This window comes from Diadema antillarum, unplaced genomic scaffold, assembly GCF_040938485.1.
Source record: "Diadema antillarum isolate AM-2024a unplaced genomic scaffold, OU_Dant_1.0 scf00000108, whole genome shotgun sequence".
NCBI lineage: Eukaryota > Metazoa > Echinodermata > Echinoidea > Diadematoida > Diadematidae > Diadema > Diadema antillarum.
In genome coordinates, this window is record NW_027270997.1 from 1,212,894 (window position 1) to 1,334,408 (window position 121,515).

The 121,515-nt window shown below is 38.9% G+C and overlaps 4 protein-coding genes across 4 annotated transcripts; 1 reads left to right on the plus strand and 3 right to left on the minus strand.

The window, feature by feature from the left end:
* The first annotated feature begins 6,969 nt into the window (after positions 1 to 6,969).
* On the plus strand, positions 6,970 to 62,769 carry LOC139719314 (branched-chain alpha-ketoacid dehydrogenase kinase-like). Its single transcript, XM_071630734.1, has 11 exons — positions 6,970 to 7,036; positions 10,191 to 10,736; positions 11,707 to 11,775; positions 12,215 to 12,373; positions 36,558 to 36,677; positions 37,410 to 37,508; positions 39,057 to 39,130; positions 42,175 to 42,303; positions 44,041 to 44,130; positions 61,372 to 61,530; positions 62,111 to 62,769. Exons 2-11 carry the CDS (start codon positions 10,494 to 10,496, stop codon positions 62,253 to 62,255), a joined length of 1,287 nt encoding a protein of 428 aa, XP_071486835.1. The 5' UTR covers positions 6,970 to 7,036; positions 10,191 to 10,493; the 3' UTR covers positions 62,256 to 62,769.
* LOC139719313 (piggyBac transposable element-derived protein 5-like) lies at positions 53,156 to 58,731 on the minus strand. Its single transcript, XM_071630733.1, has 2 exons — positions 58,655 to 58,731; positions 53,156 to 56,075 (listed from the first exon to the last, which is right to left on the minus strand). The coding sequence occupies exon 2, from the start codon at positions 56,072 to 56,074 to the stop codon at positions 54,017 to 54,019; it is 2,058 nt and encodes a 685-aa protein (XP_071486834.1). The 5' UTR covers position 56,075; positions 58,655 to 58,731; the 3' UTR covers positions 53,156 to 54,016.
* Positions 62,770 to 69,797: 7,028 nt separating the features above from the next.
* On the minus strand, positions 69,798 to 118,721 carry LOC139719317 (lysine-specific demethylase 2B-like). Its single transcript, XM_071630736.1, has 18 exons — positions 118,579 to 118,721; positions 105,499 to 105,637; positions 104,026 to 104,104; positions 100,181 to 100,227; positions 99,762 to 99,934; positions 98,981 to 99,087; positions 93,495 to 93,588; positions 92,874 to 93,027; positions 92,235 to 92,350; positions 89,468 to 90,043; positions 88,779 to 88,865; positions 87,677 to 87,886; positions 86,184 to 86,408; positions 83,653 to 83,706; positions 80,490 to 80,552; positions 78,830 to 78,880; positions 71,405 to 72,356; positions 69,798 to 70,241 (listed from the first exon to the last, which is right to left on the minus strand). Exons 1-18 carry the CDS (start codon positions 118,609 to 118,611, stop codon positions 70,048 to 70,050), a joined length of 3,354 nt encoding a protein of 1,117 aa, XP_071486837.1. The 5' UTR covers positions 118,612 to 118,721; the 3' UTR covers positions 69,798 to 70,047.
* LOC139719315 (uncharacterized) lies at positions 94,056 to 98,847 on the minus strand. Its single transcript, XM_071630735.1, has one exon. The coding sequence runs from the start codon at positions 98,594 to 98,596 to the stop codon at positions 97,346 to 97,348; it is 1,251 nt and encodes a 416-aa protein (XP_071486836.1). The 5' UTR covers positions 98,597 to 98,847; the 3' UTR covers positions 94,056 to 97,345.
* Positions 118,722 to 121,515: the final 2,794 nt, after the last annotated feature.

A 121,515-nucleotide genomic window follows, 5' to 3' on the forward strand; every position in this document is an offset into this window, starting at 1 on the left:
GTTACTTTTAATAAAGGGGAAGGCTAGTAACAGAACAGTGGGAATCAGTGGAAATGCTGGGAGATGATTGTTCCAATCCTTATGGGATTCATTCAAGAGTACATTATATATCTATTGTTGTGTGAAAATGATTTGCTTCAGAATGGTCTCATATTCAAGTAATGTGCAGTTTAATGTTTCAAGGTTAGCATGCCTGGTCAGTGACGGGGCATTAAGCTGCACATTACTTGAATATGAGACCGTTCTGAAGCAAATAATTTTCACACAACAATAGATATATAATATACTCTTAAATGAATCCCACAAGAATTGGAACAATCAACCCCAGCATTCGCATTGATTCCCACTGATCAGTTACTAGCCTTCCCCTTTAAGGTTTACCTTGCTTTTAAAGATATATTTTCTCCTAGATATCCCTATCTTTGATGTGATACATACTTTGATAGATTGGTGTCATAGCGGGAATTTGATATTATCATGATACATTATATCAAAGCCTTTCTGCTTAATATTTTTTACATTTTTTCTTTTTCTTTTTTGTTTTGTTTTGTGATCATTTCTTCTTTAGGTGACCTTGATGTAGTACCATAATCATGTATAAATTATCTTTCCTCTTGATGAGACAATGTGACTTTGCTCTAAATGCAGAGTGAAATTCATTCATGAAATATGCGGAAGCAAGGGCACTGTTGTAATGATACTGTGGAAACTGTATTTGAGAAAAAACTCCACTGCTTTATTTGCTTGGAAGGGACAATGCTTTCCTGTAGGAGTGCCTTAAACTTCAAACAGAAAGGGAACTTAATTGGTGCTCAAAGGTGTTGGGGAATTTCCGTTCTTTTTTGAAAGTTTGCGTTTAAAAACATACTTTTGGGGAGTTTTGTGCCAAATCATGTTAAAGGTAGTATTCCTATGAATTGGTCAGCAAATCACGCTGCACCAAGGGAATAGCTAGCACTTGGTATACTAGAAGTGCTTAAGGTTACAGTGTATTTATGTGCGAGTTTGCACATGCACAGTCTATACGATATATCAATTGTGTGAATCCTGCCTTACACAATACTAGTAACATACACACTGTTGCCTTTACACAAACTAGTCTTTCACATGCATTTGTTGTACGTTTGTTGTGGATTAGAGTACCATGCAGCACTTAAATACCTGCAAAACAAAGCAGAATTGACAGTAGGAACATTTTATGTGGTAACTGTTGGAGTAAAGAAAGTCCTGAGTGATTTGTAATTGGCTTGAGAATTCTATTCCATGAAATCGAGTTTTAGTTATGATTCATGCCCTTGATTGTTACTGTACGTAGAGAGATGTTTAAATCCCAGCCAGAATTGACTTGAATTTTATACAGCTATATCAAGATCTTCCCTATTTATTACAAAAGAAAATACAAATACTTGTCATGTTTCCCATTGAAGATAGACATATCAGTGGCTTCTATTATGTCTTCTCAAGTTTCCTCTATTCTTTTCCATGACATCGGGCACAGATATGACCAGTTTCCAAAGTGAAGTACTGTCAATTGAGCAACTGATGAACATCAAAAATTTGTTGGTGATAGATTCATAAGCACATTTGTCATACACATTTGTGGGCCTTGTAGCCTTTTTCTTATCAATATTATCTGCAGATGATTAATAGGAACTTTAACAGAAGTTTGTATTGATGTACATACCAGTATTACCCAGAATTTGTAAATGACAGTTGTACTCTGTTATGTTAAGGTGTAGTTTTGGAAAAAAAAACTAGCTGATACGATATGGCAGAACTTTATGTTCATTTCAGTAATGTAATTTCAACAATTGCAGTGTGAAATCTCAATCTGAAATCTGTATTGTCCATAAAGACAGATTGAGATTTGTGAATTAAAGAGGAGATCCAGTCCAAATATAAGTTAGTCTGATAAAAAAGAGTAAAATCTTATGGGTTCAACGGTAAAAATTTGACTGAAATTGGATGAAAAATAAGGAAGTTATGACATCTTGAAGTTTTGCTAATTTCTGCAAAACAGTCCTTGTACAATGGATACGAATATGCAAATGAGTGAGCTAACCATGTCATACCCTCACAATTTTCCATTGATTGTGTACAAAAAAATGACGAATATTCATTGTTTCTGTCATTGAAGTCTGAAACATGACATTATTCCTGGTTGAATAACTTCAGAATAGTGATCAGTTAGATATACAAGGATTTGAGCCTCGGGCATAATTGCGTTTGAATGAAAAACTGGAAATTTTAAAATTTTGTATACAAACAATATGGTAGACTGTAAGTTGTGAGGGAATGACATGCTCACTTTGCCATTTGAATATTCATATTGACTGTTCAAGAACTGTTTTCCCCCAAAATAGCAAAACTTCAAAATGTCAAAACTTTCTTATTTTTCATCCGATTTTGATCAAATATATACTGTAGAAATCGTAATATTTTACTCTTTCTTATCAAACTAACTTCTATTTGGACTGGATTTCCCCTTAAAAAAGTTATTTTTGTAAGTAAGAACCCACATGTATCAGAGTCTAAGGCGACTGATATAATTAGTACACATTCATTGCTCACAACTTGTATTTTTTGGTTTGAAAAAGAAAAAGAAAATAAGGAATACATTGTAATTCCTTTCCTTGTTGGTCCCAGTACCAACAATTATGTACTCCAGTTTTTAAGATGATGTTCAATAGTACATGTAGCCACAGAAGAGTTTTGTGAAATAGTTGTCTATTCATTTGCTGACCTAGAAGTGCAATGTATGTTTGTGCCCATATGTAGATATCTTTTTAAATAAATGAATTACAATGTAGACATGTAGACTGCCTGATGTGTCCATTTTTCTATACTTCAGTCATTCGTTTTTCATGTTTTGCATGTGGAAAAGAAAATTCAAAAATTTTCTTTTGTTTGTCAGTAAATCCAGCATCATGATCAAGCATCAGTAGATTGGTAACAGTACAAAGAAATATGGGAACTCTGTACAGCCCCCCAAAAAGAACAACAACAACAAAAACCACAATCCCCCCCGAAAGCCAAATAGACAGATACAGTAATTGAAAATTTATCTTTCACAGCAGTTTAGGATCAAGACATCTTGAGCATTTGTGGCAAGAAAAGGTTATGTATATAAAAAAGAAAGGCTGAAGAACAAAACAAAACAAACAAACAAACAAAAACAGCCACTGAAAAGCAGACTTTCTTGGTTGTAAAAGTCCTTCAGGATTGGTACAGCCTTTTTTTTTGTCAATAGATATGGACAATTTTAACTTACTTACGGTTTTGTGTTGAATGTCGAGAGATGAAAATGCTACTTATACTCCTTTCAGATTAATTGTTTGTATTTACCCCGGTAGATCAATGCATTAGGGCCTACAGCTTGAAGGAGAAATGCATGCTTGCAGTACAAGCATAATACCTTTGGTATAGATTACCGATGGCATTTCCACCTTTGACATGAATTAACACCAAGCATCTTTACTGCTGACAGGTTTACTTCTAACATTTCACCTCTGATATTTCACCTCTGACATTTCACCTCTGAACCTTTCTGTTCATCTCTCTGTCTGACTGTTCTTCATCTTTGTGTATTTATACCGGGTGTCCCAAAAAAAAGCGGAACGGTGGATTTTCAGTATCTTGCTGTCTAAAAGTTATATATCTGTTGACATCATTGGAAAGAACATCTTCCGCAAAAAACAATGATACAAAAATCATTAAATTTGGTTCAGTATTTTTTATTCTACGCCAATTTCTGAAAATGCAGTAATTGCCAAATTTCGCCGGATTTTTGCGACTTATGAGATAATAATTTGAGTGCGACACGCGATCCATACGGTGAATATTGTGTATGCTCGGTGATCCATGTCAACAAAAGATACAGCTTTCACATTGGGCACGGGCCAGGAAAAAAAAACCAGAGTGTGTGTGTGTGTGTGTGTGCCGCCAATATGAAAGCGTTATCTTTTGCTGACATGGATCAACGAGCTTACACAATTAACCGTATGGAACGCGTGTCGCACCCAAATTATTATCTCATAAGTAGCACAAAATTGAAAATGACTGCATTTACAGAAATTGGCGTAGAACGAAAAGTACAGAACCAAATTTAATGATTTTGGTATCATGGCCTTTTGCGGAAGATGCTCTTTCTAATGATGTCAAAAAATATATTACTTTTAGAACGCAAGGTACTGAAAATCCACCGTTCCGCTTTTTTGGGACACCCGGTATATCATTTGGGTGTGATCAGATAATGTTTTATTTATCTATCTATTTTTTCTTTTTTACTCTGTGATACACACCGGTCCTTGATTTGAAGAGTGATCAGAACTTATGCAACTCTTTTTCTGGGGTTCAGACCTGGACTGAAACATGGCTTTAGCAATTAATCATTCCGATGAAATTTAATCAAGCCAGATACTGTACATTTGTCAGCCATTAAAAGACAAATTAAATCTATTCATTGAGGTCAACATTAATTTTGATGAAAGTTGTCGAGTTCGAAGTCAAGCTCATAAATACACCAGCATTTTAGTCATTTGAATACTTGCACTGACCAAAATTGATTAAGTGATATACTTTTTAAAGAAAACAATATGCCTATATCACATCAGATATTATGATTTTTGTTTGATAGCATAATGAAGGTCATAGGTTGAGATCACAGTTCTGTCAATGATAATGTAGTTCTTGCAAAAGGTGAAAGATTTTAATCACACTCGATACATAGGGAAAAAATGACTGGACCAACAGCGTGCCTAGGTTAAAGGTCAGGGTTAAAGTTCAAAGACAGTTCTGTGATTGCATTATTATGTTTAAGAAATAAGTCTTGTAAGACTCTCAGAAATCTACAAGTAGGTGAGAGAGAATCTTTAGTCATGACTGTAGGCTCGAAGCATTATGCCAACATAAGCCTTTCATTCACCGGTATGATTACAATTCCATGATCTACACTGAAATAAAAAGTAAACACTGTTTCGAGCTCACAATTTTCATAGAAGGTTTTGATGAAAATAAATGTATTATGTACCATATTGAAGGTAATTTAAGTGGCTGTCAACATAGTAGGTCAATATAAAAAGAAATTGTACGCATGAGTGAACACATTAGTTTTTGTCCTCCAAGGCACAAAAGAAAAATTGCAAAAATTGACATATTGTTTTTCATTTGCAAATGTCCTTTAAGATAACAAAAGACCAGTTTAACACAATGAGAGACATGAATGAAATAGCAAAAATAAGTTTTCGTTCTCTTTATTTTCTTTCTAACCTCAAACAAAATCAAAGTGGAAAACTTAAGTGGGGAAAATAAGAATTATTCTGTCAACTCAAACTTCAAATTACATATGGAGTAAGGGCACAAAGATGATTAAATGAAAAGAATATCTTTATTTCATTCATTCAATTTAGTAATTTCAGGATTCATGAGACAGATTCAAGAACCCAAATATAATTTGCAATTTTCCTAATTTGGGAAATCAATTTAAAATCCTACCATTTTTGTTAATATTGCTTCTTCTCTCATTTCATTTGAATTTGGATGTGACAGAAAATTCTTCATTTTCCTCCATTATTTTTAGCCTTTATTGATCTTTTGAGCTTCAAAGATATAGAGATCGTAGGTATATTTTTGCCACTGAATTCACTTTTTTTTTTCATTGTGTTAAATTTGTCTTTTGTTCTTATTGTTATTTGGAAGAGCATTTATGCATGAATGACAACTTGAAGAGTTTGTTCGCAAAAACCGATAAGTCCATATTTGCCAAATGGAAATACTAGTATTTGCGATTAAAGGTCAAGAAAAATAAAGAGAATAATAAGAAAAATTTTGCTTCTTTTGACCATAACTTCAAAAATGTACCTTTATATGTACTGACCAATATATAATTTATAAGGTATTATTTTGTACTTTATGACAGAGACCGTACTTCAAAATCTTCAAAAATGGACTTATCGGTTTTTGCGAACAATCTCTTCACTTGTTCATTTTTTTGCAATTTTTACTTTTGTGCCTCGGAAGAGAAAAAAAAAGTGTTCACTCATGCGTAAAGTTTCCCCTTTTTATTAACATACCAAATTGATAGCCAATTAAATTAGCTTTCATTTGGTATATGATACAGTAATATTTAGCACAAAATTCTATGAAAAATATAAACTTGAAGAAATGTTTACTTTCTTTTTTTGCCGCATGTATATAAATCTCGTAAATAAAGTATTGTCAAAACTAAGAGTTTCCCCAAGGTCAAGCATATGATAAGAACGGTGTGAAAATTTATGTTCAAATAATTCATATTTTGATATTTCATCATGTGAATTAAATGAAGTTATATCATTTTCTCGATTGAGGATTTACATGTAGCAATCTTCATGGTTCATTCTGTATAAAATTCATAAAATTTCAGGTCATATCAGACAGATATAGATAGCCCCATAATACACTGATAGGAATAATGCGTGTTTTTTCATATCATTACAAAAGGAAATTAAATGAAAATATATACTTGTGCATTGGTCAGTGGAGATGAAACCTATATGTATAGTCATTGACTCTACAAGGTTTTCAATGTAATCCTGAAAGTCCTTATATTATTATTTTGACTAGTGAGTAATTTCTCAGGCATGCTTCATGAAAAAGCATGTGAAATTATTATTGGCAAGTCCCAAAGAAGAAAGAGAATCACAGCAGTGTCAAATGATGTTGTGAGATAGTATACATCGCTTTTGATGGCGAAGTTACTGGTCTGAAGAACAGTAATAGGACAAGTCATGTAGAAGGGGGGGGGGGGGCGGTGCACTGTTCAAGCCAAACAATGTATCTCTTGGCACTGAGTCAAGTACCAGTAATAGCACAGAACTAGTTCTGTGAGTAGTATCCATGTAGTAGTCACATTTTCCGAGAAATCGATTTCGAGAGCCTAGAGGGCGCTAGATCATAACAACACAGCATCGAATCATTGAAGATAATCTTAGTGCCCGAGCCAACTTACAAAGGACTGTGTATTTTGGACAGACATCGTGGTGAAACTAGTGATGACCAGGTATTGTGAGTGTTTCAGAATATTCCATAATTTGCACCGATATAGTATTTCACAATGTCTTTTATTCATTTTTTTTTTGATAACCAGAAAGCAAAGAAGCCACACCGAGTGAAGGCGACACGGCCCGGTCCGGTAGCAACGTATCATGGAGGAGAGCGGTTTCACAGCTATCTCCACGCCCGAACTTCGGGGCCTGCCCGTTGATTAGCGTAGCTATGGCTATGCTCTTTGACTATGTCCTAGTCATGTACTCAGTAGTATATTTAAGTGCTAACAGGAGTTAGGTATGACGCTAGCAAGCGCTCTTTATTGTGGCATAGCTAGACGGCCATTGAAATGCAGTGGATTGTTGATCCTATTTAATTGATCTAGACAGTTAGTTTGTAAAGTTAGGTCTTAAACGACAAAAAAATACAAGAAAGAAAGGGAATCAGTCAGACATTGCTTGATAAGTTTTGATCCAGATCAGACAGATTTTAGAGCAGCAGAGCCAAGAGGTGAGAGCTAGAGTAAGACTGAGACTATGACTACATAGGGCCTAGACCTATATGATGATATGACGTTACATATATGAGCTACATGTATCTTACAATACATCTTGTATGGGGACGTCTGACAACATACAGAATGACTGATAAAGACACCAGGATTACGTAAAGTGTTCTTCTTTTACTTCAATTCTGCCAACTCGGCACACAGCATTCTTGTTTCATTGTTAAATTTCCGTCTCTTCATTGATCCGCACACCTCGTAATCAATCTAAAATTTGTACAGTATCGGTCTGCTATTTGTGTGTGAATGATGAAGGCATGTTTGGTGGCACGCAGTTGACTTCTACTTCCCGGGTCGAACGGTGCAAAGCAGCTGTGCAGTGACAATTCTCAAATCATGATTGTATGATGGTTAAATAAATGCGGCACCCCGAGAATCATGTTGCAAACCATGTCCGTAAACACCATTTGAAACACATTTTGAAACATGATTCTCTCTCTCGAGTTAGGCCTATGCAACCTTTGAAGGGAGGGAAGTGACCAAGCCAGGGTGGAGAAATGGATGTTGATGTGGGAGATGGCCCCCCCCCCCCCCTCTTCAGGTTTTTTTTTTTTTTTTTTTTTAATTTAGGGCAGACTGTCGGATACAGTCTTTTGGCTTTGACTTTTAGCTAATTCAGATTTTTTTTTGGAAAAAAAAGAAAATGTGACTTTTATGTGGTTTGAATTCCATGTTACTTGTTTTTGTTTGTGTATGAGGCATGAGAAAAAAAAATTGTCAAGCATGTCAGCATGTGTGAGAAAGACTCCCAAGGTCTGACTGTCGTGCCTGATGTGTGAGATTGGGTACATGTACAATTTGTAGGTCTAGACTCTGCCATGAAGAAGCTTGTGTTCTGTGTGATTTACATTATGATATTTTGTCATGTGCAGAAACCATAAATGTCATCTAGTTACATTATAACACAGAAAGATTGTGATTTGGTAAATCTTGTATTTGTATCTAAAACAACTCCCAACCTCCGAAATAATAATGGTATTAATGCTCATGAAATATGTAGCATACTTACAGTACACGATCAGGTACCAGTGGGGTGAGCCACATGCAAAATACAGCTACCATTCTATACAGTTGTTCTGGGCCTAAATTATGGGTGTCTCCTTCATTTTATCTGGGGGGGGGGGGGGTACCTTTTTATTTTTCTATGCTTCTTTTTCTTAATTCTAAGTAGATTTTATAGGGGGCTTTATTCCTAATGTATCAGTCATGCGAAGTCCGTGTATCAGGCATTTTCTTTTATAAAGGCACTTTGTTGCTATCAAACTAGTGACCACTCTAGAATCATATGTAAAGATACTTACACCATTTCCTGCAGAGTATGAGAACATTAACCTCATAGCAGACATACTGTATAATATATGAAAATTCATCATAGAGACCGTGATATGACACACTGAGTGAGGTAGACTGATACCACATTCACCGTATGAATTATTTTGGTGAAGAGCTGTATAGAGACCCGGTAGCTTGGTGCACTGGGACAGCTGACCCAATCTGGATAATATTAGAGAATCTCCATAAATGAATTTTGTGTAACTGTCTGTATCACTGATCTCCATGGCCAGAGAATCATGACTGGAGTGTTAGTAATGTTGTTAAAAGGCAAAACATAGTTCTGGTACGCCTGCAAAATTGTCAAATTTCGCCCCAATATTTACACATCTATGCGTTAAAAAAAATGTGTGAAATAACGCTTTAATAACAAGATATTATTTGGGTAATGACTAAAATGCGAAATATTAACCAAAAATGTTCGCATCTCGGAACTTACCTGATCGGGGTCAGGCTAACTCGGACTCGGGGACAACTCGGCCTCACTTTGATGGCGGGGCCGAGTTGTCCTTAAATGGATTTTACAATGGGGGTTATTGTACTATGGGAGCGCTTCGCATTCTGGCTGGTCGCAGTTATGGGCCGAGTTGATACGACGCGCGCATCAAAGAACCTCTAGCGCGCATCCAAAAGGAAGGTACGCCTATGTACAGGAAAATGGCGATCACGAACTGCGTGTAAATTGTCAGAAATAGGGCTGAGTTGTCCCTGAGACCGAGTTAATCTGGTCCTTCTGGAATAAAAGTCAGTATACCGACTTTTATTTTTTATCTCAAAATACTCCGAAACAACTCATCATCTCGGCAAATCGCGTCAGCCAGGTAAGTTTCTTGGTAGCCTCTCTCGATATATTGCAAGCAAATGTGAAATGGTGCAAGACAGGTTCTCAAACTCGTACCAGAACTATGTTTTCACTTTAAGTTAGAGGGAGAATTAATACATAAAATTGGTTGTGTCCTTTAGCAAAGTGGAGACCATATCAAACTTGTTCTGCCTTCCAAGCTCTCTACTCTAGTAATCAAAATGGAGTGTGACAGCCAAAGGAGGATCCTTTGATACTACTAACAGACAGAAGATTCTGTGTAGTCTTGACCAGCATGACTGTAATTTCATTCAAAGCTCAATTGTGGTTATACAAAAGTTGAATTTGGAAAGATTGGAGAACTTGCCGTAAATTCACATGAATGTGAAAATGATTGGTTGTTATGCAGTTGTATTAAATGCAAATGGAAAAGTAATCAGTATCAGCATCATTGTTCTCCTCTTCCAGGTCATGCCCCTTGATGGATTCACTCTCATGATGTTAATGATTACAAGCAGCTTGATGACCAACAGAAAACTTTTATAGATTTTGAAACTCCCAGCCAGAAGAAATTAGGAGTGGAGATGTTGGATTCCACATTGTGATGGCCAAAACGAATTGTTTAACTCATTAGCTTTTCCGCAGTGATTCCTAGTCGATTGAAATAACCAGTGGAATAAGAGGGCTACGTGTCGCACCCTTGCAAAGCCCAGCGGAATAATTTGGAGTTTTCTTCGGTGTTGGCATTTTTCGTGAGAGAATCGCCCAAGCATGGCCCTTTCGACTTTGAGATTCCAACAAATCCAGCCGTCCCTCAGGCAGGCGATGAAAGTAGACCTTCTCTCTGGGAAGAAGCGCACTGTTTCTATTCTTGGAGCAAGCTTCACTGCGTCCAGTCTTCGTTCCTTTAGCAGCTACTCCACTGTACATGACTACAGTCTGCACAAGGAGAAGAAATCGAGGCCAGTAGTGTCATTCTACAACCAAAGTGCAATAGATCTAGCAGCCAAAAAGGTAGGTATTTTTGCTAGCAGAAAATCCATCTTCTATGGGATAGACAGCCAAAAAAGAGGATCTGTATTGAACGTAACCCGATAGTCAAAATCAGTCTGACAAACTTCTATTCAAGCAAAAGTTTATTGTTTGTGAATTAGTTCACACACATTATATGCATCAAAAGTAAAGCCAAAATGTTGTCAGTAACATTCATTGTCAAATTCTGTTTCACAAGCTTCTATACAAGCCAAAGTGTTATGGTTTGATTGTGTAATATATGTAAAACAATGTACAAAAGTTGCAAGTTAGTGATTACTGCATATAAAAATGTATCTTATAATGTGCGTTATGTTTACTCTCAGCCCACAAGAATTGTGTCCTGTGTAAAATATTGCATTATTGCTTTCTCTGTTTGAAGGTCGTGTTTTCAGTAATATATTGCAAGTTATGTGTACGAACCATGATATGATTTTTTTTTTCATCCTTGAAATTAAAACAAAAGAGTGCTGACATATATTGAATTGGGGAAAATAAGTTTCATTACAAGGGAGTTATTATTCACTTCTTATCTAATTGTGCTGTTGAATAGGACTTGCAATAGACAATATTTGGAGTACTCGTATAGTAATTAGTAGAAATGTTTCACACTCTCTGCATGTTTTGTTTCTCGTCAAATTACTGTGAATATCTGTCAGAACTTCTGAGCAGTGTTTACTGCTTCCAATTTATTGTTTAAACCCAAGTTAAAAATCCTAAGCACCTTGATTGTAGGGAAAATGAAATGAAGTGCGAGGTATAGTTGCATGCCTCAACTTCTGAATTTGAGGTCATATATGCCACTTCCTTAATATTCTGCATTATGTATGTATGTGTGTGTGTTTGTTTTTGTTTTTGTGCATTTGTGTGAGATTCCGTTCATGTTTACTGTAAAATAGAAGTGTTTGGAGTTTGATAGTGAGGCCTGCATTTGATTTCCCTTCACCCTCAGCCATCGGTGCGACTGACGCCTGCTACCCTGCTCTACACGGGCAAGTCTCCCGATGGAAACCACTTACTGGTGAGTTTAGGGGACTGGTTTATTACGCAGACTCTAGTGCCCCACTGTCTTAACTCTAGGTGACAAGACAGTCTAATATGCTGTAGTTTTCCGTATGATTTGTTGGTCAACATTTTCAGCCATGTTCTCTCTGTACGTGAAATGCAATTTTGTAGTGATTGTAAGCCATTTCAAAGATTAAGTAAAGGAATTTGTTAAACAACTGTAGAGTATCTAGTGCTCTTTTCTCCAGAATCACCATCTTTTACCAATTGGATAAATCTTCAGCAATGTATAGAACTTTAATGTTCCACATTATTGTACTTTAATAAGAAGTTAGTCATACTAGTAATGACCGTTTTATCGCACTCAAATTGACAAAATTGTGTTAGATTTTTAAAACATGATTTGCAGAACTGATACGTTTTCCTCTCCATACTGCATTTTGTTTTTCCAACAGAGAAGTGCACAATATCTGCACAAAGAGCTCCCAGTGCGAGTAGCACACCGCATCGCTGAATTCCGCGGATTACCCTTTATCGTCGGCTGCAATCCCACGATCTTACATGTCCACGAGCTCTACATTCGTGCATTTCATCTCTTGTCAGAATTCCCATCGGTAAGTATCACTTTTGGTTTGTTTGTTTGTTATTGTTGTTGTTGATCTTGTGTGTTTGTACATAATTTTTGTTTCAATCGTACTCAAAACTTTCTTTATTGTATAGTACATATGGGCACCCCAACTCAAGTTACAAATGTACCTGTTAATGTAACTTTTCGGAACATGTCCTCATCAGATCTCTGTATACATCTGTAGCTATAGATTGTATTCCACATAAATGTATCATTGCAATTGATATGATCTTAATGAATAAATGTATTGAAAGTAACATTATTTTTAAGCTTTACAGGGACCGTGGTAATGTGTGCTGCATAGGAAATTGTATTGAGTGTTCTCACATGATGTGTGTTTGTGTGTGTGGGGGGGGGGGTGGGGGTGGATGTGTTTCTTAAGTCTGAGAGGGTGCTGTGAATGCTTAAAAAATCTGTATCATTCCACTAAGGTCTTGTTTGATCATTTGACATTCTGGTACAGTGGACTCCTGTTTAAATAATGAAGTCTTCGGGACCGTCAGTTTTCTTTCATTATATCGAAATTTTGTTATGACCAAACAAACAAGCAATAAAAAACATACAGTGAAAAATGTTACAGCCTGAATTTTTACTTTATTGTAATCTAAACTTTGTGATAACCATGTTGGTTATAACAGGAGTGCATAATGAAGTTACACACTGTATAATGAAGTTCTCGGGACCGGCAGTTTTCTTTCGTTATATCGAAATTTCGCTATAACTGAACAAATAAACAATTTAAAAGTAGAGCGGATAATGGTGCAACCTGAATTTTCAATTCATTGTAACCTAAACTTCATTATTTAACCGTGTTTGCTATAACAGTAGTGCACTGTACATTATTTCTCAAGCATTGTTGGCCCTCTTCTTCATACAAATTTTGTACTTCTTGTAGGCCTATAGAGACAGCAGTTTGTTCTTTTCACAAAGAACTCATAAATATGGTGTTTACAAATAAACTTTAAGATCATCAAGAAGCCAGAAATGTTCCGACTGATGGTTGTCTGTCTTGTGGAGAACAGCTGACATGCGTATAATATGTACATGAGTTTCAGTTACTCTCCAATAGAGGACATGGTATATCATTTCAATGAATTTTCTCAAGGTGTACAATGTATGTGGAGTATATGTACTGATGTTGATGTAATTCAGTTGTCAATTGTATTTCCCAGTACAATAGATCAACGTGTATACTGGTACACTCTTCAGAGATGAAAACATTTTAATTTTGAGTATGAATATGTAACCACTTGGCAATCTTGTCTGACTGGCAAAATACTGTGATTTTAATCATTCAGTCAGTAAATGTGCATTTGATATAGGAATATGACTAACTGGAATAATATTGCATTTAACAAAGCAATAAGAGACCTCCACCCCACCACAGACTTTGCATTAGGAGTGAATACACCTTCACCTAGCCCAAAAAGTACCAACTAACTCTTTCATTAGTTTCTATTTCATGACATATTAAAGGCATAATTTACCAGTTGCAGATGAAACAAAAACCCAGCATTAGTGCTTTAAAATAGTTCTAAAATATGAGTTAGGGACAGAAACAACCATTGTAGAAATTTGAATCCCTCTGTGATAATCGATATCAAGCATTGTTAAATACACAGAATGTGAACAATAGCTATTAATGATAAAAATGTTTCCGTACTAAGACATCTACAGTTATGGTTTATTGTGAAAAATACTGATATCTCCTTATATTTTAGGCTTTATTGCCAAAATTTTATATAGTAGGATGTTTTGTATTCCACATGTATACAACAGATCTACACATGTATAAATGCATCAAATATGATATCTTCAACATGTTTTAAATCATTGCTCCCAGAGGTAAAATGGACCTTTAAACTCTGTCAGTCAGTTTAATAGTGTGCTTCTCACCAGCACAGAATAAACTGCATTTGGGCTAAATCACTTGTGAAAATATTGAGAGACATATGATATACTAGGTGTTTCAAAAAACATTTCCCACTTTTGATCATAAATATTTCAAAAACTATTCATTCGATAAAACTGTCATTGATATGAGTAATAGCTGGATAGTGTACAATTTGATTGGAGGTAATTTGCACGTGAAAGCATAAATCAGTTTCATTAAATCTAAGATTGATTTTGAAGTAAGGTTTCAGATTTCGGTCAAATTTTAACCCTCTGTACAAAAATTGAACTTCGCACAGGAACCAATGATGTGTATGTGAGTGTGTGCTGACAATGGCCCTGAACAATGCCTGAACCACCTGTTGACTAGGCATCAGTCTGGGGCTTCCTGGCACATGAATGCTTAATCAATAATTCATGTGGATTGCCCTGGGCACTGCTAGTCTGAATTCATGCACGGTATAAAAGTGCTTGCAAACACTACATTTCATTCCAGCTGGCAATCATTGTCAAATTTTGCTTCTGACATATCACTAAATTTGGGATATGAATAGCATGAATGATCTAAAGTTTCTCATTTTAATACAACTGTCTACTAATTAAATAGTCTGACAAATTTTTCGCCTTTTCGATAAAAAGAGATCATTTTTGGTAAAAAGTTCAGCAGCATTTATCATTGGAGCGATTTGTTTCAGAGTAGATTTATTTAAGGCTCCATATACACAAGTGTATACTCTAATTGATTTTCTTTACTTCCTGTCACCACATTTACGATAGAACAGAAGGTGTTCATTGTAATTTTGTTTTTCAGAAGTAGGAAGAGCACTGACGCGACTCAACGACAGTATCGACAGGCGTTTGACTTTACACAGATACTGCCAGAGGCTGAATAAAGACTACCTGTGATAGTGGAATTTCTCATGAATGAATAATGAGCATTCAAACCCTGGCCATTGTTCAGGACCATTGTCAGGGTGTTAACCACACACTCCAATACACACCCATTGACCCCTGTGCAAAGTGAAATTTTGTACAGAGGGTTGAAAATAGAGCAAAATCTGGAACCTAACTGTGAAATTAATCATGGATTTCATGAAACTCATTTATGCTTTCATATTTAAACCACCTTCAACCAAATTGTACACTATTCAGCTATCACTCATATCAATGACAGCGTTATTTGATATATAGTTTTTGAATTATTAAGAATCAAAAGTGGGAAATGTTTTTTGAAACACCTAGTAGTACTTGCAAAGCTTGGATTGGTGCAGGAAGATTAGGTCTTGTTGCTTTACCAAGTAGTGAGCCATTTTTATGCCTCCGCCACGAAGTGGTGCAGGAGGCATTATGTTTTCGGGTTGGTTGTCCGTCCGTCCGTCCGTCCGTCCGTCCTTCCGTCCGTCCGTCCTTCCGTCCGTCCGTCCTTCCGTCCGTCCGTCCTTCCGTCCGTCCGTCCTTCCGTCCGTCCGTAATGAATTTTGTGGACAAGGTAACTATCAAAACCTGTTGAGGTATCCTAATGAAACTTGGCATGTATGTGTATTAGGGGGTGAAGTTGTGCCTATCAACTTTTGGGTGCACATGCTCAAGGTCAAAGGTCAAAAGGTCATGGTCAAATACATAAAATTTCAGTATTTCCACCATATCTATTGAATGCCTGAAGATATTTTCTTGAAACTTAGTGTATGCATGTATTACCCAATTAAGATTCTCTGGTGAAAGTTTGGGTCATGAGGTCAAAGGTCAAAGGTCAAAAGGTCAGGGTCAAATACATAAAATTTCACTATTTCCACCATATCTATTGAATGCCTAAAGATATGTTCTTGAAACTTAGTGTATACATGTATTACCCAATTAAGATTCTCTGGTGAAAGTTTGGGTCATGAGGTCAAAGGTCAAAAGGTCAAGTAAAAATATTAAAACTTCTTTTTTTTATCCGTACCTTGGAAAATTGTTCAAGGTATCTTCATGGAACGTAGTATACATGTACTGACTGGAAGTGATTATCTAGAGAATGTTAGGGTTCATGGGGTCAAAGGTCAGGGGTCAAAGGTCAAGTGCAACACTTCAAAATTTTACTATTTCCCTCATATTTATGCAATGCCAGCAGGGTTATTTTTTTTTTTACACTTGATGTATACATGTGTAGCCTAATAGAAATTCTCTGGAAAGTTTTTTTTTCTTCTTTTTTTGCCTCAAAGGTCAAAAGGTCAAAGATCAAGTGAAAGTGCTGAACTAACTTTTTCCTCCATATCTCGGAAGTGGCTCAAGTTATCTTGAAACTTAGTACATATTATGCATGTTCTACCTGAAAGTGATTATCTTATGAATTTTAGGGTCAAGGGCCAGATGAAAATGGTAACAATTTACTATTCAATTCAGAAATTGCACTTTTTCTCCACACGTGTACCTTGAAAATTACTCAATGCCTAAATGTATGAATGGGTCAGAGTCAAGTTAAAGTCCTTAAATCCCTAGATACATGCTCTCCTTTTCATCCAATTAAACCTAGGTCAAGGAAGGTGAACATTCAACTTATTTGTGACAAACTTGTCATTTCAATATTTTGCCAATTTTGTGAAAATGTAATCACACATTGTCCACATGTACTATCTAGACCTATTGGGAAAATCATGCATTATGGCGGAGGCATACCAGTCGCCAAAGCGACATTTCTAGTTAAAACATTTTTTTAAATGTGATGTTATGTTTTCATGTATTTTTATTATTGTTATTATTATTATATGTTTCCAAGTGGGCTACATAAACCTGCCACCAAACCACTCAATTCCTGGATGTATCTCGGTCCCATGCAATAATTCATTTTTGTGGATGTGACACTTGAGGAATACGCTGCTTAAAATGCTATAAATATCATATACTGCTTTGTGCAGACATAGTGCTTGGATGAAGCATAGTTAACCAAATGTTTACTCATTCATGTGTACTTGTATTCAAGTACTAGTAGCAGCTGTTCTGTATGGCTTTTTTAAAGCTTGTAATACAAGGTATTAGTAAATGTTGTTAGATATACAGTGTTAACAGAATGAAAAGCCAGATTGTAATAAATACTAAGGTGATCCTTAATGTGGTTGTAACAGCTTAATGAAATACACGTTAATTATGACATTTGTACAGCACCTTTTCAAAAGGGTACAAAAGCTTTGCATGCATAAAGTAACAATATACTGGACACAATAAACTTTATTTGATTTATTTCCACCATTCACGAGGGGAAAAAAGGAAAGAAATAGAAAACGTGTGGCAAAATGTGTACCAATTACACAATCATAGAGTTGACAGTGAAAATAAATGAAGATTGAATGTACAATGGACATTAAAAACCTTTATTTGACATATATACAATGTAGAACTAAATGCATTTATACCTAGTGGTGTAAAAAGAGATTATTAGCACCAGCAGAAATAGTGAAACAGATAGATAAAAGTATATAATCACACACAACATTTAAAAGCCATACTTTCACACAGAACATCAGTTTGGATTCAGAAGTATCTCTTTTGTACTGTCTTTTGAATACTTACAAAGTGATAACATAATCTACGCTGTAGTGTGATAGGTTTGAACATCAGCGTACATCGTATGTCAATACATACATTTAATGTGCATAGCTTGCACAAACTTACATTGGATACACTAACCTTTGGGTATCAACAAATAAACAGCCATATAATGGAATATGAGCAAGAAACATGACCACTTTTATTATGGAATAAAGTGAAAATGTTGCATTAAATCAGGCCATTTTTATTATGGAATAAAGTGAAAATGTTGCATTAAATTAGGCCATTTTTATTATGGAATAAAGTGAAAATGTTGCCATAAATCAGGCCATTTTTATTTTGGAATAAAGTGGAAATGTTGCATTAAATCAGGGGTATGCTTTGGAGGAAAGAAGGTCTACTATATAGCAAATCGTTATAGCCAGGCTCACACTTAATGTGCAATAACCGTCAAATGCAATACTTTGAAGAAGATTTCAACTTTCCTCTAGATATTACAGTGTAGAAAAATAACCAAGATAGAATGTTGCTGGTTTGAAAAAGAATGTTCTTGAATCAATTCATACATTGTAGAAATTGGAACTGAAATTTAATGCTTAGATCAAAATCAAATTCAAATGTAGACCTGATCAACATGCCAAGTTGCCAAAGGAACCCCATTTTGTTGATTAGATTTGATACAATTTTATACTGAAATACCAATAGAGAAGAGAAGATCACACTCCTAGTAATCATGCATTGCAGAAGGTGTGCTCACTTCAATGTCTGTGTGAATTTCTTGAGTCGGTACGCAGCGGCTGTTATAACGGCAGTCTCATTCATTGACGCGGAAATGAGCACACAGCGAACCTGGGAAGCAATCTTTTTTGTATACCATGGTACTATTGATTGCCGTCTATGTACCACCTGCCCCTATCTTGATTTACTCTCACTTGTGTCACATGACCACAACATGTGAAGACTTCTCCCATCTGACGCGATGATGTCACTCTGAGGGGTGCTTGGCGTTCCAAAAAGCCCATATTGCCCTGGCTGTTCAAGACAGCAGACGTGTATAATGCCATCGATCTCCCAGCTGAGGTGACAGACAAGATTTGCAAATCAAAGTGAAGGGCATCCAAGTGCCTATAGATACATTTCAAATAACATAGATCATATCATGGAGTCGTCATTCCAGTATTGATCAAAGAAATATGTTGTGAGATTTCATGGTAGCTTCATGATAAACAAACAAAGAAACATCACTCTACAAAAGGTTTTCAATAAGTCAGTCACTCAGGGATGCCAAGTTCAAAAAATTTTTATGACTGAGATTTTCATGACTCGGCATCTCGGCGTGCGAATGTGTGCGCGAGGGAGGGTGTGGGAGGGTTTTTTTCCTCCTCGCACAGTAGGGAACTTTTTCAATTTCTAGCTCTTAATAGTGCGATCAGGTGCATAAGTGACTATTTTGTACTTATTTTGACAGACAAAAGGGAAATATACCTTCAATTGCAACTACCGGTATCACTTTAATAATCCTTTGAGCTATGCTCATTATTATAAGCCCAAGTTGTAGACTTCGCCCGATGCGTGAGAAAAATGGGTGCCATGCGTGAGATCGTGAGATGACCCCTAAATGCTTGAGTCTCACGCAGAATGTGTGAGACTTGGTAGCTCTGCCAGTCACTAACAATCACAAGCCACATGGCTCTGTCTTTTTATGGCCCTTTCCTAGATACATGCATGCCCATTGTTTCAATGCACTTTTAAGGGTAGTCTGTAGGTAACCTGATCTTCAGTTTCCCGCTACAAATTGAACCAAGTAGTGCAAAAGCACTTCAGGTTCTTTATCAAATTGAATTGCCTGCTAGACCGCCCAGCAGTTCCCAGCAAGTAACTTTTGCATCCATTTTCTACTCCATGTGCATATATGGGTTTATTACTCCAGTACCTGCTCTGTGGAACCAGCAAGTTGCTGGCAGCCTTGATGTTCCCATTCATTTGTGTATTATCTCAAAATATTTTAGCATTACTTCATGCTATGACATCAACAAGGGATTAGGTCAAAAGGTCAGTTGGCGGGCCTCTCAATCTCCAATTGTGCTTGTCTGTTTTCAAGGTTATAGGCTACTGTTTTGTTTTTAGTAATTTATCTTTTCACCTGTGGTATATTAAAAATTAACATGCTTTTAAAATTGCAATCAGATTTTCTTTGTCCCCCCCCCCCCCCCCCCCCCCATAGTAGCCTACCTGTAGTGTCAGGCAAATATCATGAGCTTAATTTTTATGACAGCACAAGCAGTACGCCTACCTGCGTCAAAAGAGTTTTACTGGAGTGATCATTTGCATTGTAAGGAAAAAAATTGTCAGTATGTTCTGAAAGTGAGGCTAACTGAGTCATGATCCTTGACATTGCTCATTTGAGTGTTGAGGTTCAGCAACCCCTGCATGCGTGTTTCCATGTGCAGTACCGTTCACATACCATCAAGGTCTGCCATGTCCTAATTACGCCATTGAACATGTGTATGTGTGTGTGTGTGTGTGTGTGTGTGTAGTCAAAGTCATGCACGCATTGTTGGAAACTGAAACCGACCAGGAATGGGGGGGGGGGGGGTGTGAAGGAGGGGGATAGAGTATGCAGAATTGACTTGTGTAGTCCTCTGGACATAAATTTCTTTTCCTTCAGACCGTGTCAAGGACCAAGTTTTTACTATCGATTTCAAAGCTGCAATTGGTGGCCATGCAACCATGAAAAAGTCAGTAGAGTGTGGCAAACATCCAAGCCAGTAGGTGGAAAAGCAGTTACTCACATGCAGGCAGTGTTGGGCAATATTCCATAATTTATACAGATGTATATTTCGTGTATCTTTCAAATCTTGTCTGTTGCCTTTGTTAATATCAAGGCTGCCAGCTCTCGGGCAATCAGGGCGTGAGGCTCATGCAATGCACCCGATTCTAATTATCTCACTTTTACAGATGAATTCTCTTGCTGAACCCCATAGAAAGTTTCCCCCAAAAAGTGTAAAATCTCAGATATTCCAAATTAACATTCGATGTGTTTCAAGGTTCAAAATTTCAAGATTTTGTGGCACGCACACCCATATTATTCTATAAATCATGACTTAAAAGTATGCACCAGATTTTACCATTCAAAATATGAAATTGTCAAAGCTCTCTACCATGGAAGGGGTGGGGGGAACCCCCTCTACAGCACCCCCAGTCCCTATAGATCCCTTTAAGCTTAGTCACTCCCTCTCCTTATTCCAAACTCTCACTCGTAAAGGTTGGCAGCCCTGCAATAGACCCAGTGAGCATTCTGTTGCAGGGTGTCTCATGGATGCTTGCAGGATGAACATGCTATAATATCTTTAAACAGAATATGAATGCCCCGGCTTACCTGGAAGACGTTTCATACAAATCCACTGATTATATGTGCACTAAGTACACATTGTGTTTTCAGTGGTTTTATAGAAAAAACTGTTCATAATCACATAATTGTAAAAATACGTGAAGCATGTTTCTCTATGTGTTTGGAGTACAGAGTGTTTGGATGCTGTACTGAGTTTCATTGCTGACAGCTATAATCATGACAAATATCTTTCAATAGAACATCTGTGTCACAAGCTCGTTGGCATGTAGGTCAATCAAACATGCATCGTCTCTCAATACACTGACATACACTTGAGTCCATACCCATGTGTGTGATATGATCCATGTGCCAATGAAGAATTATATGTCAGGTCCAGCTAAAAGCTCTCCCCCTTCTCAATCATGATTTAGAGTCAGACTGTTCAGACTGAATACATGTACACCCATCCAGAATCAAGAAAAACCCAATTTGGAAATACCCTCCTCCCACACAAATCAAGTTTGTTTTCACACTTTCTGAAATAAACATGATAAAAGAAGAGATTATTGGTGTAAAACATGTGTTTCAACATTTACAAACAAGTTCTTTTCCCATCTGAAAGGATGGACTATTGACCAACTATATAATATTGACATTTTGAGCAAAGATCTGAATTGAAACATTTAATACCTGTAATATTGTTTCTTACAGGATCTTGAACCGGCTTCAAAAATTACTGAATAATGAACCTTTTAAGTTTACATTGTGTGATAGTCAAAGATGATATGTGGATACAGAGCTGATGGGTTTTATAAGGAGACATGACTTCAATTTTAGTACACTTGGTACAGTGTAGAACAGCAGAAAATAGAGAAAACTTTAATACTAATAGTCATAATGGACTTGTGATTTAACTCAAATTATGAGGCATGAGGGATACATTTTAATTTATTTGGCGATCGCCCAGCACCTTTCTGAGTAACACCCCCCCCCCATCCCTTTTCATTTCTCCTCGGTGCAAACATTTGCATCATATTGAGGCCCACTCACATTACCAGTTAATCAATCACCCCCTGCAATTTCTCATGTTACAGAACGGGCCTTTTGGGAGGTTGGTATAATGTGATACTGGAAGTAGTGCCATTCAGATACAGTTACTGTACTCTGTCAGGTTACTTTAATACTGATTTAAATTAACATGTTACAGGGTCATTATTCTTCACTTTATTTACAGCCCAGTAAAAATGCACATTAAATGCAGTTCAGTTGTTATCATGTCCTAAATTATTAGCATAGAAGGACAGGTTTGTTTAAAAGAAATTGCATCAAACTGGGTCAAATGCCTTTCTAGTAGCTACAATGTAGCCACATATGACAGTGACAATGTGTAGCATGCAGAGATGCAGTGTCTACATTTATTTATAGCATATGGATGCAACATACAAAATGTAACATATGATTCCCTTCCCAATAGGTCATATTACATTACAATACTTGATGTCATACAAAATGGATATCGCACTATAGGCCTACTTTGCTTCAGACGACTTTGAAGTATACTGCCAACTCACAAACACTGAAGTAACTCTTTGCCCATGAATATGTGGTGATATGGTAAGATAGTCTAAACATTTGTTTCATATCCAAATTATTACCCACAGATATCACCTTTTTCCTGTCTTATGAAATTATTTTTCTTTCAGAGTTTCCCATTTATCCTTGGAAGTCATCATCCAAAAATGTTACAATTTTTTCCAGAAATGAAATCATTCATCTTTTGCATATTCCACAGTATACATGCATTTTTTGCAAAATCAATTACATTACAAAAATTTTTAAATGAAATCAAAGTTTAATACCAGCCAGCTCAACCATCACTTGCACATAGGTCAATGTTTGGGACAGTTAGCATTAAGTTTTTATGCAAATACACAAAAATCTGAAAATAGGAGCCATTTCGTTCATTTGTTTATTTGTTTGTGTTACTAGGAATACAGCTTGCATTACCAAGTATAGAGCTAATTGTCAATACATCAAGCAATCGAAGTTGGAGGTGGCTGAATCTTACATATTGACATTGTTACGACCAAAATCACACTGAGAATGATCGCACAAAAGAAACCATCATTAAGGCATCAACTAATGTTCAGGCGGTTTATTAACAGTGATATTGTGGGTACAGACTGGTAATCGGTTTCACATCAGTACAATAATGATCACTAAAAACAATTACAAATCGGTAATGGAATCACTTACTTGCATTACAGCATACTCTTAATCACGATGTTCATATAGTCCCCTGGTGATGTCCAGATACGATGTTCGATGCACAGATGAATGGTCCTTGATGCACCGATGAATGATACCTCCCATGTAAATCCAGAGGCACAGGTTATAATATTCCATGGTATAAATCCAGGGTATATGTCCACGTTATAGGTCCACGGTATAATGTTCACAGCGAAATGTGCAGAATCCAACCACCACGTCCAGTCGATGCGTTGAATGATGATTCACTTTATATTGTCCAGCTAGGAATCCAGCCCGTCACAGCTTTTCCGTAGCAATGTCCATTGACACAAAAATGGAGTCTCTCTCCAATGTAGGCAAATTAATTTTCTGCAGGCAAAATGTCTCCCAGGCCTTATCTCCACAAACATAACAGGTCAGCAGGTAACACAGGACTGACTATAACAAGTCGCTTCAGAGCCAGAAGTGACGTAACTCTCAGAGCAGAGGTGTTGGGTACTCTGCCTACTGCAGAATTTCTCTGGCTTTATATACTATCCATTCACCCCCTTCTAGCACATTCTGTAACTCTCTCCAACCTGGGGCCACACACCTGAACATACTAGCAAGTCCTAGTTCCAGGAATCCTGGATGACTCACTGCATAACATCATTGCCAAAATTAACTACCAATCACATTGGGCTACAGGGACAGTGCCTCACTCAGCCAAACATGTAAGCACTTCCTAGAACATTCTGGAATGGGTGAAATCATTCTAGATTGAGTGAGCTATAATGTATTTCCATTTACATACATGTACTGTATAGCTACATTGTATACCACCTAGCAAATTCTCCACTGATCTGGTCAGCCTGTATGTACTATACCACATAGAATGTTGTCCATTAATCTGGTCAACCTGTGTACATACACATTAAAACAACCATGCATACAGTACATCATACATGTACTAAACTACTAGTGTGTACATTTGTGACAACATGTGTGGTATCATTTTGAAGCTTATGAGTTAAAGTTTTGATTTCCATGGAGGAAAAAAATGATATTATGTAAATTTATGCAAATTTCAAAGGCTTCATTTGCATAGATGTGAAACAGCGTTACGTATGGGACATTTATAAAAATTCATATTTATTCAAAGGAAAGCAAATAATATTTTATTAATATGTGGACATAAGAAGTTCATCAATTAGTTTAACTTGGTATGAAAATTTAGGGATTATGCAAATGATTATGCAAATTAGCTTGTGTCCTATCATGAGATGTCCCATACATAACAAATTGAGGTCATTTTCAAGGTTTTTTTTCTGAAATTTCTAAGGTTATTTGAATGCCCTTTTGGAAAGTTCTAATATATTGTTTAGACTATAGAGGAGTTAGATACCATAGAAAGAAGAAAAAATAGTATAAGAAATATTTTTTATTAGGCAATTAAATAATGTTACGTATGGGACATATGCGTTAGTAAGTACGTATGGGACATCCTCATACATATTGCATGTGAATGCATAACCATAGCTAGCTGGGAAGGTCTCTCAGTACACACTGGTCAATCATCCTGAAGAAAGCATCCCAACTTTGCAGCTACTTTTGAGTTATAGACACTTGAAACAATACATGTACTTGGCTGAACAATTTTCAGAAAGGTGGAGGGGGAGATGACAAAATACACAATGAAAATCAGCATTAAAGGGATGGTATAGTTTTGTAGAAATGGGGATTCAGTTTTCACCATTTTACGAGATGATGGAAACCAATTATATGAATTATTAAAGAGCATACAATTCTAAGACTAGAGGAATTCAAAGTTTATTTGACAGAGATCCAGTGTGAAATGACTGAGATATTAAAAAACAAACAAATACAAAGTAAAATGAAGTGATCCTAATAAAAGATGTGACCCACCTTTTGTTAGGACACCACGTTTCTGGATATCTCAGCCATTTCAAAACAGATTTTTGTCATGTTAACTTTGAATTCCTCTTAGAATTGCATGCTATTTAAATATTTCATAGTTCCAGAAGTGCTCATTATCTTGTAAAAGTTGAAATCAGAATTCCCATCTGAACCAGAACTATACAGTCCCTTTAAGTAGAGACCTCTGATTTAAAGGGTACTGAAACCCAATACACAAGCAGATTGAAAAATTGCAGTTCAACTACTAGTGGGTACTGTTCACCACACAATGTAGAGCTCTAGCTGCATTGTAGCTGCATTGTATAACACATGCATGTGATGATAATGAAGATGTTACTTCAAATTAGTGGGGTTTTTTAATAATTTGTTTTTTTATTGCAAGTGATAAACAAATTGTCCTTATTCAGTTTTCAGTAGTAGCCACGACAAGATTCATGGGTATACATACTGAGGTGTGACTCGAATGAATTACCTGATTGCTAGACAGACATCATAATATCTACTCGATTACTGGGGTTCCATGCAGCAGGTATTGCATATTTATCAAATTTAATATTTCTGGTGTCGAGTTGTTTTATTATTGACAGTGAATGGCAAACTGCCCTTTATCAATGGAAGTAAACACTTCAATACTATTCAATTTTTTAGTAGTAACTATCCTGATAAAAATACAGGGTATCCTACACATACTCAGGTTGGTCATAAAAATATAGAATATGATTAGATATGAATATGATGGGAAATATTTGGAGAATATTGTTCCCTTGACAATCGGGATCAGTATTTGAGTGATTTCAACTGATTCTACCTAAATAATTATGCAAAAATTTGTTTATGGGTATTTTGCAAAATTTACCCATAAACATGGTTCTCAACACACTAAACGAATGGGGGACATAGGGCATGCATACTCAGGTTGGTCATAGAAATATAAAAATATGATTGAATATGATTATAATGGTAAATGTTTGGGAAATATTGTTTCCTTGACAATCTGGATCACTATTTGAGTAGTTTCAACTGATTTTATTTCAGTAATTATGCAAATACCCATAAACATGGTTCTCCACACAACGAATGGGGGACAAAGTGTCCGATACGTAACTGTCCCATACGTGTGTGTACGTAACAAAAAAAAACAAAATTTTTCTGGTCCCATACGTAACGGCACATATTTTCTCTTCTAGAATATAATTGTGAGGGTCATTTTTCTCCATTTTTTGCATGATTATATACTTCTCCTAGATCAATCACCATGATAAAGTTCAATATGATCAAAGGCCATTATCACTATTCTTCAGGTCATAAAAGTCTCTGAATGTCCCATACGTAACACATGCGTTATCTTGGACTTGCCCATACACATCCATGCATTTTGTTGCATATAACTTGTCCTTAAAACACACCATGCTATTATCATATACAACCCTCATTCATTGAACCCTTCACAACTACAGCCTGCTAGCTGTCCGATTGTGATGCCAGCAACATGATACTATGATGAACTCCACTGAGATTAAAGGGTGAAGCTACTATCTTGGGTGAGGTTACATCAGCACAGCATTGCTCATCACCACAACCCACTATTTGAACACATGTATCCTAGTTCGCAGCATGTACCCACTCCTCTGCCCCCCCCTTTTTTTTGCGGGGGGGGGGGGGGGGGGGGGGGGGAGGGGGGAGGGATGGGAGAAGATAGTTTAGAAGAGGCATTTATCACATCCAAGTTCAGGAGATGTTCACCTTTTTTTTTTCAAAAAGGAAAATGTTGACAGTTTACTCCTTTTCTGTGTTAAACTTAAATCTGTCCTTAGCCAGTTTCTTGATATTCATGCCTTTTTTCCCTTTTTTCCTTTTTTTTTGGGGGGGGGGGGGAGGGAGTCTTAAATCACAGTGCATGTTCATATCATCTGTGCTCACGTGGCGAAACACATGACTCGATTACTCTCTAATGAATGATGGTAAAATGCTCGATATATATCAAGTTGCCCTGTCTATGGTGGTTACCTCCTTTTTCCACGCCCTTGCCCTCCCCATGCCATGAACCACACACTGAGGTCAGGGTTCCACTGCCTGTATCGCACTGCTATCACAAGATCGTCATCATAGACAAAGAACACAAAGTCTGTAGCTGGAGTGACTCCCAATTACTAAGGCACAACACACAACAACGCACCTGACATTTCTTGGAAAGTGGCGAGGGAACCCTCTCATTTAAATCCATCAACCCGATTTCCACAGCAAACTGTGACTCAGTCATCATATGCAGTATGAACAAAAAATGTCACACACATTTAGTATTAAATGTTTCCATAATTTAAGCACAGCGCACCTGGCATTTCTTGGAAAGTGGCAAGGGGAAGCCTTTTTTTCTTTTTAAATCCATCAGTCTGATTTTTACTGCTAGCTGTGACTCAGTCATCATACTTATCCATATTTATATGCAATTTATGATTATGAACAAGAATGTCACACACTTTGGTATTGATGTTCCTACTTCTAGTCATGTGATATGCTTGAAAATGTCTACAGCTGTGTATAATCCTAGTGTGTAATATTGAATTGTAATCCAAACATTGATTGGTACTCCAAATTGTTTTTAGGTCTATTTAATCATGATTTCTCTCACTGTAACACTGTTTGGCTGATCATCATCCAGATTACTTTAATTGCAGTAATATTAAATGTATTACATCGTAAGTGTCAAGTACAGTTGTACCAGTGTAATTAAGCAATGCTGTCATTACTTTCAAGCAATTTTAATCATGATCATGATCAGTGTTCATTATATTCATGATTGTCATACACCGTAATTATTACAGTGATCCCTCATGATTTAGGACACTGACATACAAAATTGTAGTTGAAACAGCAAACTCTTGATGTAACAAAGAAAATTTCATTGCTCAGAGGAAGTTTGTTATTTCATGTAAAGTGTCCACTGCACTATCAGTTTCACTGCTCTTCACAATGCCAAGAAGTCAAAGTGGTCAGATTGTAAGGCTTGTTTTTATTTCAGTTCAGAGCTTGTGACCATTCTTAGTCATTCTGCATTTAAATCAAGCAAGATCTTGGTACCATTTCTTAGATTGTGTTGTAATAATTTCAAGAATTACACAAATTGGAAAATATGATTATGGCTACCAAATTTATATTCATTGATACCTGTTTTTATTTGGCAATAAATCCTGGTCCTTCGAGACTTTTTCCAGACAGATATGTGTCTGTGCCCTCCATGTATCAAAGGGGACCTCTGGATGATTTTCAGACTTTTACATTTGAACATATAAGTTAAACTGAGTGCAGAGTTTCAGAATTTATAGTGATTGGGATGAGGAATGAGAATATTTTCAAAACTTATAACAAATTGCAATGAACAAGGATGATGACATGGCAGCCTCACCAGAAGAATGCATGAGTTGAGGCTCAAGGAAGCAGAACAAAAGAAGAAAGTACCGGTATGCATAGATTCTTCACAGGTGAACTTGTTGAGTAAGCAGTATTGTAATGAATTACACTGCTACATTTCTGAAATATGTGAGGCTCTGATGTCATCAACACTGTTCCGTGTAATTTGTTAAAGATTTTCAGTTTGTTCGCTTATCTGCTCAAGGACAACAATAAATTCCACGAATATATGAGCTGTCAATGTATGTACTACATGATGTGAAAATATTATGAAAATCGTTTGGAATTTCCCTTTTTAATAAGTCATAAATGGATAACACTGTATGTGAATCAAGTGTTGTACAAGTAGGTTTTCTTTTCACAAGTTGATAGTCTTGTTTAAGCCACCATCAGATACAGGGAATAATTTTCCTACTCAAATTTGATTAGCAATTTCAGCTGATGAACATTATCTCACATGGTATCCTGTACACTTCTATGGAAGAAAACTGCTACATAAAAGATAGTTTGTGTAGCAGTGGTGTAAAAGTGTATAGCAAATTGCGATGCGATACCAGGAAAATTATTCCCTGAGATATTGTATTTTAATACTGCTTTGGTATAAATGTTGATCCAGTGTTGCCTTTTGCAGTGTCATCTTTTGTTTCATCAAGCAGTCAAGGGTAAGGAAGCATTTTAAGAAGGTATATGGTCTTGTTTCAGATCAATGGTGTAACTTTGAAAATGACTACTTTATGAACTCTAAAAAATAAGTACAAAGTCGTGTTCCCTTTTCCTTTGGTGGTTTGAAAGGGCACTAAAAGTGCTACCTCCCGTAGCATAACAAACTTATGTGGTCAATTCATCTCCTTGCCAGGGAGGCATACGTGGTCCAAAAGTGCCATTCTTCAGGGACAAATTTTACAAGGTTTTAGGATAATCAATATTATGTTATGAAGCTTTCCAAAATTAAAATCTTATTATTGCTGTTGTAGAAGAAGAGGAGTCATACTAAATACCTATCACCATTGGAACACTACAACATCTCATATGTGTATGTGACACTACCTTTAAAGGGGTGTTTCGGACGTGACATTTTCCGTTAACAAATTAGGGTCAAGTAGAATTAGTGCTTGGAATAAGTAAATTTAAAAAAAGAGCATCAAATCATTATCTAAGGCATGGCCAATGATGTGTAGATTAACATGTAGCAGTATGAAGGTATCACCCATGCTTGAATAGAAAACATTCAAAAATACATTTTTGTTAACAATTTTCCGTTAACTTTTTGTCACGTCCGAAACAAATTTCAAATTAAGATAATCAATACAAAAAAATATGACTAAACAGTTTTCACCATTTCTAAATCACCACTGCTACTCTCATAAGAGTCTGTGAATATTAGAAAAGTATTTGTTTTTTAATACAAATTTTCTGGGAATTTTACGTTTTCCGTTAACACATGTCACGTCTGAAACACCATGTCACATCCGAAACATACACATGATAACTTTCAAGTCAGGTTCTCCACTAACAGGCTTACCAGGTAAATAGTTGCTTGTCTGACTTTCATAACAACACACTGGTTAAATGTATGCATGAATTATGTCAGCTCAGGTTCATTTGTACATTTTGGAATAATAAATGTAAACAAAGGGTGTTTCGGACGTGACGTGTTAACAACCTATTTAGACAAATGGACCAGACACAGCAATAGACATTTGTCCACTCATTCTTCTTGTATCATTATCATTTACAGGGTACAAGATGTAGAATGAACTACAACTAACATTATTTAATGGCACCTACTTGCCCAGAGACACAAGTATGCCTAATTTTAACCTAGGATTGGGATAACTGAGTGTCTTTCATTTCCTCATCCACAGAGGGAAAATGGGGAGTAGGGTTTCAAAATATGTGTAATATCTGCAGTATGTAACTCATATTTGATATCTCTTACATAGTCTCTCTGCAGTTTATTTAAAATTCTTGGTAGTTTGAAAAGCAACAGATGTTTGCATTATAGTAAACACTGTTTCGGACGTGACACATTAGTGTTAACATTACTTTTTACTTGAATTCTATACAATTTTGCTCACATCCATTTGTGTTTTAAGTCAGTTTCACTGAAATACCAATGCAAGGCAAACTATTTGGAAAAAAATGAACTTACCATTACTTATTTTTCTTTCTTTTTCACCTTTATTTGTCAAGAATATTTGATTCATGTATGGACATGGATATTGCATAATGTTCTCATTGGACATTCACATGTTATATTTCTGTACAATACATTGCACAGCGACTCATAAGCGTGCTGCAGCAGTACATGTATGTTATTAAATTAGTGTCATGCTAAAGTGTTGTGAATATTGAATCAGTTTCATTAATAATTCATTGATATTTCGTTCCATCAACTTCTGTAAACACACAAACTGTAGTACTGAGAATACTGTGAAAATCAAAATGTCAGATTTCTCTCCCTACTTGTACAGTGTATGAGTAGGGTCAATCCTGATTTCAGATAAACTGCACCCCATTAATAAACATTTTTGTTAGGAATAATCACTTGATCTGGAAATGTAGCTATCCAGAGAAGTTACCCTTAGTCAACTATCCCCCCCCCCCCATGAAGTTCCACCTTAGTGCACTACGCTGTTGAACTGGGATATTATTAAAGATGTATGAAACTAGAGTGTGAGTACTAATAACTGGGAGAGGGCTATTATGAGCAGTATGATACTTTTACAACTCCCCTTCTCAATTCTTTAAGGGTCATTCTTTTGTGCATCTCAATCTGCTCTACCAAAATATGACAAGCCAAGTTTTACAGGTTGTGCATATGGACATATAATATATGGAGAACAATCAAACTCCAAATTGAATTAAAGAGATGTAAACTTGAAATCACATCATATACCATCCACTCCCAACCAGAAGCTGATTTAGCGTTAGAATAGCTGATAAAAATGAATGTTTGATACACATTGTAAGAACTGTACTTGTACATCCCCGAGTGAGCTAGATACATGTATGATGTCCCAACACATACAGTAAAGGGCATTGCATCATAGACAGACAGGGTAGTGCGATATATTTGAACAAGCAATGCACTTGTAAATGGATAAATTTAAGTAAATGAAAATGTAAAACGAAACTTGAATTTAATGATTACATAGACACATACAAAAAACAAACAAACAAACTGGCAACTAAAAGTGGTATAAGGGGATGTAAATATGATCTTGCCTGCTAAAGTACCCTTTAAATATATTTAATCTTGATGGCATATACAATTGTATGCATAACATTATCTAACTTGTGTTCCTACAGTCACAAATACCATGGTAGTCAGGATATTTAGCATTTTATTACAAATAACATTTTTTTTTTTTTTTTACTTGTTACTGATGGTACAGTGCAGGACCAATTGATTCCAGTACAGTTCTACAAAATTTCGAGGCCATGATTCGATCTTTGTCACAGGTATCAAAAATACAAATAACAGCATTCCTCACTTTGAATATGCATATAAAAATGCACATAGGTTAATTGAGCATGTTTGCATGCATGTGCAGGAGTTAACTGGACAGATGTTCTAAAGGTACATTGTAACTACTGTAGTAATCTATCTGGCTAGTAACCAATTTCAGCAGACAAGTGAGCTCTACTTCAATCGAAGGGTATGTTTGAATTCACCAGGAGAATGTTGTTGCAATTTATCAAATGCATATCATTTATGCACTGATTCTTGAATATTTGTGTAAGAAATCATAAATAAGAGATTATAAATCCTAGTGATGCCATGACTTGGTTATGTACAAAGCACAGGTCACTCACTAGGACATAAAACCACCTGAACATCCTGTATTCTTCATGACTCTTGAAAACTTGTACTAAACAATCTGGGTTGATTGAGTTTTTGGCAGCATACAATTTGTAGAATGCACATGGATCTACAAGCTCTTTATTTCACTCTGTGTCATGTAAACTTTTAAGAGTCACGTCCGAAACAACATTATGGATTTTACTGATCTATAAAGCTTTATAGTGGTCTTCAATCATTATTCCTGACTTGTAAAACTGACTTTTTTCAAATGTGTGTAGGTGACATGAATCACTAAATCCTTCTGTATCTCAATATTGCCTGTACCCGACTTGTGTAATGGCAGGCTTCTTGATAACTAAATACTTTGCATGAATTGGCTACAACTTGTTGTATTACAACTTTTTCCAACAAGTTAATAGGACATTTGGTAATAAATTTGCTTTTCCTCACCACTTTAATGTGGCAGGCAAGCTTAAGGGATACAGTGCGTTGCTTTGCCAGGACAATAGTTAAGGCTTCGTGAAAGGCTTTGTATCAAACATTAGAGACACAAATTTGTGTAAACATTGTGTGTCACGTCCGAAACGAATGTCCTGCATGTATACTATTAATATGTTGAATGCATTTTAACAGAGTAATTATGCATAAACTGTGGCTTGGCCACCATTAAGATTTGAATTCTAATGAAATTAATTTTGTTATTCACCTTAAAATGAGTTAAATTGTATGTTAACTACTGTGTCACGTCCGAAACAATAGCCTTTTGTTAACAGTCACGTCCGAAACACCCGAGTCAGAAAAATATCACCACAAGTTTAAATGACCGAAATCTGGTGATACCTATATCATTGTGTTACTTCCTAAGCATGTTTTGTATACACCATTAGTGATTCATTTTCTCTCATTTTTAATAAAGAAATTCAAAAAAGAAACGGTCATTTTGTAAAAAATGACATACACTGTATTTTGAGTTTTCCTCCTCAAATATGAAAAAATTACATCTCCTTATCAAAAAATGTTGACTAAAATTTGGAGTGTATATTGGAAGCATGAAATATTGATAATGATGGAAAGAGAAGTTGAATATTTTTATGCTTCTATGTCAAAAAATGGAAAAATGAATTTTTCATAAAAATTAGCCCCATGCTTCAGTTTGCCTTCCCGTAATTTCCTTTTCATTGACATGGGAGCTCTGAAACATTTTTTCCCATTAAATACCAACCCTAAGTGAAATGTTCAGCAACATTTCAAAGCATGAAAAGCAATTCTAAATTTTAGCCATTTTGTCCATCAGTTACACCATTGATCTGAAACAAGACCATATATACAATTTATGAATTAATGTCCCATGTGATCTAAATAGCAAAACAAGTAGAACATATCATGTAGTTTATATTACAGTTGTCCCTGTTTTTTAATTCTGGTACTGTGGTACCTGTATGTTAGAAGCATAAATTTCCATTCTCTGCACATCTGTGGAATCTACAGACACCTGCAGGGAAATAATTCTGATAGATCCATGGCATTTTAAGGTCAAAGACAGTAAAACCATTTTTCCATAGATGTTCCAACCTTCTGAAGTTCTATCACATAATATTCTTTGTATTTGTTTTGTTTTTGTTTGTTTGTTTTTTTTAACAGCAAGGAGATATTTAGGTGTTGTAATGTTGATAGGTCTGGTAATTCTGTGAGTCTTGCGTTCAATCAAAAACATGCATACCAGATATATGAGATATAGTGAGGTGTGTGCATACAAGTATTGTGTTTTTTCAATATCCAGTTATGTAGATATTGTTGATGTGGATTATTGATGGCCTCATAATACCTTTAATTGTCATGTAACTGATATGACTGAGTCACAAAGTATGTATTATGACATCAAATTTGTCTTGCAAGAAATTATGCTGCAAGTGCTGGGAGAAATGAGCTAACCAACATATGCATCATGGATTTTATTTGAAATACATCATGAAATTCCAAGATGTGTGTAACAACCGTACAACAGAGCTGACACCTATTTTCTCACCTATCTTTTCACCTATGTCGTAAAGTCCTGAAAACCTCTTCACATCTGAAATTCTGTGGAATACACATTGCGTACAATAGATGTTTCTTGGTCGAGGAAGCTAAATGGGATTGTCTCCAGAGGGAAGCCTTCATTCTAGAATTATGTTCATGAGATATGACTGCACCATGAAATTGATCTGTTCATCATATCACTCCAGATAGATAGAGTCATATGTGCATACTTGCCAGAACAAGGATTTTTACACACATACTCTACACTATCTAGAATGTGCCACATGTAATGTAATGTAATGATAAACACATCACATAAAATTCAGTGTAGACATCACGTGTACACTCAGGTATGTAGTAGTACAGTAGTTGTAGTCTACAGGCTTTGCTCGCTAGGCCTTCTGTTTCTACTGTAATATAAAACATGGCACCTGTCAAAATAGTGTTAGGTGTCTGAAGTAATGCATCAAATGTCAGGTCAAGAGTGTGCTGTTCTATAGCACTGAGAAATCTTAAATGTTTGAATTATATTTAAACATATTTTCTGTGTGTTTTGTGCGTGAGGTATCCCTCCATCCACTTTGCCTCCCGATTGTTTCATTTAATTTTAATAGAGGATTACTTTTAAGACTTGACACACTAATTTTTAACTTTGCTCGTTGCTGCCTTCATTGCATTATCTGTTGCTCTCCATACACGTACATGGTGTGGATGCATGTATATGATTATTACCGTAAAAGATTGACAGTCAAAGAAATGTCTACCAATATCTTATGTTTGGTACATGACCCCTTGTACCAAAGGAAGGTAAAGGGGATTCACAGAAAGTGGAATTATGTGATGCACAATAATTTGTCTTTTATTCTGTTCATCGACTTTACCGAAAATGCTTTAAGACTTAAATCATGATACATGTGCTAAAAATGCAGGGAATATGACTATAAAGATGATGTACCTGTACTACAATGTATTTGTTTGATTGTACATAATAAAAGTGATCAACCATGAACATGACAGAGCTTGCCCCATGTAGGTCTTGCCTCATCCCCAGGCCACCTCATTGACATTTAAATACATATACCGGTAACTACATTTGTATGTGAAATGAATTGCATGTACAGCTAAACTGGAATTGAAACAGTCTAGAGCACCAGTCTGAGATGGGAGAAGAGGACAGCATGATTGTGAAGTATACATGTATTAATGTGTGGCCCTGCTGGCTTGCAACTACACTGTGCTAGATTGAACAACCAGTTGAGAACATTAATCTCAATGAATTAGCTTGCCTGTGGTCCTGGGAATCTGTGCGAAGGCACAATATTTGACGATAATAATCGGCTCAGATTTGATGCAAATAATTGCAAAAGATGATATCAAGTTGAAGTAGGGGCTGTTAGTGATTAATATGAAGGTTGATTATGAATCTTTTGTAGTTGAATACCATCAACTCTCATGTATAAGGCGCACCCCCAACCTTCAAAATTTTATAGACCGATTCTGTGACGCGCTATGTGTATTTTTGGCATGGGCAGGGCATTACCCGGTGTCTTAGCCGACCCCCTCCCCTCTCCCCCACCCCCTTCAGTGCACGGAATGAAAAACTGATGCATGGTTGTTTTAGCCAATGAGCGTGTCGTACTGAGTGCACAAACGCTTGATTAGTGCGCGAACCTTTGTTACAAGTGCGCGATAAACATGTTGCCCAGGGAGTAGGGGAGAGGAGGGGGGGTCAGCTAAGACACCGCAAAATGAGCTCATGGCTGCGCCCAGTGCCACAAATTGTCTGCTGCCCTCAACGAACCCGAATCGGTCTATAGGACAAAAAAGGTGCGACTTACACATGAGTTTTTATGGAGAATTGATAGATGAGGAGAGAGAGAGAGGGGTAAAATGTAGAAAGTTAGACAGACAGGTAAAGATGAAGCCAATTTGTCTAGAAGGTCATTTTTTTTTAAAGAGAATCATCACCATGACTTTGACGATACTTTGGACTGTTTGTTCGTCCCCTCGCATGCATAGATTCGTGACATGGAGACAGAGAGACAGTACTGCAAGATGGTGAAGACACTACTGGATGATCACAAGGACGTTGTCACTCACCTGGCCGAAGGATTCAGAGAGTGTAGAAAGCACATCACGGTAGGCTTTCTCAATTCTTGATGTTTCGTGTGTGATTGCTCTGGGGCGGATCCAGGGGCGCAACTAATATTTCTGGTGCCACTTCCGGGTTTCATTTCATTTTTCTCTTTTTATTTCTTTTGTTTTTAACGAAAAATAAAGGGGGGTTGCACCGGTTGCGCCCCCCTCTGGATCCGCCACTGTTGCTTATGGGTGTCCGTGAACTGAGACTATCATGACCTGAATGAAAAGTGAATGAAACTGTCATACTCTCACTCTGCCAAAGAGTTCTAGATTTCAGCCTACAAGATCTGACCTAGACTTCGAGAAGTGCAGATTTTCAGATGATGGTGTACTTCATTTCAGACAGATGTCACCAGAATAAACTTGACTAAAATACAGTCACACCATACTACGTTTTTGACATGATGCTGTTTATTGTTTAATATATCTCTGCTACAATATATCTCTGCTACAAAACACTAGAAAAAACACAAACAATGAAATGTACACAAAATGGCCTGTGATTATCATCTGTCATCAACCTCCCTCCCAATATATGAAGAAATACACTCTCTTTTATATTTTTAAGCATTTCTACAGATGACCTCTTAAAGTATAAGTTCACTTTGATATTTGTGTTGAGTGAATGCAGCAATATCAGAAGAACACATCAGCGAAAGTTGCATCATCTATTCATAGACTTTTCACACCCCAGTGAGAAATATGTAATGGTATACATGTATTGTTCAGGATGAAGAGCTGATTCATCGCTTCTTGGATCGCATCCTTACGTCACGGCTCGGAATCAGGATGCTGGCGGAACATCATCTCGCTTTGCACCAAGACAAGGTAGTAATCCCCTTCTCCTAACTGATCCAGCCTCATGAATAGAAGCTATCATACACAATGTACATGGGTAATTCCATGAAGTTGGGGCACAAAGTGTTACATTTTAGCATAACTCAATACTAATTATGCTATACATTTATTGTTTATAGGCTTTACATTTGTATTGAGACCATACATTTTCCTGGAAATTTTGTGCCATTCAGACTCAATTTTGATGAAGTTATCTTAAAAAAATGTAGCGGTGTCCTGTAGCATCGTGACGTGTCCATGTAGCATCGTGATAGTTCAACTCTGGTCCTAAAAGACAAATTAATGCAATTAGCTTGACCAAAATTTGATATAATATGCATAATTACCAGATTAGTCAGATAGCTAAATATCTTAACTTTCATATCCACAGTTTTACTTTTACAAGAAAATTACACAATTTGTCACTATGCTACGCGGTGTCCACCAAATGTAACAAAAAAGGACACCGCGTAGCATCGTGATACATTTTGTAATTTTCTTTTAAAATTAAAACTGTGTACAGGAAATTTGAGATATTTTGCTATCTGACTAATCTAGTAAATATGCATATTGCATCAAATTTTGGTCAAGCTAATTGCCATAATTTGTCTCTTAGGACCAAATTTTAAAATATCACGATGCTACATGGACACGTCCCGATGCTACAGGACACCGTTACATATTGTTTAATAACTTCATCATAATTGAGTCTGAATGGCACAAAATTTCCAGGAAAATGTGTGGCCTCAATGCAAATGTAAAGCCTACAAACAATAAATGTATAGCATCATTAATATTGAGTTATGCTGAAATGTATTTTTCAAATATCACGATGCTACATGGACACTGCCCCAACTTCATGGAATTACCCACAAGTTATTGTATTGGGCATGGACACACTGTTTCAATGTGAGGTGACAATTTGTGTCAAGTTTGAATGATTTTTACTAGGTATTATGCTCAGTCAAGATCAAAGACATCATAGGTAATATGTAGATGTACTTTAAAGAGGAAAGGAAATATTTAACATCACACAGTGGACTCCAGTTATAACGAAGTCCTCAGGACCAGCAGTTTTCTTTCGTTATATCAAAATTTCATTGTAGCTGAACAAATAAACAGTAAAAAACGGAGAGCCGATAATTTTGCGACCTGGAATTTTTTTTTTTTTTTGAACGGAATTTCGTTACAACAGTGTTCGTTATTATGGGAGTGCACTGTACCAAAGGAATTTACATGTAGTTTCTTGCACTTGAGTTGAATAAGCTTACGCTCTATCCAACACTTTCAATGTACTTATCTATTAGAACTCTATATGACATTAGATGTTGGAATGGTACATGTATGTAAATAAGGCTAGTCTTTATACAGTTCAACCCTTGTGAAATGTACTTTGTTTTGTATATTGTGCTTGCATTTTGTTTTTTTGTTTTTTTTAAACAAATGAATCAATTTGTAGTCAGCATGAAATGAGAATGTCAGTCAATGGTTTTCCTGCATTGTATTTTTTCTTTGTGTGTGTGTGTTTTTGTGTCATAGAATGACTCCATAGGGATCATTGCCACCAAAATGACACTGAAGAATGTAATTGAAAAGTGGGCGGGGTTTGTAAGGTAAGTGTGCAATGCATATTTTACAAATTATATTATCTGCTTCAAAGGGCATGGTTAAAACTATTTGCCCAGAGATGCTCTCTCAACAGTGCTATGCCCCAAGATGGAGTCAAGGGGCATAACACTGTTGAAAAATCACTGAGGGCAAATAGTTTTGACTGTGACCTGAAATGAAGCAAGCGATATTTGTTTTATATACTGCATCCCATTTGATTTAAGATGTCTCATGCTAAATTAAAGCATTGAAATGAAGTTGTTGTGCTACAGGTCAGAGAAATTACGTAGAGTATGTAATTTCACAATGCGCAAATATACAAAATGTACGGTCTAAACACCCCTAAAACTGCGAACTGACTGTCGGGCAGTATAGCGAAACTAGTGACTGCACCTTTGACCAGAAACAATGAAGTAATTATTCAAATTCATGAGGTTCTTCCGTTGAGATGTTTTCATTGCAACTGATTTACAAATAAGCACTGAATTGATCAGTGTTTTGGTAGTAGCCATGATAAAAGAAATCATGAGCGTACATACTCGAGCAGGATTCGAACCTACGACCTCCTGATCTCCGGACAGGCATCATCTCCGCTAGACCACCGAGCTTCCGCCTGACAGCAAGTGTCGGTTCTAATCCTTATACTGTAAAAGTGGAAATTTTCGCGGTGTTGAAATTTTCGCGCATTTTGCGCCAGAAACCAGAAACTAGCGCGAAAATAGAAGCACGCGAATATTTTTGCTTGCCATATGTTCTTGTGCATGATGTCTTGATTCCGCGGAATTTAAAACATGTGAAACTTTTCTTGCCGGGTCAAGCGCGAAAAATTAGTCGCGTGAAAATATCCACTTTTAAAGTAGTATGCAGCGGGTACTGCGTAATTATTCAAATTCATGAAATTCTTCCATCAAAATGTTCAATTCAGTGCTTATTTACGTCGATGTAGGGCAATATGTTATTAAAATCAGTTGCAATGAAGTAATTTGTGACAAACACGTACATGTAGCAAAGAAGATCCACTGGACATGTATTATTAAAGTCATATGATTAGCTGTAAATATTTTGCCATTGCATTCCTTAATTATGCAACTACAAGAAAGTGTGAAAAATGATGAAATTGGTGATTAAGATTATTACAGTTGCTATCATCAAAATCACAGTATTAAGAATTCAGATGGTAATTGGGGATCTCCATAATTTCCATATTGACTGTACAGTCATGCTGATGCTGTGTTGGAGTCCATGGCAAAATGAACTGGAAGCTGTATCAAGTGATGACATATTCCTGAGCCTATTATATTTTGATATGGGCAAGGGCTATCATATTTCGACATGAGCAGAGGGGCACTTTATCTTGAATGGGCAGGGTTGGTGATGTCGGGCAGTATAGTTTGCATGTTATATAGTCAGTCAGTCCGCAGCGCGTGCGATAATGAGGCACGAACGACAATTTTATTCAGAATCACGTTTGCGCAGTTTGTGCCCTTGAGACTGACAAGATTCGCGATACTTTGCGAGAGTTTTTGCAGAGGTCGCAATAACAGCTTACATAGCTTTCGCAATGCATTGTTTGACCCAGGATGGTTGGGTAGGTTATAGAGCTGATTATGCTCATTAATTTGATACCTAACTTCCCTATTTTTGATCTCAATATAGTAGTCCATTTTAGCATCAAAAATAAACGATCATTTTGCCAGTGTTCAAGAAGCTTTTAGATCATAGTTTGATGTTTTGCTAGTTCCTGACTGGTATTGAAAATAGATCTCCATAATTTCTTCGATTTCACAATCGTGAAACTTGCGCGAATATGATCAATTAAAAAACGAAGAGGGGCACCATTTTTAAGGTTGTGAATTTTCCTGTTGAAAACAAGGCAAATTATGTTTTCTTACCAGAAGTGGGGTATATAGTGAATGAACACGCGTGGAGTGTGTTGTTGATACCCAGACAATGGTCGTGGACAATGACCAGGATTGGAATGCTTCATGAGGAATTCCACTATCGCAGCTAGTCTTTGTTCATTCTGAAATGTGTGTGCAAGCACATGGAAACATGTGCTTACTTCTTTCATGTGCATGTATTTCACCCTGTGTCAAGAATTCAGACTAGCAGTGCTCAGGGCAATCCACATGAATAATTGATAAAGCATTCATGTGCCTTGCAGCAGAGCTCGGGACAGGTGGTAGCCAGGTCCATTGTTCAGGGTCATTGTAAGTGCACACTCACATACACATCATTGGTTTCTGTGTAAAGTTCAAGTTTTGTATAGAGAGTGAACATTCGATCACAATCTGGAACCTGACATAAAAAAAAAAATCATGGATTTCATGAAACTAATATAGGCTTTCATTTTCAAAATACCTCCAACTCAATTGTACACTATTCAGCTATTACTCATATCAATGACACTTCTATCTGATACATAGTTTTTGAACTCACAGCATTGAGTCAGCAGCCAATGAATACTGCTCAATGCGACACGCCGCGTCTTGCGACAGATTTCGACCAATCACAGACCCAGAATTCCGGTGCGAACGCGAGGATAATCTTTTTAAACTCGACGCTAGACATGTCTCTGAATTTTGCTAGTTCCTGACCGGTATTGAAATGAGAATGAGAAAACTTGCCCTTATTGTGATACTATATACTTTAGCGGACATAGTCTTCACCATATTTTAGAGGGGCATGAAAGATTTCAGGTTAGTTTTTTGGCATCAAACGTGAAGGAATATTTTTGAATACAATACCGAATTCAAGAGAGATTTTGACATTCTATATTCTTCTTTTCCGTTTTATTTTGATCATGAGCATATTTGCTAATGTTTTCTCTTTCAGTCGATATTAAAAGTGTCGAAAACTGACAAGAAATACTCGTTCTACACGGATTTATTCATGACTATGTATCTGCTCATTACGCATGCAAGCACCGCTCAGCCGTGCATACGACTTGAATAAATATGTGCGTTTTCGCTCACGCTGCGGACTGACTGTAGTGGTAGAGCATAGGGTTTTGCATGCATGCTATGGCCTCATGAATATTCATATCCAGGGAGCAGTGTGAACTGAGGTATGGCCACGCACCGAGTGTGAAGATTAATGGACATGTCGGAGCCACATTCCCCTACATCGTCCAGCCCCTGGACTACATGCTGCCTGAACTCATGAAGAATGCTATGAGGTGAGAAAGTCTTCATATAATTGTTATTTTTCCTTCCACTACCCTAGTGTACTTGTGTCTGCAAGATAAATGTGTTCTTCAAGTTTGTGGGAGATTTTCAAAATTGTTTTACCCATTGATATGTGTTGTATTTTTTGTTAAATGCTGATGAGAAATAAATCTGATTTCCATTCAAGTCAATACATGATTGAGAAAGAAAGTAAAGACTGTTGGGATATGTCATAAAATTACATGACTTTGTACAGTGAAAATTGTATTGAAACCATATCTCTTAATCACTGTAGAATAAGAGTCTAGTTTTGTTCATAATTTATTGTCGAGCGCGAGTAGTTTGCAGCTCCTAAAAATCAAGATAAAGGCCTAAAAGACTTTAGCATTATTTGATTTATTTCTATGCCTTTTAAGTTTATGTTCCTTCTTTTCAATACAGAAGCAGCAATTTTTAGTTATGAGGTTCTTCTGTTGTGTTAACACACATGATAGTATGTCAGGGAAATATATCAGGCAGTAGAAAGATCCCATTTGTGCAGTGCACTCCTGTTATAGCAAACACAGTTATATGAAATTCCGGTTACAACGAAGTGAAATTCTGGCCCCGAGTTATCTACTATATATCCTTCTATACTTTTTCTGTTCAGCTACATGTATAAAGAAAATTCGATATAAGGGAAAAAAAAAACTGCTGGTCCTGAGGGCGTTGTTGTAACGAGGGTCGACTGTAATCATGCTTGTGAGCAGTTTTCACAATTGGGGTTAGAATCATGGTCTGTTTGGATGCTGATTGCACATTAAAAAAAAAAAAACAATCTCCTAAGTTTGCTGAAAACAAAAAACACATTTCAATCATCAATGTATCACAGACTCAATGGCCCTGTTATATCCAGCCTGCTCCTAGAAATGTGCCAGCATCTATGTACAGTCAGCACCTATGGCATGTGTGGTAAGGGTGTATCCAAAGAGTGTAGAGTATGTTGATAGAGGTGGATTAAATGTCAGGCTAAGCTCTGCTCCCTGCCTGTAAACATGGTTTTGTGGTTAAAGGGATGGTAACAGTTGGTTGAGGTGAGGATTCAGCTTTAAACTTTTTGTGAGATATTGTACTTAGAAATCAGCTTGTGAAATGTTAAAAAACATACAGTTCTAAGAGAAATTCAAAGTTTTTTTGATGAAAATTAGTTTTGAAATGGCTGAGATATCCACAAACAAAACTAAATGAAGTGATCCTATTTAAGGGTGGATCCCACCCATTATTAAGATTGCTTTGTTTTGGATATCTCAGCCATTTCAAATCAACCAATTTTCATCAAACAAACTTTGAATTCCTCTTGGAATTATATGCTCTTTTATATTTCATAGAGGTTTGCCATTATCTCAAAAATTATATAAAAAAGTTAGAAACCTGAAGCCCAATCTCAACCCAAACTGTACCGTCCTTTTAAAGGATTAGGACAAGAAAATGCCCAGAATCGAGTGCAAAATATTCAATGATAGCAAAAAGAAACAAAGGGACCATTAACTATGTATTGAAGATGACTGGAGAAGCATGATCTTTATTTGCTTTCTGACGTCAAAATCACTTTTATCTGCCCCAAAATCTTCCTTAAAACATTTACAAGTGATATCTTTTTCTGCCATGGGAAAAGTCTAAAACCTAACTTCCCATCCAGTGAGGATGAATGCATGTAATGAAGAAAGGTTTGTCTCTGAATCAAGTGATCCTCTCAACCTACTGTGTAGAGCCACTGTTGAAAGCCACCTGGACACGCCCATGAACCTACCGGACGTCGTCGTCACCATTGCCAACAACGACATCGACTTCATCATCAGGTGAGTATTTCCAGGAGGACGGTGATTTTGTAAGGGGTTTTAAGCAGGGCTCCACACTTGCCTTTTTGTTTGGTGGCCCGATGGGGCCACCAAAATCCTCACTTTCAAAGTTTTGATGGCCCGAGAGAAAAATTTGGTGGCCCGAAAAAAACAATAAAAAAACCTTAAAAATCCTGTTTTTCCAATGAGTCAAATATTTCAGTTTTATCATTGTAAAGCATTGGAAGTTGGACATGTCTATACTCATAAATAAACCTCAACAAACTCACAACACTCACTCTCAGGCACTCATTTAGTCCTTTTCATCCATTCTTTAAACAGATTTAACTGCTAATTTTCGGCGCAAAAAATTACGAATTTATTGACGTACTTTTCACAAAATTTTGGTAGCCCGAGGCGGGCCACCAAATTTGCTCTTTTTTGAAATTTGGTGGCCCGACTTTCATTTTTGGTGGCCCCGGGCCACCGGGCCACCATTAGTGTCAAGCCCTGTTTTAAGAAATATTTCTTCCATGGCTGTCACATTAGGAGTAAACAATTGCCAACATGAACATTAAATTTGAAGACATTCTAGTGTTCATATTTATTTTAATAGACAGGGATGATATTGAGGTTTTTTGAAAAAATCAGGAATGAAAATTTTCAGGTGAGTTAGATACATAGAAATAGCAAAATGTGTACAGACTCGAGAAAAAAAAATCTGAAATCAGATTTAAATCTACAGAATGTCACGCTTGAAGAGAATAAAATCACGTGAAGAAAATTGTTGAAGTTTCATTAAATGGCACTTTGAACAAGAAAGTTATGGAATTTTACAGTTTAACATGTTTTTGTACACCCTGATTATTGGTCATAATCACATTTTACCTACAGTAAATATTGTTTCCTGCTAGTGATTATACCTGCACACAAAATTGCACTGAGTAGTGTTCTTTTAAAATGTAATGAAAAATAATGTAGTACATATCCATTACATCAAGTTTCTAGAGATGAAATAATGAAATAAATCCACAGTAATGGCTTTTCAGTGGGAGGACGTGTGGTTGATAATTCCTGACCAGAAAAAAATTATTTTATTTTTTTTTTTTCTGAAGCCGAGACATCATCACTAATGTAGTATGCACTTGTAGTATCATTATGTGGCTGTAACCAACATCAGTGTTCTGTAAAAGTCTGCAAAACTTTGAATTTCCAAAACTTTTCTATTATTGTTCAAATTTAATGACACTTGCTTTGTTCTGTATCTTTTTGTTTAAATTCTATTTATGACAGTCAATATCTAGTACATGTATATGAAGTTATTTTCACGCAAGGAACCTACAAGTAACAGATCAGGCAGGGGTCACATGAAGTTACTATCCATGAACATTGGAATAGAGTGCTTGAGTTTTACTAAAGTCTCATCATTATTGATGTTCAAAAATGTAACTGTCTTCAGTCTATTTTTTTATAAAGAACGTTTTGATCTTTAAAAAAAAAAATCAAACTCTGGGAAAAACAACTTTAATACAAAGGAAAACAAAAGGGACCTAATGGCAGGATATCAATTTGTACCTTGAAATGTTATCCTTTTGAAACCATGTTGAAACCTTTTAGTCACTGCCACAGCAAGTATTGACTGGAGATTTCCAAAACAAAAGAAAAAGGGAAAAGGTATGTAAAGCCAAAGTATTAGGTTGATAGCATTAACATAGGCATAACTTGACCAAACATGACCAAACTTTTGTGCAAAGAACTACCAACATTGGGATACATGTGGTAAAACTCATTAGTGCAGCATTTTTTTTTTCTTCTGAAGATTCATGTTAGAGTGCCGATAGAATATACCATTAGAATGTTTAAACAAAATAGTATCTTACATTTGAATACTGCCAAAAGAATATCTTACATTAGAATATCTTCAAATACATTATTATACAATGTAGAATGTTTGCCTCCAGAAATTCTGCATCTCAGCCAGTTGCAGAATACATGTACAACATGGGCAGCCTGTAGAAAGGCTGTCAAGGACAAGTCTAATATTTAATTATTCTAATGATGTTGGTGGTGATGATGAAAGTGATATGGAGACAGAGTATTAAAGAACCATCATTATCCTGGTCTGAATGCATTGCTTGATGTTGTTGTTGGCGTAATACTAGACTTACCTGAAAATATCCCATGTATTTATACAATTTTTGATGATTGAATGTAATATCAGAGTGTTCCTTTCTTTGCTTTTCCTCCTTTTAACATTATGTAGCTCTAAGTATGTTAGTCCTAAACCACAGGTTGTTCCTTATACAAATCACTTATGGATTAACTGTCCCATTTTGGAAAACATTTCTGTCTACCAGTAAGTCAGAAACGATGACAAAAGTATGCAGCAGTCATATGACTTATTACTACTGAAGCAGTCTGAAGGTGTATGCCCTTTGCTGAAATAGCAAGTGAAGTTACTAAATGGCAATATTTGGCACTTAACATTTTAAGAGGTGGGAAAAGAGGTAGAGTGCACTCCCGTTATAACGAACGCGGTTATAACAAAATTCCGCTTTACAACGAAGTAAAAATTCAGACGGCAACATTGTCAGCTCTATGTATTTTTATTGTTTATTTGTTTGGTTATAACAAAATTTTGATATAAAGAAAGAAAGCTGCCGGTCCCAAGGACTTTGTTATAACGGGAGTCCACTGTGCTGTTAACGAGTACCTACTTTGTAACATGTATGCAGCTTTTACAGAATCAGTGATTTAAGACCAAGCTGTAACAAAAGTAAACATCAAAAACAGTTCAGTAGACTTTTGATACTAATTTTATTTTAATTGAGTTTGCATCACATGTAGTACATCTGTGCTGAATGGTACACAAAAGGGAATTGATTAAAAAGCGTGAGGATAATAACTAAGGCTGATTAGGTATCATTAAAAATGTATTAGTGTTGTGCTAGAATTTAATACATATACAAAACATGTCCACCACTACCCATACACATGCCAATGTACAAAATACATGATACTCGAGTAAAGATTTGAAATACGTATCATTCTTCCTCTTTCTCTCTCTCTCTCTCTCTTTCACCTTTGGCCACATACTACAATTACATCATAACATCTAAAATCTGCATTATGTGATATTTACAATGAATGGGAAATCACGTACAGTGGCATGCTAGGGTTAACACAGTAATAAGAGTATTGTACAATAATCTTCACCTCTCTAGAATATCTTGATATGTTACTTTAACTCGATTAATTACATGTACAGCAATATCGTCGTAGCAACCTTCAGTTGTGGCACAGGGAATCTGTACGAATGACATCTTTCATGGTACGGACTTACACGATAAATATTCACACATCAGATGGATCAAGTGCATGCGTCATCTTGGGTATAATTATCCAAGGATATTTGTCCTAAAGGGGGCTTATGTCCGACTAATTTATTGTTCCTTCAGCTGGTTAATTGATGGAAAGGAAATTAAGTAGGTCTCTAGAGGAATCTTATCATTTCAAGCCCTTTAAATATAAAAAAAAAAGCCACAGGCAGCTGAGCTGTCATGTCAATATATGACGGTGGGTGTATTGCCAAGAGTATTACACAAGTATCACAGACAATCCAGTGTTTCTCCTCGTCAAAATCATTAACCAAGTAAACGATGTTGAACCATGGAATTGGTTTCACAGTGTACCTGCTCCACCCCTGTATGATAAGTAGGGGATATCCCTAGATTCTGTCTGCTAGGCTGGCTTGTTTTACTGCTCATGTGGAAGAAACAAACATACTACCTGTACAGACATTTTGTCGTGTGCTTGAGAGAATGACGCATCATGCAAGGCGCGTAAGGAATACACAGGCCTCACATGAGTTTGCCTTGTTCTTCCCCGCATACAATTTTGATCAGTAAGGTGTGAACAGTGTAAAGTGCAATAAACTGCTTGCAAGTACAATATAATGATCAGAGCTTCTAGGCACGAAAAAAATAACCAAAAGAGAAATAAATGATTAACATATAAATTGGAACAAAAAACCTATTTGTGTGAGCTTTTTGTTGAACATAGATTATTGGCAATGTCTTAGGTCTATACTTTCTTATGTTTTTATACAACACCATTATATACTTTTTGCAAGTGCAACTAAAGTGCCATCATGAGTGAGTACAGATCTTCCCGGCAGATTGGATTTGGCTTGCGTTAACAGAAAGTGGAAGCTGCTACAATTGTAAGTTGCATGTCTGAAGGCCGTGATGATTTCCATTGTGTGAGCATGATACAGACTAGCCAGACATGATCTATGTAATCATATAATTTCCACATGTTAGTCTCATTACTTACAGAAGTCTTTGTAATAGCTGGTACATTTTCTTCATCCTACTATTAAAGCAAAGTCAACATTTGTAGTCAGTTTGTCAGTCCTTGACTGGGGTTTGGGTATGCTATCTTGGATTTTGAAATAAATTACTTTAATTATCACTGAAAATGAGATGACCTCCATTAAAGATCATTCTCATCTTAATACAGTATGTAAGAATGCCATTGGCTGCGAATATGCCATCTTCCACTGTGGACCCTCAAAAACATATGTACACACCAAATTTTTTTTTTTAATGGGATTGATACCAACATCGAAAATGTGCATCAAAACTTGATAATTTCATGAACAGTGCTGAAAAAGTAGAGTGATTTACAGTGAATGTATCCTGCAGACAGAAGAATTTTCTTGCTGCTGTCTCCTAAATCCCTACTACATACAAAATTGGAAAAAAAAATACCTATGAGTACAATTCAAAAGAGTTGTGTGTTTGAAATTATGACTCCCATCAAAAACAAGGATCAAAACAGATTTGTGTAGTGGATGTTCGATGACTGTTAACTGTATCACTGCATTTCGAATTTGGCAGAAGAAACTTGGTGAGAAAAAGGACAAACTGTCATCCTTTATTTCTATTTTTCATGAAAACTTGAAGATATATTGTCTGTTCAGTCAGAGGCAGATATTTCTAGTAGAGCCACCCATTCATCAGATAGCTGTTAGCACAGGCGTAGAAAGTATATTATCATGAATATGCTCAAAATGATACATTGTAATAATCCACACAAGTACATTGTACAACTAGTTCATTGCAAGAAAAAAAAAATTATTAGAATCATAATCTACAAACACTTCTGTTTTTCCCATTGCAAAGTTGATAGAATCCAGACAAGTGAACCAATAAATGTGCAACTTGACAACTGCCTAATGATTGAATCTACTGAACAAAGAATACGTACATGCTTATTTTCCTTTTTTTTTAGCATATCACCTTATGCATTATTGACTGTGTGTCAGTGCAAGTATATATTAAAAAAAATCTGCAGCTCTAAATCGATAGCATCAGATGTGTAAATGAGAAGATACAGCGCTACACCAACAGCAGTTGTGGATTTGCGGAAAATCAGGGTTCAACCATGAGTATGACACAGACTTTAAGAGACATTTGAATCATAATTTACATAATCAGAGTGATACGACTATGTGTAATAGAATGTGAACATACAGTGTAAGATGAGATATGAATGTACACTGTAAAGCCGCAATGCATATTATACATGTCTATGCGCAAAGCTGTTAGTTTTGGTTCATGTACCCCAACAGAGAGTATTAAAACTGATCTACCATCAAAAGGCAGCATTTGCAGTGGCGTATGCAGCTGTGCCATGATCAACGCATGCACGGTCATTCAGATCTTAATGGTCAAGAAAATCACAACTATGCTACAATGTTTTCCCTCTGGTAAATAAAACAGGCATCATTGAGATAGGTCAATCCAAGTGCTACATACAATGTACCTTTCCCATGTATGTCAGTTTATCAACTCCTTATTTCCATATGACTGTGGTCTCACATACAATGTGTGGACACACTTTCACCTGTTTTGATACCAGGGAAACAGATAGTATGAGTCACTTTGATCTACATTGAGGGATAAATATCCTACATGTAAGTAAACATGTGAGACAGTTACATCCTTGATTACTTGTGAACAGACATACGAAGATATTTTCTCTTCTCTACCTCTACCGAGAAAAGAAATGTGACTTTTCATCTGTGTGGCAATTGAGTAAAATGCAAGCTACATCATAGTCAAATTTTTGCGTTCCCTCAGGGTGCTATGCACTTCAGTACCGACATTAAACAAGTGCTAGCCTCTAGTATACAGTTGTTGAGAGAAAAAACCTTGAATTTCATTCTATTTTTCAAGTGATGTGTCATCAGCCTAAACATATTTCCAATTTATTACCAAGATTGTACATGAATTAAGAATAAAGCAAATATGCCAAAAGAAAGAGGAGTGAATACAAATCATGCAACATGATATTAGCTCCTACTCTAACTCTGCATATCATGTTTTGGCTAGATTTTGAAGAAGCCAGGAGCCATATAATGGATTCCACGAGAAGGATTGCAAATATGCAGGGTTTTTTTTTTCTCCAGAACTTGAGACAGCAATGCTGCTGCCCACATTTAACGATCTAGCATGACTCAAATTCAAATGTTTATCAAGTGTCAGAGTGTGTTTGCAGTGGGTGTACTGTTTACGACATCCAAATTGCCCATGCTTTTGAAGAGTAACAAAGTTTAGGAGGATGTGGAATAGATGATTTTAGCAGGTGTTTCCCTTTTCTTAGACAACACACTGACATGGTAGTTATTGTTTTCTTATTATGAGTTGTCAAAATCATGCCCAAAGATAACATTTGAGTAGATAGGTACATACTACAGATTAGGTAGAAGCCAGGCATACATACTAGTGAAATGCGAACATCTGCACCCAAGAAGTTACAGAACAAGAAGCATTCATTTTTAGAGTTAAGCATCAAGTGCAGAATTCACTGTCACAAATGAGAAGCTAGCATCTTGACACACTGTTATCTTGCTATGTGAAGAAACCTTGAGTGAAATGGTGATTACAAAAACATTAAAACTAGCACTCTTTATTAGATTTAGCCCAAACATACACTTTGCAGCTATATATGCAGAATACTTTACAGCAACTGGATTTCACAATTCTTCTTTACTTTAATATTTATTTCTTGTTAAGCATAGCACAGAACTTGTAAAGAATAACACAAACACACATAAAGTATTATGCATGTACTCTTTGGCATTCTGCTTTTAAAATTTTAAAGTTTACAGGAACTGAATGCCCATTATGTACTTAGCTTTTATACATGTGCCATGTCCTTCATACAGTATCCCTCCCCCCCCCCCCCCCCCCCCTTACAATGACACTGTACATCTTGGAACCTCACGACAGCTAGCTCTATAAAATACAAATGTGTCTTTTCAGTGAAGGTGACAAATGTAATCTGCTTTTGACAGGTCAATGACAAGACTGTTTTCTTGGGAACAACTTGAAGAAATATCCCATATTATTTTACTAATTCTTGCAATAATGCCACACCCACCACCCCCCCCCCCCCCCAAAAAAAAAAGAGGCTACGACAGCAGACATTGGGAATGCACAGAGAAGAATCACCTTATCACATTTCTGTGGCATCAAATGAAAGAATATCACGTCACACACACTATGATGTTAGTAATCATGCTCATTTGCTGCAATTATATGGGAGGACAGTTTGAAATACAAAGATGGTCATGATTGTACTATGGTATAAATGCCCAAAATAATGGTGGCAGAGAGATGTTAAAAGTACTTAAGCTTATTGGGAAAAATCTGAGTTGATATAAACTGGTTAATGTAAAAAATTTAAAGCGCAGTGAAATTATCACCATTAGCTACAATATTTGCATGGTTCTTTACTCTTTTTCTTTTGATGTAAATTAGTCCCACACAAGCACTGACACCGCTACAATGTATGTCTTTTGTACATGGGCACCCAATGTTAGGATGTGTTTCCACGGGTAACATTACGGTCAGCATTGCGATTCAAGAGAGAAAAATTTGAAAGTTTGACTTCACTCAAACTGGCAGATGTACCATATACAGTACAAGTATTGGATATTGCTACCGAAAGAGCCAAACTCAGAGATCAGCTCATTGAGAGACGGCTTGCCCTGCTGGATTCAAACAATGAAACTAAGCTTATCTTGTGGACTTGTTATTTGATAACTTTCTCCTACATACTGTCAACATAACCTATCTCAATTTACACAAATATTATTCTAGACCATTTTGTTACACTACAATGTACAATGCTGCTTACGACAGTGTGGTGCATTGCAGTATGCTAGTCATGTTGTGCCCGACAGTGTGGCCAAATAAAAACACAGCATGTACAAAGAGGAAAGGTCAAACTGCTGCTCTCATCTTACCATATTAGCACCACTAAAGCAAGAGAGTATTTAAATATTTTATGTTCATGATATAGCACATTCTGTTTGGCAATGTTCTACTACCTCAATGCATGATTATCTCTTAATTTCCAAGACTTCATTGATTGTTGCATTGTGTATAAACAATATCCCTCCTACAGTGAAGGTGAATTGGGACCATACGACCGACAACTTGTGCTTTTCTGTCATTTCCTTCGGCCAAATATGGCTGCTTATACTGATGGCTATTGTTTGCTTGCCATGTGATGAGCGAGCCATATTAGAAATGTGCTTTCGAAGATTGAACCAACATGAGCAAACCAAGTGCTCCTTCTGCAGTAAGTCAAACCAAAATGCAAAAGTGGAGGATTTGCTAACCTTGATTTTCACACCATCACTGTGCAACAGAATCTAAACATTGTACATCAAATTGATTTGCCACTCATGTAATGATTGGGTCAGCTGAATTATCGGTCAAGTCAAAGTTCCACTCAGATGACCAATGCGATCTGAATCAACAGAGTCAATATTCAACTTCATGTACAGTATACCAAATGTGTTATCTGACCAAAATCTTTGGTCAGAAAAATGATTGGCCTCGCATAGACCAGCCAAACAAGACACTTTAATGTTCAGCAAGGACCAGTATTGCAAGCTCTGAACTCATATACAGGTGAAAGAAGAGCTTATTGAAAAGTCCCAGATCAGAGGAACAAAAAAAAAAAAAAAAAAGCACTAATATGAACCCATAATTTGGCACATAATATAACATACGAAAACAGATTGTACATGTGAATTCCAGGGATTAGAAATTAGCAGGCTTCAGATCTGAGACATGGACGCTAAGATGACGCAGGCTCAGATGGGACAATAGAAATGGCTATCTTACACATGTGCAGAACACCATTTTTTGCCTAATTAAAGTCATTTTAGCCTTCGCATCGCAGATCTAGAGCTTGCTATTAAGGCTGAAGAGGTAAGTATTATAATTCAAGTTCGCCTTCAAACTACTACAAGACAAATTATGTTGATTCAGTGTGATACAAGAAAATTATGTGAAAACAAAACAAGAAAATCCTTGAGCAGAGCACATGCTTATATTCAGTGAATTTTCAAGGTTAAATACCATTCCTTATGTTCTTCTTTGCTTGTGTACCTCAAATTTGATGTCACATTCATGACATCATAATATGATTGCCTGAATTTGGAGGTCTGACAAACTAGTTTCCAGCGCATGATCAGGGACCACATTTTGTAATCACTTCTACTAATTGTAAATTGCAATAACTGCAGCCACTGTTGCAAATTTGTAACTACTTATGACTGACCGCTGTTTTCTGGCTGCAACCATGGTAATTGCAATCATTCCACCTCACAATAATCACAAACTTGTCTGATTGATGCTGACCTCAGCTGTTTTGTGTTACCTACAAATACATAATCATCAATGGCAAATATCAATGATATTCAGAGATGTGATATGGTAAGCACACCATGGAAATCTCTATTTCACCTGCGCATCATCAAATCCTAGTCATTACATAGCTTGGTACTTTGTGTTGACATTTCATTACAAAACCAGGAACGTCTCTACTCAGTAGACGTCCCAGGTGACTGTGACACTTCCGGTACTTCAACAACAGGGGTGACCTCGTCTGCTGTGCTGTTGTCCTCGTCAGCTTTGATAGCCTCGCTGGACACATACATGGCTGCAGCTTCAATGCCAATTTTCAGTTTCTTTGGTGAACTCTTCTTTCGGCGAGTGGACTCTTTCTTGTCACTCTTCTTCGACTTGACCTTCTTGAACTTGACCTTCAGTGGGCCACCTGAGCTGCTCTCTGGGCTCTTCCTCTTCTTTCCGTTCATCATTTGCTCCGAGACCAGCTGTTTGGCAAGATTTTTCTTGAATTCGAGGGTGCACATCTTGCGTGTACCAGAGAGAGAGCCACTGTTATGATGAATGTAGGTCTCTTTCATGATGATGTAGGCATTGGCCATGCACGTATCAAAGATGAACCAGAACAAGTAGTGCCACCACTTGTTGGATGTTCGTGATGAGGGATACTCCAGCCGCAGCTGATTGGCATGTGAAACTCCGTGGAGATATTTGTTGCAGTTGGATATTGCCTGCGGACAAGGCACCGGCTTGACCCATCCATCCCGCTGCTTCCGTGTCACGTTGTCGGTCACCGTGGCGTCGTCAGCGGTTGACAGCACATGCACAACTCGTTTGTCCTTCCATGCATAAGCACATGTGTTCCCTTTCTGAACCACTGCAGACTGGCCATGCTGAGTGAAAGACTTGGACCCCAGCTGGGCTTCGGGGAAGTCCTTCCGCTCTGCTTTCACAGTCCCTCGACACCTGATCCCCAAGTCATACATTCTTTCGAATAAGTAGGGGCTGGTGAAAAAGCCCTTCATGTTCAAAATGGCATCGGTATTATGAAGATCTTTTGAGAGGTCTAATGCTACTCTGGTTGCCAGTCCACCCTCCATCTTACCCTCCTGTGACTTCCCGGTATAAAACTGGAAATCGTTGACATAGCCGTTGGTCGAGTCGGCTCTCATCCACACCTTGATACCTACAGTGGTCCCATCAGCCGACCTCTGTCGCCAGCCAAGCTTCCCTTTGTATGTGATTATGGTCTCATCAATGCACATGTTCTGGTGGGGGTGATAATGCTCTTTGATGGTGCGTAATACAGTATCAAGGATGGGGCGTATGGCATGAAGCTTGTCATGATCAGGGGCAGTCACAGGAGGATTGGTGGTCATGTCATTGGCATTCAAATTCCTCGCTATGTTCTGAAAGCGGTTCTTGGGCATGATTTGCGAACATGCTAGACTTCCAAAGAGCCAATCCGTTGACCAATACATGTCCTGGTGGGGCAGACTCAAGATGCTCATGTAGATGCGAATCCCGAGATATGCCTTCATTTCAGTGAAAGTGAGTGGCTTCCAGTTGGCATTAGCCTTGTCTGAATGTGTGTGTTCGGCATATCGGTTGGTCTCTATCATCAACTGCTCAATGAGCGATTCTGGAAAGAGCATGTTGAAGAAGGCCAACTCCGGGGTGCCATGGGGTAGCAAGGGCGAAGGTCCAGGTTTGGCAGCGTTGAACGGTGGGGCTGGGGTGGCGCGGACGTGATGAGTCCACCCAGATGGTTGGTTACCGTGCTCTGCTCTGCCTTTTAAGGATGACTGTGTCGACGTTGGAGGTGGGGGCAGTTGAAGACCGTGGAATGGCATGTTGGCAGCGTTGCCCGGGACGACACTCATGTCTGAAGCATGCCTGGCAGCCTGCTGCACTAGCCCAAGCCCAATACTCTGAGCAAAGGCCTGCTGTATCATGCTCGAATTCAGCATTTCCTTTCTGCTGCCATCCAAGTTGGTGTAAGTCTTCTCGATATCATCTGCCCCGTCTGACTGATCATCAACGCTTATGTCATCGGAGTCTATATCTGAACAGTCAAATGGAACAGGATGATGCAGCATTGAGGCAGAGTTGTCACCCATATTGGCACTCATATTGGGACCAAGACCAGGAGTCATATTGGGAGGCACACCCGGAGTCATCCCTGCACTCATGCCTTGACCACCTCTTGCTGGGTCATACACACCACCTGCCATTTGCTGGATGTTTGCCATTCTGCAAAAGAAAGCATACAAATTTGTAATTAGTAATGTGCAAGTCTATGAATCCATTCAAAAGTCATGAATTTTTGAAGTTTCAGTGCTGTTATTGCTGAACGAGAAGACTTACTTCAGTTTGTGATAAAATATGCGTAGAACGATACAAAGAAACTTCATATTTTCACTTTTTTGCATAGTAAAAGAGCACTTGATTTGCCCCTTTCAGAAGGCGGGGGAATAATATTACCCTCAACATACATCAGTAACAAGTCCAGGGAATGTGTTCTTTAAAGGAAATTTCATGGAAATCTTCTATGTATGTGACATCATACACTGTAGTAGTCTTCTCATCTAGCGATGGCAGCACTGAAAGTTCAAAAATTCTTAACTTTTGAACAGATTGTCTGATTTTTTTTTCAAATTTTCACTGATGTGTTCTACAGTACTAATATTGTTGCATTCACCCAATCCACATGTATATATTAACTGTAATAAGGCGAACTTGTCCTTCTATGACATTTTTATGCAATGAAAAAAAAACAACCCAACAACGACAGAGAGAATATTGCAAATATTTTGAGCTCTGGACCACCAAGATGGTTATTTTTGAAGTGGCCAAGGGTGCAATATCCAGAAAATTTAATCATAAAATGTTATCACCTCAGTTGTCCAATTTGATAAGACTAGAATGGAAAAGTTTGATCATAGTGTAGAACGAAAAGACAGTATACCGGTACTTCAATAGTTGTCACTGATATTCTGTATACGTCGAATATTTCGCGAGGTTTTTATTTTTGCGAATTTCGCAAGTCAGCTGCCACTCGCGAAATTAAAAACACACAAAAATATTGACTCTAATGCCGATATGAATGTGACGTACGCGTATACCTTTCTCCGTTCAGTACACGACTCCACGATCGCGAATTCAACCACTCACGAAATTGTCGGGAAGTCCCGATTCGCGAAAATTTAGACTCGCGAAATATATGGCGTATACAGTAGCCAACGAAGAGTGTTGCTCTTTTTGTTTGCTACGTGTACGATGTGTGTGAACTGATCAACAACAGACTTTGTATATTGATGCATCATCTGTATGTCTTTATTCAAAATCAATTTCTCTTTGGAGAAAGTTCTGTTTTTTGAGGCCCCCACCTGTATGACATACAATTAAGGATGTATTGATAACATGACTCAATATATCGACAGATGAAGGAGACTGCACAGTTTGCATACACGTAAGCCAAAGCAACAGTATCCATGTAGATGTTGGCTAAAAGTTATTCTGGTAGACTCGTCATCTAAATTATTCATACAAATTTTCCATACAGTATCAGAATTAGTCTACCGTACTAGCCCTCTTGAATGATAACACAAGTCGCATCTGCAAGTAGCTGAAAGCCTTGTACTTCAAAAGCTCTTTAACTTTGGGTTGTACTGTTAAACATGGACCCAGACAAGGATATTGGAGAGGATAGAAAGGAAAAACCCTTGCAGTTGGAGGGAAAAACAACCCATCCCATGAAGGAAACAAAGAACAATTAGGCAGAAAGTACAGGTAAATATGAAATTGAGAAAGTTAGACAGGGGGAACACCACAAAGAAATGATTGATAGGAAGGAAAGGGAAATTTAGGTATAGATTCTACCTGAAAATGAAAGAAGAAAAGATAGAAAAGAAAGAGAAAGATATAGCTAAAGTGGCAGCACACACTTGCGCACGCGCTCAACCCCTTTGAAGCTACAACCGCTATTCAAACGCAATGCGCAAGACTTGGCCGAGGAAAAGAGAAAAACAAATTTTAGCTTTTCACTGACACCATCGGGAAAGCCGCTGTGTCGCTACATTCAGACCAAATGCTCGACCCTTCAAGCATGCGCTGAACGTATTCATACTGTGCTTGTGCATTGTGTACAGAGCAGCTCCATGCAGCATTTCAAGCAATCAAGATTTTCCAACAATTTTCCTACACTTGCAAATACTAAAAGTGTTAAAACTTAATGTCTATTCGACTTTGGAGACTCAGATGCAAGTATTTTAGGCTACTGAATAACAAGGGTGAGTTTGTGCATGTTTGGAGATCATTCGCCAAACAGGTCAAGCGAAACAAGCGAAAGTACACTAGACTAGCGCCGATTTTTCTGCTGTCTGAAGGCAACCGTGCCGTGCCGTGTGTGTAGCTGTGTACTGTGTGTAGCCGCTAGCAGTCTACAGTTGTCGTAAAAATAACATCCCATTGAGATTGACATGTTCATAAACCATGTGAAGCTGCCTATTTCACGAGTATGCCAAGAATACGTATTCGTTGCTGTAAACTGTGAGGTTCATTACCCAAACATATGTCATTCATACACTATAAAATATCATGAATATTGACACGTTGTCGATGTGTAATTTCGTTACCTTGAAGCAAAAGTAAACCCTCCCTTGAATATGAATTAGTGGGACTACGCTACACCAACGCACTGTTTCGGGTAGAAAGTCTTCGACGCAATTAAGTGAAAAATAATATCTCTTTCCCGTAATCTGAATCCTTCGATTTGGACTCGGTGAAAGGCTACATGTCAATGATTTCGTATTTTGTTCGATTGTACCTACCTGACAGGCAAATCGGTGCAATAGCGCCGAAATAATGTGACATGTACAGGTACGATTTCCCTCGCTCGTGTCCCATGAAAAGCCACCAATTGTTTGTGTATTGAGCTCATGAGATGAGTGCAAGCTGACCTCGATGTACGTAGCAGGTCAGCGTGGCATTTTGCTTCCGGGATCGGCGGCCGAATGTGTTTTATGTTCGATTCGCCAATAAAACTGCAGCACCTGAAACGCACAACTTTGTGCGCGCCAGGACAAATAAATCAGATTATGGGGATGAATGTACCGTATATTGGTATAAGTATTAGTATCTAAATTAAACACCCCCCCCCCCTTTGAGAAATGAATGATCGATATGATGTGAAATGAACAATAACATAACTAAAACCAGTATCGAAATAGTTTCACACATCAAACAAAATCAAAATAGGCCTACTAATGTTACTCAACGAATCAGTAGGTGAGCTGGTAGTGGTACCGTACCGGTACCTGGATCAATGGATTCTTGGGGGTGGGGTGGGCCATGGGGAGATGCCCTGTTCTTTTGACACACATCTAGCTCTTATACAATGTTTATAACTCTGCCAACTGAGGATTTTTTTTTTATTTGTTTATTTTTTTATTTTTTTATTTATTTATTTATTTATTTATTTATTTATTTATTTATTTTTTTTTTTTTTGGGGGGGGGGGGGTGTTTTGGCTAATGTTATGTGCCATATGAATCTTGGAGGTGTTGCCATTCAGACAAAACAATGTGCATTCATTTCAGTATGAGCCCACTGGGTGCACAGGACAAGTCCACCTTCATATACATGCGGAATGCAGCAATATTAGTAGATACATCAGTGAAAGTTTGGGGAAAAATAATCTGTTCTAAAGTTATGAATTTTTAAAGTATCTGCGCAGTCACAGCTGCTTGATGAGAAGAGCTGCAGCGTATGATATCACATGCATAGAACAATTATGTTTTATAAGGAAAATATATTAAAGAGAATTCCACAAAATTTCATTTTTTGAAAAATGTAAACATTCCCTTGACTCGCTACGGTACTGACCTAAAGATTTTAAGGGTACTATTATCCCCCTGCCTTCTGAAAGAGGCAAGTCAAGTGCTCTATTTTTATGTGAGAAAAGTAAAAATATGTTGAATTTTCTTTGTACTTTCCTTATATCATTCTACGCATGTGACATCACAAGCTGTAGTACCAGGTAGTCTTCTCATCCAGCAATGGAGGCACTGAATCTTCAAAAATCCGTAACTTTCCATTGTGCCTCAAACATTTCACTGATGTGTAATTCTACCGATATTGCTGCATTCTCTTAATCCTTATGTACCTGGTACATGAAGGTGGACTTGTCCTTTAATTCCTCTGGGGCCTAGCTGTTTCACAAAGAATTAATTAAGCCAAGTTGATCTTAAAATTTAAGATTGACTTTACCATGGTACTTGATGCTGTGTGTGTCTTCAATATTGCTCAACTTTCAAATGATTGAAATTAAGATTTTGGAGACATTTTTTCAATTAGCCATTGATAATACAAGATGAAAATAGATAACAAAGGAATTACTAGTATTCTGTAACAATAATAATGTGAAGTGGATGGTGATTAGGCTAATAGAATTGAACAGGTAGGCCTATGATGGCATACCATAATTTTTAGTCAATCTTAAATTAAAAGTTCGACTTAAATTCTCTGTAAAAGAAACTCCATATGCCTAACTTGTTAGACACTTGCTTGCCGCATCTAAAAATGAAATGGAGTTAGTTGATCCTTTGATATTAATCCATTTTCGTTTTCAAATAAATGAACATTCAGAATATGACAAACCTTTTTTCATTTTCTGATTATACCTTCATAATAATATGAATGTTGTTTCGTTTTCGGAAATACAAACCTGAAGAATAATAATCGAGCTGTAACCTACATAGGCCTAATATATTCAGCCAGGTAGGGATTGCCCATCAGGAAGTTTAGGTTCCTACCTTGATCCTTGGACCATATAACTGCCTAAAGAAATAGACACAGCATGGATCTGTGACTCATTTGGCAACAGACATTAGAAGATTACCTGGTATATAGAAACACTACCATATACTGTAAAAGCCATTCTTTTCATCAGGGTTTACTTTTCATGAATTTCGTGAATCACATTCATTTTTCTTTTGAAAAGTAAACATTACATCAATCAACTTGTTATTGACATATCATTCCCTCTGCTTTCTGAAAAAGGCAATATGTCAAGTGTTTTTTCATTAAATGCTAGAGGAGTGAAAATATGTTGAATTTTCTTTCTGTTTTCCTCATATTGTTGTCCATACCTGACGTCATAAACTGTAGGTAGCCTATCTTCTTACCCAGCGATGATGGCACCAAAAGGCAAAACTTAGAAAATTCATAACTTTTGAATCATATGTCTAATTTTCTTCAAACTTTCACTGAATATAATACTGCTGCTTTCCCTCAATCCACATTTATATTTGGGCTCTGGTTTCCTTTATAAAAGAAAGTGAAGGATTTCAGAGTAGAGAGAGTGAGAGAGATATATAATGAGGATTGTTTTGATGTGAAGTTCTTCATCCCAAATTTTCTGTTGCTCTGTTTCATTAACCCCCACTTTTTATACATGTGCAATTTCAGATACACAGGAAGCACATTCTTAGAAAATGGACAGGCAAGTAACCTGCTTAATTGATTTATTTGTTAACTACCCATACCAGGATCTCCGACAGGGGCGGCGGTATCCCCCACTCCATGGTGAACAAGGTGCTCCAGTATCATTACACCACAGCCAATGATGATGCGGCCAACCAGGCGGGCGGGGCCTTTGGGACATTCATGGACACTGTGAACCAGACCACAGCTGGGCCTCTGTGCGGGTGAGTCGCTTGATGAAGCCATATTTCTTACATATTGCTGAAGTACACAACATGTGATTTGTAGGTTGGCAAGAAATTATCACCTTTAAAGCTGCTTTCCACACAAATGGTTAACTTGTGATTTGTAATTATCAACAGATGTTGAGTTCGTACTGTTGTTGCTATCATCTTGTGTGACTCTCTTATTAAAGAAGATACTCCTGGTAGAGTACTTTAAATGTTGAAATATTTGTGGTACTTTGTATATTCATTTTCATGTATTTTGCGCTACTTTTTGCTAGCATGGATTCTAAAACCCTCTAAAATATTTTCAGAATTTTCTCTGCATATTTTGAATGGGTTGACAAATTGCAGTTTGAATTCAAGAACCAGCGAGTATGTTTTGAGCAGCTCATCAGCACCAAAAAATAATCTTGCGAAAATATTGTTTACAGTAGGCCTACTGTACTAATACAATTATATGACAATTGCTTACAAGTACAAAGTGCATATATCCACCAAGAGCCATTACTGATGATTTTGTCCTTTTTTTTTTTTTTTTACATTTCCGTGCCATCACCTCCACCCCACACGAATGCAGCTTTGGGTTTGGACTTCCCGTCTCTAAGGCCTACGCAGAGTACCTGGGAGGAAGCCTGGCCCTGGAGACCATGCAAGGGATTGGAACAGACGTCTACCTTCGCCTCAGGCATATCGATGGCAAGCAGGAAAGCTTTAGGATCTAGGAAGGCACCAAGCAACGTTTGGAGAGCTTTGAGATCTTGAGGACCCACATGTTTTGTTTTTTCATTATGCTTGTGTTTTGTTTTTTATTGGATGGTGGGGGAGGCTAATGGGGTTGCCGGGGGGAGGGTTCATTCTAATCTTATTGTCAGTGAGCCAATATGGTTCCTCAATAATTGCTGGGTAAGGAGCATTTAAATTTTAGAACATCCTGGATTACGCCAGGCAGCTGGAAATCAATACATACAGTCTGTAATTAACCCCATGGGAGTGAATGTTGTGTCATGTTCATTTGGAATAGAATGAGAGAAGAGGAGGGCTGAGAAGGAGCTTTTAATCCTAAGAATTTAAACTAATTTTTACTGTGTTCAGGAGTGCCATGTATTCTGTGGGGAATAAAAATCACTCTTGGCAATGGGACTGGATGCAGATGTATAAGTTCTCACTTTCAGACAGGGTTACAATGCAGTGTGCTAAAAAAAAAATATGTGCCATGCACAGACATATGTTATGAGACTTGCAGGGATTCATCATTAATAGCTGCTATAGTACCATAAAGCAGTTTGTCACATTAAGGTTCCAGCATTTGATCTTTTTCTTTTTAGAGTTATGGGAAAGCAGGGTCCTTCAAACTCGCGATGCACTTTTAAGTGAGACCAGTTGACCATTCCTTGAATTCACCATGCCCAAATGCACGTATATGAAGTGGTGGTCATGGTCCTTTATTTCGGGTGTAACAGATTCTTGGTGGCCACTGGACAAGCTGCCGAGGGTTGAAACAGATCTCTTGTGGTAGACATGGTAGTGACATCATAATCACCATTTACATCACAGCTGTGTTACAAAGATGATGAAGAGATGTACTCTCTGCTTTGGCAGTCATCTCATACTTCCGTCAGCAACATAAATCGTGTATATCTTGAATGTGGATCTGTTATCTATGCTTTGCCAATCAGCAATTATAGCTATTGTCATTGTAATTCATGTCAGTGCATATCATATCTACTATATTACCTATACTTGGGACAGCAGAGAACAGCATGCAATGCCTCTGAATAGTACCCTTGGCCGTTACTCTCAGCGGCCATCTTTCCACTTTGAACAAAATTGATTGCAAGTGATAGGATGATGTTCCGCGTTGAATTGCTTTACTGAATAGTAGCTCTTTATGGATATCATTCGTTTGATAGAGAGATTTTTTTTTCTTGTCTCTTTATTATGTTATAGACGTATCAAGTTGTCAATATTCAATTATGTACATTTTGTGCCCTGCATACTTGTCATATTGACAGTAAAAAGTGTGCCCTGGCTAATCATATGCTGCATGATATTGCTGTACTATTTGGTTGGTATTGATATATTCAAGTCTTGATATGCTTTCATTGATGTTAATCTGCAGCTCAGTGAATGTATCTTTTCTCCTTGATCAATAAGACGGCAACACAGAGAATTTACATTTTTTAGCCCTGTGCCAATCGCAGTAGTGTATTATGCGTACGTAGTGCATGTACATTGTAGGTAGGAAGAAATTTCACTTTTCATACGAATCGTATTGGTAGATATTGAAGAATCTGCATTGCGAATTTAATATGTCCATTCTAGGAGATGTACATACACCATCTAATCATGCCATAGCTCATCTAGTACTGGTGCTACAGTCCGCAGGCCAGTAGTTGTATATGTAAGTGATTATTGTGGTTGAGTTGTTAGGCGTTGGAATACATTCACATGTGACATGGTAACATGAAGTTCCTGGCATTTCTGTCAAAGTGAAGTGTAAAATTTAGAGATGTATTCAGTGGTGAGATGTTGTATTCCAAACGCAATGAATCTGATGGGTATCTCTCCTAACCGGTGTTGTTGATGTACATGGCTGTGTCCCATATGTCTACATGTTGTACCAAACAGTATAGAAACAAAGGTATAATACCAGGTACGCCATGTTGTAAATAGTAGAGGCTGTTGTTAGGACAGTCTGACATGGCGACAGCAATAATGTAGCAACCTGTTCACGTACATGCGTTACGACAAAGATGTCTCTTGCCAAATTAGATATGATTCAGGGCAGTACTGTCCGTTACTGGGATCCAGCACACCCTACACATTGTGCATACTTTACTGGCTGAATATTTTTACACAATGTTCACAGTCACCATATCTGAAGAACTGTTCTGTCTCATGATTGGAGACTCGGATAAGGTAATATGATGTGGGTATGACCTGCTATAAGCTGTATTTGTTTGTCTTATCTTTCTGTTACAAATGCTTATACTATGTTATTTTTGAAAATGTATGTGTTCTAACATAAATTGTTCAAAGTTTTTTAAAGTCAAATGCGGATGAAATACAGTAATCATTTTGCCAATCCAAAGAACACATTTAGTACATGTAGCAGTGCCAAAGATACTGTATGTGTTCAGTAACATACAAGTTATGACTCTAACTCAATACTGTATTCTCCCATAAATGTAGTAATAACCACTCATAATATCGATTGTACATTGTATACTGCATATATCAAGATTGTTTTATTTCTAAGCCCATACTCAACATGCTGGACGACATACCTCTCATTACAAAATTATCCTAGGAATGCCAAAAACAGAGTAGAAATGTAAATTTTAAAGTTTTGTTACTTTGATACCCTTTGTTAAGGCAATATCTTGAATTTCTTCACAGTACACAGTGTACTGGACAATGTGATTAATTCTAGCAACCCAAAGCACTGTGATATTTTGTTATTCACACACACACACACACACACACACACGCGCGCGCGCGCGCACACACACATGCACGTACATGCACACAAATGTTAAGGTGATCGATTCAGCTCCTTGAAGAATGTATTGTAGATACCAGGCTCGGGTTAACGGAAATGAGGGTCTTCTGTGAAAAATTGAAATTGATTACGAATAATGGCATATGTACTAGTAATTATGGTTTCGAAAATATTTTGTCTTTTGGGCATGTGTCCATTCTTGAAACGGCGTTTCGCAAATGTTAACTGCGGTTTTCAATCAGTACCATGATGCTGTAGTGCTTTGTGTTGCCTGGTTATGAGGTGTATACCAGTGTGCTGTTAACTACTGGCACACCGGTTATAATGTAGGTGTCCCTGTAAGAAAGTAACCTGGTCCTATGGCGTGGGCTGTACTCATCGTGCTATACCAGTTGTGCAAAATTATTTATTGTGTGGCTTTTGATGTGCTCTGTGCTACAATTATTGTCTGCTGGCATAATTACCAGCTCATTTCTAAAGCTCAGCTTTCAGCCGACCATGTAGTTGCACGCTTACTGTGATATTCCAACTTTAACGTTTCTCCAGCACTGAGGCATGGGCAACGTCTTCATAAAATGTGTGATTAAGGTTGAAGTGGTGGATATGGATGATTGCAAGAACCAAGTGTAATGCAAAATGAACCATGCGCCTCAGTGTTGGGGGTATGATTTCTTGAAGAGTTCATCAAAACTTTTTTCAACAATTTCATTCATTAACTCTGAACATGTGTGACATATTCATGTTCATGGTGGTTCCACTTTGGCACAGTTAAATGGAGGCTGAAATCATCCTTCTGACCATGTAGGAGGCTGACTTACTGAACATTAAAAAAGAAAGAAAGAAGATATTTCAATATGTTGAAAAGAGATAAGAAGTGTGTATAGTACATTTCTCATGTACACATATTAAGTCATACCAAGAAGGTGAAGTTAATTATTTATTTTTTCCATGGCAACAACAGAGTCATTCATGTAAAAAAAAAAGGTAATACCTAAATATGGAAATCTCTGTTACTTGAATCCGTACAGTTATTCCCACTAACACAAAAAACAAAAAACAAAAACAAAACATATACATTGTAGTAACAAAATGATGTTGAATTGGAGTGATGGGAGGACACCCATCTGTGATATGATTATCAGTTTAAGTTTTCATTTCCTGCAATAGACTACTACACCTTGTGGAGGTAGGGTTTGTATTCAAGTAAAACACAAGGCTAGGCGACATAAACTGTGTGTATGTTGTCGATGGCAGTAATGTTTCTATGAGACGGTTTGTCAGGTGACATTTAAGAATGACCACGCCCATGCTTTTAGGGGTGATGCAACATCCTCTTCGAATAGATTATTGTGATGGGAGATTGAAAAGAAATGAACCCGTGATACAGTGTGTGTATTATTTTATTTTCATTGCAATGGACGCCGATGACCAAGTTTTTAAGTTTCTTGCCAGAATTCAAGCAGTAGTCCTGTGGCATTCATGTTTATCTGACCAGCCCTTCCGAAAGGTGTTGTGCTCCAGTGGAGTAGAAAAAAGAAAGAAATCCTGACCTGGATATTAAGACCAATGGCTTTGTATCGTGCTGGAACCACAGATTATACAATTGAAATTGACAGAAATGAGACTGAAGATCAATGCAATTTAGAGTTTAAAAATAGAGAAGACAGAGCTAGAAATCTGGCAAGAGTGTTTATGATGGTATACCACTATATTAGTACAATGTATATTGAGTTTGAGTGAGTGTTTACATCTGTGTGTTCATAAGCATGTGTAATGCGGGCATGGTTTATCAGCTAGTGTTTGTTTCAACTCAGACAAACACGCCTTGTATGCCGTACATGAAGTGAATAGATGTGTGAGGTATGGGACGAGACCTCCGTTGCGCACACCCATAATGGTTGTGACATTCTAAATAAAAGCTTGTACATAAATATATACAGCTGTTCATGTCTTGCGTCCACTGGAGTGTATGATGTACATAATTATAAGTGATGTGATGTAGTCCTGAACACTGGAATCATCGATCACAAGTCACTGTTTCTCTTTTCTTTGCTGTAGAAACTCAGGCTTACACCCCTTGCACAAGCCAGCTTTGTAATGTACATTGTATTAGAATCTACAAGTCTTTTTCGCAATAGAATAAACCTACAATCACATGCAATCTACATGCACACCTTGCCCAAAGCTTATAACTCAGATAGCAATTACTAGAACATACAAACAGAGATACCCAGTACAGTAACGGGATGCATTTAGTGGGAACAAAAGTTGCAAAGCTCATTACAAAGTCCCAATGCAAAAGATTCCATCACTTTTTCCTCCAATATACAGGCTGTACAACACACAAGTCAATTGTATTTCCAGGCCAGCAAGCACAAAAGGGAGAAAACCTTGACATTGCCCATAAACTCTTTAACACAGGCATGCTCATTTGTACATATCTTGAAACAGGGCCCCGTTTTATCAAAAGATCAAATTGATTCTAACCCGCTGAGGACGGACTGATTTTGCTACAACACGCATTTCCCAATGACACTTGCCCGAGTGCACTCGGGACTCGTCCTCAGCGGGTTAAACTTCCTTACCACACAGGCTGCCATAGGCTTACAGTTGAAATCAACTATAAAATCAATCTTAACTCTTCATAAAACAGGGCCCAGGTTGATTGAAGACTGCGTGTTTTCACTGGATAACTCTTGTTCCACAAAGAATAAAAGAGAAATACTAGACCAAGCATATCTTTTCTACATCAAGTTCAATGAAACAAAGGCATTACACTTCTTGTACTCATGCAATCATTTGCCTGCAACTTTTTGCAGGTTTGGCACGCCTTTGCTCATCAAGCCGGGCCAAGCAGTATCGGGATGACATCCCACAAATTGAATTTCAGGGATATCTTCCAAACTTGACTCAACTGTTTTCCTTAATTTGGGGTAATTCCCACAATTCAAAGCAACAAAGTCAGCTACCAGAGAGGAGCCAAAATTAACCAGACGCAATATCAGATAGCATTGTGTAACGGAGTGCAATCCATGTCAGAGGAAAAAAAAAAAACACCATATGGTGCAATTATGAGTCTTAAATGTCTTTGACAGTTATGGCTCATAAACGTCATTTAAGGGCGTCCATAATTTTGGCCTATTTGCATGATCATTCAACGCCATATGATGGTACATAATTGCAGAAATTTCAGAATGGACAAAAAACTCAGAATAAAAATTTACACCGATGGATATGCATCAATGGCATGCCATTTTGAATGAACATACATGTACACTGTAATCAGTCATAATTTTCTTCTTTTTTTTTAACAGCCTCTCTGTGATTTAAAAAAAAAAATATGCCTACCTGGTTCCTAACGATGAAAGCTGGCCAAAATTGCTCTGACTTATCAAGAAAGTGACGTTGGGTGAGAAATATTGATAATGCTGGCAGTGGGTTTCTTTGCTGTATGGTCAACACATACAAAGTACTACTTTAACTGGGGGGGGGGGGGGGGGGGACCAAACTATCATGATATCACAGTTACAGCTGTATGTGAGACTGAACTCTCAAATTTCTCATTACAGGTGGCTGCCAAATAACCTGGACACAAAGAACATACAGGTGGAGCATACAGAAGTTTCTGCACCCTTCATAAAACTGCTATGTGACCTTGAATTCGACACAGAATGTTCCAAAGACATATAGTTGCATTCTAAATATAAATTTTAATAGGAATATTGATGGAACTCATTAAGGGATGGCAAGTACCTCTATGACCAAGAGTAATTTTTAAAACAAAATGTGTAGTAGCTATGACTTGGCAATTTTGCAACAGCTCAGAGCTCGAGAAATGTACAAGCATTTTATCTACAAAAGCAATACACAAGTTGTCCGCTACGAAGCCCTCGCGATATTTTTGTGTCATCCAATTCGCGGTTCAACATTGATTATGAAATTCAGGAAAATCAAACCCTCACCAAAATAACAGACAATTTTAGAGTAAATAGATGGATAGATACTAGATAGACAGAGAGGAAGGGAGGTAGGTAGGTAGATAAATGAATGACAGACCAACATAGAAAAAGGTCTGATGGGGGAAAAAAATGGTACCTGATTTGAAGGGATGACAATGAAGTTAAGAAAATTCAGTGAATGAAAGCACACTGTACAGAATAGTCAGAGGGGGTAAGAAGGGGAAATGGAGTAAAAAAAAAAAAAAGATTTGAAACGGGAAAACATTCTGTGCGAAAGAGAGGGGAATGGAAACAGAGAGAGAAGGAGAGATATAAATGTTATTCCTTACTAGCAACAGCCTATGATAACAAGCTTGTGTCTTTTATCTCAGCATGATCACACAAGCAGCATTAATCCCTTCATTTTTTATCCCTCTTGATCGATGGTACATAGACGGTCTGATGCTTCTATGTGAGTAGTCATCCCAAGACTGTGCACATGTACATGAGAGAACAAAGGTGCATAGTTTAGCCCACATGCTGACAGCCGCAAAAACTGAGCATCAATCTGTAGTGATTGATAGGTACAAACAACTTGTGAGATGTATGCAGAAGCACTAGAGAGTTGAAATCTATTCCCTCTCCCATCCCCTCCCCCCCCCCCCAAAAAAAAAAAAAATGCACTTGACTATACATCACTCATTATATACACACTCTCTCAAAAAACTTCTGGGATATGTCATGAGCAAAACTTGTCCTGGTAGCGTAGTCCTTTTCAGTAGCCTCATCCCCATTGTGAATGTTACTGCATACACACAACTCTTCCCACATATATAGAAAAATACCCATGATATCAACACAAAGTCATATTTCACAGTGTTTATTGCACTGTGTACTGCCTCTATTGCAGGACTAACAGGGTGTCACCCACGGACTGGACTGTCGCATGCTGCCACGCCCTGTGCGATCACTACGCACTTCGGCCCCACAGGTAGCATCACTGCAATCTGCACAGATGCCACTCTCTGGCACGCTCGGCCACTGGAGCAGTCAATATTTCCTGCGACACAAATGTCAGTGCCTGGGACTACACACTCTCCTTGGTTTGTTCAGCACCATCTCCACCCCTTTCGTCTCCGTGAATTTCAGGCAGGCCTCCTGGGCAAGGTTCGGACACGAATGCACCACCAGCTTCTTGAGTTTGGGGCAGGACTCCAGTTCGCTGAAGACTGCCAGAGTCATCTTGCGGCAACCAGCAATGTTCAGATCTATAAAGTAGATGTACAGGAAAGATCACAGCATTATTCTCGGTGCTTCTTGTTTCTATGGCAACACGATGCATGCTATTGCTATTTTCATGCAAATTGTTTGCCTTCTGCCTCAATCTAGAGTATTGTTAAAAGGCAATCTCTCAGCTTTCCCAACCAGTGCATAATCATTTTCATTCCATAAACTTGGCATGTGACATTGTGCGAATGATCATATGGTCAGCTGAGAAGCAGAAGGGCGCTATCCCGTTCTAAGATTTGAATTTAAATAAAAACGAAATGATCAATTTTCATGAAACTGAAGGTTTTTATTTAATCAACTGGGTAGATTTATAAGCATTGTCCCAAATATAGGGTAAAACAGTGCCCCTGTGGTTTTAATTCTTGAAAGTTTACTTAACACGAATTTAATCTAAAACTAACACCATAATGCAGAGGAGATTGCATGAGCTCTACAACATGATATCAATAACTCAATACCCCAAAATAGCGATAAAGCTCTTCTTGTTCTCAGCCCACGATATATATTAAGGTAAAATACAAAGAAGGTTGTGAAACCAGTAAATGGTCACAGCAAAAAAAAAAAAGTGAACATTTAACATTTTCATACTCAGATATTGTACTTGATAAGCATCTGATGAAATACATTAACACTCACTCCACGCATTGACCTACCAATACAATAGATTTGGTCTTGATATTAATGATATGAAATTTGTCATATTTGGGACAACTGAATGGTACATGACATTTCACAAACCTTGATGAAAAACACAGAGCCAGAGTAATATGAGGCTGGGCTATACCTAATCACTTATGTCATCAGAGATCTACAAGTGCTACAATTATTGTTAATAGCAAAGAGACCTTGAGACGTATGTATCTCAGCATTAGTGCACATGAAAGTTTCTGCCAGAATTGGACAACTTTGAATACCTATAACATCGTAGAGCATGCTACTGGATTTTAAACTCCTATCAACCGTTTAGCTTCAATCAAGCAACATCTACGTTTCAACCTATTCTTGTGCCTCGTCTTGCCTATTGATGAATTAAAACCAATTCAAAAACTCAAGACGATTTTTGAGGATCCTTGACCACCATCTTCAAAAGGAATTCATGATTACCATCTCATCAAGGATCAGGTAACCCTGGCAATCTTACCTCTAAGTGTCATCCTAACTGGTGACTTCTCATCTAGGAGGATACGGACACTTGCATCGGTCAGATTGCCACAGAAACTGACGTCTAGGTGTGTAAGGAGAGGAGTGTACTGGACAATCTCCGACATGGTGGCATCGGTGATGTCTGCCCCAGCCAGGCAGAGGGTCTCCAGATTAGAGAGACGGGATCTCTCATCAAAGTAGCCCGGTCTGTGGTCCACTGGAGGGGAGAGGAGGGCTTGGAGGGAGGCGTCATTGAGGGCGCTGACCCACTGAAGGTCAAGGGAGGTCAGGAAGGGACAGACCACCGAGGCCAGGCTGGAGACAACAGGCCACGTGGAGCCCCCAAGTTTGAGCTCCTTGAGATTGGGCAACCGTGGGAGGAGCCACGAGAGTTGTTTGGCAGAGATGTTGGTCCAGGAGAGGTCGAGGGAGGTCGGCTGCCGCCGCACGATGCCGCACAGGGCGGACTTGGGCACCGGTGAGATGCGGGCCAGGCTTAGGTGCTTCCACAGCGAGGGATGAATGCACCACCGGTTCCAGGTCTTGCACACTGCCATGCACTCATTGAGAGAGCACTTGTCCAGGAACCGAAAGATATTCATCCAGTTGTCCCTGCTGAAGGGGTGCTTGGAGTCATCCTCCATGACGACAAACTCGGGAGGAGGACTGACCGGGGCTGGTCTGACCACAAACTTGGGAGCTGCGCACACGGGTAGCTTCTCCATCATGATGGGCTTCGGTTGGACTTCCGCTCGCAGTTTCGGCGGACGGCCCGGCCGCCCCTTCTTCTTCCCGTGCCACTGCCGCCAGTGCAGTCCGCTTTTGCGCGAGGATTGCATGTGATACTTTGCCTGCAGGACTTTCTGTTTGGCTAGCTGCTGGGTGGTGCCCTTTGAGCTGCGCAGCCTGGCCTGGAAGCTTCCTTGATAGCTGGAGCTTGGTTGTAGTCTCTGGAGAAGGGAGGGGAAGAACCACAGGAAGATGGCCGATCAATGTCATTTTTCTTCACTCTACCACATACTTGCTACACTTGAACGAACACTTCGTACAACGTAATCCCCAAACTATGGGTTAGCTCTGTCCACCACCATGTCCATCCCCTCCTGCCTGCTGACCTCATTAGGGATAAGTCTTCCGAAAATGTCAGAGAGCCAGAGGAAGTGGCATTTCAGATTTCACTGCGCAAGAGACGTGGTATTGCCAGACACAAGATGTTGTTCAGCTATGACCAAAATCCATGGTATATTTGCATCACCATCGAGACTGACGTTGCAAGAAGATGGTGATCACTTCATCTTGTCTTGGAAGCTGCTGTTTCATTCTCACCAGCTTATTCATTGTTACAGCAAAGTGAAATGCCTTGAAGGCTACACAAGACCTTCCTGTTGCTTGCATGCTCATTCAAAAAGACAAAGACATCCAGTATGATATTTCTCAATCTGTATTTCAACTTCGCAAATATCCTCCACAAAGTCACGTGCAGGACTCTACTTTGAAACTTTCTCTCTCTCTCAGACAATATCTTCAACTAAAAAAAAAAAAATTCAACACTTTGAGACAAATGAGAAAGGCTTAGATCTGTAGTGAAGTAATATATCATGTTAAAGCAAAGTCAGCTCTTGCATAGTTCTTGATTTGCCAAGCAGAAAAATTGACATTTGCAACATTGGCTGTGTATCTTTCCCTACTTGCAGAATACAGGGTGACTCACACAATTCTTTTCAATGTCCCTAAAAGAGTAACATTAAAGTAGAGACATAATTGACCAGCCCTTGACCAAATTCCATTTATACAGTTGACTAGTTAGATGGAAGACACATTATCAGCATCCAACTAAGAAAAGGCAGTAAAAACATACCCACCCCTTGCCCCCCCCCCCCCCCCAAAAAAAAAGGAGAAATTCAATGTTGCAGTCCAGATTTCAATCACATGGCAACTTTTATTCCTGATGGAACCAGCCTTCATCATTGCTGTCACAATGCAATGTACACATAAAGAATTCAAATACATGTGATAAACATAGAGTACAGGGGATAATTATATTTATGCATTTTCTCCTAGATGTGATACAAGCACACAGATGAAAGTATGCAACCATTTTGTCTCAAGATTTTGTTGCATTTCTTATATGTCCATTTTCAGCAAAAATTCATAACAAATGAAATTTGCCTCACTTGATCTTGATCCTGATCTAGAGTGACAAATTACTGCATACACCATATATTTAGTGAGTCTAATTATTTGCGAATCGGGACTTCCTGACAAAGTCGCAGGTGGTTACATTCACGATTGTGTTCAGTACAGACCAAAGAATTGTACAATGTATTGTGCACGTCACATTCATGTCCGGATTAATGTACATATTTTCGCGTGTTTTTAAATTCGCGAATAGCACCCAACTTGTGAAATTCGCGAAAATAAAAACCTCAGAAAATATTTGGCATAAACAGCAATCAAGTACGATTTTCAGATTTGAGAGTATACACACATACTCGGTGTATTTGCAGCATATATTCCAGCAGCCCATCTTTACTGTGAGATATCTGAATAACATGTACTCCTGTTGTTAAATGCAACATACAGTCTGCTCCATATCAGTGTGGTTAATGTCAAAAGTTCAGGACACACGAAACTGTAATTTGCCCATGACCCACTTTTTGTGAATCATTTTTTCATTGGCTGCCACACTATACATTAGTGTGCCATACCACTTAACAATGTGTTAATGACATATCATTTAGTGCTCTTTGATATCACGTTTGCTATCTTTGATTGTTCTTTGTTGTTAGCCGCTATCATCACTACCAATCTCAATTCAGAGCAACTGGACATGGCCAGCCAGCCTGGTAGTCACAGGGGGAAAAAAACAGAATAGAACAAAACAAAACAAAACAAAATACACAGAAGGGAATATTGTGATTTTACTTTACACTTGATGTATCTGAGCATTTCAGGCATCTTTAGTCACCTTGAGATGGGGGGAGAGGATTTTTGTGTGTGTGTGTGTTTTAATATAACAAGTCATTCACTCTTTCTATTTTCTGGTTTACACTTTATGGCCCAAATTCACGAAGGTGGTACAAATGAAACCATGGTTTAAACCATGGACAAAAACCATGGAGTGCCAAGTGTCGCACGGAATATTTTGTTACGTACGAAATTGGTCATTTCATCAACAAAATGACCGTTTCGTTAATGAAATTAACATTTCGTGGACGAAATGTTCATTTAGTTACAAAATGTTGTCATTTCGTTACAAAATAATCATTTCATCAACGATATGACTGATTTCATAATGAAATATTCCATGCGACACTTGGCGCTCCACGGTTTTTGTCCATGGTTTAAACCATGGTTTCATTTGTACCACCTTCGTGAATCCGGGCCTTAGTGGCTTGTCTTGCAAGTGAAGGTGTCTATCTACCCGTATATCATCAACACAAATGTGAACTTTTCTTAAACTGTATGCATTGTACGTACACGGGCACAATTTTTGGGTATGGAACAATAACTTATTACCCACATCTTACAGAAAACCCCTCCAAGTTCTGTCCATTGTGTTCACACATTTTGCAGTTCCAAGGACATCAAAGTGCTAAACTTGGAAGAATCAGACCCATGACATGCTTTACAATGATCCACATTTCTCTGTGACCACTTGACCAATTGAATGGGGTTTTCTGCAAAATATAGGGAAGATGTTATATTTCTAGACCCTGAAATCGCATTCAGACAGTCTAATCATATTGGAAGTTATCAATGCAAAAATCCGATTGTAATTTTTTTGGGGGGACATACTGTAGATAACACTTCCATAGGCTAACCCACTATTGTGTTTCCTTGGTGACCTCAATAGCAAGACTCGACACTAAGTTTTTCTTTTGGTGGTACGACAATGAAATTTGGTCGCCTGATTGGGCCACCAACACATATCTTTCCTTAAAAAGTGGTGGCCGGCATCTATTTCTGGTGGCCCTGGGCCACTGGGACACTGCTTATGTCGAGCCCTGTATAGACAGGTTTGACAGTAAATTACGGTTGAATTCTTACTGTTCTGCATTCAAACATTGTCACAACCTTTACCGACAAAGTAGAAAAATTAATCACTACATGGTAACTCAATGATTTTCATGAAGCAAAGTAGTGGTGCACTGCTTAATTGATAAATGCATCAAAGCAGAGAGAAAAAAAAAATCTCTTTTATTTCGATTTTCATTCAACATCGATAAACATATTTGTGTAACTAAACAAAAACAAGGTACTGATAGAAGGTTCTATACATATTTACAGATTTTCTTCATGTACAATCCAATATGTACAACCATTATTTTGGGTCGGTAGCTGGTAATAGGGTTATTTTGCATTTCATGTGCAATTCTTTTTAAGGTGCTGATATTTCAAAAATACATACACATATTTCATGTGGAAGTCATCTGCACTTGGGATATATGCATTTTGTAAATTGGCAAACTTGATGACATCAACATGAAATTCCTTTGATTATCATTTACCCCCCCCCCCCCCCCCCCCCGCCCCCATTTGATGACCAATCACAGAGATAGATATTTATAACTTTTGTATGCTTTGATGTGATTTGACTAGGCCAAGAATGACATCAACATGAAATTCCTTTGATTATCATTTACCCCCCCCCCCCCGCCCCCATTTGATGACCAATCACAGAGATAGATATTTATAACTTTTGTATGCTTTGATGTGAAGAATATGCTGAAAATTGGAGGTCACACCGAACAAGAGAATGTGTACTATGTGTGTTAAAGATGTACAGTGCATCATATAAGAATGAACATTAATCACATATCTTTTCTTCTTTTTCTTTTTTTGCCCCTTTGATTGCACTTAGTGTAAGAGTACAGAACACCGTACACCTTGAACAGCTCACAACACTTTTGCATTGGCAGTATTTGATATGATTTCTGGTCACAAGTGTTCTAACATCGTGGTGCAAATGGTGTTCTCACTGTAACTACACACACAATCATTTTCTACATTTTTGGACCGGTCGGCACATACACTCAAATCAGTATTCAGTAAGTATATAAATATCAGTATTCTCAAGGAGAATGTAAACCCAATAAACATGCACATGTGAGCTGAGTGAATGCTGTAATATCAATACAACACACCAGTGAAGTTTGAGAGAAAAGGCAATTCCGTTCAAAAATTATGAATTGTTTAAATTTTGGTGCCGCCATTGCTGCATGAGAAGACTACATCAGTTTGAGACGTCACAAACGGACAACCATATAAAGAAAATATAAGGAGAATTCAGCATATTTTCATTTTCGAGTATTATGAAAAAGCACTTGACTTACCTCTTTAAGAAAACAGAAAGAATTATCTCACCCTCAACACATGTCATTATCAAGAGGAGGAAATTTGTACTTTTCATTAAAAAAAATAACATTTTGTAGAGTTTTCTTCGTATCTTTTTGATCTGGCTGTATGTATGCAACATCACAAACTGTTGTAGTCTTCGCATCAAGTAATGGTGGCACTGCAACTTCAAAAATTCATAACTTTTGAATGTACTGCCAGAATTCGTTTCACTGATGTGTTCCACAATATTGCCACATTTACTTTATCCATAATCACATATATCTAGGTTTAATTCCCTTTAAAGAACTACATGTGATGTTCAGCAAAATATTTCTTCTAGGGACCCACACTGCTGTTTAGAGATTTGACACTTTCTCATAGATAGTCTCTGAAATTTTTCAAATTTCTAATTATAAAAAAGAAGAAGAAAATACAAGAATTTCCAGTTCTTCTCTGTCTCCTTTTGACATTCATACTGGCACATTCAAACATCGGACATTTCATGCCCAAATTGGCAACGCCACTCTGACACTGTTGATAGCAATACACATATCAACAAAAACAACACAAGGAACAATGGAAGAAACCTGATCTTCTGTACAATGACCATTCAACAACAGCAACAATAACAACAACTCTGAATGTTTTCTCTCATCATATCTCATGTCAGGAATATATAAGTTCTGGCAACGGTACAAGTAGTCAACACAACTGAAGATATATGTGTATGAACTGCTTCGAAAAGCACATATATTCAATGGATGCGGACAAGCAAATTACCAAAAAAAAAAAAAAAATGCAATGATTTGATTGCTAAAATAAAAAATTTGTATTCTATGCCAAATCATCTCTGATGAAATTGAATCACAAAAGGGATAGCTTTGGTTTCATGGTTTCTCACAATTAACAAAGGGCTGACAATAATGCTCACAGATAATGGTTGTGTACATTAATTCTCTTAAAGCCAGAAATTCTTTACGTGTTCAAAAAATTATCACACAGAGAAGTGCCAAAACTTCTAACAGTACATCAAGCAATATCTTGTAAGTATGTGAGTGACATCATGAATCTTAGCTACAGGCATATTCATCTTTAGCATTCTTTAGATAGATGGACTCTGATTGGTCCAAAAATTAGCAGAAGATCATAGCACACCAGAGTATGAATTTGAGATTTTTATAAAACCACTAGACAAATGCATTTGGTTAATTGGAGCTGAGTGAATCAAAGTAGAGGAAAGATGAAGCAAAGTAACAGCTTATGATCTGAATGAGTAATTAATCCCAAATTATTTTTATTGACTCCTTGAATTTCTGTGTTGTCATTTAGCCACCAATCTTGCTGGTGTAGAAGTATGCAAGGTGGAACATAACACATTAAGGGCTTTAAAAGCACATATTCCATGTACACACCTGATTTCATTCTTTTAAATCAAATAATAGTCCATTAAAGTGTACATCTACACACACTTTTCACAGGGACAGGGTGAATGTTGCAAGAAGCGACACTTACGATTGAAATAAGATTTGTAAGTCTGAAAATTTAGTTCCTGGATAGTGACGTTACCTTTTCATTTCATTACGACACGTATCTTTCTGCGTCAAAGGGCCACAGATTATGTCCATTTGATAATTCTTCCAAGTATCCGATACTTGGTAATACAAGAAAAATAAAGGTTGAACTTTCTGATTACCGACTCTCATCTTACCTTCAAAAGCATTTCAAATATTTGGTGCAAAAAAAAGGGAATTCAAAAGTCCTAGAATACTGAATACATGGTCACTACAGGTGGGTACAACAGCTTCTCGAGGCTGCATAAATTTTGCCGATCCTTGTGAGAAAACAAACATTTCTAATTTTCTGTTCAATAGTACTTAAAATGCTATTTCTTCCCAAGAATTTTCCTCTTCTCTGTCACCATTTCTATCTTCATTCTGTGGTAAGCTGCACACCATCCAGTACGACGAGAAAAATGATAATGCTCCTTTCGCGCAATTCACACACAGATAAACATACACACACACACACATGAATAGAATTCTACATATTGTTATCTGAGACACTGTCTCGGAGAGCTAGCTACCTTGCCCCCTCGCAGCTTCCTGTCCATCAACGAGAGGCTGCCAACACTCTCCTGAAATGAACCAATAGAAAGAGAAGGGCGAGTTCAACAGGAGGATTACAGCATGCCAACAGAGCTTGGGGTTTCTTCCGTTTCATCCATAGAGAATCCAAGGTTACAAAAACATCGAATAGCAAATCATCACCTAGTGAAGAAAGAATTTGGCCTGGATGTTGCATTTGCTACAGTAAGTAGCAGGTACTGCAAAACCAGAAATTTTTGTGTGCATGAAACTTGCATGAATTTTGCAACATGCCAAGATTCGCGAGGCGCCATGCAAGTAAAATGCATGTGAAAGTTTTTGTCTACACAGTGTATCGAATGCCAGTGGTGCTTCACAAACTTTCGTGCCGCAAAAAAGGCCGTCGGCTCCAATTCGCGAGAGTTTCATGCCACAAATGTGTCTGGTTCTACACTAACGAGTTCGGCAGCATGGGATTTGAAAATCTAGACAGGCTGACACATTAATGTTATCTGATGATATAAAGGAGATCTGATTTGCACAACTGACATGATCAAAAAATGGAAAACTGGCACATCTCTGGACTAGTTCCCTTTCCCATGAAAAATCATCTTCATCACACTGCGATATAACAAGGCCTTGATCACATGATCACAACCTCAAAGTTGCCATTTCACCACAGTGCAGAAGTACATACAACATGCAGCAGCAGGAGTGGTCTCCAATGTAATCCTCAGCTTGACATATTCATGAACCCAAACTGAGTGTTGCATCATTATCATTCCGGTCATGCAAATTAAGAGCTGACTTTTGTGTTTGCTGTTAGGAGTTGTAAAGTTCAATCAATTTGTTTGACCTCATAAAATGTGAGATGCACAATTTCAATACCACTACCTTCAGAGTATTAGTAGTAGTAGTTATTGAAATCTACAGGATGGATGTAAACTAAGCCAGTTTCATAGTGTCAATGACATGGTGCCCTTACGACTGAAAGGTGCAATGACCTCCAAAAATCTCAAGAAAAGTCAACGACCATCAAGAGAAATCCTACTTATTTGCCAGTAGGCAGTCTTTGAACAAGTCAATCATCGCCTACATTGTATCAGCTGCCATTTCTTGCCATAGGTGGCTATATTGACAATACCATTTTATAAGACGATGCATATGGTGTGACTGCAAATGGTTTTCCCTCTCCAAGACCACATTAATGATGCATCCAGATTTATGATGTTTCTGGCCTAAACTCTTTGTGACATTTTCTTCACTTCAGTCGATCCTTATACTTCTTCAAAAGGACTTATTGTGAATACTTTCATTACTGGATGGTTTGGCATGAAGTTCACTTGGTAAGTCTACACAGGACTTGGAGAATAAAATGGATCAATTTTCTTTAAGCTACGCACATAGCAAGTTTGGGTCTATAAATACATTTTCAGTTGAATGTACTGTAAAACGAGGAATGTTCGCGTGCATTTTAATTTTGCAAATTTTGCGAGAGCCAAGATTCGCAAAATTAAAATGCACGCTAAAGATCTTGTCTACACTATATGCATTGAATGTTAGAGGCAACTTGCGAAAATTTCATGCCGTGAAAAAGGCCATCGGCTCCAATTCACAAAAATTTCATGCCGCGAAAATATCGTGTTTTACACTACTCACCCTCTTCAGTGCTCCCACAACGCCTCCACCAGATTTCTTGCCCCCTCTGCCTTCACCCTCCACCTGTTAGGGGAAACCAAACCAGTGGCATTCATATGTTTAACACAAACATGAGGACCTGTTTCTAATAAGCATGTTCAAATACATGTTTCGTGCCAACTTAGTGAATCTAGTAAATCTGAATGCAGACTTAAATTGTGTTTCTTGACTCGCGTTTGGCATATCATACATCACAGGTGTTTCCCAATGAGATTATGCTGAATTCTGAATGTTCACTTGCAGTCTGAAGAGTTTGACCTTTGACATACAATTGAGGAAGTAGGGCTTAGCTTGACCTTGTGCATTCTACCATCAGAGGGTAAGTACGATCGTACATACACTAGTTGGATGTAAGTGTATCAAGGATTGTGTGTTTGCTTGACTTTAACATTAAGTTAGTGACACAGCTGTTGAATAGAATGCAATCTATGGTTTGCAGTCAACAAGGAAATTCATTTACATGTCTCAACACTCCAGGAACCATTCAATTGTTTCGAAACATGTATCAGGAATGTGATAACATTTGAAGTTCTGAGTAGATATGAAATCCACAGTTATCAAATTGTAATGATGTTGATCAATCCTCTGTCTCAGAGAATGGCAGCAGCACTCTGGTGAACACACAGCTCAAGCCAGAATTCGCAATCAACATTCAGCCCCAATCTTACTGGTTCTCTCATGGTATATCCTCTCTGAATAACCAGACAATAAATACCATGACATTGTGCATTACTGCCACGGCTGGTATCTCAAAAACTCACACCTGTTACTGATACTCAAAGCTTCCACGATGCCTCACCGTACCTTTGCTCGTCGTTTCATTTGCAAAGCTTCCCCTCGTCTGGTTTGCAGAAAACCCTGCCACATCACAACGTTCAAAATGATTATCTACGCTCAAATGCTCGACAGAATGAGATTCACGCTCGAGTACATGGCCAAGAAGTCTAGCACCACTTCTATTTGCTTTCCCCTAAGTGGATTAATAAGAAACTTTAGTTTTGAAAACAGATGTTCTTCGCACCCCTGTCCTAGTTTTCACATGGGGGAAAAAAAAAGATCATGTATTGGTACCGCAGGACAAATCTGAAGAGGTACATACTTGATGGGTTGCGGTCAAGCTCCATTCAAAGAAAATGTTTAGCGAGAGAGTAATCGTGAACAAAACTGAAAATACTGCTTCCAATTTTTTTCTCCCCATCACTTGTTATCCTTATGTCAGGTCCAGCCAAGTGTCCTGGGCTTGTAATGAGAACCTTAGTTTCACTTTCAATAGCTTCCTATGCAGTGGCATGGAATAAGATGAGGCCACCCTGACAAAAAACAAGCGACACACTAACTTGGCTATTAGAGTGTGGATAGAAATAGATCTACGTGACACTTGATTCTAAATGCAAGCAGAAAAAAAAAAAATCAATTAAAAAAATACCTGCACACAAACACACACAGACACACATACACATCAAACACACAAACTGAGCCATGCTAAAAAGTGGGAAATGTGTAGTTGCATCAAAGACAACTTGCACCATTTGTAGTATCAGCCACTCCTTTTAATACGGGTGGTTTTACAAAACTTAGAGGATCATCGTTGCTATAAAGGGCTCCGAAGCCTTTTTGCAGAATTGCATATACCGGTACATTATTCAGACTGCCACAAAACAGTGCTACTGCTCTGTAACGCGATCCGTTTGCCAGTATGATAACAATACATACTTAATCCTTATGTGCCCTGCCACTTATCTTTAACTTGGAAAGCTAGTTCACTAGTATTCAATAATCCTTCTAAACTTTACCTAGTTGTAAAGTTAGCAAGCCCATTCAGGTGTGGCAATGTGCCTCAGTCCAACAGGATGGCAATGGTGACACAATAGCTGGGTTCACACGTACAAAATAGCGTATGACGATCGCGCTCCATATCTCGGGATTTTTTGCAACCATTCACACGCTCCAAATTAGCGGGATAGCGATTGCGCTCGGAATCTTGAGTTTTTTGCAACCGTTCACACGTACAGAATTATCCCGCTACTTGCCGATCGAGATAACAGCCAAACCTGCAAACTGGGTCACACAGAGCCCTTCTCTATCACTGCCTGCGCGCGCTTCTCTTTGCCCATTGTTTTTTGCGCGTCAGTGGTGTGGTTCGCGCGCTGTTGTTGTGGTGTGCCGTAGAGGTTAAGGACCTCTTCGCAGAGGCCTCGCTGTTGTGATGTGCGCATTGTATGATGGGATATGAAAACTCGAGATTCTACACCCGACCATTCACACGTACCGGCGCGGGGCGAATTAGTCTGCTAATTGAGGAATTAGCGCAAGATTTCTTGGGATTAGCATTGCGATGCTTTTCGCGCTAATTGTCGGGTTTTTTCTGTCCACACGTGCAAAAAACTGGAGATACCGATCGCGATGCAAATCTCGAGATTTGTATCCCGCTAATTGGTGTACGTGTGAACCCCCCTAATATGTATTATAGGGACAAGGTAATCTCTATTCACTGGGAATTAGTTTTGAGACACCTGCCCCAATTGGCAAAGGGGTAAAGAAAGCCCTCCAACGTGCTCACCAATCGACGAAGAAAGCACAGTGAGTAAGGGTTAAAAAGAGTCCCAACTATGCTCTGGAGGTCAGTATGCCAACTTTTTCACTGAGTTTCCAGGTTGTTTTCACAGAGTGAATGTTTAAATGATCTATATTAACTGTAATGATGACTTCTGTCACTAATACCCGCTGACCCAAAAGCTCAACAAAGGGCACTGTAAGAAATGACAACGATCATCCTCTATCAAGTTTGTAGAGTTGTGGCCACCCTATGCAGCATCTCAGAGAGCAAATGGGTAAATTCCCTGTCCCTCCCCTTTCCTTTTTTATTTCCTGTTTTGCTGCCCCCATGACTATCTGTAAAATACCTCGGTCAACAGAAACTGGCAACTTGTGGGAAATTAGCTGAGAGCATTTCCATCTGACAAGCTGAAGCTATGTAAGTGTCCCCATTGACTATCAACCTTTTCCCACATACCATAATGCAAATAAATTTCCCCTTCTTGTATGTTTTTCTTCCTTAACTCACTACCATCAAAGATAATAAGTGATTAAAGAGACTTAGAGAGTGAGTGAAGGAGTGACTTACACTTTTTCTTTTCCGTCCCCTCCTGGATGGCAATGTTTCTGAGTCACTAATGGACTGGAAAGATATAAAGCAAAGCAAAACAATTCAGACAAAACTTTATTTTCAACATATCAAAGTTACAAAGTTCACAGGAGTTTACTTGCTTATAATATCTGGAATTTAACAAATCATGACAACCTTGCCTGATATAAATTTTATGTTGAGAGCTACTAGGTGTTTCAAAAAACATTTCCCACTTTTGATTCTTAATAATTCATAAACTATTATATCAGATAACACTGTCATTGATATGAGTGATAGCTGAATAGTGTACAATTTTGTTGAAGGTGGTTTAAATATGGAAGCAAAAATTAGTTTCATGAAATCCATGATTAATTTCACAGTTACGTTTCAGATTTTGCTCTATTTTCAACCCTCTGTACAAAACTTTCACTTTGCACAGGGGTCAATGGGTGTGTATGGGAGTGTGTGATTAACACCCTGACAATGGTCCTGAACAATGGCCAGGGTTTGAATGCTTCATTATTTATTCATGAGAAATTCCACTATCACAACTAGTCTTTATTCAGCCTATGGCAGTATCTGTGTAAAGTCAAACGCTCGCCGCCGATACTGTCGTTGAGTGGCGACAGTGCTCTCTCCACTTCTGATTATTTTAGTGATATCTAGTGAAGCAAAATTTGAAAATGATCGCCAGCTGGAATGAAATGTGTTTGCGAGCACATGGAAGCATGTGCTTACTTTTTCCATGTGCATGCATTTAATCCTTTACCGTGCATGAATTCAAACTAGCAGTGCCCAGGGCAATCCACATGAATTATTGATTAAGCATTCATGTGCCTGGGAGCGCGAGACTGACGCCTAGTCAACAGGTGGTTCAGGCATGTTCATTGTTCAGGGCCATTGTCAGCACACACTCACATACACATCATTGGTTCCTGTGCAAAGTTCATTTTTGTACAGAGGGTTAAAACTTTGACCAAAATCTGAAACCTTACTTCAAAATCAATCTTAGATTTCATGAAACTGATTCATGCTTTCACATCCAAATTACCTCCAACAAAATTGTACACTATTCAGCTATTACTCATATCAATGACAGTTTTATCAAATGAATAGTTCTTGCACTGTTAATGATCAAAAGTGAGAAATGTTTTTTGAAACACCTAGTAGTATGAATCTCTCCATATTTCTATGTATCATTACATCAATCCCTATGTTCTTTCCTCTTTATCTATGCATAAAAGGCATTAGGCATAATATATGCATAAAAGGCATATAAGTGCATGATAGCATTTCTACAGTCATAGATAGCATAAAGGTTCATTTGATAAAGGTGAATCTTTCTGCATACAAACCAATGTACTGTATACGCCGTTATTTTTACGCGAGGGTTTTATTTTCGCGAATTTCGCGAGCTTCGGGCTGATCGCGAAATCAAAGACACACGAAAATATTACCCCGTCATACCTTATGTGCAAATTGATGACAAAATGCATCCAACGCTGGCCGGACCAGAACGCGGCTGTTACATCGCCCAGTACGTACACATGCTATATTACTAGTACGTACGCTACGGTGCGACCGATTGTGAAGTGCAGTACGATGCTAAATGTGCATTAAAACGTGCAATCTCCGTGCTACCTTACCCTATGCGAACGAACACCGGCTCGACGTGGTTGGGTACACGTACGGGTGAGGCCTAGGGATGCATGTAGCCCGACCAGACGCCGTGTGCGCAGGGCCGTGCAGACGCCATGCGCAGCTAGGTGTAGCTAGCGCGACACTTGTGTATAGCGACAGGGCCGTGTATATAGGATGCATGTAAAACTTTCGCTAGCGCTAGCACAGCTCTGAAACTTTGTCGTCTATTTGTTGCAACATTTGGTAGGTACTGAGTACTTGTGAATGCCGTAATTGTTTCACTTTATAAATCTTCTACTGTGTCTTTTCTATTTTCATGTTTGGGAGTTACAATGCAAACGGAAAAAAGTTACGAGTACGTTAGCAAGTGTTTGAACGTGTTTCTTGGGCTTGGCAGCAGACCCTACTATCAATCGCGAATTTAACAACACGCGAAAATGCCACTGATACCGTGATTCGCGAAAATATCTGTATGCGAAAATATTGGCGTATACAGTATAACATACAGTGCACGATCTCAGTATTTCTTTTTTCCAGACTGTCATACATAAATGAATTAAAATTTATCTACTTTTTACACAGCAGGTCTTTCAGTTCTTTTAACATTTGTTCTAATTTCTTTCAACTAAATTTAGACCAAAGGGTATGGCACAGGAAATAGAGGACTGCAGAATCAGAGTTTCCACAAGTCATTCATTCATAAACATATGTGGAAGACAGGCTAAAGTCAAGGCTAACACTTGCATATATATTTCAGGTTTTTCCCATTACCAACTTTGTAACTTTGCCTGCACAAGGTTATTCACAAAAAAATCATGGTGCACTTGCAAGCGCCTTATCACGTAATATCTTGAAGTCATCTTATTGATGATGAAGTGGTTCGCTACCTGTTCGTCCGATTCCTCGTCCTCCTCCCTCATGCACTTGGGGCACTCCCAGCTGTTCCGCAGGTCCTCGTTGATGATGCCCTCCTCCTCGTAACCCTGGAGACGGAGGCAGGCCGGGTGGGCGATGTCCCCGCACTGGTGGCACTCCATCAGCGAGGTGTTGCCCTCCGTATCGCAGTCCTCCTGTTGGCAGACCGAGCAGTTGGACTTGCTCGGCAGGATGGGCTGCGGGGGAACAGCAGAGCCGTGAAGCAGAGGTAGAAGAAAGAGAATGAATGAATGGAAGGAAGGAAGGTATATACACAAGGAATGACACTACCAGATTTGCAAGTGACAAGTTACCATGAAACTGCTTTTTTCAACCAATAAGTCCTTGGGGACTTTGGCTGCAGAAATCATCACTTTAACATCATTAGATTTGCAACTCAAAATTTTACCAAACTGTATTCATTGCAAAGAAAAATAAATAAGATGGTTAAATTCATTAAAGTAGAAAGAATTTTCTTATAAAAATGCCAGTTTGAGAGAGAAACAGACATTTTATATAACCCACAGTGTTGCAACTTCAAAAATGGGTTCAAGACTTAGCGACTATAAAGGCCTTTTGAAAATTCTGCACATGGAATGTGCAATTACGTTTGAACAACAAAGTGCTCAAATGAAAGGTGTTTTTTTTTCTTTCCTTCCCATGAAACACTAATAAATACTGAATATAAAAAATGATAACATAACAAAACAGCTCCAAACTTAAGGAATATAGTATAATGAGTGAAAAAAAAAATCATTGGAGAGAAATCAGAGGTCAATGAAAATAGGAGTAAATTTTAACAAAATCGTATGGATTTAACATAATATGATTTAACAAAATCGTATGGATTGCACAACTATCCAACTGTCAGAAGGTCATCAATGTAGGGGTGTGTGTGTGTGTGTGTGTGTGTGTGTGTGTGATGGGGGGGGGGGACCTTGACATGCTAAATGTTAAACAGGAGGATCTCAAAAGCACCAGTGACAAGAGCCCCACTGAGGAAATTTTGTATCATGATCACTTCTTACCGACAGACATGATCACGGCTTACCGACAGACATGATCACTGCTTACCGACAGACATGATCACGGCTTACAGACAGACATGATCACTGCTTACCGACAGACATGATCACTTCTTACCGACAGACATGATCACTGCTTACCGACAGACATGATCACTTCTTACCGACAGACATGATCACTGCTTACCAACAGACATGATCACTTCTTACCGACAGACATGATCACTGCTTACCGACAGACATGATCACTTCTTACCGACAGACATGATCACTGCTTACCGACAGACATGATCACGGCTTACCGACAGACCTGATCACGGCTTACCGTCAGACATGATCACGGCTTACCGACAGACATGATCACTGCTTACCGACAGACATGATCACTTCTTACCGACAGACATGATCACTGCTTACCGACAGACATGATCACTGCTTACCGACAGACACTGCCGCATGATGCACGTCTGCTTCATCCGGCCCGGACCGCCAAACTTCTTCATGTCCCGGCAGAAGTTGCACTTGCCGCACTCCGGTCGCGTGCAGTTGGCGCACTTCTTGCACCGCGAGCGGCGCTTCCGGCTCTTCAGCATGGCCTTCTTGCTTGGCGGTCTGTGGTGGTGCACCGGCTTCAGCTTCAGCGGACGTATCTGTGTGTTTGTATGTGTGTGTTGGGGGCAAAGCAGCAAAGGAAAGTGTGATATTGACTACAAATTTCCCCACACCCACATGTAATGGTAGGTACATTAGCACACTTTTTATCAGTATACTTTCCCTCAAGAAATGCAAAGAAGTGGCCCATACTTCAATTGGGGTGAAGCAAAAGTCATCTTCTCCACGAATTATGGACTTACGGACTACCCCAAGACTACTGTATACACCGAATATTTCACGAGGTTTTTATTTTCGCAAATTTCGCGAGTCAGCTGCTATTCGCGAAATTTAAAACACGCGAAAATATTGACTCTGATCCTCATATGAATGTGACGTACGGGTACACATTTCTCCGTTCAGTACAGGACTCCACGATCGCCACTCCACCACCACTCCACCACTCGCGAAATCGTTGGGAAGTCTCAATTCGCGAAAATTTAGACTCACGAAATATATGGCGTATACAGTACTAGATATCAACATGTTTCTTTCCTAATCAAAAGTACTATGACATCTTGAAAAAACAAAAAACAAACAACTATGTAATCTGACTCATAAAGATCATTTGGATTTTTAGAAAGAACACTTGAAAGTCATGTGACATTGCATGGTATAAAAGGTCATCTTAACACTTACATTTGTCCATCAAAATGTGCATAGTTGAACAGAGATATCATAGTCTGATCCATTAGTAAATTTTCTACATCACTGTGTCCACTGGTCACATTAACTGATCACATCAAAGATTTTATAATACCAGTGACACGTGAACTAAATCATGTATAAACTGTAAAAAACAAACAAACAAACATACAAACATAACACAAACACTTAATGGGATTAAATCAACAAAATAAAATCAGAGGATGGACGTGATACTGGTCTCACCTTTCGAGGCGGGTCTGGCCACTTGACCACTGGCACCCCGGTCACACCCTTGGCGGGGTCATCATATTGGTGTACCTCAAGCATCTCCTGTATGGGGACACAGAAGGACCAGTGTTTCAGTTGTTGCTTTGGTAACTGCAATGACTGTCACTTGTAATTGCTGCATCTCTCTTCATAAACTACAGCCCTGAGGGCCCCGTCTTATAAAGCCTTCAAATCAATCACAAGTCCCCAAATCAATCGCAACTTGCATTGAAGCTCACATGAAACTTGTGATTGATTTCTATCACAAGTCTTTATATGACAGGCCCTGCAGGCCAGTTGACAATGAGCCTCATACAGGTGTTTAGGTTGTACAACCACGCACAGAATGCCCAAACTTTTACTACCACAGACTGTTCTGGCAATGTTGTAAAAGCTTAAAAAAACTGTCAGCCAAAGGTATTTCTTCTGTAAGTAGTGAGGTTAGGCAAGATCAACTGCACTACAGAAGATTCTACATGAAAAACAGTTCCTAGTGGCCCGAAGACTACAGAGACTTCAGTTTTGTTTGGGAGCGATTCAGGCTTACTTGTTTCCCTAATGGGTAAATACTTTGTGTAGTGTGCAGTGTGTGTTGCCCTGTGTTATGGCATTGCCATCGAGTGCATCAACTGAAGAGGCATCACACACCACCTGACCTCACTCACCTTGGCATCCTCAAGAAGTTTGTCTGGATCCTCGATGAGGTCTGGCACCTGGCGACGGCTCCTTGGCAGCTCGCCCAGGAACTCCACCAGGTTGATGAGTCCCTCCATCTCTGCCCAGCACAGGTGGATGTGCTCCTTGACCTTCTCTGACGACTCCCCCTCTTCCTCCTTGGGCTCCGCCTTCACCGCCTCCTCCTTCTTCACATCCTCCGTGCAGGCCTTCCGTGGCGTCGGAATCTCGTCCGAGGTGTCGAGGTCCATCTTCTGTCCGGATGCTAGCGACTTGAGAATGGCATCCGACATCTCATCCTCATCTTCCACGTTCAGGTTGCCACGGAAATCGCCGTTCTCGCTGGTCTCATCCTCCTCCTCCTCTTCCTCTTTGGCATTGTTATAGTCATATCGCACCATACCATTGGCATTTGTTCCGTTTGTATTATCGGGGTCGTTCCTGTGGAGGTTTTTGGCACAGTCTGGCAACTTGATGTGGGCTCTGCCCATCAGGGCCTCAACGTACTGGGCAAGGGCATACCAATGAATCTCAAAGAAAAACGGGTAGCGGAACTTAGCCGGAACCTGCAAATGACATAAAGAAGCAAACTGAGTTATGGAATCTTTTACAATGTCAAAGACAGAGACCACAGCAATAATTCAGAAAGCCAAATAGTAAAATGGACCAACACAAATGATTCTAAGAATAAAAAACTGTAAGTTGCTTACTTCATTTTTATGGCAAATCATGTCATGCCATGTGAAACAGATCATATTTACCCCCCCCCCTTTTTTTTTCTTGTCTAACAATGATGATGTCGTCTCTATTGACCTGTTCACTATCTGTTGATAAGTTTTGAAAATCTAACACCACACAGTTTAGCATTCAGTGAGTTTGAGATGAGACCCACCCTTGACCTGCAAGGAGAACCATTCTAGATTTCTAAGGAGACCTACCTCCACCTGCAAGGAAACTCATCCTGGGCCCGGTTTTATAAAGATAAAGTTACCGTCGATTGTGAAATCAATGATAACTTGGATCGACTTAAAATCGGCTATAACCTTCAATCGACTTTAAGTTTCCATTTTACAAAGAGACTTAACAGTCGATTATAGTTAAAGCTGATCAACATGACTTATCATTAATTTAGTCAAAATAAAAAAACACAGGACGAGGCTGGTTTCCAGTACTGGCTGCTTAAAAACAATACAATACATAAAAGAAATGAATATTCATGATTGTTTGCCACGGCTACGGAAGCGTAGTCTGCTAGTGTGCTGCACTAGCGCTACAGCCGCTGCAATTAAGTATGTTTGCAACAGAACCGCATAATACGCCGTTTTGCATTGTATTGACAAAAGTAGGTTGATAGATCTAGCACACCCCGAGCTCGACAAAAATCTGCGTATGCGTGTGATAATGACACACAATACCAAAGATCCTACACACTACGTAGGATCTTTGATAATACCACATAGTATTCATTGACATGGATAATCTGACACAGAGGATTTCTGCAGTGGGACTGAAGGTGAAGGTCGTGCATGCATTGTTTCAAGTCTTGTGTGTTAGGATTTTGGAAATGTGCGAGAGTGAGTTGACCTAGCTTTTTTTTACAGCTACAGCGCAGATCGGCTTTGCAAAAAATAGATCGCGAGTCTACATGTCAAAATTCTAGACCATAAACTAGTACTATAGTATGTAGGCCTACAAATGATCCGCTGTAACTTTAGGCCTAACGTTAGATAGATCTATAGAGCCTAGGCCTAATAATGTAGTACTCGTTTTACTAGACCTATAGAACTAAACTCCTTACTTTTTGCATAGGCCTACTAAACAATTAATTACGTGGTATCTATTGACAAACTAGCTCTACATAGGCCTACACACAGAAATCACTGTTAGTTTTCCTCGCATATGCTTTGGCATATCACGCATTGCACATTACCAGACGCAGTTTCAGCGCTCGGTTGCTTGCCCTTGCTGGCTTGATGGGCGGGCGGGCCGAGGCGCCAGGCGCGCAGGGTGGGATTGAGACTGCTGTAGGTGTTTACGTGCAGCAGTCGCGTGAGCGATGCATGTCGATCGTGAATTTCATGCAAGGAAAAGACCATAACTAGATGAAAGAAATGTAACTAATGATAGAGAAAGTGAGCAGTTAACAGACAAACATCTGTGACAAGACCCCAGCTAGACTAAGAAAGTGTAACGGTCATCTTTTTTCTGTAAATTGCCTCACAATTCAGTCTACCTAGACTGTCTCTACTTATAGTTGATTTGGGAGAAAGTTAAAATTTATTTCAACTTTGGGTCTCTTGATAAAATGGACTTTAGTTGATTTGGAAGTTAATCATTGATTTATGGACTTATAGTTGATTTGGGAGATTAATCATTGATTTTCTGGACTTAAAATTAATTTCACCTTTTGATAGAATGGGGCGCTGGACTCACAAGTCCCACCCCTGTCCCACAAGGACAAAGACATCCTTTAGCCGAACAACAAAACCCACCCCATACCAGCAAATGAGTTCTGCTCTTGACATATAAGACCCATCCTTATCCCACAAAGAGACAAACCCTTGTCCAACAAGGACATCCTACCTTATTCCACAAGGAGGCCCATCCTTGTACCACAATGAGACTCACACAAGGACACCAACCCTTATTCCACAAGGACACCCACCCTCATCCTTCAAGGATACCCACCCTTATCCCACAAGGACACCCACCATTATCCCACAAGCAGACCCATCCTCATTCCACAAGGACACCCACCCTTGTTCTGTCTTCAATCTCCATGACTCTCAGCTGCTTGCGGACATTGAGTGTGTGTAGGATGTTGCCTCCAAAGACCAGGGAGTCCTCAGGGGTGTACACGGCATGGATCCACCCTAATCAAACAGTCCCAAGAGAGGAGTTCAATATATGAGAAAAGAGAGTGCTATTATCAAAAAACATACAAGCATCCAAAATGCTTGAAAGGAAGATGAGGATTTCACAAAGTACACTGTGATCTTTTCACTACATAAAAGATTGCCTTCCTCTTAAATAGTCGGCATCATGCAAGATTACACACAAAACATCATTCTAACCAAACATGCTAACTCAGAAGAGCTTCATTCTGTTCAATTTCGTTTGCACTCGATACCATAAAAAAATTCACCAGCTTGACATCAACTTGAACCATCACAGATATCATAAAGAAGAAGCAATGGAGCAATCTTTCCCAGCCAGTAAAAATATTTCTTTTGATAAAGTCACCAAAATGCCACTAGACTGATCAAGACACAGAAATTATTACACAGAAGCAGATGGGGGTGGAGCTATTTTCCCATATTATTGGCTGGTCCTACGCCAAACCAGCTTTACCTGAGATGAGATTTACAGGTAATAAAGAAGGCATACAATTACTACCTGTTGGTATCATGAAGGTATCTCCTGCCTCCAGTCTGATCCTGCCGCACTCCAGTACCCGGTCACCGAGGAAGATGTCCCCCTGCTTGCCCGACAGCACCCAGTTCTCGTACGTCTCTATGTTCTCGTCTGTCGGCGGTATCAACCAGAACACCTAGCAGAAGAGATTCAAGACACTCTTTATAGAGCTTCAAGGTGATGGATAAATGCAATAGTGTTTTCAAATGCATTTAGAACACCAATTTGAAATACCATTCAACGGGCCACTTGAAACGCATTTGAGACCAAAATTGCCTTTCTCTGTGTAGATAAATGTAATGCCATTTTGAAACACGTTTATATCTCTGGGCTCCCAAGATCAACTTCCAGTATACATGCAGTCAGTAAAAAAAAAAAGCGTGTGCCTCAGTTGACCTCTACTTCCCAAGGTCAAACGCTGTAAAGCAGCTTCGCAGTGACCACACTCAAATCGCGATTATATGATGTTGAGATAAATGTGGAACACTGAGAATTGCGTTTCAAAGCGCGCTTGTAAACACGGTCAAAATGCGTTTTGAAACACAATTCTCTCTCTCCAGTTAGATAAACGCAGCCTCAGAAAGGTTCAGACTCTAGTCTCACCTTTGACCCCCGGAGGATGTGGTACCAGACAGAAGTGCCCCCAAAGTCCACATGGAAGTCTGTGTAGCAACCTTTCACACTCATCAAGCAATATCTGCAGGAACAGAGTCACAGGGCATGTTAAAAACTTCATCACAACTTCCCCTACACCCTAATTTCTAGAAGCACAATATATATATATATATATATATATATATATATATATATATATACAGATCTATATCAGGTAACATGTTAAGGAATCTCTGCCACGGCTTCCTACTATCTCATCTCAAATTCTTTTCCATCTTTGTAGCTTGAAGCTTGAGCATACTGTAGGAAGTTCTCTGAAATATAATATGTAAACCTTTTGGTTCATTCCTCCTTGGAAAATCATACGATGTCATTTTAGGACTATCACTGAATGATGCCACGGAGATTTAAACATAAGAGGAGTGTCATCAGAGGTTGGAAAGCAGTTCATTCCATCTTCTGCACTAAAATAGAAAGATTAAATGAGAACTTACCTGTTTGAAATTTGATCTTTATTTTACGAGGGAGTTGTAGGAAGAGAATACATTGAGAGACCCGCTTTGCGCACGCGCAGTCATTTTTCGAAGCATCAAATGTGGCTGCTGGATATCTGAAAGATTATGGAGAACTTAGCTTCAAGTTAGAAACTTTGGGAGGGAGAGGAGGGAATGTATTCTCTTCCTACAACTCCCTCGTAAAATAAAGATCAAATTTCAAACAGGTAAGTTCTCATTTAATCTTTCTATTTTACTTCTGGAGTCTCCGAAAGAGACTACATTGAGATTTTGAAGCCCAGCAGCCATATTTGTAAGAAAGATAACAGAAATGACTATGAATTGTCATTTACCAAAAAGGGTAAATTGTTTACCTCGTCTGGTCATTTCTTTAGTAGAGCAGTTGTGAGACACTTGCTCCCATCATCGAGCAAGGGTTTGCTGTAGAACTTTCTGAAAGTCTTTTCATTCGTCCAGCCTGCCTTCTCAAGGATAAACGAAACTGGTAAGTCTGCTCTGTGTGCAGCTGACGTCGCAGCTGCTCTTGTTGAGTGAGCCTTATATTTTGAAGTGTCGATTCCTGCCGCTGTCATAACATCTTTGATCCACCTGGAGATGGTTTGTGACGTAACTTTTGCATGGGGTCTGCGAAAACTAATAAAGAGCCGACGCTCTTGACCTCGAATTTCCTCAGTCCTCCGTATGTAGGCTTTGATGTAGTTGACAACGCACAATCGACGATCTGGAGGGTAGGCTCTCATGCTCAGTGTGTAGCCAGCGTTTCCCGGTCTATTTTGTTTCAGTAACTCGCTGAAATGAAATGTAACTGATGATCCCTTGAGTATCATGTTGTCCAAATTCAGGAGCTGCAACGACTGTGCTCGCTGTGTTGAGATGAGAGCCATGAGCATGCATAGTTTTTTGGTGAGATCTCGTAGGCTCAGTGCATTTGCCGGTGACAGCTTTCTGAGATAACAAAACACAATATTTACATCCCAAGTATCTACATAGCGAGGTCTTGGGGTTCGGAGATGGAAAACTCCCTTCATAAATCTTGATATCAAAATGTTGTTCCCAACTGTAGAGGCACCATCCTCAAGAACTAGGAATGATGCGAGCGCACTTCTTGCTGTGTTGAGTGCATTGTATCCAAGACCTCCTACATGAAAAAGCTCACTAAGAAATTCTAAAACAAACTGAACACTAGAGTGAAGATGGCTTTTCTTCTTACTCTTGCAAAAGTCTTTCCACTTCTTTATGTACACACAATATTGCTTCTGGGTAGAGGCTCTCCAAGAAGCGGCCAAAATGTCCACAATTTCCTTCTTTAGTCCTGTCCTTTCGAAGGGCTGCCGCATAACCTGCAACAGAGAAGATCAATTCGATCATACAAGGGATGTGGTTCATGCGTTACAGGTTGCGTTAATAGGTTCCTACTCCTTGTAATTAGCACTGCTTCACCCTTTAACATCCTTTTCAGCTTAGGAAACCATGCCTGTGTGGGCCAATTTGGCACTACCATTATGCCTTCAGCTCTATCTGTCCTAATTTTTTGAAGACATCTTGGGATGAGACAGAATGGGGGAAAGGCATAGAATTTGAATTCTCCCCAATCCAACGTAAATGCATCTACGGCTTCTGCATTTGGATCTGGCAACCAAGTGACATATCTCTCAAGTTGGTTGTTTAGTCTGGACGCAAAGAGATCAATGTCTGGAAGCCCAAAAACTGAAACTAGTTTGTTAAAGGCTTGCTTGTTAAGCATCCATTCATTTCGGTCACTGAACTTTCTAGACCTGCTGTCTGCCTCAGTGTTCTCACTCCCTGGAAGGTGTGCTGCAGTAACCCAAATATTACGTTCCATGCACCACCTCCAGATGTCTCTAGCTGCACTGTCACAGTCCTTGGACTTAATACCCCCCATGTTATTCAAATAAGCAACTGCTGTTGTGTTGTCTGACCTAAGGAGGACATGAACATCATGTAAAGAAGAGCAAAAGGACTTCAGTCCAAACCCGGCTGCCAATGTTTCCAGGTAATTGATATCATTCTTTCTAGCTCTTTCCATTTCAAGATCGTTCCATCTGCCTCCCGTTTCAATGGACAGATTTGTGGCTCCCCAACCAAGCCCACTAGCGTCTGTACGCAGCTCAAGTGTAGGTCTGTTACGCTTAATTGGTGCACACTCCTCAAAGACATGATTAAACCACCATTTGAGCTCTTCTTTCCCTTCTAATGACAGCTTCATAGGTCTGTCAAAATGGCCTTTGTTAGCTTTAAGGGCGGCAATTTTGTCACGTTCTAGGCATCTGTAGAAAAGAGGGCCATGTTGGACTCCAGGGAAAGTAGCTATTATCTTCCCGATAACATGTGACACCTGCCTGATTGTGGGTCTAGTATTGTCAAGCAAGTCTGAACAGACTGTGATAATGTCCTGCATTTTCTCTTCTGGCAGGGAGATAGTCATATCACCAGTGTGCAGCTTAAACCCTAGGAAAGTGAGCTCTTGTTGGGGTTCTAGCATAGATTTCTCCTCGTGGACTACGAAACCTAGTTCAGACAGGAGATTTGTGGTTGCACGTACAGCCTCCTTTGCTTGTTCTACTGACTCACCGATAATGAGAGTATCATCAAGGTAGCCTAGTACTATGTGCCCCATTTCTCTCAGTGTAGCGAAAACAGGTTTCATGAGCTTGGTGAAAAGTCTGGGCGCTGTGCTGAGCCCATTTGGTAGGACTTTGAACCTGTAAAATTTCCCTTGCCATGGAAATTTCAAGAATTTTCTGTGTTCAGTGTCAATTGGGATGGAGTAGTAAGCATCTCGGAGGTCGACTGAGGCTAGGAAATCTCCTGGGGAGATTAAAAGGGCAGCTGTATGAATGTTATCCATTTTGAAGTGTTGTACGCTCACACACTTGTTCAAATCTGTCAAATCAAGTATTAGTCGTACACCCCCATTTTTCTTGGGTCGTGTGAAAATGTTTGAGAGAAATTCTCCTTCTTCATGACCACATTCTTCGATAACATTCTTAGTCAGTAAGCTTGCGATCTCTCTGTCAATACAAGCTGAATTGTGCTGGTTTGGTTTGTATTGAATGAAGGGCTTATCCCTCCTAGGGGGCATACATGCTTCTCCAAATTCAATTTTGTAACCCCTGATTGCTGCCAAAATAAATGGATCAGCTGTGATTTGGCACCATCGCCTGTAAAAAAGCCTCACTCGACCTCCGACTGCCACTGGAGCTTTCTTTGGAATACATTGCACACACGTACAAATACATTGGGGAAAGCAGGTATGATGATGATGTGAATCGAAACTACCTACCTCTTTGGGTATGCTGGTAGTTATTTCTTGCGCTGCATTGGAGGCCTGTGCTGTGGAGCCTGTTGTGGGGGGCGGCTCGCTGTGCGGGGTGGTGGCTGCTTGCTGTGACCCCACTGTGGGCGCTGACCTAAAAAAGGCCTGCTACTACCGCCGGCTGTTGGTCTGTGTGTTGAGGCAGCTGAACTTGCAGTCCAGCCAGCACTTCTGTATTGTCGCTTGGAGAAAGCAGCTCCCCTGTACGGGTGGTACGTGCTAGACTGTGGCCGCGAAATTGGGTTTCTCATCACTCCTGATGCAGCTTTCTGCTCCTCTTTGAGATCTTTCATTCTCTTTCCCAATTCATCTCCGAATAGGAATTTAGTGACGGGAGTGGAAGGTTTGCAAAGATGAGAGTAAGTGGCTGCCATGTCCGGCTTGATAAGCTCTTTCCTCAACGAATTGAGTTCAAAATTGGCATTGCACAGCAACGCCAATGCGTCCTGCTGTGTGTCAGTCAGCCGAGGTGATGGGAAGGACTGTATTAGCGCGCTCAGGCCCTTCGTCAGCGACTTCTGCACACGCTGTAACTTGGCATCTCTACTGCGTGTGTGTTGCGGTAGGTTATCCCAGATCGGGCCGTTCACCTTCGGTGTAGCGAGGTAAACACAGTTGCTTGGGGCTGGATACTTAGATGCCGTCTCTTCCAACACTTTTTCTTCTAGCGGGTGGCTTATGAGGTAAGTAGTAGAGCTGGCTAAGTCCTCGTCTACCGGTAGTCCTGTATCACCCGGCTTGGCAAATTTTGCTGCGAGAACGGGAATTTCTTGCACGTCTGCCGCGTCTGACGCAAAATCGCCTTCTTCTCTGTTGGCTTCGCCCGTGTCACGCACGTGCGGCTCCCCGCACTGTTGAAAATCAGTTTCCATAGGAATTTCACACTGTCCGGCGCTGTGCGCCTCATCGTACGCCACAAAATGGCGCGATGCCGGTTTCGGCGGCGTGGAGTTTACACTGGGCAGCGCGTCGACCACTTTACTCAGAAGACTTTCCAGTCTCGATAGTCTGTCCTCGACATCCGAGGATTTTTCGGCCGTCTTTGGGCCCTGCTTCGCTTGCGGCACTTTACCCGCCATGTTAGTACCGGAAACCGTGTCCGACTTAACTAGTTTCTTTTTTGGCTTGACTTTTTTGTCTGTCGGAGGGGAACGTTCTTCGCAAACAACGTTGATGCTTCCCACTGCGCCGGGCTTAGCCGGATGATGCAGCTGTTCTTTGAGCTGTTGTGCCTCCATCACCGTAGCCACCGCGTGACTTTCGTGGAATGAGGCCGCTAGAAAAGGTTGTGCTTGCCGCCTTGCTAAGCACCGAATATTCGTTGTACGATATAGGAAGATTGCGGAATCTAATTCCACTAACTGCTGGTTTCTAGAACCGTTAGTACCGCGAAAATGCGATAAAAGATCAGAATTTTCGACTGCGATAAGGGAACTACGTTCGAATACTCGTGCGTAGAAAAGCGATATGACTGCGCGTGCGCAAAGCGGGTCTCTCAATGTAGTCTCTTTCGGAGACTCCAGAAGTAAAATACTACCCGTATAACCCTTCTTTTCGACAGATGACTGTACGAGTCCCAACTGGAGAGATATGACAAAGAAAGGGACAAATTGTTAACTTACTTTTGAACCTTTGGGTACTTCATTTCAGCCAGGATGTTGGTGCTGTCTCTCTGTGTCTCAATGAGGTGCTGGGGCCAGACAGTGTTGACCCAGTCGATTTGTCGTACCTGAAACAGAGTTTTGATAATATGGTCACAGTCTTTTCCAGGGACGATCCTGGATGCTGCGGGTAACATTGCAGCTGCAATGTATCACAACTACGAGGCCACAAAAAGCTCTTTCAGATGATAGAAAAAAAAATCTCTCGCGTGTTCTTGTTTATGAATTGTCACTGTAATCGTGATTTGAGAATCGGAGGTACACACTGCCTCACCTGATAATCAAACTCACAATGCATGCATGGCATGAGCTAGAGCAGTGCAGGCAAATTGCATCACATTATTCATTGTCTCTGGGCAGAAGTAAATGTAGGGTTGAGCAAAGCTCCACCTCCTCAATCATGTTTTGGAGGTCAAGCCTTTCAGAGGGGAAGTGCGCACCATGAATAGAGCAAATCAAGATTTGAAAACACCTCCAGACCTCGATTTGCAAATCAGGATTCTAGAATCGAGATTGCAAAAATTTGCTATCAGACGCAAGAAATACATCGATTGCAATCATGATTCTTTTAATTGGGAAATGTTATAACTACAGACAAGCATGTAAGCTTACATTCAAAATAAGGTACCAATGTCTCATTTTACAATTGAAAATTTGATACTTTGTCTAGCATCACACACCACTGACAACAGCACTCTTACATTTGTTGATTTGTGACTGCCAATGACAGCAACATTCTCACCACTTTGGGCTGTTGGATGGCCTCTGCCAGGCGGGTGTGGCTGAACTCCAGGCTGATGACGTTGTAGAGCTCCTTGCGGTCCGGGCTCTCATAGTAGCGGGCAAACTGGGCCATGGACATCTCGATGCCTTTCTGTGTGTTGACGTCCATCACGTCCACCATGCGGCGACTCCCTGTGAGCAATCATTTGGAGCACAAAGCGACCTCTGGCATGAACATCCTGGACATGAACCATTCCATGAACCCTACACAATGATCTTTAACTTGGAATGATTGCATTTACTACAGCAGCAGCCATGTGCACACACACATGTACATAAAAAGGATCCATTGTTACCATGGCAACTTCAATTATTATCATTTACTTTGATTGCAAACTTTGTTATGTAGCTTTGGATGACGAAGTAGGGTATACTTACCGACGAATTGCTTGACATCACTGACAGTGAAATTGCTGTCTGGCATCCTGGAGATACATGAACAAAGAAAAACATGAGAGCATGTAGCTTGAGTTCTCAACACAAACAGAGGTTAATGTTTCCTCAACAGCTCGTCACAGTATCAAGTATGGAGGCCTTGTGAAACATTGCACACACTTCAAATAAATGTTCACCTGTAGATATGACAAACTACCATTGGTAGTCAAGTCAGTCTGTAAAAGTGACTTCACAGAGATAGATTAAATAGAGCATGCATTTTTTTTTTTTAGTACACTTGGTGGATAGATAATCCCTTAAAGAATTGCTTTTTAAGCCGTAAATAATCATGGACAAAGGCAAAAACCACAAAATACTGGGTGACTTATATCTCTATCAAACGTTAAGTTGAAAGGTTCTCGTGACAAACGATTATCTTTAACTACCCAGTCTTCTATGACCTGCTGTCCAATAAAGTTGACCCCTCAACAACAGTGCTTCAGTAAATGAAGTGTGATGACTGTAACACACCAGTCAATAATACAGGTGCGATCAATTCCTAATGTTACTACCACACGGTATGTGCCTTTAACCCTATAAAGCCCAAGGGGGGGCACATTGTGCCCCCCCTACCAGATTTTCGTTTGCCACTCCTTCATCCTTAATCCAATTTCAACCAAATTTGGTGACTTTTCCTAAAATCTTATTGCGAACATTTTGATATATAATTTAGCTATATTTGATGTTGCTGGTTGCCATGGCAACCATAAACTGACAACCATGTCAGTCAGATTTTGCATCTTTTTTCTGTTCCCATTTCATTTAACAGCATTACAGTGTATGAAATGGGTGTTTCTTGGCTGAAATTTGTTGAAGATGCAAAATTTGAAGTAATCATGGTCCTGGAAAGTTTTTCTTATTATTTCCTTTGTTTTTATGTGACAAAGGCATAAAACAATAGATATAATAGAGATAATTGAAAACAATAATATTTTCTACAGATTGCCCTTATATTTTGAGTTATTTTGATTCCTTCACCCAAGTTATGCCTCTAATATCATTAGTTTATCATATTTTCAATTTGCAATCTCAAAATTCCACTATTATGCAAATATGAAATGTCATAACTATACGTGTACCCATCCCAAACATTTCATCTGAGGTTTCATAATGTATCACTATGTTGATATGAATAGCGCCCCCATGTGGTGACCTTGAGAAATTTCAAACATAACAAATAATAAAATTCCACTTGCTTATCATTTGTTGCAAATATGAAAATGATTGGTCTATAATAAGACATATATAATGGGGATAAAGAAATTATACCAAAAAATCATGTTTTTAGCATATTTCCTATGTATTTCTTTATATTTTTGTAAATAGCGCCCTCCATGGGTGACCTCGTGAAAATTCAAATGTACGGTCATGTAGAGTATGAGTTACTCTACCCACGTGCCAAATATGACGATGATACATCAAATAATAAAAAAGTTATATAGGGGGGGCACAATGTGCCCCCCCTTGGGCCTGCGAGGGGTCAAAATAGCTTGGGCTTAATAGGGTTAAAGGGGAAGTCCGGACGATTATCAGCCGTTGTAAAGAACAATATTTCATGAACCTATTACCCTTTTCCCGACGAGAAAAGACCATCAGATACATTTACTATGATTTTTTTTAAAAATAAGGTAATTCTTCATGTTCGAATCCGTCGCGAGCAGCCCTTCGTACTATCTGTCCCAGGATGCATTGCGCGTGACGTATCAGGCGCAGTTTCCTCAGCTGAGAGCACCGCGAGCGAAGCCCAGCTACGCATCGATCTCCCATTGCACTGCTGACTGCGGGCGGTATCTGAATGCCTGCATAGGTGTGCCTTGTCGGCGCTACTGCAGGAGACCGTACACCGATTTAGGAGTGCTGTTGCCAAACGCTGTATTCCTTTATTCAAATAATCTTCGTTATATATCTATACAAAATCTTCAAAGATTAATGTAAAATAGTTGCAATGCTATAACATTTTCGTTTAAATTGAAATATGTATGTATTATAATACTGCCGTACTTATTAGTGTCCACCCATCACTTACAATGCATTAGCTGTTGTCGGGCTGTTCAGGCATCACATTTACGTCTGCTGCTGCCAAGTGCTATCACAATCCGCGATCGTTTTTTCGACTTCTGAGTGTGAACAATCTGAAATCAGTCTGTCAATGTCAGAATTATTGCCTCTTTTGTTGTCCGAGACTGTTAAAAAGTGTGTCTGACGGTGATAAAATACGACAGTATACATGTAACTTGAACCGCGGAAGAAACGCCAGCGCCAGCTTGGTACCGCCGCCGCGCCGCGCCGGTAACTACGACCAGCAGCCCAATACACACAGCATAATGGGGCTGCATGTTGTAGCATTCAGGATCATGATAAGGTAGTATCGTGGATAAATATCAATTTAAAATCGAAATATTTCTTCAATTTGAAGACTTACTAGTAAAGTTGAAGTATTGACAACACCCTAACACTTGACACATCGGCATTCTTTTAATGAAGCAATAGATCATGCCACGTGCATCCGCTGTGTGGTCAGAGACTGTTGAGCGGTACGCTACTACCGCTTGCTTGGCCCGTATCACCGTTGCTCAAGCAGGGCTCCCCCGAGCCAGCTGACGCTCCAAGCAAAAAGCAATGTGAGGATGATACGTCACGCTGTCACGTGATCTTTCTCGCCGGCGTACAGAAATCGAACGGTTACGATTCAAAATTAGTGATGCTAAAAAATTGATTGTGGCGAGTTGGGAGGGTCTTTTTCAATGAAACTTAGTTGTAGTCATTATGGTCCTTTATTTATGTAGATTTTGGTTAATTTTTTTCAAAATCGTCCGGACTTCTCCTTTAAATGAATGCAGGACACCCCCTTCCCCTTCTTCCTTCCTCCTCTCCTTCTCTCAAGCAAATCACCAACATACGCTCCCAAAATATAATTTTGCGTATCTCCAATTATGATTGTCTTGCAGGTCACAATCGCACAATACAGTGCACTCCCGTTATAACGAAATGCTCGGGACCGGCAGTTTTCTTTTGTTATAACGAAATTTCGTTATAACCGATCAAATACAATATATATCGAAAACAAGGAAACCACGTATATATATCATATTCTGTTTGCTGAATACTCATCATACACTGGAAAGCTATGTAAAATGTGATGGGATAACTGTATCACAATAATAATCGCAAGTTCCCCTCAGAAACTGTGCGTGACACAAAGAGCGAACACACAGTGGTGTGAAGCGTTCACCCATGCAGAGACGCTATGTAATGCTTGTTCCGCTACGTATTTTCGAAAGCAATTCGCATTTCGTTATAACGGAGCACATTTCTTTTGTTTTTCTTTGTCTGTGGCGCTCGGAAAAGACTTCGTTAAAACGGAAATTTCGCTATTTGTAACCGTGTTCGTTATAAGCGAATTTTTTACCATAGACTTAAATGGTGATAATTTTGGGACCAGAAAATTTACTTTGTTATCACGAAATTTTGTTATAACCGTGTTCGTTACAACGGGAGTGCACTGTACATTGTCGTATACCTTTCTAAAGCTGTAGCAATTTTGTACATGCTTCTTGTATAACTTACGGTTTATTTGACACACAGTTATCATCGTTCACAGAAGGAAGACACTGACTGCATGTGATCACATGAAATGTAAAATTCAGTTTTCCATGATGATGATAGAGAAAAATAATGAATCAAATCAAACAGTTTCAATATGTTTATGCAAACTAATTGTAGCTTCTTGGACTTGGCCAAGTGACTTGGTATGGATCATTTACTCCTGAGGCAGGATAGTGACTTACTTGATGTCAAGGTAAACAGACTCCTTGAACAAGAGTGGGGTGTCGAAGCCATGCTCCTGGAGCCACTTCAGAGTGAAGTCTGGTAAAAGAGGGAATTCAAGTTCAATGGAGGTGTACATTGTGTCTTGACAGATACTTAGGAGACATACATTGTACCTACACACCAAAACTGCTGAAGTGCTACCAAGCAAACTTATTGATGAAAGCATAATTGCATTAATATAGCATGACAAAAAACAGAGACATACACATTGTAATTCCTCAATACCTGCACATCAATATGCTGGTTTCTTCCTTAAATAGTACCCGAGGGTCAAAGCTGTTTCAATTTATACAGTCAAACCTGTCTACAGCGACTACCTGCCACATGCGACCACTAAACACAATTTCGCCAAGAGAAAAGCCATGTTAACGACCCTTATATAGCGGCTACTTTTCTATGACGGCCACTTTTCGCCTTCCTTTGGTGGCCACTGTAGACAGGTTTGACTGTAGTTGTTCTGTCGTCTTGCAGTTTAAAAGTATAGTTCTAGCATTGTTCATTATCAACTAGAAATGTCGCTACAGCGACTGGTTATACCCCCGCCAAACAACATTTCATAAGCTTTGGTCAAAACAACATTTCATAAGCTTTGGTCAAAAAACTGAGGAAGTAGTTAAATCCGCAAGATCTTTCCTTGATCTTCTGCCATTAATATGCCGTTACCATGGCAACGTACTTTCGGGTACTGTCGAAAAATGCTTCTTGCACATCTACAACCCAAGGCACACATCTGTGCCAAGTTTTATGGGAATCGGTTGAAAACTGAGGAAGTAGTTCGCGACGCAAGATTTGCAACGGACCGACCGCCCGACCGCCCGACCGCCCGACCGTCCGCTGATTCCTATATACCCCCTTCAAACTTCGTTTGGCGGGGGTATAATGATTTAAATCAAGAAGACCAAGCAAGTACACATGGTCACATACAGTCTGTAGTGCATGTCTTTTTTACTGGATACCTCTCACTACCTTGCATTACCTTGTATTACCACATATTTTACTCCTACTCAAACTGTTTCTACTGAGCAATGAAATATGCAGTGATGCAGGAAAGATGGAGGGAACGTGCAAAATGCAGTAAACCAGGAAATTGCAAATTACAAGGTCAAAGATCAAGTCGTGTACACAATGCCTTATGATCAATTGAATGAAAGTTAACATGCAGAATCTCCCTACACAAATGTGAGACTTTAGCAAACAGCAAATTGAAACCCTCTCTATTCAAAGTTCTGAAAATCAGCCATTATATCAACCTGCATCTGCTACCAAAATACCCGGGAGGTGGATAACGCATTACCTCGCATCACTCACTGCCCAGTGTCTTTCTACCGCAGAAAAAATTTGAGGTTTTATTCGCATCACCTCAAATTTTCATCATACAGCAGAAGCACACTCATACATGATCTATTCACGATGCTCGCCAATTAACCCACCTTCACTGCTCATCGTCTTCACCATGGGAGAGTTGTACCGATCCGCCGTGAGTTTGTCGTCCAGGGTGAACGTCCGTTTGCCCTCGATTTCGTCATCCTGGTGCTCACCCTCGTCATAGTGACGCCTCACTTTGTGGCGCTGCAGGCACAAGAATGAGGACTAAGTCAGCTTTTCTAATCTTCACACTGTTACACTATACTTTTGTACTTTTAGATTGACCCATTCATACATGTAGTGTGAATATTTGAAAAAGGTACCACCCCTACCAGCAAGATATCATGGGAGGTCTCACACTGCTCAAAAAGTAACAATTCATACAAAAGACCATCATCAATTTGACAGATTAAAGCTGCTAAATCTTTGACATTTATTATTTCCACAAAATTTCTACCACATACAAATCAGTTGGAAGTTTGTCACACAATGATATCATTAATCTCTTCTAATTTATGCACACATACACACTATGTGACAGCAATCACTGTTTCATGCTAACATTCAATAATATTCTTACACTTCTTGTTCAGCTGTAAATTCCTCTTTTCTGTGTGATCTCATACTTTCTAACAGTCAACTTGCTATAGATGGAGTGGAGTTTCCAGCAATTCTGTACTAAAAATAGTGCCGGTAACTTATGAAAATTACTATTCTCAAGCAAAGTAAATGGCATCATTCACAGTAAATAAAGGTATTTTCAATTTTAAAAGGATAAACAAAGAAAGGTGACTCCCATTAAAACAAAGTCCTCGGGACCAGCAGTTCTCTTTACTAGTTACAAAGTGTATATCGAAAATTCATTATATTCTATGCATAAATTGTAAAAGATATCTACACTGCAGATGATAATTTTGGGCTCTGAATTTTACTTCCTTGTATCTAAATTTTTGTTACAACCGTGTACGTTATGGTATAATGGGAGTGCACTATAAAATGCTCTTGGGAAGGCTATCTCCTAGCATACTACACAAACAAGAGACCCGCGGGTCTAGCGCTCACCTGAGTATCGCAAGTTCACCTTTCACGCAGTCACTAATCTAAATTATTCACAGCTCTACCAAAATTTGACGAGGCATTCTCAAGTGGAAGATGAAAATGTACAATAAGGGCCCAATTTTTTCAAGATTCCTTAATTTGGGGGAATTGGGGCCCCCTGGGGCCCTCTGGGTGGGGCATGGTGCCCAGTTTGATAAATTGAGATCCTGACCACCTAGGGATGCTACCTGCCAAGTTTGACAAAAATCCATCATGAGGTTTTCAGGAAGAAGATGAAAATGTACAATTCAGGCCTCCATTTGGACCCTTCCAACCACCCCCCCCCCCCCACCCCCAAGAGGGGCACCCCTGGATCTCCTATGAACAAACTTGAAACTACAGTCATTACTGTACTCACTCATAGTATTATCTCAGCTCTATAACTTCTGATTCTAGAGAAGATTTTTAAAGATTCCTTCATTTGGGGGGTTTGGGCCCCCTGGGGGCCCCCTGGGCGGGGCATGGTGCCCATTTTAACAAATTGAGATCCTAACCCCCTAGGGATGCTACCTGCCAAGTTTGGTGAAAATGGGTCATGGGGTTCTCAAGAAGAAGATAAAAATGTACAATTTAGGCCCCATTAGGACCCCTCCTCACCCCCACCCCCCCCCCCCCCCCCCCCCGGGTCCAAAGGGGGGCACCCCTGATTCTGCCATGAACAAACTTGAAACTACAGTCATCAATGTGCTAACTCATAGTATTAACCTAGCTCTATCACTTCTGGTTCTAGAGAAGAAGATTTTTGCGGATTCCTTAATTTTGGGGGGTTTGGGCCCCCTGGGGGCCCCCTGGGTGGGTCATGGTGCCCATTTTAACAAATGGAGTTCCTAACCCCCTAGGGATGCTACCTGCCAAGTTTGGTGAAAATGGGTCATGGAGTTCTCAAGAAGAAGATGAAAATGTACAATTTAGGCCCCATTAGAACCCTTCCCCACCCCCCTCCCCTGGGTCCCAAGGGGGGCACCCCTGATTCTGCCATGAACAAACTTGAAACTAAAGTCATCAATGTACTAACTCATATTATTAACTTAGCTCTATCACTTCTGGTTCTAGAGAAGAAGATTTTTACAGATTCCTTAATTTTGGGGGGTTTGGGCCCCCCTGGGGGCCCCCTGGGTGGGGCATGGTGCCCATTTTAACAAATTGAGTTCCTAACCCCCTAGGGATGCTACCTGCCAAGTTTGATGAAAATCGGTCTTGGGGTTTTCAAGAAGAAGATGAAAATGTAAAAAGTTTACGCACGACGCACGACGGACGACGGACGACGGACGACGCACGACGCACGACGCACGACGCACGACGCACGACGGACGCCGGACGAAGGGCGATCGCAATAGCTCACTTGAGCCTTTGGCTCAGGTGAGCTAAAAACCTACACACTGCATGCAAGCATGAAAAGTGTACACACATACACATACTGTAAAACGAGGAATGTTCACATGCATTTTAATTTCGTAAGAGCCAAGATTCGTGAAATTAAAATGCACATGAAAGTTCTTCCCCACACTATGGAATGCCAGTGGCAATTCGCGAAAATTTCATGCCGCGAATATCGTGTTTTACAGTTACACACATCGGGTGTTACAAATCCTCTTGCCCACTAGACCCGGTAGCCAAAACTCAAGTACAGTACTCTCCGCGTAATCGGGTATCGCTTAAAGGACAAGTTCACCTTCATAAACATAAGGATTGAGAGAATGCAACAGTATTAGTAGAACACATCAGTGAAAGTTTGAGGAAAATTGGACAATCGATGCAAAAGTTATGAATTTTTAAAAATTTTGTGTTGGAACCACTGGATGAGGAGACTACTACAGCTTGTGAGTCATATGCGTACAACAGTGTAAAGACAATGTAAAGAAAATTCAACATATTTTCATTTTTTTCGCATAATAAAAGAGCTCTTGACTTGCCTCTTTCTAAAGGGAGGGGGAATAATATTACCCACAACATTTGTTGGTAACGAGTCGGGGGAATGTGCACTTTTTTCAAAAGATGAAATTTTTTTTCCTTATATTGTTGTACGCATGTGACATCTAAGATATTCACACACTGCAGTAGTCTTCTCATCCAGCCGTTGCTGAAAAAAAACTTTAAAAATTCATAACTTTTGAACGGATTGTCCGATTTTCCTCAAACTTTCAATGATGTGTTCTACTAATATTGCTACATTCTCTCAATCCTTATGTTTATGAAGGTGAACTTGTCCTTTAAACGGGTACTCTCCGCATAAATGGGTAAATAATTTACTTCTAACCTAATTTCTCCCTATATTTTATCGCAGATATGGTACAGTACTTTAAGAAATCATTCATGTCAAATTTTCCACAGCTAATCGTATTCTCTGCTTAATTTGCAAAGAAGACCGATCATTTTGGGAGTGATTAAACATGAAAATATAATGTACACGCACTGAATTGCCACACGAAAACGAACATTACACGTCATGTAGCTGGCACTCACAACTGCATAGACAGACATGAGTTGAACACACTTGTGCTCCTCCCTTGCTCCGCAATAGCATTCACAATACGAGAAGCTTGCAACGAAAATCAGGCCATGCACCAGCTCCATGATTTTGCTTTTCCCAGTCACTTCTCGAAAAGTAACCCGACGTTCCACGTGACTAGTGCACGCAAAGAGACGTGTTCATTTTGGAAAACGCCTACGTATTAGCGAAGAGTCTATAGTCAAATGACGAAGTTTTCTGAAGACATATTTGTCCATAAAAAGAGTGTAAAGAGAGTTAATTATTGCTCATGACTGAGCAAGTGTAAGGTAATGTATGTATAATGTGCCGTGTAAGCACGCATGTTAAGCATACAGTATAGGTGTTTGGTACAGTGTACAATACATGTATACACATTGTGTGTGTCAATTGTGAATGAGACCTGTTCTTCTGTTAATCGGGTATTCCGCTTAATCGGGTAAGAAACACTCTGCCCGAGCCCACCCGATTATGCGGAGAGTACTGCACAGGGCAGGGCCCTCAATCACCCAAACACCAATGTTAGATAATGAGTTGCAAAAGCAGAAATATTCTATCAAAGAGCTCATTTAAGATTTTTGGTAATACCAGTACCAGTATCATGTACCACCTTATTGCACATAGGCCTACACACACAACAACCCACTGATCCCCCTCCATCTCCCATCCCTCCTCCCCGACCCCACACACGAGCACACATATTACATGTATGTTGTACACTGGTAGTACTCTGTGTCAACACAAAAGATGGTGGTAAATACAATGAAGTACAGTTCTGTAGAACTGAGTAAGCACACATACACAAGCAGAAGGAGGCAAGAGCTCCTTATACAGTTCATTGCCCTCACCGAAAAGGGGTCATCCCTGTGCACAAAGGAGGCAAGTGGCGGCTGGTTTGGACAGGGTGCAGCTGACAGCATGCTGGCTGGTGTGTATTGTCACGGCCTAGACCAATCACAGGGCTGCCCGGCCAATCAAAGCCCCTCCAGACCTTTGTTCTCCCTACCACTGGGGCACCGACCTAGTGTCGCATCTCCAACACAAAGCACCTCCCTCCCCTTTGACAGTGTGTGGAGTATACCACACACAAGGCTTGTGTACAGTGTATGTGTGCGGATGACCTATGTATCCATCACTGGGCCACACCACAATAACAAGCTCCATACCTCCATGTGCCTGTCATACATCATGTGTACTCTATGAATGAAGTTCTAGCTTTACTTACTAACATCTTGAGCTGCTAATTTGAGCTCCCAGCTCTCTCACTAGCCTGATCAAGAATCAACATCCTTCACTCTCGAGCTCTCCAGGCATCATATACCACCAGCCAAGACAGCTACAGGTATGTTTTCATCTTCACCACTTTTAAGCTACCAAGTAAGTGTATTGTGGAAGTCCTTGCATTGATCGCGAGAGTGAGGACATTTCATTTTCTGTGCATCCGAAAGCAGCCAGCTAATACAGCATACTGTACCTCAGGCCCAGGTTCAATGTACATGACTACTGTACGCGCTTCATTGAGAAGCTCTATTTAATGTGCACAAGGTGGGTGTGCTATTCATAGAAATGACTGCTATATATATCCAATGATTGAATCATTGTGATTTACATGCTTGGAATTTTGGTAACAAAACACAAAGGGTAGGAATGATTTACATTGTAGCTCTCTCTCCTGAGTAGCCACTTTGGCAATTATCAAAAGTAAAGGCAGAAATTTTTGTCCCTGGAAATTTTCATGCTCTGCTTGGTATGATGAATTATGGCACTACAAACATGCTTTTATAGTTTCGTGGATGGTTTCCTCGTTTAACAGAATGAGCACTTCAAACAGCTCACCGCTGCAAAAATAACTGGTCCTTATTACATCTAACAAACACACACACACACACACACATACACACACACACACACATACACACACACACACACACACATTTGCATTTAATTTTGCTCTAGATTCATTATGCATGAAATGCACCAAATTTTCTTCTTATATGTACAGTACTCACTGAAAGTTGCAATGGGATATCTGTGGCAGGTTATCCAGCATCCAGACTTTTTAATGCCCTAGTAAAGCACATGCAGATTGCATCCCTTTGTGATGCTTTTGGTAGCCTTTGTGTATGCAGAACACACAATGTGACAATGCTTCACCAAATCTAAAGAGCACCTCCTTTTACAGATGTTGGTGACTACGTGTAGTAAAGGGGCCAGTGGGCACACATGCAGCAGAGAACTCTCGGGATATTATAAATGCAGGTAACAGAATGAATGGGTAAGGCAGTTCCTACTCCAAGAAATACAGTAATACAGGGGAGCTCCTTGCTATCTTCTGTGAGTGTGACTGAAACACAAGTCACACCATTTCCAAACACTGCTGATGATGCAGCATGTACCTCAGGCCCAGCAATCAGTGGACCAAATAGCCATCCAAGCAAAGGCCATCAAATTCTTACTAAATTTTATGAGGAAAGTGATGAAATAATATCAAATTTAAAAAAAAAAAGGGAAAAAATAAAGTAAAAAGGAACCTGGCATAAATACTCAATCTTGAGTGATACAATGCCATTAAAACCAAATCAACAACAGCAGCAAACTGCCACTAGGGTCTACTTGCCTACACCTGCTACTCAGCTTTGCTTTGATATCTACATTACCAGTATATGCATAATTTGTATGTCTAATTCCCTTCTTCCTCTATTCTCTGGGATGCATGCAGTGCTCTCATTGGGACATTGCCACCATGATGCCAGCAGCAAAGTCGTCGTACCAGCGGTGGCACGAATGGCGACAGCGCATCATCGCCGACACCGACCAGCACGAGACCGTCAAACAGAGGCAGCGGGAGCAGAAGAGAAGCGAGCGGGCCAAGTTCAAGATGCGGGCCTCCGAGGAGCAGCTGGAGGCCAAGAGGGCCGCCGACAGACTTCGGCAGAGGCGTCGCCGGGCGCGGCTGAAGGCGGCCAAGCTGGGCAGTCTCATGGCATCCAGCGGCAGCCCGGTGCAGGCCATTCAAGAAGCGCTCGACTGTCACGCCGGTAATCTTGCCAGCAGCAGCCACAGCAGCGGCAGTCCAAGGGAAAGAGTGCGGACAAAGCCAAGTGGGTCTCCGATGAAGATCATGGTCGGTGGGTTGATTGCAGGGAGAAAGACCAAGAGGGCAGGGGATGTCGTTCAAACTGGTGGCAACGTCCGTTTTGTTGGTCCGGCAAAGCACAATTTGGACCTCAGTGGCATCATGGGAGTGTCCTCAACCTCAACAGTGGGTCATGAAACTCGGTACAAGACACCAAATGTCGTTGCGTCCAGATCAGCTGTGCGAACACAAGTTCAGGACCGCCACTCAGAAATTCACGCCTATGTATCTGATGTGCCTGTGACTCGCACTCATCCGATCAAACAAATGAAACATGACGTCAGAGTGAGAACAGCGCACGGCAGCACACAAGTCATAGATATACCACAGGAAAATCCAATGCCACTATGCTACAAAAACAGTAATGGAGCACCATCATCATCATCAGGAAAACCCAAGGATGTTTTGCCAGGCAGAAAAAAGGCTCGAAAACAGTCATTACCACTGAAATATGTGGCAGAATATTAGATAGAGAGATACAATGTACTTACACTAACATGTCAATTTACTGTATACTGCATTGGACAGATGACTTATCCATCATAATCATACTGTATCAAAACATATTTACCAATACGTGCTACAGTACCTAATTGTAGTACATTGCCGATCCCACATCACTCAATACCAGTGAGCGTACTCTTCGGCGCATAATTCGCTGAGTGGTGCTATTCATGTTTTCAAATGTACCAGCAAATGAATTGGGCCATCTATGAATCCATACGCTTATGCTACCGGGTTTTTAAAGATCAAACTATTGTTTGTTTGTTTTTTCACAAACATGAATGCTTGTTCAACCAACACCAAACTGAGTACTTATTTATGTGGTCATTTATTAAAGATAATAAAGTTACAATTTCTCTCACATGGCATGAGGATTACACCTGTACAGGTGTACACATGAGAATGAATGTGAGCATGTGAATTATTGTAACTTTCTTTGTCACAAACCTACATTGTAAGTAATGTCAAAACATTAATTCTCCTTGCAGTAGGAAAAGTGATAAGTTCGGTCCAATTGAAAACCCACTGTAATAGCTATGAGTGACACATGGCTACATTTGCAAGTGCTTCACACATTAGCGTTGTTGGCGATATCAATGGACTTTGCAATGTGAAATGGAAAGGTTTCGAGATCTTCATCCAGTATTATTTTGTGTTAAATACTACCTTGATCTATGTATCATATATCTAAACAGTACAAAGTCCACAAAACCATGTGAAACTGCACAATATGATCTAAATCGAATGGTACATGATATGATGACGCATAGACTAGCAGATGAGCTTTCAGTTCATGAGCTGCACTACAATAAGCCGTGATGGCCAAACAATGTTTTGCTTTCAAAGGGGCGGCAAAATTGTACACATAGTAAATATGCATTTCTCTCTAGAAAAGAAAAGATGATTTTGCATGCAAAAAGACCAGTAAAGTCATGAGATGAGCAATAGCAGTTTTGAGGTGTTCATTGTCACTGACAGTGAACAGCCACATCTTGAATTAAACAAGGAAGTGATTAACAATGTAGTATAAGCTACTACACTGTCATTACAATTTATCTTAATCTGTACTGCTTAAAAAAAAAAAAATCATTAAAAAAAAACATGGTTTTGATATACGGGAACACAATATGAGAAACTCAGTCTGCTCAGGAAATAGTTCACTGCCTTAGCAAATTCCGAACTCTGAAAGAATACGGTACACTGTGCAATGCTGGTTTACCATCCATCAACTCGACAATGATTGTGATACACTGATGCCATTTTGTTCAATTGTCAATAAATATCCCACTTTCAAGCAATTAAAAATACCTCAATTTTTATGTCTTTGTGAAATACAGTGTTGCAAGGACCTCTGTTGAAAGTTATACAAATCTGACATGGATGCACTAGTGATACAGAGTGAGACAATAAGAAAAAAAAAATAGCAAGGCTTTTCTACATGATTGTCCTCGGCTCGTCTTCATTTTGAAAGCATCTACAGTGTACATAGTACAATGCACATCTGAGTACCCGTATCATATATAAAGAATTCTAACATTTTATCTCTAACTTTTAATTCTGATGCTGTTTTCAGCAAATTCTGACAAGAAATTTGTTGGGCACTATTAAGAGTTTGAAAGCTTTCACATCTTTTTTTTTTTTTACAATCCATAGACATGTACACAATTTCATATTTTCAAATGGCACTGCCACTAGTGCCAGAAGAACAAAACAAAAATACATGTACATTCATTATTTTGTATGATCATAAATCCTTTTTTTCCCCTTGTTGTTGTTGTTGTCTTTCTCTTCTTGGCAAGTAACTTTTACAGTTACAGTACATCCGGATATTGCTGCCAGATCTCCAGGAAAGAAGTCACATTAAAAGATGAGGATTGACTGTGTGTATAATTTAGTACCCATAATGCCAGCATGTCCTGAAATTGTGCAATGTTTTTAAAAGTAAAATAATGCCTATCATGTATACAGGACGAGCCGAACGGTAAATACTGTACTGTGTCAGGAGAATGTGATACGCAAAATACAATGTGTACCTTATTGCTTTTTCTCTTTCTTTGATTACAGCAAATAAATCTGTCTTTTGTGGAATCAAATGAGGAACTCTATAGCACAGCATGATATTCTGCATGAAAGGCATCCATAATATACAGAGAAGAGAGAGGGAGAGAGAATGAAATAAGAACGATGCAATCATTAATAATTTACTTTGCTGACTGAAAATACAGGTTGTACAAGCCCAGCCTAAGAATAGTGTCCAACATCGTAAGCTGTACCTCTGACATTAAACATACACTGTACCTAAGACTCTGTAATGAGTCTGTGTCACTTCCTGTTGCACACCGGTTATATTCCCCTTTATAGATATTGTCCAGAATCACAAATTTCCAAATCTGACTTCAGGTACATTGTAACTAGCATACATATAGGTTGTATTTAGCAAGTTTAATTTTTCATTAATCAGGACTTACAACAATTTTGCAAGTGGTTAAATTTGCGATAGTGGAGTACAGTACAGGATGTATTGAATAGAGATGTGCACGTCACATTCATGTTGGACACAGAGTTTGTACAATGTAATATTTTTGCCTGTTTTGAAATTCACAAATAGCACCTGACTCGCATAATTTGTAAGAATAAAAACCTTGTGAAATATTTGGCGTATACACTCAGTAGTCTTTGCACAACTTCATCTTACAATATATAAAATAGGCTTTATAATCATGCTAAACTGTTCATACGAAATGTTATTATAGCGCCCACTTTTTCTTTCTTTTACCCTGGTAAGCTATTCAGTTACCTGACAAAGGGCAAAGGGTGGAGTCATATACAGATTGTAATATTACACTGCAGCAGAATGGCCAGTTACTACTAGCAATTAAAGGTTATGATACAATCAATGTAGACCACATCACAGTGGGGATGACATTTACACTGAACTCATTCAGTCTCCTTCTTGACATAATGACATTTAGGAAAAGAAATGCTGCATATGATACCTTTGTACATGTATGAAAGCTATCACTTTCATCATTTCCTTGGTAACAACAGAGCACATTATGTGACTTTCTCAAGTAAAAGAAACTCAAAAGTGACAGCCTATTTACCAGTATTCATACTGCAACATTTGTCATCATGCAGACATGGCTATTAAATTGTCACCATGACATACAATTGTAGTACTATACAGAAACATCCTTATATTTTGTGAGCATGACATTTTGGGCTTTAGGACTTGACAAACAATTTCACGAGTGGTTGACTTTGAAGCTTTAAGAACCATGATGAAAAAATTAGAAACCAGCTCATTATCCCCTCTAAAGAGAAAACTTGGTGATATTCCACATTTACCTTTCAATTTCATTGTATCTTTCTTACAATACGACAATATTTTCAAGAATACCAGTAGACTACAGAAATTTGTAAATAAAAAAAAATATATATATAAAAGCATTGTGAAACATGGCATATATACAGTGTTTATTAGAAAATCTTCAAATAAGTAGATGTGATTTGTGACCTTTAATGGGTTGTAACAAGACAAACTCTGACACTGTAGTGTTGCATTGTTTACCAGAAACAAAAATCTGTTTGCAGCACTGGATGTACTTGCAATATTAAACAGAGTGAATAAAGTCTGATGATACTGCACTGCATTATAGGGCCTACACAGTGCTCAGAGCTATCAAACCGTTGATATGTACATGATGCAAGCTGATAGTATTCCATGAAGAATACATTAAACAGTCCCACTCACTGAATAATGGGATTACAAATTGATTACCATCCCAATGCACACAAAATCTAGTAAAAAATCCTTCCTGCGTCTAATTTAGGTATTTGTCTGGCATTTCAGTGTGATGCTGCTGACATACAATGTAATATGCCATGTAAAGGGTGATTTGCAATTTCTCTGTAACACTGTATCGTACATACAGACTGTTGTACTGTGAGAGAGAATGAATTTCACTTTCAGTTTAAAACTAAAGCTTGCAAGGCATATCAATAAGCCCTCCAAGGTACAATTGTTGTGATCTTTGACAATTGATGCATAAATAAAAGGTGAATGTATAATATTCCTTTTCAACAGCATTACTGAATTATTCAATGCAGAAGATACCTCTGCCTCCCCCAATCTTATAATGTCATAAACAGTAGGGCCTACAGAGGTTATATCAAGTGACAACTTTGGTCATATAACAGAGTTGGACTATGAATGTCACTTGTATTCATCAGCTATTAACGGATGCCTCCAAAATTAATTAGTTGAAACTATAAATCAACACAAGGTCTACTTTTTGATCAAACTTCATTCATCCCATAATATGGATACTGCAGTCATCAACCTACTACTAAGCAATGCAGCCACCCCCACCTACTGGTATAGTTTTTCATCACTTACAATGTACAAGTTACATCATTGCATGGAGAATTACAAGTTGTGCAACATAATATGCAAGCTTTGACAAGAGTATGACAAATGACCCATATTAGCCATGTGTTTTAATCCCTGTCAAATGTTAAGTTTGTTACTCAGTCACCATATTTCACTACATGGACTTAGAAAGCAAGTGCTTGTACATTTTTTAACATGTGGGCCTATATGCAAAAAAAAAAAAAAAAAAGTTTTTTTTTTGTTTTTTTTTAGAAAAAAAAAAAGTATTAGCTCTGCAAATGCTACTGACATGTGACACCATAACCCTGACCCCAGGCCCTACTGGAAAACGGTAGAATAGAATTCTGTTGTATGGCTTCAGGTAACTTGAATTCAGTTCATAAGAGATAACAAGGTTATCTGCATTAGTGCATATAACACACCATTCCTGTGTTCACTTGAAGCATACAGTGTAGACCTCTAGACCTCTATACTGGGTAATAACCACTAACCCGTCTACATGAAGTTTGATCCCATGTTTGCCATACTTGATGTGGACTCAATCTGACCTATATGTTTGTTTTGCATACGACACATACCTAATGAGCCACTGCCCTTGGCATCTTGACAGCTACTTCCAAAGGCATCAAGTCAGGTAATAACACTCAAGGTGTGTGTGTGCATTGAGGACATGTGTGTGAGGTGGGTTTCTGCTCTGTGACCATTTCTGGTAATTTTCTGTTGTCTTGGATATATTCTCTGAATTCCCAAATCTCATGGAGACTGGAGTAGCCTCTGATGTGCACATTGATCATGTTTGTAAACAGAGCTATCCTGACACGTGAGATTGACCAATGATAATTGAGGATAGAAGTGGCAACACCTCCTCATGAATACTTTGCTCATCAACAAAATAACTCACAACCCATTCAGCACAAAGTAGTGGTCTCTAGAAAAGTCCACACTCAACTGCATTTGTCTGACATGGTGGTGGATAAAAGGTCTCAATGTGGTCATGAGACAAAAAAGGCACAATGCAAGTCACACTGATGACTGCTGTTGATGACAGAGGGGTAAATTTGGGGGAAAGAGCGCAAAATTCAAAATCAATGTTGTCACGACATAAACGAAACACATGCGGACGCACACGAATTTTCCACACCCGCACACACATCCCATCAGAACATGTACACAAGCGAAGCCTCGCGGTTAGCACACTCGCAACGACTCGACGAGCGAAGCGCCCAGAACCGCTGAACCTGCAAGCTCTGACAACTAAATTTGAATTATTATTGATGGAAGGAGTCAAATGGCGGGTTATATTTCAGTTGACTTTGTTAGAACTTCTTTACATTGCACCGAAAATACAACTTATACATCATTTCTTAGAACTTCCACGAAAAAATCCAAAATTTTTCATTTGCAAGAACTCGCGAGCGTGCTGGGCCATTCTGAGCCAGCGGATTCTATGCATAAACGTTGGCGTGTCCGAACGACAAAGGCCATTCATATCGGCTGATTTCTACATATGTACCAGACTAACTCACCAAAGAACGACCAGATTCCGTTTGTGATGCCATCCTGAGCACTAACTTTTACTAAGACAATTACTCCAGCGCCGAAATTCGACAATGAATACCAATTTTCTTCACTGTTTTTAGCGGCAGTCACAAGGCAACTCTTTCATGGCTGCCTATTTCGTCACGTAAGCCAAATTAACATATATTTGCATACTAGTCTCTTGTCAGACGTTGTAGATTGCTCCGTGTTTAACTGCAACTTCTACTGTGTGGAAGCGACGCAATATTGCGATGTAGGTTTACTCAAAATGTCTTCACAGTAAGGCTATTCCATTTGTCTGTCGAGATCGCAAATCGGTATTCGAGATTTATGTTCAATACATTACTGAGTAACATTCATCATAATAGGTACCGATACTGCCTTTGAGTGAAACAAAATGGTAATGGTCGTTTTGTCTTTTATTTTCCTTACTGTGAAACCAGCTGTCTTTTTCTTTGGACAGTTTATATTTCGACTTCAAACGAATCAGAGGAAACAATTTATAGAAAGACTGTCACAGGAGAGACCCGATCCCGGTTCCGATTAGTGCTTGCTTTCTGAACATGCGCTGTGTTTCTTGCAACTACCATTCCACTACTGAGTATTTGGGGTCACATAAACTTGCAAGGCGCGGAGGAGGGGTGATTATATTGACATCGAGGAGGGTGAGAGTTTACGTGAAGAAAAACCGAAGCCAAACCGTCCAAGTTCAAGCTGTCTCAGTCTGATTGCACGTTTTCACGAAACACATAGGCCTACTGTAGGCCTACCAATTGCGATTCTTATCGTTATTAATCATCTTATAAGAAATCATTCTCAGTGGGTCACGCGAGCTAGGACATTATCTAAAATTCACGTTTTAATATCAGTTCATTATAATGATTTTTTTTTTGTCACATACTGAGCAGAAACGGCATTCGTGGGTTCACTTTTGATTATACAAAGGGCCTATAGATAAGAATAAAGTCACTCTGCAGGTGTATCATATGCCACGAATACAGGGCTGGTTGTATTGTACACTCACCTATAAGTTCCTAAATTTTCTGAATTTCATAAAATAATAAAACAGTTCCTAACAATTTCCTACTTATGATATGCCCTATACTCTGTCAATACAGCCTTAAATAAAAGCGAATGAATTGAGGCATTGGTCATCTAGGCCACTTTGGCATCCACAGCTAAGGACCATAAAATTTAGGCCTACTGGCTGTAAAAAGATATGACCAGTAACATGAAAATGAGACTCTAAAAAATCTAGATGACAATCCGGGTTTTGCGTTACAGTTGGGGAAAAAAAAAGAGAAGAAAAATGAAACTCTCACTAAAAAAAAGAAAGCGTAAGTTCACGTGATGCTATCTTCAGGCAACTGTACGATGGCGCTTTAATCCTAATACCACCGGGTTTTTTGAGGGACTTGAAACCACGGGTGGGGGGGGGGGGGGGGGTGGGGGGTGGGGACAAAAGCCCCCTCCACCCCCCCCCCCCCCCCCCCCCCCCCTCCCTTTCAGATCTTGGTCGTGGATCGCGCGATCCTCGCGAAAATTTGCACTAAGGTAGAGGCCAATGTAATCTACAAGACTGTATACTGTAGTTAGATTTTTCAAATTTTAATTTATGTATTTTTATAGTAATCAATTTATGCTAATTTATGCAAAAATATTTTTTTGCCTATAAATCAAAAAAATAAAGCTCCAAGACTTCTATTTTTTTGTTTGGTGAACATATTCTTTTCAATATCCTCAACAATAATATTGAAGCAAAAATTCGGCTTCATACTTATTTCTTATGTATTTTCGTCGGCCTCATGCCAAAAGGGCCTTAACACCATAGACTTTGTACACTGTTAGGGCCCTTCTGGCATGAGGCCGACGTTTTATTGTTGATTGTTTTTTATGTACTTCTTTGTTTTTTTACGTTTTGTTTTTGTTGGGGGGTTTTTTCGTCAAAATTTGTCACAGAAACTTTTTAAAGCATAATCAGGCTAAAATAAATCATTATCAGCCATTGAAAGTAAAAATATTTATTTTTATATGAATTGATTGAAAAAACACAATTTACATTGGATTTGTACACAAAATCATGTTTTTGAGCAATTTTGGGGTCGACGAATTTTTTTTCAAAGGGGCGTGGCTTCAAAACGGTATGCCCAGGAGCGACAAAAGATTGGTTTCAAAAGTTGCGCGATACTTGAAAGAAAAAAAAATCATAAAATGTCGCGGCGAGAGCATCACGCGTTGCGGAATAATCACGCGAAACGTCCGGGGGGGGGGCAAAATGCCCCCCCCCCCCCCCCGGTGGGAATAGGGTTAAAGGGACTGGGCAGTATATACGACATAGGGCCTACTGGTGAGGTGAGGATTCAGGTTTATAACATTTTCGATGAGGTAATGAGAAACCTCTTATGAAATATGAAAGAGCACTAAGTAATTTCAAGAAGGATTCAGCGTTTATTTGGTGAAAGTTGGCCTTGCAATGGCTGAGATATTCAAAAAAGTGATCCTAATAAAATTGACAGGCCGCGACTTTTAGATCTCTTTGTTTTTCCTTGTTTTTAAATATCTCAGTCATTTAAAAACCGATTTTCATCAAATAAACTTTTGATTCCCCTTAGATTGTATGCTCTTTAACATTTCATAGAGTGGTTTTTAGATACATTTATATCTCGTAAAACGTTACAAGCTGAATCCTCACCTCAACCATTACTGTACCCAGTTTGATGCTCGCACGCAGTTTCATTCCTGTTGAGTTATATGTATACTTTTTAATTCCTTATGCATATTAGGCCTATATATGCTTGGGAGTCTATATAAGTAAGCATTGCTTCTATGTAGATTCCTCATATTTCACATGTTCAGTTGTCTTAATTACTGTATTCGACAATTCACCCGTTCAGTATTTTGTTATGTTTATGGTCTATCATATT

What these genes read in the sequence shown, in the direction of transcription:
- LOC139719314 (XM_071630734.1), top strand. Translation starts at nt 10,494, where the DNA reads ATGGCCCTTTCGACTTTGAGATTCCAACAAATCCAGCCGTCCCTCAGG. An exon ending in CCGATGGAAACCACTTACTG is followed by an intron (nt 11,776 to 12,214) that starts GTGAGTTTAGGG and finishes TTTTTCCAACAG; the next exon opens with AGAAGTGCACAATATCTGCA. An exon ending in AAGTGGGCGGGGTTTGTAAG is followed by an intron (nt 39,131 to 42,174) that starts GTAAGTGTGCAA and finishes ATTCATATCCAG; the next exon opens with GGAGCAGTGTGAACTGAGGT.
- LOC139719315 (XM_071630735.1), bottom strand. Translation starts at nt 98,596, where the DNA reads ATGGAGGCACAACAGCTCAAAGAACAGCTGCATCATCCGGCTAAGCCC.
- LOC139719317 (XM_071630736.1), bottom strand. Translation starts at nt 118,611, where the DNA reads ATGGCATCACAAACGGAATCTGGTCGTTCTTTG. An exon ending in GAAGACGATGAGCAGTGAAG is followed by an intron (nt 104,105 to 105,498) that starts GTGGGTTAATTG and finishes CTCTTTTACCAG; the next exon opens with ACTTCACTCTGAAGTGGCTC. An exon ending in AGTTAGGATGACACTTAGAG is followed by an intron (nt 70,242 to 71,404) that starts GTAAGATTGCCA and finishes TCTACTTTATAG; the next exon opens with ATCTGAACATTGCTGGTTGC.
- LOC139719313 (XM_071630733.1), bottom strand. Translation starts at nt 56,074, where the DNA reads ATGGCAAACATCCAGCAAATGGCAGGTGGTGTGTATGACCCAGCAAGA.